Consider the following 128,055-nt stretch of genomic DNA (forward strand, 5'->3'; position numbering starts at 1 on the left):
GGGGCCTGGGGTTGAACAGTTTGGGGGGGCATACAAGAGGAACAGGGTGGCCTCTCTCATGTCATTCAAAGCCACCTCCCCTCTCCGCCAGCCAGCCTGGATGTTGGTGGTGATGTATGAAGCTCAAGAAGGCCACCAGTGGCTCATCTGAGATGCAGAGTAATGGCAGGAGTGGGGGCTGCCATGACAAAAGCTGCCATCCTCTCTCTTCCATGACTCAAAGCCTGCTGCATCCGCCTGTTCTGGCCTGTCTGCCTCTCCTTTCAAAAGAAGCCTAACAAGAACTAAAAACCCTCAGTGTAAATGAGATCCCTCCCCCCGTAGAATCTTCCCAAGTTCACAGTCCCAGGTGCTCCTAACGGTTTCTGATGATCTGCGGGAAAAGTCCTTGAACAGAGAACATAACCCAAACACATTCCATTGTAATGAACACAGATACAGAGCTTGGTACAAGGTTTCACAGCAGCTCCCTCCCAAACAGAAACGCGCGTCAGCGCCATGGCATGTGAAATGTTACGATGTATAGTACACATTGAAACAGTGAACGTGACATCCTGCCCCCCCAAAAGAAGGAAAACACTAAGCAGCAGGCTTTAACGGATAAGCAAGGTGGAAACGGCGAACTAAATCAGGAGCATTAACATGGTGAGCAGACACCCATTCAGGATGATGAAAATGTTTCCATCGGACCAGATACTGGAGGGTGCCTCAAAGCTTGCGAGAATCAACGACCTCCTTGACCTCAAAGTGCTGTTGGCCGTCCATCATGATTGAAGCAGGAGGAGGAAGTTGGGGATGTCAGTGGGAGGAGTGGTGGACAGGCTTGAGCAAGCTGCAATGGAAAACAGGGTGCAAGCGTTTCAAATTGTGAGGCAGGTCCAATTTAACAGTAACTGGACTGATAAGACCAACAATAGGGAAAGGACCAATGAACTTGGGAGCAAGTTTTTTAGAGGGTTGTGGTGACTTGATAAATTTGATAGATAGATACACCTGATCCCCAATCTTGAAGTCGTGTTGCAAGGAATGATGCTTATCGGCTTGAAACTTGTAAGCAGCTTGGGCATCAGTGAGAGCTGCTTAACTCTCTACATGCTTGTACAGAAGGGAAACTGAAACTAAAACAAGTCCAGGCAAGTTCTTCCCCCCAGGTGCAAAAATTAACAACTGAAAAGGGGACAGTTAAAGTCAACCTCTTCACCCGGCCAAAATGATTAGTTACCATAGTAACCTTAATCTGTAGGAGAAAACATTAACAAGCATGCATGCTGCTCTCTCTCCATTATGGCCGCATGCTTGGGCCTTGAAGAAGGACTTTTCCCATTTTCTGCATGCAGCTCTTAGCAGCTATGAGGGCTAAGAGTTCATTAAGTTTAGGGAACAGAAGAAACAAAGAATCTTCATTTTTCCACCGAAGATGGATGTAACTGAACCAAGAATAAAGTCAGTAAGACTCTTTTTTACTTATCTTAAACCTACTTTGTCTAAGCATGTAATTCTTTATGCTTGGGAGGGCTAAGTGTGTAAGATAAATAACCTCTGTTTCTCTAACATGCTCATTAAAGCTATTTAAGATTATATTCTTTTTCTGTGTGGAGCTTCTCCATTGTGTTAAGCTCTGCTCCATTCAGTGGTCCTAGCTGTCCACTAATGGCTTCAAGTTTGTTTGTTACAATCTAAATCATGGGTGTCCAACCGTTTGGCTTCCCTGGGCCACAATGAGTGAAGAGGAATTGTCTTGGACCACACATAAAATATATAATATAGTTAATGTATATAAGTAATAAAACTTCATTTATTTTTTAATATTTTTATTATAAAATTTTAAAAAAGAGGAAAACGTAAAACTAGTGGGATATTTGACCTTGCTTTTGTGAAGCTAATGCATCAATGTCTGGTTCGATGAAAGTGGTTGCAATTCTCAGTGAGTTCTCACAGTGCTTGTGACAGAACCACATACTGGGACCGTAACAAAAGACTACGTTACTTCCTCCAGGGCACAAATACATATGTGGTCAATAGTACTGTTAAGGTTATAGTTAGGGCTGTCCAACTGAGAACACAATTTACAGAACACATTGGGGTGGCATGTAAAGGTGATGAATTCATTTAAACTCACATTGTTTCTGTATTTTATTACTTGATTTATTATATCTTGCATTTTTATCTTACAATTTTATCTCTATTTTACCCTACTGTATTTTATTGTATTTTATCTCACCTTAGTATATTTTAGCTAATTTTACTGTATTTTAGCTGTTTTATGGTATCATATTTTATATTTTATATCTTATAGTGGCCGATGCCCAACTTTCTGATATGGTCATTTGACTAATCAGTAAAGTTATTCATCATCATCATCATCATCAAGGTGCTTGTCAGAAATTTTAATTCTAATTTTACTTTTCGGGTGCTTCATCTTTGACAATAGTTGCTCACAAATGTACATGCTGCCAAAAAGTGATGTCATGAGTAAGGCATGATTGTGAAGCCAGGGATATTTCTCTCTGGGAAGATAGGTCTTATAAAAGTCCAGTAAAGAGACATGATCAAATTTTTCTTTGAGTTGAATGTCTGATTGCAACTCTATGTATTCCATTTGAAAATTCAGAGGTAATGTAGTTATGTCAACTGAAAATTGAGTCGAAAATGTACTGAAATACTGATGATTTTTCTGGAAATCTTGAAACTCTATCAAACTGAAAAGCAAGGCTGCATACTTCTTGCTGTTCACAGGACTGTGTTTAGCCAACGTATTAAAATGTATAAAATTATTTTCCATAACTTGAGCTTGCCATACTTTAAGTTTCATTTCAAATGCTGTTATGGTTTGAAACATTGCAGTGATAAGTTGGTTTTCACCTTGAAGACTCATGTTTAACTCATTTAAATGAGCAGTCAAATCCACCAAAAATGCTAAATCTGTGAGCCATTTTTCATCTTCAAGTTCTGGCACAAATTTTCTTTTTGATTCCATAAACAACTTGATTTTATTTCCCAAATCATAAAATCTTTTCAGCATTTTACCCTGACTTAGCTACCGTACTTCAGAAAAGTAAATGATGTCCCCATAATCAGCATCCATACTTTTAAGGAACTCCTGGAATTGGCAATGATTCAATCCCTTGGCCCTTATAAAATTCACTGCTCTGATGACAATTTGCATGACATTATCCATTTTTAAAGCTTTCGTGCATAAATTTTCTTGATGGAGAATGCAGCGATACTTCATCAAACGTGAGTTGCCGGCGGCACTTGCATCGTCTTCTATCAATTTGGTAAGTCCCTCACTTTTACCAACCATCGCCAGGACGCCATCAGAAGATATACCAGATATGTTGACAATGGTTAAAGAAAATTGCTTTAATGTCATTTTTACAGCTTTGTACAAATCAAGAGATTTAGTTGTGTCTTTTAATGGCACCAAAGAAGCCATTTCTTCAGTGACATTATATTCTTTATCAATACCTCTAATAAAAATGGCAAGTTTAGCCATATCTGTAGCATCAGTACTTTCATCCATCGCCAAAGCATAAAATTTGAAATTAGCAGCTTTACTCTTCAAACCTCTTTCGATAGATTTTCCTATTTCTTCAATTCGCCTGGCCATAGTCTGGTGAGACAAACTGATTTTAGAAAAATCTCTTTTTTTATCAGGACAAATTATATCTGCCACGCTTTCCATACATTGCTTAATAAACTCACCATCGGTAAATGGTTCTGATTTTTTTGCAACCAGATTTGCTACCAAATAACTAGCTTTTATAATAGAATCCTTTTGAGTTGTGACTTTAAAAAAAAAAATGTTGAGACAACAGACTTTTTTTCAGTTCCGCTAATTTGTCTTTACGACAAATTCCTTGATACGCTTCAAATTTGGCAGCATGTTTTTCCATATAATGCCTTTTCAAATTGTAGTCTTTGAAAACTGACACATTTTCCCTACAAATTAAGCACAGTGCCTTAGTATTTGTCTTGACAAAAAAGTACTCATCTGTCCATTTTTCACTGAATACTCTTCCTCCATCCGCGATTTTTCTTTTTTTCTTTTCTTTTTTGGGTTCTGTTTTCTGTTGAAATGATGTTGAAGCCATGCTGGAATAAATTTATTTAGGAATAAATATATTTTTTAAGAAATAACACAACAAGCCCATCATAAATTGTTAGGTAGGCAAATAAACAAAGCAAAGTTTAATAATCAAATAAGAAAACTTACATGTCTACTTAATAATAATAACAATAAACACCTGTCGTCACAGAACACGTAGGTAGGTTGAAATATATATAATGCCAAGTCACCACAAGCTGATGTGTGTAGCGGGTGGCGGCGGCGTTAGCACTGCACTGCCCACTCCCCTACACAGCGTTCTCTTGTTTCTACCTGTGCAGGCATGATTCTACCCCGTAGTGATATCTTTATTTATTGTGAATAGGGCCTGTTCTGGAAGAGGACTGATGGACCCCCCCCCCAATTTATTTTTTTCCCCTTAACCATTGTGGGAGAAAAACATTAATCAGTTGCTTTCCTTAACTTCAGATGGGGCAGGGGAGCAGTGGCATCTGCAAAGGGGGAGGGTGAAGGGGGGTAGGGTGACAAAAACAGTGCTGTGCTGTTGAAATTTAAGTCCCATATCCTTTGTACTTGCATTGTGACCCAGCCCCACACCACAAAGGGACAGAGCTTGTGGCATGATGCTGCTTTCATCGTTTTGGTTATAGCAGCCAGAGTCTGTGGACACCAATGAGCATCCACAAGGGGGGAGGAGAGGGGACAAATAAGGCACCATGGCATACTGGGGTCAGATGTCTGGATGCAACTACGTCGTAATAGCAATACTTGCTGTCAAATGCATTGTGCAAGTATTCCATTGTTTCTTCTCCATGGATTTTAGGGAAATGACAAGTAAAGATGCAGTGGGAAAACTGGAGAAAATTGGTCTCCTCTACTCTGGCACCCACAAAAGGAATGCAGTGGACCTGTGTGCCCCAGACCACATTCCTTGCACCAACTGACCTAACCTATACCCTTGATCTCAGATCCCTAATCAGTTGTCTTGTTTCATCCCCGTTTTATCCCTGTCTTTGAAGTGGAGATGGTAAATAGTACTTTGATACTTCGCCCAGATGGTTATGAGGCTTGGATTCATCACTGTTTGTCCAGCAGACTGAACAGAGAGCTTATTGAAATGAACCATTCTTTAAAACAAAACAGAAAACAGGGCTTGTAACTCCTCCTCCTAGCATATTCCTGCAATTGAATAAATCCTCTTTCCACAAATGGTATTGCAAGCAGAGGGAGAGACAAGCGTCCCAATTCCTCTCTCAGGTATCCAGATTCTCCAGATTCTCTTTGTCACACAACATGTATGAGCTACCCTTACTTCCTCTGCACTTAGTCTGCTAATTCTGTTCACAATAAGTTCTAAAAAAGTGTTGTTATGACTAACATTAAGTCTTGTTGCAATAAACTATCTGTGGAACAAATGGTTGCCACATCTCTGATTTTAGAGTTACTTTCTCTTTGCTTTTTTTTTTTTTTGCCATGTAACTAGAACAGTCCAGATAAAAACATGAACCAATTGATCAGATTGTTGGGTGGTTTAGCTGTGTGCTTTGAGGGCATTTAGAAGGAACTGTTGAAGTCCTAATTATTATTCTTGCCAAACTTCAGGCTGTGGGAGTGCCAGAGTCATCCATCCACCTTATTGGGGTGAGCCCTGGAGCACACGTTGGGGGTCTGGTGGGCCAGTTCTACAAAGGCCGTCTTGGAAGAATTACTGGTAAAGGAAAGCAGCAGGCTGAAATGTATTATTATGGTTCATAAAGTTTTTCTTAATATACTAATACTTGGGGAGTTCTAAATTTAGCTTTTAATACTTAAGTAATCATATTTTATTAATACTTTATTGCTAGCACCTTGTTTCTCTTTATTTCTCTTTTTAGTGTTTTAAAGACTGCACTTAAATGTTTGTATGCATTTCATCCATCTATGTTACCTTTTCCTTTAATTCTTAATTTCTTGGTATTTTATAATTTTAGATTTGAAAACATTGGTCAGTAACTGTTATAAACTTGAACTGAATTGAACTGATATATGCTTACATTAACAAAAAGTAACAACTTTTTCTTATAACAATTTATATAAAGTTAAAGATTAGGGACGCGGTGGCGCTGCGGGTTAAACCGCTGAGCTGTCGATCAGAAGGTCGGCGGTTCGAAACCGCGCGGCGGGGTGAGCTCCCGTTGCTCGTCCCAGCTTCTGCACACCAAGCAGTTCGAAAACATGCAAATGTGAGTAGATTAATTGGTACCGCTTCGGCGGGAAGGTAACGGCGTTCCGTGAGTCATGCTGGCCACATGACCCAGAAGTGTCTATGACAACGCCGGCTCCAAGGCTTAGAAACGGAGATGAGCACCGCCCCCTAGAGTCGGACACGACTGGACTTTACGTCAAGGGAAACCTTTACCTTTACCTTTACTAAAGATTACAGTCCTGTGATAAGTAAAGGATTGGGTGAGCCTTTGGCTATGCTGATTATAGGCTGTGGTACAGTGAAGAAGCAAGACTGTCCAAACATTAGCCAGATGTTAAGCTATGAATTCTGCAGTGCCAAAACTGTGATGTAATATATCTTTAAATTTGTTACATATTTTACTTTATTTTTATACATCCAAAACCCTTATGGATTGGTTATCCTCCTGCCTGAGAGTTTGATGAATAATATATTGTCCTATGCTTGACTTGACCAACTTTGTAGAAGCATAGAAAGATTCTATACTGTAATTCAACATCATGTTGAAGATTATCCTAAGGTGATCATGGCTTTGCCCCAAAAGTGAGGCAAGCTAGTGGGCAAGGCCCTTTATAAATGGTCCAGAAAAGGGGATTTTTAATGACAAAGTAGACTTGGGGCGTGGGAAGACGAAGGTCTATCATGTAAACCAATTAAGAGAATAGGTTGAGAGTAAGAAGCCAACAGAGAGAGAGAATGAACCATAGAACAGAGTTTTGGGAATTACTCAAAGCCTAGCAGTAGGAATGAGAAATAGCAAGAAATGGTGGAACCTTCCCCAGCCACTAGTCCTGCCCATAGAGTCATCCCCCAGCAGATTAAGATCCCCCAGTAGGCAGAAGAAGCCATCTTTGCAATATCTGAGAGGACTGCAGCAGCATGTAAATGGCCCAAAACAGAGCAGGTGGCATATCTGGCACCTAATCTGACTGGAAAAACTTTGAGGGCTTATTCTAGTCTTCTAGCCAGAATGGTGAAAAAGCATAAGGATGTGAAAAAGGTGATTCTGCACCCAATGTCATGTTCACCGTTTCAATGTCTTTGATACATCGTAACGTTGCGCATGTCATTAGCAGGATGCGTGTTTCATCTTTCTCGGGAGGATGGAAGTACTTATCTTTTGGCTTTGCTCTGGAATGTATTTGCATTATCTACTGCGCTCAAGGTTACTTTCCCAGGCTAGCAACTCTGACGATTGCTTGCACCTGTGCCGGGCGGGGCTGTTACGAGGGAGGCGGGATACGTTTGCACCAAGGGTTTAAGTTTGTATTTGGCGCGCTTTTGCTCATTCTCAGCTTTCTCTGTATTTGCCTTTAGTTCCTTAATAAATCAGATTTCATATAGCAGCCTCTTGTGAGTCTGAGTATTTGGGCTAGGGCAATCATTACACCCAATATGAAGGATTGAGACATGCATATTGGCAGAGACTCAGAGAACATTCCTATGACCCACAGGAGGGGGTTAGAGAATTGTAGGCCATATTGCTGAATTTAGGAATCATTGGTTGCAACCTGATGAAAAGAACAGTGTGGAAATAATAGAAGTAGTCCTTGAATAGTTTATTCAAGTCTCTCCAAGGACAGTCAGCTTATAGATTCAAGAACACCATCCTCAGATGGTGCTTAGCTGACACTAGCTTATTTATCTGAAAAACTGGACCTAAAGTGACTTTTTTATATGTAATATGTCCTGAAAATGTTGATTTTTTTTTCCTTTTTTGGAGAGGAGGCAAGAGATTTTTTGGTAGTCCAGGTGTTGTGGCAGTTCAAAGTGGGGGAATTTCGAGTCAGGATATGCAAACTCTACTTTTGGCCAGCTGGAGGGAAAACTGACTGACTCATTGCAAAAGTTATAGGGACAGAAGGCAGGAGCAGAGTAAACTCTGTGCTTTGTTGAAGTGTCCACTGTTTGTATTAAATAACACTTTGAAGAGCAAAGTGTAACTGAGAGAAATATTTCTAGCAAGCAGAAAACCTGCATTAGGTTCCAAGCCAGTTCTGAACCAAGGTCCTGCAATAACTTTTTTTTTTCAAAATAAAGAGAGATTATATACATTTGTACATTACATAAGTAACATCACATAGATTTTGTTCCTTCCAGATTTCTCAGTGAATTGTGCCATCTTGCTCTATAGTTTTGTTCAAACTTGTATTGGGCTACCGTGCTGACAGAACAACTGGTTGGTTTTGCAGAATATTTGGTTCCCAATAACTTTAGATTTACAGATTTAGCAATAGTATTGAATAAAGCTCCTATAAATAAGAGTCATAACATATTTTTTTAGCATTTTATTATAAGAAATGTTTTCACTGTGATTTGAGTTGTTTCCTGATCCCATCTCTCGAGGGTTTTTTTTTTAATGGTTTGAACAAAAGAATAGTAATAGCAACACTGAAAAGATGCTGCTTTTGTTTTGTTTTCGTTTCTTATGAAAAATGCCGCCAAGTTCAACTCTCTGTTTCAACAGTCCAGGCTCTGCCTTCTGAATCTCAAATGCTCCATTTTAGATGATCCTGTAACACACAGTCACTTGCTGTCCTCAGAATTCACCAAATGAAAACTGTAACCTGTTGCCACTTATTGTTCATCATGCTTCAGGTCTGGATCCCGCTGGGCCAAAATATACCAGAGCCAGCCCTGAGGAGTGCCTTGATCCTGGGGATGCTCTCTTCGTGGAAGCAATTCACACAGATTCGGATAGTAAGCTTTCCAATCGTATAACATTTATCTTTTTAAAGACAATAATATTTCAGGGGTATACATTTTTAAAATTGTTTTCATGTATCCTTCTTGAAAATCGTTGTTTATTATTAGCTTCCACTTTTTAAGATGTGGTAATAATTGTAAATAATATGTTCTGTCTATCATAGCTCCACTATCCCATCTTAGCTGTTCTGATGGAGATGGAGTGACTTTGGGGTTATGGGCCAAACAATTCCCGGGTAGTACTGCACTATCTTTGGCCCTGAATGGGCCCTCTCTCAGAAGTGGTCTGCAATTCCAGCATTCTCATAGGCTCCTGCTCAAGCAGCAGTTGGAGTTGTGACCCAGAGGCTTTTTGTACAATTACACCTTGCGTGCCAGTTGTGATCATTCCTAAATTGGGAATGCTTGCTCACAGTCACTCATGCCCTAGTCACCTCCCACTTAGATTGTTGTCAACACTCTACAAGTAGGCTGCCTTGAAAAGCCTTTGAAATATACAGCTGGTATAGAACTCAATGGCCTGGACCATGATGAGATATCCCATTACACATGGATGACCCCACTGCTTTGGGATTGCACTAGTTGCCAATCAACTTCTGGGTAGCTTTAAAGACCCAGTTATTTGCAGGACCATCTTCTCTCCTATGCTTCTGCTCATCTAATCAGATCAAAGACTGTCAACATCTTCCAGGCTTTGTCTGTCTAAGGATGCCATCTGATAGGACCTTGGAAACACACATTCTCAATTGCTGCCCCCTTGCTTTAGAACTTCTTCCCTATGGAAATCTAGTCTATTCCTTCTCTCTTGGGTTTCAGGAGAACAATTATGACCTGGCCATTCCATCTCTCCCAGGAGGAAGGTATTTTGCAATTGCTAGGATGACCTGGCACACAAATGTTTTGGGGTGTTTTCCCCCCTATATTACTATGATACTATTGGGATTTTTGACATTTTTTAAAATATTGCAGTCTTTCAAAGTTCGAACTTCTTGATAATGAATTTTACAATTTGCAATTTAATTTAATTACTAATGATAACGCTTTACACAGTTCAGTTGTATGCATGTTTTATGTGTTTTAATGGTTGCCTTTGTTTTATTTGCTTGGCCACTATTTGGAACAGAATTATATGAAATCTTCTGGAAAAAAAATCCATCTTGTGGAAAGATCTGTTTCATACCTGTATGCATCTACACACGTGTGTGATCAGTGCTTCCAACCGCAGCTTTGCTATAGATGTCTGCAGCATTTTGAATTTACAAGTGCAATTCTAACTCAGATTTTCTTATAGATTTTGGTATCCAGATACCTGTGGGCCACATTGATTACTACCTTAACGGAGGGAAAGATCAGCCTGGATGTCCCCATTTCATATCATCTGGTAATAATGGTTCCTGGCTTATTATCTGAAGCTCCTTTTCTCTGAAAGCAATATACCTTGTATAGATACAGTAGATATAATCTCATCAGGGATATCTGTATCAATAAATGGGGAACTGCACTTTCACTGAGCTTGGGAACGGAAGGACTAACAGGAGGTTGCCGAGGGAGTTCAGGAAAGGAGTTTAAGGGGAAGTCTCTGATCAATTTTCCCTTTGAGGGCTTTTTCCACTTTCCATCAAACCACAGCACAAATGTGATCAGGCAGCAGTCTCTTTTTTCTGTGGTGTTCCCATGTCCATGAGATGCTGTTAAGTAGTTTTCAATAGTTAAAATAGCTTTTTCTCCCTTCTGCTAATACTGTTCAAGGACAGCCTTAAGGTATATACAATCTATTAGACGTTGTCATTGTCACCCATTATTTTGGAAGGAATCCAGGTGACTGCAGTGACTGCAGAGGCAATAGAAGCAGGGTAGCAATCAACAGTGGGGACATTAAAGGTCATGTTGCTATAAAGTTCTATTGACTCAAGGGTAGGTTGTGAGCACTTCAGCAGTGGGCAAAGGCCCTTAGTCAAGAATTTGTATTTAAACCTGAGTAACTGAGATCCTGATAAGGGACTAAAATAAACACTTTTCTAATGGTGTTAGCCTAAGAAGATATTGTCAGCATGAATGGACAGGAGTCTGCAATTGTGACCTGCAATAGTTGTGGCTTGTCTTGCTACCTGAAAAAAATCTGAGACGTATTTGTAGAAAATGTAAGCTCATTTGGACAGGGGAATCAATTACCTGGACATAGGCTCACATGGAGGCTGCTCTACATCTATTTTTCTGGTATACATTAATTTAGATTCCTGCACTGAGTGGAGTGGTGGACTCGATGGTCTAAATCAGTGTTTCCCACCCTCAGCAGTTTTTAGATGTGTGGATTTCAACTCCCTGAATTCCCCACCAGCATGTTGGGAATTGAAGTTCACGCATCTTAAAGTTGCTAAGGATGAGAAACAGTGGTCTAAATGACCTCAGCTGTATGATTCCCTGATCCCACCTTTTGAATGTGGCCTGGAGATATTCCTCCCCAGTCTAGGGCTGACCATAAAAACCAATGCAAACTAAGACTCAGTTATTCTGATTTGTAAACCACAAAAACATATAAGTCGAAATATGTCCTCTACAGTTTATGTAAAATACATTTTTATTTTCCAGTTTGCTGGGGTTTTGAAGCATGAACGGAAATTGAAACAATCTTATTCTATTACACTACACACAGTTCTTCTGATAATGGAATTTGCTTGCTTTTTATAACAGCAGCACTCTTTCAAAACACACATATAAGAAGGGGAACTCCACAGAGGGGAAGTCAGAATGAACAAGATGGTGATCAAAGCCTCTCCTTTTTTTTTGTGGATATGATGCATGCAATGCATGTTTAATGCACTTGGGGTTTGGGGTCTGCAGTTGTGCCCAGCATCTTGACTTTTTTCAGATGCCACTGATTTCAGATCTTCCTGTTCTTGTTAAAATTCTGCTCTAGGGTTCTGTAAGAGCAGAACGGTCTTTAAATAGCTTTCAGATTTGTTTACCTTATCACCTAGGGGGCATATGTAAAATAAAATGCTGAATACATGTTAGCATTTATATCTTAATCCCAGTATATTGAGTTAGTTATTTTATAGAGCTGAATATAGTTTACCAGGGCTTGATAACTCTCACAGATTAGCCAGGTGGAGCTGAACAATATTAGGTGTCAAACAAGATTCCTTAAATCATATGACACAAACACTCCTTTGTATAAAAAAAAGTTTGAAAAGTGAACCTTATTTCGAGTTGAGCTTAACTCTTGGTGACTACATGGACATTATTTTGCTAAATTTTGAGGAGGTGAATTCTAGCCTTGCTGTTTTCTCTGTTAGATGTATATGTAAAGGGATTCTATTTAATTAAAAACATATAATCTCATTTTTCCACTATAAATACTGCTCAGGAAGGCTGACAATAAGAAAGCAAGATATAATGCAAAATTATAGTTAAAGCATAAGAGCAAATCAGTTAAGGCCACATTTAATCCATTGACTGAAATCTTCTTCAGGACTGGTTTAAAAGCCCAGAGTCTTCCTTGAATTAAAAATGTCTTTCTCTTAAGTTTATATTTTAGCTTTTCATTCATTTTTTTTTTTTTAATGATTTAGGTTTAGGTAAATTGAGTTAATCTTTTGGGGGTTTTTTAAGCAGGCAAGGAAAGGGACATTCATCCAATTTGAACCATTTTTTAAAAAGATACATTTCCAAGGAGAGCCAGCTTGGTGTAGTGGTTAAGGCACCAGGCTAGGAACTGGGAGACAGTGAGGCATGAAGCCAGCCAGGAGACCATGGGCCAGCCCCTCTCCCTCAGCCCGGGGAAGAAGCAGGCAAGGGCAAACCACGTCTGAAAAACCTCGCCAAGAAAACTGCAGGGACTGGTCCAGGCAGTCGCCAGGAGTCAAGACTGACTTGAAGGAACCAAAAAAAAAAAAAAATTCTGGGCCATTTTTCCCTTTTTATTGCTTTTTAATTATGCCAATTAATTTTTTTTAATTTTAGTAAAACTGTAATCACATTTATAATTTGATGGCCTCTCAGGTACAATGAAATTAAAAATAATGAGAAATTACGCCGTCCACCAGAGTGATGACTGCCATGAACGTGCAGCTCCACCTGTCCCAGCTCTGCTTCATCCACTCTACCTGTTTCCCTTTCCAGGCTACCGCTATCTGATCCGTGACCATGTGAGAGCTGTGCGTTTCTATATCAGCGCCTTGAATGATTCCTGCCCCGTGATGGCTTTCCCTTGCTCCAGTTATAAGAATTTCTTAGCCGGCCATTGTTTAGATTGCTTCAGTCCCTTCTTGCCCTCCTGCCCCACAGTCGGTATGTTACTTCCGCAGTGATCTCAGAATCTAAACCTTGGGAATTTGGGATGTGAGTGGAGTCAGGATATGCCAGGACTTCAATCTTCCTTGAGAAATGTGTTTCCTGTGAGATGACAGATGAAACCAAGGTCTCTGTTGGGGACATAACATGCTATTGAAAGTTCTGTCAAAGTTGGAACTTGTACACTGCAGATCTAAACAATTCTAAAATGGGGAACACATTTGTTAGATGTGTTCAAGAAAAGGCCATCTGTCTGGGATGTTTACTTTGGATTCACACACTATATATAGCGTTGGGCTCAGTATCCTAAACGGCTTACCCAACTCTATAACGCTGTGATTATATTCCAGGAATCTGATGGTATGAACTATGAACTATGAAAGTATATGTCATAAGAAATGTGCTAGGGCACTACATGGCTTTTTGCTAAGACACAATATGTTATGGGCAACAATATGATAATCTATCTATGTGATTGTTAAGAGTGAGACAAATGGGGAGCAACATAAGGGAATGCCTTCTTCTCAGTGCCTAATAAATAGAGCTTGGAAAGCAAATACGTCTTCAAGAAAACTTCTTCTGTAGATGTTACTGTCTGGATAAATTCATACTGTGGTCCCTAGGTAGTTAAGCTCTGAACTGTTTAAAGGCAAATCCTTAAATTTTACCCAGAAAGTACCTGGCAACCAGCGCAGATCTTGCATCACAGCTATAATATGTTTCTACTATTTCTTACCAGATGGCAGCCTATTTGTTGCATGTTATACCAACTGAATTTTCTAGATAGCATGCTAACCCCAGCCTGGGGGTGGGGTTTAAATATTTAAGTTCTGTGTTATTGTGGGATGCCTTTGTTCAGAATATAGCTTTGGTGAGAAGGATGACTGCTTCTCACATTAGCTAGCACACGAATGATAACCAAAGTGGAGGGAACAAATGGAAGATTGCTTTCTTCCTTCTCCGTTTTGTGAAAGAAGAGAATTAACAGAACCTCAAAAGGGAGCAAGTTTCATCAATTAATTATACCATCATAATTCCAGGACATGTAATATATTTAACATACATCAAGTGTTTAAGAATACAAAAAATATCCAGGTGCCACAGCAGATCAATACACTCCGGAAAGTATCCCATCACTTTTCTATGCATATCTTTCAAGGTGCATGATATTGACAGATACTTTATATATGGTTTGACAGACAAGTAATGAAGGCCATTCTGATTGGTGATCAGTGATCTTATTGCTCCATGCAGGGCTTTGATTCCCAACTGCTGTTCTCTAGAGTTCTGGGGTCTGAGTTGGAGCCAGAGGGGCTCGTCCTTTTGCAAGGCCAGGATGATTAGTTCTCAGGTGGTTGCCCAAAGCTGTGTGAAGGAGAAATCATAATTATTCTTATTGTAAGAACTAGCTCATACTTATATGTCCAGTTTTAAAGGAAACAACTCCATTGCCCAAGCTAATATTATCCTAGTGTTTTACAAAGTATCATTCTTTCACAGACTGAGAAATCAAAATACTCAAGTCAATCCTTCCTTTCATAAACAATGGATGTACCTAATATATTTTTATAATACCATATTCTTGGGGGCAGAGTTGGTATCTTGGAGGTTACCAAGTTGGGCAAAAGGAGTTTTGAATGCTACCTAGTAGTTTTATGTACTCAGAAAAAAAGGGGCCTAAACCTGAGTCCAGCTACTGGTGGTTACATGGACATACCTTTTTTGGTTGGTTGGTTGGTTGGTTGGTTTTTTGTTTTGTTTTTTGTTTTTGGTATCCATACAGAAGTGATTTGTTATTGCCTTCTTCCAGAAAGGGAATTATTTATTTAAGTTTCTCAACACTAGACTCAATTGCATGAATATGCAGGAAAAAAAGATAAATCTGGCATCTCAAGGAGGAAAGCTATAGAATTATATGCTTGCTTGTCCCTTTCCTGAATCAAACCCCAACATTCTGACCTAACTCAACAGAGTTGAGGGTATCCTAGTTACACAACAGGAAATCAGGTCAAATGGACCAAATCTCACTTTTTCTTCTTTTCAACACTCTTCCATACAATAGTTTTCCAGTTAGAATTGACCACAGTAATACATTAAGAAAATTGATTAATCTTCTCAATAACATTTAAAACTTAGTGCTAGCCTTTTAATATCAGAAATGGAGAGTATAACTGGTAAAGCAGTCAGCCTCCACCAAGAAGCTGATCTCAGATTAATAAGAATCTGTGAAAATTTATTCTTAAGGTGAGTTTGCCTAAACTTATCGGACCAGGAGACCAAGATGTTCTCTTTCTTACCTTCTTTGCTAAAGTGAATTTTGTCTGCTTCTCAAGATAACGTGCAGTTACTACGTTAGAGCAACAAATTCCTGTTTTCCAATGTTCACAAACTCCTTTCCGAAAATTGATATTTGGTTATACCATTTTTAAAGGGAATGTCTTACTGAAACCTTTCTCATGTTCTAAGCTGAATCATGGTGTTATGAATCCCATGTATTCACAGGATTTTAACAGGATTTTTGTTCAGGTGTAAAGTAATTATTGTTATGAAGTGTAGCCATAACAAAATGCTGTTTTAACATGCAGCATATAATTTTTTTAAAAATAAAACAACTAAATAATTAGATTCTGAATTCCTGAACTTTGATCAAGTAACTCCAAACTGGTGGGTGGTGGGACAGCAGTTAAAATTATATCAGTTGAAGGTTTCTATTTTGTCCCAATTTCCTAAAAGCAACATCACCAAATAATGGCACTTTTGTCATCAAACTGCATGTATGTGAACTGAAAATCACAAAAATCGGGTGATGGGGCATGCAGCCTATAGCTTGCCTAGCCCTGATCTGCAAAATGGCTTAGAACACAAAGTTGAAAATCATAATACAGTAAATAAATAAATAAGTTAATAACATTCAGCTCCAAACCAAAGCCTCATGAAAACATCATAATAATGATATAGAACATTAATAATAGAACATAGTATGCAGCACATAATCAGTCAATCCTAGCCAGTTTTTGAAACAGAACAAAACTGACAATTGTGTCAGAGAAAATTCCATAGTCTTGGTACCACCAATGAAAAATAGATTGGTTAATTCAATTTTTCTTGAGGACAAGCATCTAGGACAGAATGGTGAATCTGTTGTTATACTATTCATCCAAAAATCCATTACTCCCCCTTCCTAGGATGGTCTTATGTAAGGTACTGGGTGAGGGGATACCCCAAGCTTTCATGGCAACTGCGGATGGTTGCAAATGGTCCTTGCACTGATTATCAGTGTGTTCCTCGGCACAGTCAACTGGGTTTATGTGTTTAAAGCCCAGAAAGACATAAATGCATGAAAATTAGAGGCTGTCTGCTTTGATGCCACTAATCCATATTTTAAGATCTAGAGAGAGACTTTTTAAATATCCCAACTTTGATGCAGGCTCAGTTCACATGGAAAAGAGAATGGGAGATCTTAGTGCTGAACTTAAATTCTGTAATATTCTACTTCAGGAGGCCAAGTTTGTTTCTTTATTTATATCATAAATATAAAGAGTCACTAGTTTGAGATGGGCGGCAATATAAATTGAATGAATGAATAAATAAATAAATATGACCCCTGCCCTTTTTCTCAGGATTCAAGTCAGTGTTCACTGAGTCATATCCTTTGAGGTGCTAACTGGTCCAAAGTCATCCAAGTGAACTCTCTGCCAGTGAGCTATAGAGGAGATGCCATTTGTCTCCTCCAGACACTTGCAAGCCAAATGTACTCCAGTCTGGGTTGTTCTGATGTGACTGTGGGCAGTCAACATGCACTGCAGGTGATAGCGTAGAGCCATCTTTGTGCACACTGAAGGTCTTCCAGGCTGAGCAGCTTCAGCACATGCTGTAGGCAATCCTAAAGCCACTCACTGAGCCTTGGAGCACTTCAGGCAGTGCTGGAAGAGAAGGCTGTGATCAGTACTGGTCCAAAGCATTTGAACAGCTTTGTTGAGGTGAATCAATTCAGGTCTTTGCTTTGACAATGTGAATACTATTGCTTCTGTAGCGGAAATAATGTCACTGTAGCAAATCTAAGTTGCTTTACACAAGCCTAATATTCAGTGTTGTGTCATCTGTAAATGTAATAAGCATTCTTTCCACCTCCTTATCCAAATCAATAGTAAAAATATTGAAGAGTAACATGCCCAGGACTGAACCCCATGGCACTCCAATTAGTATCTTCTCTCTAGTTTGATGAGGAATAGCTAATGAGCATTATCTGAGTTCAATTTTTGAGCTAGTGGTGCATTGAACTAATACTCAAACCATTTAGCCCACATTTAGTTAATTTGCTAAGCAGAGCATCATGGGTATTTTGTTAAATACCTTTCTGCAATCGAGATATATTATGTCAACAGCATTCTCACAGTCTATTAAGGAAGCTAGTAGCTCATCATGAAAAAACAAGACAAAGTTTGACAAAGCCATGCTGACTCAAAGCACTTTTTTGCAGCAAACAAACTAAGAGTTGACATACTGTGGGCTCCAAGGAAATGTGGGGCAATCAGTATGCTGGACACCTCAGTTACCCTTTCCTAGCATACCAGGTATGTTTCTTTCTAAAGGCACAAAGAATACTTACTTATTCAGGGTGATGTGTGCCCATGTTTACTCACTTCAAATACTCCCCTTCACTCATATAGTCCATAAAAGACCCTGTCAACTCAGCAAAATCTTCCAATACAAGACTGGTAGAGTCCTCACCAGACAGGTCACTGTCAGGCCGAGATTTCCTAGGATGAGCAGAATGAGACACGGTGCAAGGAACCACAGGAGCTGTTTGGCCAACTGCAGGTGAATCACCTACGGGCATTACTGGCTCTTCATATTCTGCTATTTCCTTTTCCACCTCTATGTCTGAAGCAGGTCCTAAGACATGATAGAGGCTGGGCAGACGGATGTCAAACTGAAGGCCAAACTTCGCAAAAAGCTTTTCATTCAAGGCATATAGCTTTTCTGAGAGGTCATAGCCAAGGAGGACAGAAAAGAGACGAGCAATATAGCGCTCCTTAGCCAGAAGCGAATAAAGCTTTTTCCTTTGCCAAGTGATGAAACAGGAGTCAGTCTCTGCTGTCAGAGTTACCTGCCAAGGAAAGAAGAGAAAGAAGTTCAATTATTTGTTTTTGAGGGTAACAAGTCACTGTGCTACCTCACATTCTGGTAAGAGATTTACTGTACAAATAAATGTACAAGAAATTTACAAGAAATCCACATTTTGAAAGGAATGCATTCATATTTAACATATTGTGTATTGTGCAAATTGTCTTTGAAAATGAGATTTTGCAATACATTGCTCAAGTACTTCTTGCATAGTTTGGAACGTAATGTATAAGTATACAGAGAGCTTTGAGGCCAATCATGTGAAATTGTACAACATATTTATAATGTTTTTCTGCCAGTCTTTTGCTCATATCTAATCCTGCAAAAAGTCCTCTGTATTTCTTTCCTAGGCTTACGGATTGCTTCCTCCAATCTCAGTTCAGCACATGGCTGAACTAGAAGCTAGAGCTGCTGTCTGGATCAGTTTCCTCTATCTTTACTTGCTGAAGTTTGCTGCCCTAATTCAGCCACGTACTGCAGCAGTAACTACAGCATCTTTTGCCATCAACTATTACACCCTATTCACCCCACTTTGCATACCTGAAGACTTGCCAGTAAATTATGAAAAAGTCTCTCCATCCTGAAAGCTTGCAAAAAAAGAAAGCCATTTTGCACCATCATTCTGCCTTCTTATTTCCTGCTGTGGATGCACTAGCACTACTATTTATTTATTTATTTTCTTTATTTTTATAAATAACTCAAGGTGGTGAACACACCTAGTACTCCTTCCTCCTCTTGTTTCCCCCACAACAACCACCCTGTGAGGTGAGTTGGGCTGAGGGAGAGGGACTGGCCCAAGGTCACCCAGCCGGCTTTCATGCCTAAGGCGGGACTAGAACTCTCATACCACGCCTGATTGGCTCTTGGGCTGAGAGAGAGGGACTGGCCCAAGGTCACCCAGCCGGCTTTCATGCCTAAGGTGGGACTAGAACTCTCATACCACGCCTGATTGGCTCTTGGGCTGAGAGAGAGGGACTGGCCCAAGGTCACCCAGCCGGCTTTCATGCCTAAGGCGGGACTAGAACTCTCATACCACGCCTGATTGGCTCTTGGGCTGAGAGAGAGGGACTGGCCCAAGGTCACCCAGCCGGCTTTCATGCCTAAGGCGGGACTAGAACTCTCATACCACGCCTGATTGGCTCTTGGGCTGAGAGAGAGGGACTGGCCCAAGGTCACCCAGCCGGCTTTCATGCCTAAGGCGGGACTAGAACTCTCATACCACGCCTGATTGGCTCTTGGGCTGAGAGAGAGGGACTGGCCCAAGGTCACCCAGCCGGCTTTCATGCCTAAGGCGGGACTAGAACTCTCATACCACGCCTGATTGGCTCTTGGGCTGAGAGAGAGGGACTGGCCCAAGGTCACCCAGCTGGCTTTCAGGCCTGAGGCGGGACTGGAACTCACAGTCGCCTGGTTTCTGGCCCAGCAGCTCCTTCCTTCTTCCTGTACTTTAGGGGATCACTGCAAATGTGTGCAGGCCGGGTTTGTTGTTGCCTGAAGGCAAACTGAAGCAGCATTTTAAACAACAGCAGGAGAAGGATTCTAACAGTGGCTATTATTAAATTACTGGCCAATAACAGAACAGTAGACATGGTTATTGTTGAATAAATTGATGACATAAGTCTTTGGATAGTGAAACTAAAAGAATGACAAAAGTATTTGGAGTTTTTCTTTGAGCAGATGATATTGCAGTCAAATGTGCAGTTATAGGTGGGGACTCCTGGCCTGGAAATAGTGTGCAAAGGACCATGACATTGTAGTCAGCAGCGGGATGTGGGTGCTAAAATGGCAAGTGCAGTTTTGAGATACATCAATTGAAATAAAGTTTCCAAATCACTAGAAAGGGAAGAACCAATAGCCTGTACTGCCAAACCCCATGTCTAGTATTGCTTCCAATTTTGGGGGAAAGAAGAAGAAAGAAAGAAAGAAAGAAAGAAAGAAAGAAAGAAAGAAAGAAAGAAAGAAAGAAAGAAAGAAAGAAAGAAAGAAAGAAGGGAGGGAGGGAGGGAGGGAGGGAGGGAGGGAGGGAGGGAGGGAGAAGAACACTTAAGAAAGAAAGAAAGAAAGAAAGAGAGAAAGAGAGAAAGAGAGAAAGAGAGAAAGAGAAACAGATGTAGAAAAGGGCAGCAGGGATAACCAGGAATTGGAACATATGAAGGAAGATTGCAGGAAGCCAGTAAAGTTAGCCTTGAGAAAAAGTGGATGAGAGGGGATTTGACAGCACTGTTCCAGAAAATGAAAATGTGCAACACAGAAAAAGGCCAAGACCTGTTCATTATCATCCCAGAATGCATGTCCCTGAATTAAGGTCTTAAGTTATAGGAAAGTGGTTTACAGTTCCACCTTAGGAGAAACTTTCTAACGGCAAGAACAGTTTAATAGCAGAACCAAATACCCAGAGAGGTGGCAGGCTCCCCTTTGCTCCATATGTTCAAAAAGAGGCTGAACCATCATCTGTTGGGGAGTTTTCATTTTGATTCCTGCACTGAGCAAAGTGTTGGACTTGATCATTGTGATGGAGTTTCCAATGTTAATAAAAGAACTCCAAGCAGCTAACAGCAATCTTGCAGAGTAGAAGCATCGACCAAAAAAAAAGAGAACTTGCACATCAGGCTTAATTATGTTCAGAAATAAATTCAGTCTTCACACAGCAGTTAGATGAAGAAAAGTAGAGGTAGCTTACTTTTATTCAGCAGAACTGGATACAGGTAGGTTCAGAGTAGAAAGCACTTCATCACTGGTTCTTTGGTAGACACTTTCTATGTGGAATAGAAAGTCTGTGTGCAAGCGAGATGTTAGAGGACAAGGCCTGCATCACGCAGCCCTCCTGCCTGCATGCCTGCCCATGAGGTAAAGATGGAGATTGTGAATCTCCCAGACGCAAGAAGGAGGAGGAAGAGGAAATCAGGCGACCCATGCGACCTCCCACAAGCACAACAGAGATGTGTCCACAAGACAAACCCTCTTATTATGCTTGTGAGACAATGCTGAGTTGACCCCTGACAATTCCAACAAATTGCCTGTTTGAATTCTATGATTCCATATATATGCTCATTTATGGAAATCATCTATCCTGCCCAGTTTATAAAAAGTCTACTTTACAATAAATACTGGAAACCTTTTCAGGACTCACATCAAATGTTTCTACTTGTGAAAATGTAGGTGCTGGAGATAACGGAGCCCTGAGCTGGTTCAAACACATGTGCATGGTACTGATGACATGGCCAGCCAAGCCACAATAATTCTTTATCAGCTCTTCCATATGCATTTTAGTGGTGAAAAAAATTTCCTGATCTGAGTCTCACATAGCAGTGCAAAAGGCCAAATCAAACGGATCTGAGTCAAAAATTAGCACTGAGCACTTACAGCAAAGTTGATGGTCAAGGTCTGTTCAAGGGAAAGGATCACGCCATCTAAAATGTCACTGGTTACAAATCTGGCTTGAACATCAATCATATTTTCCCTTCTCCTTTTCTGCTATACTTTTTAAAAACAACTTGTCAAATTAGAAGTTCTTTGCAATGTGTTAATCTTCAGTTGGTCAAGAAAGGTCTTACTTTAATATTGGGATTGGATTTTACTTCTCATGATCAGCACAGCAGCTTTTGTGTTTATTCTGCTGCACCGTCACTTCTTTTTGAATTTCTGAGTTGGAATGATTAGAAGAATTTCGGGAAAAGATCCCAGGACACCTCAATTGAGAACCTTAATCCTGGGCCTCACCATATCTAATCTCTTCAGTTAGGATTTGTTTGAAGCATGCCTAGTGGAATCTTCACCCGTTTTTTTCTTTGCAAGTAGATTTTTTGGCAAGTGCTTTTGGAAAGTTTCTCCTCTTTCAAGAACAGCTTAATATATACTACAAGCAGGATTAGTGGAGGCAAATGTTCCAAGGCATAGTAAACAAACTGAACTACTCCAACACTTTCTTGGTGTTCATACTGTTTGCTTCGCAGTAGAAAATCAAAGATGGAGAAAATCATAAGGAAATTCTATTTTGCAAGAACATTACCTGAAATGTTCCCTCTTCAAAAGGCCGTAATGATTCCCACTCCGGGGAATCCAAGAATTGATATGGGAATACATAATGTAAAAACTGTCCATCCTGACTTACTTTAACCCTGCAGAAAGAGAGAAAGGAGGGGTAGGGAAATGATTATTTTTTTCAAGGAGGTTCAACATTAAAAAGGTTGTTTCTCCAGCTACTGAACATTTAACTCAGAAAAAGATGTGTTATAAGGTCCATGCAGGAGCAGGTAGTCATTTAGGTACAAACAGCCCCATCATATGGAATGAAGTCGTTTTAGACAGTAATATCTGTGGCAAAGGAGTGGCACTTTTAAAAAAATCACTGTTAGACAATAATAGCAGATTGTTCTGCACAATATATGTGACATGGAGACAGACAAAGGCAGGCAGGTGCAAAAAAGAGTACCAGGCTGGAGGAAGGAAGCAACAGTTAGGCTTCATGCTCTGCATGCAGACTGCTATTCATTAACAAGCCCCTATGATATTAAAGGCAAAACTGAAGTACTTTGGCCACCCAATGAGAAGACCGGACACCCTGGAGAAGATGCCGATGCTAGGGAGAGTAGAAGGCAGAAGGAAGAGGGGCCGACCAAGGGCAAGGTGGATGGATGATATACTAGAGGTGATTCCTGGGGGAGCTGGGGGTGTTGACCGACAGGAACCTCTGGCATGGGCTGGTCCATGAAGTCACAAAGAGTCGGAAGCGACTGAACGAATAAACAACAAAATGCCTGCCTTACAAGCAGGCAGAAGCAAGCCCAGAGGGTCAGCTGCTTTAAAGAAGGGTCAGCTGCTTTAACCAGGGCTATTAAACAATGACTGTCATGAGCATGGATGGTGAGCAGGAGTGGGCCCCTATCCAGGGGGGAAAATGCATGAGTAGAGACTTTGAGCTATCATTCAAAGAAACCCAGAACAGACCCACCTTGACTTTTGGGGTTTATCTGTCTGGGTTTTCCCATGCTTCTTCAGTTTGGTAGGATTTTCTGTCTACAATAGCAGTTATAAAACACTAGAGACTTCTTCCTCGTCTCGGCGTGGTTCTTGCTTAGTCAGGACAATGACTCTTCCTACTCATTGCACAGGGAAAGTTTGATGTGACAGCTCCCTTCCCTTTCTGGCTTTGTCCTCGTTCAGAAGCACGTGTAGATTAAGGGCGGAACTTTTGTCAAAGTAATGATATCCCCAAGTGTCAACTATCCTGCCCCTATTCCTGCCTTACAACAGTTAGGACCTTTCCAGACTTCCCCTCCCTCATCAAGTGTGGCCATTTTGTATATTAGACAACCATTTTGTTCAGCCCTGTAGTCATCTACCCATTTTGTGTGTGATGGAGAAAAGCAAAGGGTCTGTGACAGTCTATAATCTTGTCCCACCAATCAAAAGACATTCCCCATCTGAGAAGAGATCTTAGAATAGATGAGGTAAGTTCCTTGGATCATTGGTTGCCATGATTCATTGCTTAGAAAGCATTCCCACCCTCCAGAATGGATCATGACCTTGATGTCTTTCTGTTGGAGAGCTTCTTTTCTTCATTGTTGCTGAGAACTTACACATGAATCATACAGTGCTGCCAAGATACTATTCTTTCTCAAAGCAAAGGACTAGTTTACCCTAGGGTTTTAGTAAGTGTTGTATTGGATGCTTCCAGGAGAAAAACATGGATTTTCAAGGATGTATTTGGCTCTTGAATTGCTCTAGGAATTTTAAAGAGCACCATATTTTGCATTCAGACTGATTGGCCTCTTTGTATCTCTCAATAGAATAAATGTGGAACAATATGTTTTAATTTAGATGATATACATACCTGGTAAAGGTTTTCTGAATTTCATCACAATGACAAATCAATTCCAGAAGACCATCCAGTATCGCTAGATTAATCTTAAAACATTATTGTCAAGAGTAAGCAACACAGCAAATAAAACTAATATTTAGATATCACTTGTTCATACAAAAGTTATCAACAAGGGTAAAACCAGGCAATCTCAGCCAACACAGAGAATACTAAAGTACATTTTTTATACAGTAACTTTATCCAGAATTGCTCAACCTTGTAAGAATGATCAAGAAAGGATGATGCCAGTAGGTACCACATTTGGCTAACTGTCCATAATCACACATTTCCCATAAACAACTTTCTGAAGTTTTTTTCACATTTATTTCTTTCTAAGTTCCAGCAATGCTACCCTACTATGCTACTGTCTCATGAACTGTGTTCCTTCCATACTCTGAGATGCTGAAAAAATTGATCTGAATTCTTCTCCTTCTATTATTATTATTATTATTATTATTATTATTATTATTATTATTATTCCTTTTCCCCAGGAGCCCCACAGGGTGGGAGGGTTGCCCTTCATTTTATCCAAATGACTGCTTAGTCACTTCTGTTTGTGAGCTAGACCAGACTTTGGCTTGAAAAGAGGCTGGCCTGTGTCAGCAGCCTGGCTCTCCCCAATCCCACCAGATATCATGACTGTTTGGAGTCCTCCTCCCTATTCTGACCCATCAGTCAGGAAAAGAATCTGCGCTGCCTCTTCCCTTGGCATGCTGTGTGTGTTCATAGTGGTCGCTTGGCACTCCAATAGATGAAGAAGCCATGTCCTTGTCTTCCTGGGGTACAATCTTATGGTAGGTGGTAGGTATGGTAGGTGGCTGTCAGCTCCAGCTATGATGGCAAGATATCTAACTCAAAGGACAGGAGAGGAACAGAGGAGGAAAGCACTTGGTGTGCGCCACCCAACAACCGTTCAGTTTCCTTCTTTTTCCTCCTGTCTTAGAACAATACATGGAAAGCTGTGGCAAGACAACTCCCATCCTTGCAAAGGCAGGGGAAGTACTGCAAGGAAGGGAGAAAAATAAGGATGAAGAACTTGTGGCCAGGAACCTCCCTTTTCTGCACTTATCTGAAGTCAGAAAAAAGGGCTGCCAAGATGATACTTTCTTGCTGGAAATCCACTTCTTGAATGTTCCTGCTCTTGTGGCTTCATCTGAACTTTCCTATTGCCCAGCGCTGCCTCTGTTTTACTTGGCTGTACTGGCAGCCAATTAAGTTGTACACACTCCTAAAAAGGGACTGAGACACCAAGGCAGATAAAGAATAATACTAGAGGCCAAGTTTTAGCTTTTAAATATCTTATGCATTGTGTTTCAACACCCCAGAATCGGGTGTGAACAAATTAAGTCTATTTCCAATAAAGCTAATAATAGTAGTACTGAGGCTACACTCAGTTTCTTTCCCACCATAAGCTCACTGCAATAAGGTTCTTTAACCCAAACGTTATATGGCCCGAAGTCCTTAGACACAACACAGTCCAGATTCTGAAAAGTGCTAGTCTGAGTACCCTCCTGGATTTCAAATGCAGCCTTTAACTCAGAAACTGGGTTGATTCCCTCGGATTTACGGGCCGTTTACGCCAGCTATATTTCTGGCTTAAACTTCACTTTTCTAGCAATTCCCTGGCTGCCATGATCCTTCCTGGTAACTCTCTCTTCTGGGAAAGTCAGGATCCAGCATGAATTTATGAGGACGAGAACTGCCCTTTACTTTTTAAAAGGATGTTAGAACAAACTACCGCCATCTATCAAAGCCACAGATAAGCCCCCCAGCCATGCCTGCTACAAGCACAGGACAAGCCATCCAGCCACCCAGCCACGCCTCCCCACTGCCACAGTCCGAGGTCAAGCCAGGCAGCCACCAAACGTGCTCCCAAAGCCACTGTCACGGACAAGGAAGACATTGTGGGAAACACTTATGTTCCAAGAGTAGAAGGGGACGGAAGAAGCATCTAATCAATTTGAACCACAGTGAGGTTTACTTCACGCCACACTGTTGTACTTCTAAAGGCATCTCTTAACTGCCCTTAGAGCTTTTTAAAAAGCTACATTCTGCCGCATCCGCCATCTCTTCCTGAAAAAGCAACCTTATTTTTTCCTCATTTCAAAATCCTGGATCAGGGCTATTCTCAACCTTTTAGATTTTGTATTTATTTGTGTCCTAAAACCTGGGCTGATTCCTGAATAATGATTAAGATATTGATTAGATTTATTTATAATCAAGGCACACTGCATTTTGTGAGGATTCTACTGACAGTATGGTCTTTAAGACAAGTCTCCTGATTTGGAACAACAAATAATTCTCCTGCTCTTTTTTCTCTCCGTCCCCCAGTCCAGGTATCAAAAGCTCATTGTTAGAATGGGTACATATACCTATTAACACTACCTAGATTCAGCCATGAGTGCAGATGCTGGATAAGCTCTTCTTCTTTTGATCATCTATGAAAGTTTCAAATTTTGTTAGCCTGTGAGCTGGTTTTGTGCAAGTTATTGCACTTTTGTGAAGTTATTTCAACCTTTATCTTACAAAACTGCATCACTGTGTGTGGAAATTTTAAGTTCCATTTTCAAGATCTTGTTGCTAGAGCATGTGAAAACTATACAAACCTGGCTCTGTTATAGATAATGAGCTTTCCTCGGTAGCTGATCTGTGCCTGGGGCGGAATTTAATATAATCATGGAATCCCTTTCTTCTTCTCCCCAGACTGCCTGTTCTGAAGAATCATTCCCTTCCTGTTTTTGCAGAGGAGATCTGTTTGTTTTTACCAAGCTGCCATCACCTCCTCCTTCACTCTTGGTAATAAATCTGTCAAGGGCTGCAATAATGTCTCTGTCATGAGTGCCGTTGAGCTGAAGTCATCAGCGCAATGGCACACATGACAATAGCAAGGAAACAGGAGAAGGGGCTCAAGATAAGTAGCCATCAACTCACAACGACTAACGGCCAACAAACAATAACTAAACGGATCACGGAGCACACCCGAGCCATCAGCGCCAATACAACGGGGATCGCCCAGCTGACAGCAATCACCGGATGAATAGAAAACCCGATGATGGGTGATCCCGGAACGCCAGCGGGGCCTCACAACCCCTCACCCACCGGCAGGGCAACGTATTGGACAAAGGGGGGTGACGTGACCGCGAGTGAGGGGGCGCTGACCGGCACGGGGTATTTAAACCCCGCACCGGCGCGCTCCTGTCACTCTCAGCTTTTTTCTTCCGACGCTGTAACTGCGCTGTGAATAAACCAGAGCCTGATCCATCGAACCAGTGTCTGAGCATTATTCAGAGGCAGGCAGCGCATGACATAAAGCTGAGAGTCATAAGGTCTGGACCGACCACCGGAACCTCGAGGCCCTACGAACGCCCAGACGCCTTAGCCCAAAACGGGTCCGATGGGCCCAATTCTTCAGCCGCTTTAATTTCCAGCTGAAGTTCATGCCGGGCAAAAAGAACTTCCTGGCCGACGCCCTCTCCCGACTGCCCCAAGACGAAGAGCCCGCCCCAGACACCATTGGGACGGTCCTATCCGCCTCGCAACTGGGGATGGCCGTGACCACCCGAAGCGGCGCTCGGAGGCAGCTCGACTCTACGGCGCAGCCGACGGCGGGACAACCGGCGACCGGAAGAAGCCAACCGCAACTACCAGGGGGAATGCGCACGGACCTCGCCGCCGCCCTCAAAACCGACCCCTGGTTCCTGGCAAACCCCGACAAGGTAACGATGGCACAGGACCTAGCATGGGGGGAAGGCAGAATCTACGTCCCGGACTCGCAACGCCAGGCGATCTTGCATAGGTCACACGACGCCAAACAAGCAGGACACTTTGGGTTCCTCAAGACCCTACACCTAACACGGCGTCAATTCTGGTGGCCCGCGCTCAGGCGAGACGTAAAAGCATACGTAGCGTCCTGCCCAACGTGCGCTAGGGCCAAACGGGCACCAGGCAAACCCGCGGGGCTATTACAACGGGTGGCAGAACCCTCCCGCCCATGGGAGGAAATCTCTATGGATTTTATAGTGGACCTCCCACCCAGCCAGAAGAAAATGGCCATTTGGGTGGTGAAGGACTACTTCTCAAAGCAGGCCCACTTCATCCCCTGCACGTCGGTCCCATCCGCACAACAGCTAGCCAAACTCTTCCTCATCCACGTGTACAGGCTACATGGATGTCCCGCACGTGTGGTGACCAACAGGGGCACACAGTTCACCTCCAAATTCTGGCGGGCCTTCCTAAAGCTGACGGGGACCCAACAGGCCCTATCTACGGCCTGGCACCCCCAGACGGACGGAGCCACAGAGGTTCTTAATGCCACCTTAGAGCAATTCATACGCTCATATACTAACTATCACCAAGACGACTGGGCTGAACTGCTCCCGTTCGCCGAAATCGCATACAACAACGCCGTCCACACGAGCACGGGGAAAACTCCGTTCGAAGTAGTCTCGGGGCGCGACTTCGTCCCCATACCGGAGCTACCTCAACCACTGGAACCCCAGGTGGACGCTAGCGACTGGGGACGGAAGATCGCGGAATCATGGCCAATAATCACGGCGGCGCTGAAGGATGCACAGGCAGCCTACAAAGAGCAGGCCGACAAGCACTGGCGCCAACAACCGACGTTCCAAGCGGGGGATATGGCCTACCTATCAACCAAGTTCCTAAAGTCAACCCAACCCTCGAAAAAACTGGGGCCTAAGTACATCGGGCCGTTCCAAGTCACCCAAATAGTGAACCCGGTAGCAATACGCTTGGACCTGCCACACAACCTACGGAGACTCCACCCGGTGTTCCACACCAGCCTCCTGAAACCGGCAACCACCTCTCGATGGCACCCAAGCACGCCACAGCCCTCACCGGTGATGATCGACGGGCAACACCACTTCGAGATAAGGGACATACTCGACTCCCGCAAGCAACGAGGAACTCTACACTATCTGGTCAGGTGGAAACACTTCCCCCACCCGGAATGGGTGGCGGCGCACAACGTTAACGCGCCTGACCTAACCAGAGCATTTCACCGGGCATACCCCGACAAGCCACAACCAAGGTCAGCAAACCCCCCCCCCGCAGGCCCCCCCCGCCTCCCGTGCCCCAAGGGAAAGGGCCCCCCCAAGCCCGCAACTTGGGTGGACCTCCCCCCCCGGGACTCACTCCCCCCGCCCCGGGCCCACGAGGTGGTGACAAGCGTTCGCCAGCACCCTCCCCCCGCCCCCCGGCCGCGGGGGAGTGGCAAGCAAGTCAACAGGGCAACCTGGGGGCAACGCCCAGGAGATATAACAAAGGCGACGCACTTTAAATGAAAAAAAAAGAAGGGCCCTACCTGGAGCTGATAAGCACCCGACCAGCCACGCCTCTCTCCTCGCCGAACTGAGCCAAACAAACAGGGTGTGGCTGGAGCATGCGCACGCCAGGACGTGACCCGGGCATGCGCACCATGGACACACCCTGGGAAGGCACGTGGTAGAGGGAGGAGCAAAGGGAGGGGCGACAACTACTCCGGCGGGAATTTTGAAAAAAAAAAAAAAAAAAAAGTGCCGTTTTGACAGCTCCACCGGAAAAAAAAAAAGAAAAGAGAAAACCGGGGGGGAGCACTATTCGGACAGGGGGCAGTATGTCATGAGTGCCGTTGAGCTGAAGTCATCAGCGCAATGGCACACATGACAATAGCAAGGAAACAGGAGAAGGGGCTCAAGATAAGTAGCCATCAACTCACAACGACTAACGGCCAACAAACAATAACTAAACGGATCACGGAGCACACCCGAGCCATCAGCGCCAATACAACGGGGATCGCCCAGCTGACAGCAATCACCGGATGAATAGAAAACCCGATGATGGGCGATCCCGGAACGCCAGCGGGGCCTCACAACCCCTCACCCACCGGCAGGGCAACGTATTGGACAAAGGGGGGTGACGTGACCGCGAGTGAGGGGGCGCTGACCGGCGCGGGGTATTTAAACCCCGCACCGGCGCGCTCCTGTCACTCTCAGCTTTTTTCTTCCGACGCTGTAACTGCGCTGTGAATAAACCAGAGCCTGATCCATCGAACCAGTGTCTGAGCATTATTCAGAGGCAGGCAGCACATGACAGTCTCCAGGAGGGAGGAAGAGAATGACACCGCATCTGTGTGGGTTTATTTCAATGTCTTCCTCTATAAATTCCACTTGTAGCATCATTTCTTTAACTCTGTTAACAATGTTTGAGAAAGAATTTCATTTTGCTGTTCCAGAAAGCCTCTCCCATTTAAATTCGAAGTCTCGATCTGTTCTCATATTGTGTCATTTTGTCTCCAATTTTTGTTTTCCATCTGCAAGTCCATAAATTTTAACTTCCAGTGTTCGCATATATCTAACACCTGACAGGCTTTTTGTTGTTTCCTTAATGTTTTGCCTTCTAAAGGTTTAATAGATTGATCCCATTTCCCTAATATTTGGGTTTGAAAGGCAGCCCATGTCATGAAAAGCACCTACTTTCAGTCTCCCTGGAGGTTTTGTTTTGAACCTGCAAACCATTTTACTGAGCTGAGCTAAAAGGTGATTTACCTCTTTTGCTTAATGTTGGAAATATTTTATTTTTTATTATTAATAACTCCAACATCTTTCAGTTATCCATAATTATTCCTAATTCTTAGTATGGTCTTAGTATGTACCTAGTCTGCCTCCTCCTCAAGCACTTTGTTCTGCTACAAGAGTGAAGAAAATAAGTTATGATAAAATAAGTTATTAAAATAGAATTATAAATACAAATACAAATAGGATAATTTTAGCTTTACCTGGATGTTTGGAGTCAATATTAAAGGGATAAAGATAGTATGAAACCTTATTTAAAGAGTGTGAAACCTGACATTATCCTCATGAGGAAGTACATAAAGTTAACAAACAGCTGCCAATTTTTAAAAGATTAGTGGTTTGGAAAAGAACACAAAGAATAAGCCGAGTATAGATTTTCAAATTTCACATTTGCATTTCAACAAATTAAAAAGATAAAAAAGGAGATATATTTTTATAGAAAGTTTAATAGAAAATCACTAAGGTCAATAGATGCAAATACAAATGCATACAATTATTTTATCCAGAAAACATTTTTTTTTAAACTTAGTAGGTTTTCAACAGAATCTGTGGTAGTGGGAAGGAATATTAACTGGAATTCAAGGACAGCATAACCCTCCCGCCAACCTTTTAAATAGAATAATGAAATATATTAAAGATATTATTGAGAGTTTAATATCTGCATGTGATTTCGGTGATATCTGGAAAATTCAACATATGGCTGACAACACTATCACCTTTTTTCAAAAATGTACAATAACTTCTCTCAAACTAGTTATATTTTGGTCTAATTAATATTATGATCATACCACAGTTTCTATTACCTTATCTACCTCAATTGAGGAAACTAATTTACAGCAGTGGAAATTAAATCCTATATTTCTTTAAACCAAATATGTCACAAATACTTAAATGAGATATTAAATAACTATTAATAGAGGATCCTGATGATCACATATCATTCCCAATACACTCAGAGGCTTTTAAAGCCGGAATGCAAGGTGCATGGATTAAACTTCTTAGACATCTTAGGAAAAACAAAAAGGATACGTAGATAAACTAGAAAGGGAAGTCAGTGATTTATTATTTATATTTAAAAGGCTCTTTGAAAATGTAAAATATAATTGATGCTAAAAAAGGACTAGAACTATAGGATTTAACTGTTACAGTGATAAAATTATTATATAACTAAAGTCTTACGAATATAGTAATAGTAGATTTTTATCCCAATGTCAATGCAAGGTGGCAAACACCTCCTGCCTCCTATTTTCTCACAACAACCCTGTGAGGTGGGTTGGGCTGAGAGAGAGTGACTGGCCCAAAGTCACCCAGTGGCTTTCATGCCAAAGGAAGACCTAGAACTCACAGTTTTGGGTTTTTAGGCCAGCACCTTCACCACCACACCAAACTGGCTCTTAGTATGCTAGTGTATATTTAAAAAATACACGCAAACACACACACTAGTATATATTAGTATGCTAATACACTAATAAAGCCTCAAAACTCAGCCAAGAGATTGAAGAAAACAGTGTAATAAGACAGTAAAAGATTTGAAGGAAAACTGATGGAAAGGTTTTAAATAAGACAAAGCTCACTGCAGAAGAACTTGAAAATTTTATTTTAATCTTTATGTATCCAAACAAGTGGATAAAGCTAAACTTAGGCTTTAGTTAAAAAGTATTAATATAACCTCTACAATCAAGCTTAAACGAGGAAAGTAACAGGCCAAATACACAAAGTGAGATAAAAGAAACCATTAAAATGTTTACTAAATCAAAAGACCAAATGAATTTACATCAATTTTTTCTATCTGGTATGTGTAAAACTGTTGACAGTTCTATGGACTTGTGGCCTGGACTGGACATAATTCAAATACTTCGAGGGAGAAAACAAAGCTGCCTCGTTTCCTGCCTCCTTTTTATTTTTAATTTAGAGCCATTATTTTTAATTTAGAGCCATAAGAAATAAGGAATTAAAAGGTAAAAAAAGCAAGAAGAAGATACTCTTCTAAATGCCTACGTGGCTGATAATGCACTTTGCTGATCAAACCCCTCAGCTACTAAACTCTGAGTAGGAATCTCTTTGTTCTGCTGGTATGTTCTGCCAGAAGCACTCTCTCAGCAGGGAGCAGACATCCGCCCACCGCCAGGACTCCCCTTGAGCACCAGCCCTGCCTCCTGCAGCAGCAGCAGCAGCAACGGCTAGCCTTGTGCTCTGCTGGCCTCATTCTGAAGGTTCAGTAAGGGGCATGCTGTTTTGACACTGATATATTTTCTTCTTGTCTTGAGGACAGGAGGAAATCAACTCCTTCAGGCAGTTTGGATGAGCCAGTCTTCAGCCCAGGTTGATATCCAAGAGGCTTGAAGGAGGTTGTGGATATCATTTCAGAGCCCCTTTCTTTGATATCTGAGAAATCGTGTAGTGTAGTGTAGTGTAGTGTTAGGCGATTGGAGGCAGGCAGGCATCTGTGACTTCAGAAATGGAAAGAAGAAGACCACAGTAACTACAGACAGGTCAACTTGATGTTTATACTGGACAAAACTGGAACAGATTATTAAGCATTTTGTTCCTGAGCATTTACAAAACAACACATTGCTTAACAGGAGCCAGCATGGGGATATCAAGAACAAGGCATATGAAACCGACCTGATCTTTCTTAAATAGAGTGATCAGTTTATTTGACTGTGGGAATACAGTGGAAGAGTGGACCTTCATACCAGCGAAGCATTCAGCATTTTATGTGATCCTAATAAGAATAGCAAAAGTGGGCTCAACTTTGCTACTCTCAGATGAATAAATAACCATACCCAAGGAATGAATATCAACGGTTTGCATTAAGCTGAAGGGAAATGTTGAGTTCTAGGCCCTGCACTGTTCAACATATTTATGAATTATTCTGAGGAGGGGTTAGAAAATGAGGTTGTCAAATCTGTGGACAGCACACACACCTTAGAGAACAGTGTCCATATTCAATATTCTTTACAACCTGGAGCATCAGGCAGAAACCGACAAGATGAATTTCAAGAGGGAGACATACAAAGTCCTACATTTTGGCAGGAAAAATGGAAAGTGTGATTTTAGGAGGGGGAGCAGGGAACCATACTGAGCAGGAGCAATGCATGCAGAAAGGAGCTGGGTTTCTTGATGGATCAAAAGTTCCGTATTAGCCAAAAGTGTGATGCATCTACGAGGAAGGGAGGGGAAAGAAAACGCAATTGTAGGCTGCATTAGCAGCAGGAACAGTGACTGCCAGATCTTCAAAGAGATTTGAGGGTATCTCTTCAGATATATGGGGTTAGCAGCTCTTTTTCAAAGATATGTAGAAGGTATTTGTAGAATATATGAAAAGTCACAAAAGTAAGATGTTAATACTGGAAGTGTGTAAGAAAAGTTGGGAAATATAACTTATTGCCTCAACCAGAGTAATATTATATTGCAAATATTGTTTTGTGGTTTTAAATAATTACTGTAAATTAATGATTTATCTGGTGTTGTTCTATACAATCTTGTGTATGTTTTGTCTTTAATAAAAATGAATTGTTTTAAAAAATAAATTTCTGGCTCTGCTTTTCTTTTTCTTTGCCAGAGAGACTCTTGACTCTAGCAGTAAAGCAAGGAAACTTCACTAACCATCAAACAGATTCCCAAATCCCTGCATTTCTATTATAGGCATTTGCCTTTCTTCAACTACCAAATACATTTTCTCTGGGTCACAGTAAGACTACAGGACAATAATTTTCAGTGTTGAATACCTTTTCCTGCAAGCAGCTTTCAGAATATATTCTTAATATTCAGATTCCTCATAAGGTTTTGTTTTATTTTATTTTAAAGGAAAGGCAGCTGATCATTTCTGACCCTTTCTCTGCATGATTCTTTAATATAAACATTCAGTTGATTGTTGATTAAGTCCTTTTGACTTTAATATTTTTAAGGATTAAGTCCTTTTGACTTACTTTAATATTTTAAGAGGTATATCTTTCATAATATGCAATACTCCATGGCAGCAGAGAATTAGAGGTGCAGACATGCATTTAACATGGGTCAATTCCTCATTACTTACTTCAGAAATGTCTCATTAAATAATATGATCCTGTAAAATCTATCACTTGTAAAACTTTTCAAAATGTCTGCAATTTATGAACAGTTTCATCTAGTAACATAAATTCAATTCCAAAGATTGTAGGTAGGAGTAAACAGACTTCTACTTTGTTTTTTTTATTACAAGCCTGGATCCACCATCTGGAGCCAGGTGCAGGAGATAAAATTAAAGAATTCTGAGCCCAGGAATTTGTTTGAGCCTCAACTTGAAATGAAGCTCATAGTCCTTCCAACAAACAAACAAGCAAATCCTTTTGAATATGCCAAACTTTTTTCATTCAACGATTTAAGGTGAAAACAAAGTTCTTGCTGTTATAATTAAATAGAATCTACTCTAAATCACTCCAGTATCTACCAGCAGATGGAGGTTCATGGTCTCCCTCCCCCCACCATGTCTCACAATATGCTAACCTTCCTAAATTTGGAGGAGCCAGTTTGCAACAGAGAAGCTATGGGGACTCGGCCCATTAGCCTTCATTTCCCCATTGTCCACCCTCACTATATGGTTTCATATTCATATGTTAAAGTTAAGAGGGCTGAAGGCCTTCAGTTAAACTTTGTTTCTGGACTGTATGAATACATACTGAAAATGATGAGTCACGTGATCAAATGCTTCCTCATATGATCCCCCTCCATTTTATCCATGTAAAAATGCAGACATCAGAGCTAATGACCACATACCCTGTCATGCAACTCCTTAGATGCAGAGTGAGGAGAAAAAGTAAGTTTTTCTTCCATAGTGTACCCCTGAGAAAGAAGCAAAGCATGCAGCTCCTATGCCTCTCCATCCTTTGAAATCACTCAAAAGCACCACTGTTACAAGGAATATTATCAGGAGGAAGAGAGACCTACCTGCCAGAGAGCAAGAAGGACAGACGATCTATTGATGTCTTGCCCTCCACAGCGTAGGTTTGATCTTTGGCCAAAGGCAAGACCTGTTCTTCACAGCACTTGACAATTTCTTTGTAAGTTTGGAGAGGCACTTGCAAAGGCTGGCAAATTTGTTTGTACAGGAGATCAAATTCTTCAGAAAAAGTGTCTTTACGGAGTTGGTAAATTAAGTGTGCTAACTGAAACAAGCAGATCAGAGATAAAAGCACATTCCAAATGACTATGTCTAATCCACAAGCGTTGAGCCAGCCCCATACAGTCGAGCAAAGAAAGCCAATGGACAAGAATCCAAAAATGTAGATGGCTCCAAAAGTTCCACTACCTCCCATATAGCCAAGGAGGAAGAAGACACTAGCAAGGTGATAGGCTGCTCCTTCCATAAAGTATTTCCAATTCTCACACAAAAGAGGATGAAAAATTATCCGATCCAAAAGTGTGTTTTCTTCACTCATTTTCCTGTAACTTCTACACTCGACTTGTTATGAAATCAATGGAATACACAGAAGCCAATTCCTACACCTACACCTCTATGGAGATTTTAGAGGAACATTTCTGAAATTATATATTTGCACCAAACAGCTCCTGCAATTCTTTCCACAAAGTGTAATACCCAGCGTTCTTGATGGGATCTGAGGCCTTGCTGATGAGCTTGTAGAAGCATGAGAAATTCTATCCTGAGTGCCTTTTGAGAACTGGGGGGGTGTGGGGAAATCAGAGTAGCTAAGAATGTTTGTAGCTTGTTCTGTCCCAGCCTTGAGATAAATTAAAATAGACACAGTGAAAGAGCAGCAGGGAGGGCTAAAGGGGCGGGGAAGACAAGCGGAGGGCACTAGTGTTTAATTTGGAATGTATACCACGGAGGCATGGAAAGAAGGGAGAGACACTACATAGATCACCATGTTTGGAATTGAAATCGAAGACGCAAAGGCTAGAAGGGGAAGAGAGACCCGCCAGGCATTTGCCACTTAACGTAACTCAGAGAACTAGATTACGGAGTATTGTTTGTGAATACTAGTCAGAGTTTTCAGTTTATTCTCAGACACTCTTTATCACCAGAGTATCTTTTGGAGGAGGAGGAGGAGGAGGAGGAGGAGGAGGAGGAGGAGGAGGAGGAGTCTTTATTATTATAGACAACTAATAGCAATAAATTAAGAGAGCAAAAAGGATTTGTGTCAAGTATTTTCATTATAGGGTATACAGTAGTACAGAAAGTGTAGACAGCTAGGATATTAAAGAATGTATCAGCAGAAATCAGAATAATCAGAATAGGCAAGGAAGGTTCCTTTTCTGAAATAGAGGCTGGTTTCTCCCACCCCAAATAATTTACTATTAAAATGAGAGGGTTGTCTTCAATTAGTTGAGGATATATTAAAGGAAGCAGATAAGATATTTGCTGTCCAATTTCCCATTTGAATTGGTGTGCCTTACATTCAGGGCTGTCTTCCATTCGGGTAAATAAAAAGAAACTATAGTCTTTATGGTACTTTCTAGAATTGTTGTCTCCCTTGATTTATGGAATACTTTGTATTCCATTCTTGCCAATTTGTGGAATACTTTGAATCGATTCCTGTCAACATTGGACCAGAAATAGGGATGAAGTTTGTGCAGTGTGCTGCATCTTACATAGTGCATACCATATTCTTTATTTCTTCACTCTTCAGCATGCATTCTTGTCTCCAAACAAACATATTAGTAACTGGGGTTCAAGCACTCTGGCACAGTACAGTAGGAGCAATTCCCCCTAAACCTAAACCAAGTAATCTTTGTCAAATCTGTTCTGTACTCAGTGGAAAGTTTTAGTTTTGTCATTGTTGTTTAATTATCAAAACTTTGCGATAATTGCTCTGGGATGGCACCAATGTTTTTTCCAATGCAGTGAGTAAGATGACTGGGCTTTATGTGTCACACTCCTATTTTTCAGCTATTCCACTTATGCAAACTTTCTGCTTATCAATTTACTTAACCCACTGCTGTTATAGGGTGGCATGGATTGGACCAAAAACTAATCAGCACTTGGGAGGATTTTAAATCCATTGAACTTTCCATGTTTGTCCTATCCTTAGTAGTACATCTTCTTTATGAATCCCACTGAGAGGTCATAAGCACATGTTTCATCAAAGATATCCACATACATATTATGCCGTTACTTGCAAACTGCTTTGTACTCTTTGAACATGAAACAGCATGAGCCAAAATGACAAGAAATGTTTATAACACATAAATATTTCCTTTTTGAATGGCTTTACAAATCCCATGCTTTACAAATCCCATGCTGTGTGAAACTAAGAGAAAAGAGAAGGATGCAACAGGTCTTGTGGTGCAATTTAATCCTGAATTGAAAAAACATGTCCACCTTCAGCCTGTGAATTTAGCTCCTTATCAATAAAATGGAATCAATATGATTCTGCCTGGGCAAGGTTTAATTTGGTGTTTAAAAATTGAGTTACTCTTATATGAAAAGGTATTTTGAGGCATGTTGGACACACAGAGAAAATGAATGAGGATCCATTTGCAAAATGAATATATGATGGAAGAATGAATGCCTTGAGGGGACAGGGAAGCTTCATGGAGTTAATAGAGATCAGAATAGAAAGTAGTGTACAAATCAGTGTATGAATCTGAGGGAAGAAAGGATGATTTCCATGGACAGAAAGATATTGAGATGTATAGGGATATGTTTTAATGTAAGCCAGTTTTAGTTAGAGCACCAGTTTGGTGGGGATTAAAGGTACTGGATTAGAAGCCAAGAGACCACAAGTTCTGCCTTAGGCACAAAAGGCAGCTGGGTGACTTTGGGCTAGTCACCCTCTCTCAATCCTGAGAAGAAAGTACTGGCAAACTGCTTCTAAAATGTTGCAAAGAAAGCTGCATGGACCTGTTTAGATGTTTACCAGGAGTCAGGATTGATTCAATGGATCATAACAAGTTTTGGAAAAGGTGAAAGGTCCCCTGTGCAAGCACCAAGTCATGTCTGATCCTCTGGGGGGACACCACTTTCGTGACATTTTCTCAGCAGACTATATTGGGGTGGTTTGCCATTGCCTTCCCCGGTCATCACCTTCCCCAGCAAGCTGGGTCCTCATTTTGCCAACCTCAGAAGGGTGGAAGGCTGGGTTGACCTGAGCCGGCTACCCGAGAGAGAGTCCAGCTTCTGCTGGGATCGAACTTGGGTTGTGGGGAGAGTTTTGGCTGCAACACTGCCGCCTACCACTCTAACTTCAATTTTAGTTATGCTTTTTCTTTGGCTTACTATTTCTTTCTCCTTTTCTGGGTTGTGCATATTGCTTACCCAGAAAGGGTAATGGGTAATATTGTAATAGTGCAATTTTGCATATATGCACACAAATATATGCTGGCCATCCTATTCCCCTTCTGCCCTTGTGATGGCATCCATAATGATGCCACTACGGAGCTTTCCCAATGACCATGTGCTAGGCTGCCGATAACATTAAGTTCCAGGCCAAAAGTAGAGGCTTCTAATGAGGTTAACATGACTGAAGATACAGCCCTGGATATCTGATTAGGGCTAGAATAGATGTAGTTCCACTGCTATACTGCACGCAGGCAGACCTTGAAATACCACCGCAGCCAGCACCACCTAGAAGAGCCAGATCACTTAGGCATTTAAGACTAGCAAGCGTGCTCCCAAGTATCCATCTAGTCCCACACAAGCAAGCACTCCTCCACCTCCCCACCCGCTGGCAGCAGTGCTGTTCTTGAGGGTCGGGCAGCAGCGACACTAGTTCAGGAGTCTGACTCTCCAGAAATAGTCAGAAACACTGGCTCGACAACCTAAATCTAATTGGTGACTCATCCTGTTCTCTTTCCTTATCTGTAGATGATTTGTATAGCAAGGAATGAACACTTCTTTAAAAAAAGAGGAATATGAAAAAACATCCTATTTGATTTGTGTTAAGTTTTAAACACAAAGTGAATGCGTTATCATTATTATTATTTTTAAATGCTGCAGAAATGGAGAAATTGCTATACTTTTTCAGCTTATGTATTAGCAATATAGTCTCTTAACTGTCTGCCTTAAAAAGGTGTGAAAGAAAGCAAGTCCTTTTAGCTTATTAAAGCCATTGCAAGCTTGGGTGTGTCTGTAAGAGTGAGAATAAGGATTCCCCCTCCACTGCAAAAGGGATAGGGAGAGATAGGATACACATGACTCTATATTTCTTCAGAAGGGGAAGTCCATTTTATATTACCCCAGGCTGCAGCTTGGAGTAACTGTCCTAAATTAAGGAGATTCTAATAAAATGTTAGGCAACTTCTTAATGGTAGAAGAAGGGGGTCAAATCCTCTTTGCCTGGAGGTGTTCAACTAGAAGCTGAACAACCATCTATTGTGAATGCTGTAATCTGTATTACTGCACTAAATGGGACTGGACCTGATGACTTAAATGGCCTTTTCCAAATCTTTTATGCTATGAAATTAAGATGTGAAGCAATTCTTCTGCTGCTTTAATGGGCTTCAGGAAACTGAGAACAAAACTCAACCCATGCAAGCAAATTTATTAATTCCAACAAAATTAACTGTATTCAGACCAAACTGCTTTATTGATCAAACTCATAATATTTCAAATATGTACATGAAAGAAACAATGCTGTGTTTGAATTAGAACTTTAAATACTAAGAAGAATTTATTATCACAATTGCCCAAATCTGTTAACTACAGAAGGACATTAAGGCGACAGACTTCTGTGATTTTAAAACTTATCTTAAATATTTTTCCCAAAAACTTCATCTTCTCATATAAAACATCGAAAATCAATTCAACCAGTTGGGGAAGTAAAGTTTCCAATTATCCACAGTAAATCACCTAAAGGAAAAAGGGGAAAAGATACCAGAAATTGTTTGACTATCTATAACAATTATACTTCTCGAGGACTTACAATGAAAAGATATATATGGAATATCTGTAAGAATATCCAGAAGATTAAAACAGAAGCAAAGGATATTTTTATGCAGTGCTTTTATGCATATAATGTACAACACTTCTAGTTTATGCATCCAATTTGGATAAACGCAGATGTTTGGGACAGATGTTTTACATCCTTGAGGCAAAACCAGCACTAGCTTAATTCAGCTTCAATTTGGATATGGACCTCTGCAAGGCTCTAGGCCTGATCTTTCTCTTGGAACTTTAGGGTACCAAAGCAGAACTTGAAAAAAAAACCTTTTGCAAAGCATTGTTGAAGAAAGAAGGCCAATGGAGAGAATACTGGATTCCAGTGACAGATGTCTAATTCAGAAGAAATAGGGCCTATTCAATTTTAGTGTTGCAGTGCCAGCCTGTGATCCTGTTTGTTATGCTGTTGCTCTACACAGCTGTTAATTTTCAGCAGATTTTTATGAATGGTTCCTCCATTAAGTAATTCTTTAAAAAGCTCATTTATTTATTTTATTTATTTATTTTATATCCCGCCTTTATTATTTTTATAAATAACTCAAGGCGGCAAACATATGAAATACTCCTTCCTTCTCCTGTTTTCCCCACAACAGCCACCCTGTGAGGTGGGTTGGGCTGAGAGAGGGGGACTGGCCCAAGGTCACCCAGCCGGCTTTCATGCCTAAGGCAGGACTAGAACTCACAGACTCCTGGTTTCTAGCCCGTTGCCTTAACCACTAGACCAAACTGGCTCTCTTATAACACTCTGAAAATATAATACGATACGATACTAATGCTGTAAGTTATTATATACTATTGGCTGTAATTTTATGTTATTTTTCTCTATTATTTCTTGCCCTTTTTTGCCCTCATTACTGGATACAGAGTTTTTTCCTAATTGCCGAAAGGAATCACCAAAAATTCTGATTCTTGAGTACATATGTATACATAAAAATTAAGACCATATTCAGGAAGAAGCATAATCATTCTTTACAAGGAACTTCTCTGCCTTAAATCTGCTAGCTATTGTCCACAGAAAGAATAAGGATCAATTTGAATGAAGTTAAGTTATAGGCACGCCTCTTTCCAAAACACAGATTTTAAAGAAACATAGCTTAAAAATTATTGCAGTGATTTTACCAAATATTTGACAAGTTTTATTACCATCTTTACTTTGCTTGCAAAGTTTGTTCCATTCTGCTGGCAAAAAGAGTTTTGTATCTCTTTGTATCTGCCCTATTCTAGGGATATAAGGTGGTATGTAAACTGAGGGTTGCTGTCCGTGCAGTATCTGGCTTTTCACATTGGTGTTACTTTAGTTGAAGGATGAGGTATGTTACATGATGGGGGGTTTTTTATCTGTGTGGATTATTATTTTATTCTATTGGGAAATAAATGCTTTTAAGGCTTTGGAAGATAGCATTTTTGGAATGTATCTCCTGCAGACAAAAAGTGACATAACTTACAGGATACTGATATGATTCTGAGGAGATACAGTTTCCCCCAGATTGCTTATTTTAGTTCATTTATGACATATTCTTAACCCTTTTTATATTCTTAAAGTATATATTAAAGAGTAAGCATGAAAGTATACAGGTAGGCAAACACATGTACCCCAATCTGTGAGGATGTACCTTTGATGGTAACCCTGAATTCATGTATTACTAAAGTAGAACTTGTGTATTACTAAAGTATAAAATTACACACACACACTCCAAAATAGCATTTTGTCTTAGTAGGAATGGTTGGCTCATTCAATTCCATTGTGCCAAGTCCTATTTCCAACTAGTAGAAATGTCGCAGATAAACATACAATAAGTTGGGATATCTGTATCTATGAATAAGTTAAAGGTTTTTAACTTTTAAAAAGGAAAATAAGCCAGATTGCTAGAAGATGTGATTAAGGAAGAGAAGAGACTATTTCACTTTCACTGCTACAGCAGCAAAACAGGGCTCTCTGACGGAAAAACTAAAATCAAAAATTTCAAAACACATTTACATTACAAAATGGAAAGAGGAAGAGAATACAATAGGCATATTACAAATTATACATGCTTTGCACCCCACAAAAATTTCTATAAATATTCACAAATGCAGTGGTGACTGCTAGAAAAATTTTTTCCCAATATTTACCAAGTAAGCCATGTTCTGGAAAATTGCAATTTAGTTACCTACCTATGAAATATTCCAATATATGGCTCATCTTGTTCATATCTTAAAACCCAAAGCTCTCATGCACTCCTTGTGAGCTTCAATAAGATGACCACAGTTTTCTTCTCCTTTTTCGATGATGCTGCAACACAACATTTCCCTCTTAAATGATTTCACAAATTAAGGTCTGAACTAAGTCATTGAGCACTAGACTTGAACTCTCACTACCTGTAATACTCCTATGTTACTATGTTTTCCCCCTCCCCTTCCCCAGAACATTTAATATGGTCTGATCCTATTTGAATTGCTTTACTGGCAGACAAAAAGGCAGAGCTATGTTACAATTGGAAGGGGAAGTCTGGCACAGAAGAAGAGAGGCTTCTTGATCCTTTTCTTTTTGACTCCTTTTCCACCTGAAAAAAATCCCTTCCAACTGCTTTTAATTGCACTTTGTGAAAGGGTATTTAAATTTTCCACCCAATTATATGTAACATTAAATAAAACACAATTCAATCCTACTGAAATTAAATTACTGAGTTGAAGAATTGACCAACACAGGTGAAAGTATGAATTACAATGTTTGGGGGTGGGGTTGTACTTTTTCTGAACAATGTTTGCAAGATTAGTTTACCTGTTGCATAGGTGTACATACTCTTGAGCAAAATATATTTCATTATCTTAAATTAGTATGCCAAGTGCAAATCCGTCTGGTAAGTCAGATTTGACTTTGGGTACTGATGCACCAGTCACTTCCAAGCTTCATTAATTTAATGTATTTATACAGGCCTATCTCTGAAGATGGTTCAGAATGTTCCATTGGATGGAAATGTGGCTACCTCAAAATCGGTGCAGGCCACTAGACTGAAACATACGGAAATGATTTGGAACCAGTTGCACTGTCTATGGGGACATTTCTAACCCAATTTATGGGTTACTTATGGGACCATCTGTCCCCAGTTGTCTCTACTTGTTCTACCCTATGCAGCAGGAGGGGTATGCTCTGGGTACCACTGGTTAAGGATTGTCTGCTGGCAGGGCCCAGGAGAGCCTTTTCTGCCGTGGCACCCGCCCTTTGGAACATTATCCCCTCTGAGATTAGATTAGCCCCATCTCTGCTGACCTTCCAAAAGACCCTGAAAACTTGGTGCCCAAGCCTGGGGCCCTGGGTATGTGACAGTGCCCATTTCCTGGCTATGTTGATAGTTATTTTATGATGCTCGGCTATGTGTTTTATTTTTTTATACTATGTATTTTATCTATTTTATTGTGAGCTGTCTAGAGTCACATATATGAGATCGGTGGCTATGTAAATTGAATAAACAAATAAACTTGAAAATCTAGTCAACCTGTTTGAAGTTTCAGTCATTTTCTTGGGAGGTATCACATGACTACCTCAAAATGGCTGCCACAGAGCTACACCTATTCATAAAATTGCTGCCATTTAGGCATGGTTGCTCACAAAGTGCCTCATTTTAGGCACTTCACAATCAACTGATTTCCCCATGTATAGAGGATTCTTGTTATTTGTGGTAGTTACATTCTACAAAGTCGCTACAACACTGAATTAGTGAATACTGAAACCTCAGCTTGGAAAGTACATGTCAGGCAATTCAAATTTTTTGCTGCTCTGCATGTCTGCAAAAGCACAAGTATTGATTTTGCAGTTACAAATTAATTTAGTGAGTAGGTGAATTCACAATACAGAATCTGTGAATAACAAGAATCATCTGTAAAATGAGTAATCAATCTGTAAAATTCTTAACATTAACCTGGCCACCCTAACAATATATGGATTTACAAATGTGTGTGTATGTGTATGTATACATACACATGCACACACACACAAATACAGTACCCAGAATCCTTGTAGAGTTCTAAATTTCTTAAATAAGTAAAATTAATTTAACATGAGGAAATTCAAGATCTGGAAGCAAAGTTGTGTTAAGCAGCAGGAGAGAGAGTGGGCTGGAACTCTGAAGAAGGAAAATGAAGCAAGCAGTGTCATCAATGCCAAGACCATTCATAACTGCCCAAGACTCTTTAGCAAGTTGTTCTCAAAAGTGACCTCATCACTTATGAAGCAGCACGGTGAGGGTACCTATAATCCCAAAAGCGAAATAATCCCAATACAAACATTACTGCTGCTGAGGAGTAAGGGGAAATATACCTAGTTTTGCCACCTCCTCCTAAAAATTGGAGTTTTAAAATGGGAAGTTTCTTCCTGGACCATCAGTATAGCAGGAGAAAATAAAAGTTTATACATATACCTCTCAACCACTTTTGAAATATTGGATGGTATTTGCCTTTTCCTGGAGGAGATTAACAAGAAATAATTCTGTAGCAACCAAGCTTCTCTCTCTCCAGAGAGCGAGAGGTGTAGAACAGTGAGGAGGTGGATGTTTTAAACGACTATCTTTAGCTGGCAATTGTTGGGGTTCAGCAGTTTCTGTCCAGGAACACAGAGATGCTGTTCTGGCTAAAGGGAAATAAAGCCACGAGTGCAACTGCTTCAGGAAAGACTGGGAGACTTACATAGTTTTGCAGGAAGAGGTTAAAGGGCCGGGGTCACATAGGTGTGGAAGAGAGAGACTGGACAGCCAGCCTTCTGTCTCAGCTTCTCCCTTCTGTCAGTCCTCTTGTTAGGGTTGGAGCAAGACATGGCATAGGCATCACATATAGATCCTGCTCTTATCAAACTTCCAGAAGCAGGGCATCCCTTGCTGTCTTTCTGCCCTTCCTTGACTTGAGTGCTTGAGACAGTGCTATTGTCACAAGACACTAGCTACTAAACACCTGCAGAAAGAGGGTTTTGCTTTCAACTGCTGCCATCAGAATTTTGAGGGGGTGCAAGGCACATTGACAAGTGCAGGGACCCCCTTGTACACCCAGAGTCTAAACAGTTTGGGGTAAGTTAAGCTATAGTATGCTTTGCTTTTAAGCTGCTTTTATAATAATCTATTATTTCTAAAAACAGTCATCTTAATAAATCTTTTTTTTACTGTGTATTGGAAACTGTGAGATTCTGCCCACTTATATTTTAAATAAATAATACATGAACTGAAACAATGCTAAGCTGGGTAGCTTCAAAGCTGTAATGAACAAGTTTCCTAACACTTCTAAATTTCAGATGATTAAATAATAGTTTCAGTGTATCTGAATCAGACCAACCAAATCTCCTTTAGAAAATGCAGTATCAATAGCCAATAGCTGGTTTCTGTAGAGCTTCCAGGAAATGACGTTGTTATATCCGAGTTATGGGTATACTATTCAGCAAGTTTTTAACAGTAGTTATGTGTTTTGCTACCTTTTTATACTAATTTGCCAGTTCAATAATTATTGGCCACTTCATAGTCTATGACTGAAGCCACACACACATTTTGTCTATAACTAAATATAAGGTTCCATTATAAATTTCAATAAGAGTGTGATTTTATTCTTTCCCAGACACAGTCTCCTCCAATATGGGTAATAAAACTTTACTGGCACTGGCAAGGCCGCTATTTTTAAGTAGTTCAAAAAACCAAATAAAAAACATTTAACAAGAAACTTTCAGGGTTAGAAATGAGCTCCTCTATTTTCTGATATCACCACTTCCACCCAGGAAGAATTTCGCGCTTTCATTTAGAATAAGACGCGGGATTATTTTACGCCTCAATCGAGAAACAGCACATCTCTGTGGCTCCACCGACGAGGCGGCGCTTTCTCGTATCACGGAATGACTGTGACAAACGTTCCACTAGCCATTTACCGTCTTTGGTCCAATCTGGAAGAGGCGCTTAAAAAAAAACCCTAGGGGGATTTGCTTCTGCGGCTCGGCCACTTCGCCACAGTTGGCCGTCAGTGCAAAACTGTCCATCGCGCCCCACGCCTCCGCATGACGGCGGGGTTACTGATTTACCCACGTGCCCTTTCTCCCGTAACCCCGGTACCCACCAGGCGTCGCGCGCCTGCTTCGTCTCGGGGCAGGCACAACACGGTTTCAGCGAAGACGGCGGCTTTTGCTCCGCCTGAGCTGGGGCTTGGAGACCCCCCGTATCGCAGGAGGCCAGATTCGACATCCCTTCTACTTGCGCATGCGCACAAGCAGCCAGGACGCAGGCCTATCAGGGAAGGGTAGCTTTGGTCTCGGATTTCCGCTGTCGCCTCTACGTTACAGTACTCCCAGCCGTCCTCTGTGACGTATCATCTCCAGTGCTCTATATGCAAACCATAAACTGCAGAACCATCAAAGATGAGCAGAGAATGAAGAAGTTTCTTAAGGGAATGACGCGATGCTTCTTTTGATGGAGGGAGAACGATGCATTTGACTACTGGTCAACATTTTTACGGCAGACTGTATCTAACGACCCCCGAAGTAGCCGAGCCTCAGAAATGAATCCCCCTACCTTTTTTACGGTTGTAAGATCATTATTGCTTTGATCTACAATATGAAATCTGTTTTCCCTACTTTTCTCCTTAATTCTATGAGGAGCCACCTGTCAAATAGGTCAAGTGGACTTTCGAACTACTGTATAGTTTTGAATATTAGTTTCGTTAATTATTCATTTTGAATTCTTGGAAATAAGCTTTTATTGAGGTAATGCCCGTAAAGCCCTACTAGGTAGAAAGTTAAGTAACATCGGATCTGACTAGTACATGGAAGACAATCCCAGTACTATAGGGAGCAAACAAAAAAACCCGGAATACGATAATGGACTTGTCCGTGAAATTGCAAAAGTCCACTAGAAAGAAAGTCGTCCGTCATGCAATGCGCATAAATGTATCCCTCAAAAATAATACAAATGGCTGTTTAGGCTGGGATTTATAATACCCGATCACTTCTCTTCAGTTTTCCGAATGACTAGCTTGAGTTTTCGAGACAAACTCTCCCAGAAATATATCCGTATGGAAATGATCTTTTCTTAACCTGCCCCAGTCTGAAAGAGAAGCCTTGATGATACCGCCGCATTGCTCCTTTTTTCTAGGCAAAAGCGTCAAGAAAAGACTCCGAGTTACTTAGGAGCTGGACGATCTGCCACTCCAGCTCCATGGTATCGCTCCCGGAAACGACACGGCATCCTTTTAGTTCGGCGCTGTTGCTGTGGAAACTATTGCTATGAGGACGGCACCGACAGCCTTCCGAAGCGGCAGCTGAGACCGTGGTGGCGGCAAGATGAGTCAATCGGTGACCGTTGCTCAGGCGCTGGAGCACTCTGGGATCCGGTATCATAGGAGGATGGCCCCCAACCGGGCTTTCGATTTCCTTTACGGTAACCAAGGGGGCGCTGGATGCGGGCTTGCTTTTCTATACGGGTCCGGGAAGTGAACTGTCGGGAATTCTGTCTTGATTCGCGCGGCACACTGAGCTACAAACCAGCCAGCCAATTTTAGCCTAGTTTGTGAATGTAACCCTGTGGTTCAGTGTATTCTGGACTAAGAAAATTGGATTGGTTATCTTAATTAAGCTAAATATGGGCAAACATGTCCCGAGAACACAGTCACTGATAATTGGCAGCTGTAAAATCCAGCGGTGACGGACTCGACCTTGGGGAAGCTGGGGGTGGCGACAACCGACGGGAAGCTCTGGCGTGGGCTGGTCCATGAAGTCACGAGGAGTCGGAAGCGACTGAACGAATAAACCACCAAAAAATCCAGCCCACGAGCATACAGTCCCGATGGGAATCTGTAGAGGAGAAAGGACAGTTGCGGTTTTGCATGGAAATAGGACCCGAAGTAGTATAGACTTTGCTGCTCTGTTTTGTTTTGGCTCATCACCGTAGATATGTATTATCCTGGATTTTTCTATTACTATAATTGTTATAGGCCGTGCTCATTTTCATATAGAGGAGAACTTAACAAACTACACTCAAGATTAATCTAGGTGATAGGTACTGATCATTAATTTGTAGTTTATATGATTATTATGGATATCATAATTACAATTGACTTGAGTATGAGTGGTACTTCTTAAAAAATGTTTCCATGACAAACTGAATCACAAACTTTTTTATCCTAATATTCTGAGTGAATCCTATTGTCAGCGGGAAAACCTCCCAAAAGAATTCCAATCCACAAGGTTCGATGATACAGAGAAAAGAGTTTATTTGTAACGCATTTGCAAAGGCGGGTTCCCTCCATGCAGGTGCAGGAAAGAACCAAGAACAAAGCTAGCTCAAAACCTTTATAACCTAACTATCCTCCCCTTCCTTCGAGGGCTCAGCTCACAATCTTCCTGTTTCCCAAGCATTCTTGAGTTAGTTACTAGGTTTATGTGTTTATGTGTCCGGGATGATTCTGCCATCCTTATCTCTTCCTCCTTTCAAAGGCTAATCCCACTCAAAACACCTCTTTGTAGACACCAGCTACTCTACACAATCAGCTATAAATTCCTAACCTAAACGGCTCTATCTAACACGCATATCCTCAGCCCCACGGGTTCAGGGTCCGGTCACCCACCTGTAGCTAACTCCCTTTTTCTTCTCTCATGAGTTTGAGGCACCTTCAGGGGATGCTCTTCACCCCCCCCTCACAACTCCCCCCTTTTTCTCTTACTTCCTTACTGCCTCAAACTCAAGCAACATCTAACGCTCCGTCCTCCACTTCAAGCTGTCACACAATCCTTTCCCCATCTGAATACATGCAGGGGCACATTGAATACAACAGCATATTAATCTGCATAAACAAACTACAGCTATAATCACAAAGCAAAGCTGTTTTATCCACCCAAACCCTGGTAACCAGTCCCATAGCCAGCTCCAATCATCATCTTCTCCCAGGTTCTCATTTCCCCATTGTTGATAATGCCGTTTAACTGAAGCTTCCATCTCTTGGATGGTGTGAGTTATAGGCACCAGCCCATAAGGCTAACAAATCCATACCAGTGGATTAACCGTAGTTCCATACTACAGGTAGGCTGGATTTCAGAACTGTATCCTAATCCCTTTTCAGATGGAAATAGAAATTCCCTATTGTGCTAAATTGAGTTTTCAAAGCTTCCCTTGAACCCTGTGACTCTCTTTTCCAGGTTCAGGGACCCGTATGGTCATCAAAACTACAAGGTATTAGACAAAAGTTCAGGCGCATTTTTCTTTTTCCGCACAGTCCAGTGTCCAGCAGTATTTGGCAACACCAGTGTCTTCTTTAGGGTTTCTCCCAACTCAGTTGCCGACTCCCCTCCGTCTGGTTTAACTCGATTTCCAGACTTAAAAGGATGCGTCTGCTATTCCAACAGGAGGGCTCTGTGTTCCTGTAGATAGGGAGACAAGGACAAGACTTGCGCAGATAACTGTTTCAAATACTTGCAGACAAATTTCCTCCCCATGGCATGCATGTCTCCTACTTCTCCACTAAGAATTCCAAGATAGAGTCACCCATCTCAAATGGACTGACTCCTAGTCTTTTCTTAGGAGCAATCCAGAGACTTAGTATTGTTACCACAAAGGCCTGTGTCCATGTTCTAGACACACAATCCCCCAAAGCGTTTGTCCCATGTGACCAGATTGGTAGGTGTAGTTTTGGATATATCTAAGCACTACTTTGGATAAAACTAACTTTCTTGCCAATAACTTCCTTAAAATCAAAACTTGTAAAGCAATCACAACAAAAAGAAAGCATTGACATAAGAGCCCATCTAGTGTTTGGACTGTTTCCATAACCAAAATTGTCAAAACAAAAACAAAAACAAAAATTCAGATAGATCATACCAGTCCATGGAAGCTCTACTTAAAACCATACATTGTCCAAAATTTTCCCTCTCTCTCTCTCCTGTTTTTATCATCATGTGCTATGTTGAGGAGTGATTAAAATTTAAGCCATATAAAATTTATAAAAAACACACACACTTTTCTAAAACTGGAATGCCAGGGGCAGAGCAGAGTGAAGCTGTGAGAGCAAAGGGGTGCCCCCCCTTCTCTGAGTCATTGCTTCTCTGAAACTGCCCACATTCCCCCCCTTTTCACAAGAGGAGTAATCATTTCCTTCTACAGCAGAACGAGAAATCTCTGAAACTTAAAAGATTGTCTCTGATGTGTGTAAAGGCACTGCAAAAGGAAGAATCCTAAAAAGATGGGGGAGTAAAGGATCTTCTGTAAAAGCATTGCCCCTCCCCTCTGTCACCCTTCTGTCCCCTCATCTGGATCCTCAAGCCTGTAACAAGCAGGCAAGAGGCAGACTGAAGGGGGGAGTTTGGGTGAGACTGGGCAAATAATAAAACACACATACCCCTCAAACAATTAAAAAACAAACAAAACAAATGGGAAAGGATTGACAAAAACCTTTCAACTTTCCCATCATATGCATTCAAATTACATAAATCACAACACACACACACACAAAACCTAAGGAATAGACTCACACAATCTCTCAACTCTCCTTTCACAACTCAAAACAGTTTCTCAACCTTACATGTACGCGCACATTCAGACAAACAAATGCTCTCAAAAAGAAAACTGCACACCAATGCCTCAACAGGCTGTTGCCACATGCAATCCATCACAGCCCTGCAGGAACACAGAAACTCTTCCTCCCTGCCTTTCAGCCAGGAGAAAGGAATGCTTTATTAAAAGGGCGATAGCTCCCATCAAGATGAATTTAGCCGCTCCCAGGCCTATTGGAGACAATCCACACTCAACTGCCCTATTGTGATTCAACTCAACTCCCCTCCCCAGAGAGCCTGCGTCTCTCCAGGTCCTTTTTGTGCCTGTCTGTTTCCCGAGCTCTCCATCCCATGGAATACCTCCTCGACCCAATCTTCCGAGAACTCCCCCTGCCTCCCCCTCTTTGGGGCCGCAAACCTTGAGCTACAAACAAGGCATGTCATCTTTCTTTTTCTTTCTTTCTTTCTTCCTGGGGTTGCCCTGTAAACACCCTGTTCATTTATGGGCTCTGCCAGCACCCCCATTTTTCTGGCAGCTCAGTATAGTCTATCTGTGCCCTTTGAAACGGCCAGGAGGCTAACGGTCGCCCCCCCCGCCTCTCTTTCTTTCTAGCTGCCTTTTTGTTGACTTTTAAGCAAATTAAGCATTTCCAACACACACTATGGGCTATGGTCCATATAGTTAAGCACCAAAACTTTCCTTTCACTGCATCTACCAAAGCATCGGTTCCCCAATGCCCTTCATGCACTTTTTCCAGAATTCCCCTCATAACCTCGGGAGATACTACTTCTACCCCTCCTTCCGTTTGCCATCCTTTTTCTGTTTCTCTGCAACCCTCCTCTCTTAACTTTTTCTTTCTTGCTCAGTGGGTTTCCAGACCGGGCTCTCTGGAGGGTCCAAAATTGGCACCGCCACCATTTGTAATTCCAATTGGCCAGCGGCCTCCTTTGCCCATTATCTGCCCACCGATTTCCCACCACCCCTGGGCTATGGCCTCTCTGATGAGCTGGTATATCGCTGCGCCGACCAACTCGGAGGCAAAGCTCCCTCTCTATCACTTCCCCATTCCCTTCAACAATCGCAAAACCCAACTTCCTCTTTCCCTCTTCTACTTTGTTTGACCCATCCACAAACCATCTTTCTCCGGTGCTTAATTGTGGTGTTATTACAGGGAAAAACTTCTTTCCCTTTAGTCCCCTCTCTAACCATATTTTTCCAAAATTGTGTACCACCCCATAGGCATTCTTTCTCTCAAGTCATCTCAACATCACAAGTTCATTCTTATTTCTCCTTCACTTTATTTAATTCACTTTTACCCAATTCCCTTCCACACAAATTAAATTGGTCACCTACTCACAGCACTGAACACATGGCACAATCAAATCCCATGTCCTTCCATTCACAGCAAAGCCAAAAATTTGGAAGACCCGCAGCCTGGCCAGGGCTATGGATTTCCAAAAACCTGAAGCATTCCCCCTTTACTGTGGAGGAGTTCAGTTCCTCTAAAGGGACAGGCTCACGTTTAACTCCTTAAGGGACAAGCTCACATAGTTTTTTCTCTCCCTTCCTTCCCTCTTCAGACTTTCTCTCCTCAGCTCAGGACAGATGCCCATGCCACACACACACATAAGCACACACACACACTCTCTGCACCATTTCCCTCAACAAATATACATACCAATACACAGGCAACTACCTACAAACGGAAAACATTTTCACATACTCATACAAATTCTGACAGTCCTGAAGGACTCCCAGGATTGATTTCTACCAGTTCTCTTCTTCCCCGCCATTTCCACACCGATACTTTCCTCATCTCTGAGTGGCGGCATCCTGCTGTGTTCCCTTTGTTCCATAACCTCCCTTATTGTTGCTACCCTGATCCTGCCCTCCTGCTTACATTTTTCTGTTTCTTTTGAGAGATCCTCTATACTCTCCTCAGCCCATCTTGGTTACTGCCTTCTCTCACCCTGATCCTTGATCAGCACTATCCCCTCTCGACCTTCTGATTGTCTTACACCTAAGGTAGAGTACTCCAGCCCACGCTGGATTTGCTTTCCAGCAATTTTAAGCCTCTGACTGTTGGGGGCAAAACCGGGCCGGCCTCCCAGCAAGCGCTGGCTAGTTTTAAAGTCCGACCTCAACCTATGGCATCGAGACGAGTTTAAAAAGGCATTCCTCATCGCTGCTGTCCTCTTTACTTACAAAAATGCCTGTGGGCGGGTCTGGCCCTTCCCAAGACACATGTTACCAGATTTCTACATAAGGGACCTGGTCCATAAGACCATGTTCCACAATATAGTTCTTTAATTGAGTGATCCAATACCCATCGGACATCCCATTGGGATCCCAAAAATAGGGACGTTCGGGATCGACCAATGGGTATTTTGGCCACTGTTTTGTGCACAGCTTAATCATCATCACCTTCTCTAATCCTCTGGTATACCTTTTCAGCCATGGCATGCTCCACTGGTTTATAACCAGTCCTAAGGGCACATCCGGATCTGGCCCTCTGCTCGGGGCTCCAACCCCGGCCTCCAGTCTCCTAGGTAGTTTGCTCTGTTCTTTCCCCATGACTGACCGTTCTCTTCCTGATCTCACCCCAAATAGGAGGACTCCAGCCCACGCTGGATACGAATTTTAAGCCCTCTCTTTCGCAGCGAGATCCTATCAGACTCCCAGCAGACGCTGGCTATTTTTAAAGTCTGACTTCTTCTAAACCCGTCCCCAAGGGAACACTACAGCCGACCTGAGGCACCGGACTCTCACGGCTACCTGCAGGAACTGCGACTGTTTAACCACCCACACATGGGCCCCACGGTCAGTCACAACTCCCCGAGCCTTACAACTCACCTATTCCGACCCTCGTCAGGGTCCACGACTGGTCCCACCAACTGATCTCCAAATCAGCTGGACTTCTCCACCCCCGGCTCCAACCGCTGGGTGCCTCTCCACCCGCTGCTCCAACAGTCGGGCTTCGCTTCTTTTCTCTGGATCGTCGCTCTATATAGGAACCTGGGCAGGCGGTCCCGAGGGGTCTCGAACAGGGACACTTCAACAACGGGAAGTGGTGGCCACTTACCCTCTCATAGCAACCCCTCTGGATCGGTCCTGAACCTCAGGCTCCTGGCTGGCTCGCCAAATTGTCAGCGGGAAAACCTCCCAAAAGAATTCCAATCCACAAGGTTCGATGATACAGAGAAAAGAGTTTATTTGTAACGCATTTGCAAAGGCGGGTTCCCTCCATGCAGGTGCAGGAAAGAACCAAGAACAAAGCTAGCTCAAAACCTTTATAACCTAACTATCCTCCCCCTCCTTCGAGGGCTCAGCTCACAATCTTCCTGTTTCCCAAGCATTCTTGAGTTAGTTACTAGGTTTATGTGTTTATGTGTCCGGGATGATTCTGCCATCCTTATCTCTTCCTCCTTTCAAAGGCTAATCCCACTCAAAACACCTCTTTGTAGACACCAGCTACTCTACACAATCAGCTATAAATTCCTAACCTAAACGGCTCTATCTAACACGCATATCCTCAGCCCCACGGGTTCAGGGTCCGGTCACCCACCTGTAGCTAACTCCCTTTTTCTTCTCTCATGAGTTTGAGGCACCTTCAGGGGATGCTCTTCACCCCCCCCTCACACTATCATTTTGATAGTGGTTGAGTATTGAGTATGTGGTTGAATGGTTGAATATGATAGATGGTTCAGTATTTTTTGTTAATTTATATGTAATGCAGAAGTACAATACAAGTGAGCCAGTTTGGTGTAGTGGTGAAGGTGCTGGCCTGGAGTCTGTGAGTTCCAGGCCTGCCTCAGGCACGAAAGCCGGCTGGGGGACTTTGGGCCAGTCACCCTCTCTCAGCCCAACCTACCTCACAGAGTAGTTGTTGTGGGGAAAATAGGAGGAGGCAAGAGTATTAGGAATGTTTGCCACCTTGAGAAAGATAGATAGATAGATATAAAAGGTAGGTTGATAATAATAATAATAATAATAATATGCTGGAATATGCATGACCTCTTCTAGTCTCTTGCATTTTTACCTACTGTCTACAAATTATTACAGTTAGAAATGCTGTTTTTATGTACTTAGAATAAAAGAGTATTCCCCCTCATAAGTATAAGATTTTCCTTTCACTGTGCTGTACTGAGACATTTCCATTTGCTGAGTAAACGTTAACGTGTTCAGTATACTTCACTCTTGGGGGTATGAATTCTATGTGAAGTTCTGTGCTATTATCTTTGTATTGCTAAAAAGAGGTAAAAAATTATGAAATCTCTATAATTTATTTAAATCAATAAAATGTTTATAAAATGTTCAATGTTTAATGTGGAAAAAAAAACAAATGAGGAAGCAGAGAACAGTTAAAAGGAATTTATATCCATAATTCGATAAAAACCTTTGAAAGTAATGTACTTAAATCCACAAGCAATGGATTTAGCATGATTCAATAAATGTTCGATGAATTGATCAATTTTAATTTTTAATACAGTAAATATCAATAAATATAACCCATACAAACAAAAGTTCTTTGGGGATCCTCCATAATTTTTAAAAGTGGGAAGGTATCCTGAGAGCAAAAAGTTTGACACTGATGTAATGTATGAATTGTTTTGAGTTAGTTGAATAAGCCCTGTTGAAGATTGGTTCTAGAACAAATTGTTTATTGCCTGTGCATTAGGTTAGGTCAGTGTGTTCAAAATGTGGGGGCTTAGCTAAAACATATTTGCTACTGCAACCCAAGAGGTTTTGTATGTTTATTTACTCAGGGCATTTCTCTCCTATTAGGGATGCAAAAGTAGTTTTTCTGTTTCTTTTTAGAATATCATATTCAGAAAGATAGTGTAGAACTGTTTCTATTTCGACAGTATTCATTTATAATTTGCATTTCATAGTATAACAAGGGAAAGACTCTAATAAAGATTACAAATCTTTATTATACAGATTTTACTGTATACAGTGGATACAGTAACTTTATTTAATAAGGCCCCAGCTAGATGGCAGCACTAAACCAATGTTAGCTGATTTAACTAAGCAAGGTCAGATTTACAGTACCTAATACTTGGATGAGAGACATTCAGGAAATATCAGGGTTGTAAGGTACATTGGGAAGCCATAGTTGATCTTAGATAAAAGGCCAAGAAGACTGGAAAGTTAAAAAATCCTGAAAATGGAACCAGTTCTATATTGTTTCCAAAGTAAACTATGTGGATAGTCATGAAGTCACTGCAAGCTCACTTCAAGAGAGACTTTATTTTTCCTTTTTTAAAAAATAAAGGTTCTCTATATGAATAGTTCAGATAAGATTAATTTGAGAATATGGGGAAGTCTCTGATCCCATTAAAAATTAAGAAAGGAGTTTACTCTTTGCACTATTACTCTTCAGTCTGCATAAATCATATGGTATTATATTTATCTGATGCAGTTTTATCTTATTTCCTCCTCAGAAGAGGTTATAATATTTAGCAGATGCTGATAATGTGTTTTGGAAGATATTTATTGAATATTGTGGAAAAAAAATCTGAAATGTAATTACTCAAAAATGAATAGTAAAGGTAAAGGTTTCCCTTGACATTAAGTCCAGTCGTGTCCAACTCTAGGGGGCGGTGCTCATCTCCATTTCAAAGCCGAAGAGCCGGCGTTTGTCCGTAGACACTTCCGTGGTCATGTGGCCGGCATGACTACAGGAACACTGTTACCTGCCTGCCAAAGTGGTACCTATTAATCTACTCACATTTGCATGTTTTTGAACTGCTAGGTTGGCAGGAGCTGGGACTAGCAACAGGAGCTCACCCCGTCACACGGATTCGAACCGCTGACCTTCCGATCGGCAAGCTCAGCAGCTCGGCGGTTTAACCCGCAGCGCCACCGCATCCCTGACAAAAAAAATGAATATCGTGCTTCAAAAAAAGAACTCAAGCAATTAGATGAGTAATCCATAGATCGAGCTTTAGTTTTTAGATACATGGAGGTGTGTTTTTTTAACATACCAGCACTCAATTGGAACATGTAGCATATTAAATACATAATTGAAAACACTATCAGGTATATTTCTATAAAACTATTTAAAAGTTGTTGATTCACTGTTCTAGTTACACCTATCTAAGAAAAACTTTTAGCCTGCATTTAATTTATTTAAGCTCGAGTTAAATGAAGACTTGAATCTTGAAAAATAGGGCTGTATATGGTCTAAAGAGATTTTTTACCTTTTCTCAGATCCTTTTAATCTCTGTAGAGTGGAACTAATGACTACACCAGTACAGATATTGGCATATTATTCTATTATTGGCTGAATATTATTTTTAAGGATTCTCATGATCCACCAGAGTATGCATTCAGTAAGATGAATGCTTACTTTTAGCAAAGTTCAGTGCCATCCTTGCTGGACTAGGTAGCTTTCTCAAAGCTGGACTAGGTAGCTTTCTCAAAGCTACCCTAGGGCTCAAAGCCAGTTAGGGCTTGGGGCTGCAATAGGATATTGGAACAGTGTTTATCACAGAGAACAACTGTTGTTAACTTTAAAAAATAACTCCACATTATAGAAAATGCTCTTTCTTCTCATTTCTAATTTAAAAGATAAAATTATTACAAGAAATAGAGTGGCTTTTACTAAAGGTTAGCTGAATTTGATGCCAGTGTTGATGTTGGAACAGGAGAGGGCAACTTTTTGGTGTGGCCCTATCCAGGATTACCGTATCTTCTGAATCCTGACACCCAACCTCTAGAATCAGCAACAACTCTGGTTTCCCTGGAATCAGTTACAACTAATTTTCCCACATCTAGTACATTACAGCTTGGAAATATATAAATACCCTGAAATGTCCGACATGAATTTTAAGAAAGGAGAAATAAAACAAGTATCATCAGGTCCAAACGCATGCACAGTCTTTTCCAGCAGTTTCACATAAATATTGAATAACCTGGGTTACAAGATTTGAGTTTTGCAGGAACACCCCCCACCCCCCACCAGACCATGACAATTCCCAAGCAGTAGTTTCTCAGATGACTTTTAAAGCAAGGGCTTCAGAATTTTAATATGTTAATAACCATAGAATTCATTGGCAGGTCAATATCACTGATACCCTTACAAGCTAAGCTGGAAAGAAAGCTAAAAAGTAGTGGTGTAAACAGATCCAAGAAAATTATCCAATTCCTTGAGAAACAAGCAACATAACTGGCTCTAGAGACTTTATTATGCTCTATCCAACCAGGTTGCCATTAGCAGAGTTGACTAGGGCAGTGTGGAAATTAACCAGGTCCATTAGTCTCCAGGGACAGAAAAACCTGTTTGTTCTCTGCCCCAAGGAAGAAAGTAGCTGTGACACCACAATCTTCAACGAGTAGTATGTTCCATTGTAAGGGCATTGCTTCTGGTGCCCTACATACACATAACTCCTCTCCAGGACAAAAAAAAAATAGCTTGAGGCCTAATAGGTGGGTCCTGAAACAAACTGTGTGGAAGCCATGAGTCCTTGATCTGTTAAGATGCTTCAGCATAAAAGCTGGAATTCTCCCAAATCAAAAACCTCATTGTCTCTATCACCAGTCTATCCATATTTCGTTCTGTCAGGGACTCTGTTAAGCAGTGGGACAGAATATTTGTGATCACCAAACTATTTAGAACAAGGTATATCCCTTGAAATAAATGAGATTCCAGAGAGGGGACCAGGAAACAAAGAGGAATCCTTATGGCAATACCCCATTCCTGACTACAAGATCTGCACCACTCCTGTAGAGATAGCTTCCTAAGATAGTAATTGTTGAACCTAGCATTCAGCAGAGGAAGCTGAGTTGAGATTACTTCTGTAAGTAAAGGATGTGGAATAGGAATCATTATAATCAAATATGCCCCAGCAAGGGCTCAGTACCTCCAGACACTACTTGACAGAACTGCATATTGGGACTGTAACAAACGACTGTGTTACTTCCTTCAGGGCACAAATACATATGTGGTCAATAGAACTGTTAAGTTTATAGTTAGGGCTGTCCATCTGAGAACACAATTTATAGAACACATTGGGATGGTGTCCTGACTCCCAGGAAACACTCTGAGACAAGGAACTGTTCTCTAATGTTTATTGCTAGTACATAACAGTAATCCTAACAAACTGAACAAGCGTGGGAAAAACCCAGCCATATAAACCCCGCAGGTTAAGGCGGTCTCAATCTGTGCCTCTTGGAATGGCTCACCAATTCCTCAGTGCTACGCATGCGCTTAACAGTCTGGAAGGGAGCCCCCTGCTCGCCATCCTTACTCATGACAGATGGCATGTAAAGGTGATGAATTCATTTAAACTCACATTGTTTCTGTATTTTATTACTCAATTTATTATATCTTGCATTTTTATCTTACAATTTTATCTCTATTTTACCCTATTGTATTTTATTGTATTTTATCTCACCTTAGTATATTTTATCTTATCTTATTGCATTTTATCTGTTTTGTGGTACTATATTTCATTGTGGCTGATGCCCAACTTTTTGATATGGTCAACTGACTAATCAATAAAGTTATATTACATTATAATCAAATGGATTCAGCCTCCTTGCACAAATCTGCTTCTTCCTGCTCTATGACACTTGGATTTTCAACAGGGCTAATAATTTTGCATTTGTATATTTATTTTTTCCTTTTGATTTTATAATAGTGTTCTGTTTTTTGTTAAAGTCTGAGTCCATTTGCAAATACCTATCTATATAGTAATTTTAACTTGCTTTTGGTAGGTATTGTTTACTGTTTCATTGAGTGATTTGATTGCTTTTGTATTTCTCTACACAACCTCATTTATTAAAAAGACAAATAAATATAAATAAAAGCTACTGAGAGTTCTCAAAGTATCATCACAATTAATTTCCCATTTTCACTTCCCAGGCCAGAACTTACACCAGACTATATAAGGCAGTTTTAGCCTTGAAAGTAGACTGGAAGCCAGATTAGAGAGGATATAAACTATGAAAAAATACACATTTAACAGGATTATGTAGCCTAATATACTTCCTTAAATTCATTAAAGTGTTTCCATTTCTTTATATGTATTTTAGATCCATTGTATGTGCTATCAAGTGAAAGAGATCATGCACAGGCAAATGTCCAAGCTCATCTAATTCATGATGAAATGGTAGGTGATTATAGTCTAAAACTATTTTTACAGAATATTTACATTTCTATAAAAAATAACTTGCTGTTGCTAGGTATTTTGAAATCTATTTCTGAGGTAAAACGATAACTTTAAAAAGAAGGTATTGTTTTATACCTATACCTACATCTATACTTTATGTAGATATAGATTCTTGCATGATTTCTTTGAGTAGTTTGAGATGCTTGTGTACAACAGAAATTTCCAAATTTTTTAACACTGAGGTACATAATGGAATATATGTTTGTGTATGTGTGTATATGCAAGTTAAATATAACTATTAACTATCCATGACTAATACAATTCTTCAATAATATTTTATACTGTATATAGCAAAATATTAAATTTGACAATTTTTAAAGAAACTAATTAGTATGGTTTTAGTTTACTTGTAATGGTTTACTAGAGAGAAAATTATGTTTCACAAGCAGTTATTTCTGTCTGGGAAGTCTGGCAAATCCTGTCCTGGCAGTTGAATATTTTAGCTATTTGAATGGTCTAAGGGTAAACAAGTTCTAAAAAATCCACAAAAAAAGAGAAACCCAAGTCTTAATATTTTCTTCATATAAATTACTTAAAAGAGGTAGATTCTTCAAAAGTTTGACCATTATCATAAGTAGAATTATATTTGTATACTAGACAATCCATGACCCATTGGGTCATCGTTTCAGAGATATTTTCTCACCAGATTCCTCAATGCCTTCAACAATGGCAGAGCTTCTGATGTTCTGGAAATGTTCTTAAGAATTCAGGGAGAGATGTATCTGCCTTGAAAGTAGCCAATTTGGAACTGTATAGCACAGTCAAACATCAGGAGTCGACCACAGGAAATATTTTATGACATTTTGTATGATGTCATAAAATGTTTTATGATAATTTTTATGTCATAAAATGTTTCATAAAATTTGCCAAATTTCTATTCCATAGGAGTCATGGGTCCCGGATTTTGGACACATTCTGTAAGTTAGCCCATTTGAGGTACCTTGGTTCAAAAATTCTTGGCCTATGACACACCGTTTTACCCACCATTTTGCCCAGACACAGAAAAGAGTTATAGTAGTATATGGATAGATAAATATTAGGCCTGACTTAGATGTTAGATAATAATATACAATGTTGCATTTCTGTCTTTTTTCATATGAAAAGAGGAAAATACCAGAATTTAAAGCCATGTTTAGTAATTTGATTCACTATCCATCGTACGCTGTGCAATTAGAAGAAAAAAATCCTGTTCCTCCATTCATTGACCGAAGATGGAGAGGAAGGGCACAGCAACGCTTTGAGACTTTTCAGAAGCTTGTGGTGTAAGTGTCCTTTATTTTATAATTTTGTTTGAAAAAGTCAAATGATGATTCATTTGCAGTTGTTCTGAGGTAGATTTTCCTAGACAATGATTCAAGATACCTGTAGTACAATAGAATATCACAGTTTAGTAACAAATTAGGCTTTTTTGGCAACAGTGTCTTCCATTGTTACACATTCCTGATATAATGGCTGAAAAAACAGATGTTTTAAGAATTATTAGTCTGTTTACTATTAGCATCCTGAGCTGTGTCAAAGCTCAGTACTTTTTGTGTGTACGTTATTTGTGCTTCTGGTTAGAAAAGGGTAATAAATGGAAAATAATAATAAATGTTTTATCCAGTCCATCTTAGTGAAGCTTAGATCTTAATTGATCCAAAACAAAGGAACTCCCTGATGTCTCAACACATGCATTCGCTTCTAGGGAAACTAATAAGGAAATTTATATTTAAATTTATAGTAGGTATATTTATATAGTCACCCAAAGAGATTGAGGACATTGGCTCAGTCAAAGTAGATAATACAGTCATGACATCAGAAATTATAAAAAAGCAATCAAACAAGTTTAAGAACTGGAGTACAGCAGGAGAGATGAAGTATATGAATTCTGGCTTAAACGTCTTACAACTCTCCATGAAAGACTGGCTACTCATTTTAATGAAATATTAGAAAGAAGAATTGATGACAACTGGTACAACATTTTTAGTAATAAAAGATAGAGACAAGGATGTCAAAGCAAGCAAATACAAATCCACGACTGAGGGTTTAATTTTGCAGCTCAGGACCAAGCATTACAAACATGATGAAATCAAGGATTCAGAGTGTATCAAACAGCAGCAAGTGCAGATTTTTTTAAACAAATGGATGCAACAAAATTGCTCAGATGCACATAAAGAACTTCATGACAGAATAGCCATTATGATCCATTGGCATCTGTGCACAATTGTAATTTCCAGGTTTCCCAAATATATGATTGTGAAATTGAAAGTGTTAGAATGATGTTAAAACATTTATGGAATGCTTGCGTGCAAACTGTTCACCATCTAGAACACAACACACCAACTTATAACAATAATTGAAAAGAATTTTTTTTCCGGTGTCAGAAGAAATGAAACAGTAACATCTTAACTATGGGTTAAGAATCAATTGTAGACTGCACCATGTGGTTGATATATACATTTTGGATTGACAGAGTGGCAGAGTAACTTATTGTGCGGAAGGGCTGTTACTAGGTTATCAAAATTTTATGAAGTACACTCTGTACTATGTTGCGTAAGATTTTAATAGCATGTCCAGTTTTTAGACACTCAAGAAATTTGGCTCCATGGAAAACAAGCTGTTGTAATGCCATCCAGCATTTCCATGATTAACAGATACTGTTAAAAAAAAAAAAATGCCTTATGTAAAAAAAAAAAAATGCCTTATGTGTAATAGGGAGATATGTAAATGCCCTGGTATATTTCGAGGAAGGGTAAAAAAAATTAAGAATGTGTAACTGGATTGATAATGAGGTTATTATGATTTTATTTTTTTAATGATTTGGACTAAGATTTACAGGATTTTTGATTGGCATGATTTAAAAAGTATTGATAAGACATAATATTCAGCTTTTAAATTTAATAGGGTTAAGTCTGTTGTAGTACTATTAATTATAAAGTAGACAACTTACGTGTTTTATAATTTGATTTTTATTATAGTGAACAGAAATATATAGAATAGTGGTAGGAAGGAAATAATTAAATGGATGTTTTCAAGGGGGAGGGAAGTTGATTTAGAAATACACACACACACACACATACACAAACATACTCTTTTTTATATAAGGGGAAGGAGCAATTGTGTTAGTGATTTGCATATGTCAATGGAAGGATGTATAGAAATAATGTGATCTTGGTTTGATAAAGAGTAAGGGTTTGATTATGGAAATTGCTGTATATTTTTGCTGTTGAAAGTTGGAAGTCACCTTTGTATGTAATCTCTAAAATTCTTTGTGTGTGTGTGTGTGCGCTTCACACTTTTTTAGTTTCTTTTTCTTTTTGTAGTTTTTTTGTTTTTCTGTAGTTTTTATTTTTGTTGTAAACTTAATAAAATTATTTAATAAAAAATGATTAAAGCTAAAGGTAACTAGAGTGCAAATGACTGTTGCAAACACCAACTTAGGGAGGAAAGAGAACAGCAAGCAAATCAACTGAAATGAGTGAATGACATTAATTGTTACTTCCAACCATTGGTACTAGATTAGATTTGGAGATCTAATATTTAGGGGGGTTGTACTTGAATCAAAACAGTTATACACCTGTTCTCAGTGCAGAAAGATTACTGTTTAAGGTAAACAATAAAAAAGGAAACAAATCCTTTACTAAGAGAAACAAGAATTATACATAAGGATCTGTTAATGCTCAAGTTGTCTAAAATTCTTTATTGGGTAAGCATGCTCTGCACACTTTCCCTAATTTTCTGAAATAGTTGGGTAAACTATTTCAGCAAATTGGAGAAAGTGTGTAGAACGTGGCTTCCAGAGTTCTTTTCAACACCTTTACAGCAGTGAGCCTAGTAGGCATCTGTATTTTCTTCCGTGTGACTAACAAATGTGTATACCTGTGAGTGTTTCTGCTTTTGCCTAACGTTGAATGTTTATATGGACTGGGAAGTACAAAGCTGCCTGCATATGCCCTTCTCTGTATCACGTGACCAGAAGGGAGAAAGGGGGATTATCCAACTGCCTCTCCTTTAGGTATGCTTTAGGGGTTTTTTTTCCTGAAGTGTTTGTTGCCGTAAGGCGATTTGGCCCATTTCTGAACTGTTTCTCCCACTGTGCAGTTCTGTTAAATTTTTGCATCATTATCCATAGAGGCAACGGCAATAAGATTTTTTGAAAATAACATCACAATGCAAGCTCCATCTCCCACATAATTAGATAAAAGGGTGGAATTTGTGTTGTGTCGTTGCAGTGCACAAGTTGAATTGTCTCAATTTCTCTGGAGTCACAAGGGCAAGTGTGCTGAGCTAGGGGAATCTTCCAGATAATAGTACAGAGGGAAAGATGTTATCCCTGAAAATACTGTTCTCCTGTTAGAGGAGTAAGTGGTGAGCTGTACAAATACTTTACAATTCGTATCTGGCATGTTTCTGGGGCTCTGAGAGAGTGAACTGACTTCAGACTATTTGATGTTGCCCAATCTTTGCAGCACCAGCTGTTTGGCCTGAACCAAAGCTAATAAGGAATCTACAGGAACTCCAGATGTTCTTAATTTTTTGCTTTACTGTTGTTGTCCTTTCCAATATTTGGTTACTGTAAGTCAGAAAGAATAGAAAGCAGGGGAAAATTCAAAGATTAGGCAAGATGTTACAACCATGAAGTCTGTAGTTCAGACCCGCTCTCAGAAATACAGTCTCTGGGAATGAGCAACTATTGAAGCATGAACAGCAGGAGCAGTTGAGGAAAGCTGAGTAAATGTGGCCCACCTACAGGAGGTCTCAGTACATAAGAAATACAGTTTGAAAAAGCTTCACCCTTCTCACTTTTTAGTTATCCGTTGAAGCCCTGCTAACTTTTTAAAACAAGCTTCATAAGAATTTAGAATGTCATACCTCTCCAAAATGTCAGATTCACTAATAATTTGTATATATCATTTTTCTTTATAGAACTCAACCTTCACTTCAGGTGCCAAGAATTGAATACGAAGATCCTGAAGTTAGTGGAAGGAATCGCTGGAAGTATTTTGAACGGTGAGGAGCAAGCAAAACTAAGATTTCAATGACCAACTTAATAGCTATTGCCAAATTAAGATTCTTTGGAAATGAAGATTCTTTCATAATTCCAAATAACCCCCCCCCCAAAAAAAGGTATTTATAGCTTCAGGAGTGTCTTAATCAGATGCCTTAGTTACAATTAAATCTGACATGGTATAGTTTATAAGATGCCCATGTCTATTGCAAGGGACAATACTAAATGTTTTTATTATTTTAATAAATAGTTTTTCAACTGTTAAAAATACTTTGCTCTTTGAAACCTGTCAAAAATAAGTCAGAAATTTTGCAGAATGGGTTATATGTATCCATAAAAACGTAGTAACATACGTTTGAAATGAAATGTGAGAATGAGAAAATGTAATTCTGTAAAAGCTGAAGGAGGCTAGTTATTACTTATTTATTTATTAAGCAAACTTTTACCCAGACTCAGTGAAGCGACTCTCAGCAGCTTACAGTATATATAAAAGAAGAATTAAAATATCCACAGTCAGGTTAAAACTAGTTAGTTATTGAAAAGTAGTCAGCTAAGTAATATATAATTGCTGGTGAACATAAGAGCCCTGGAGGTTATTAAGTGAAGTAATATTCTGTTTGTTTCATTGGCTTATTCTTAATTTTGTTTTTATTTTTAGACCTTTCATCCCATTTCATAAGTCAATTCCAGCGAATATTGTTTATGCAATGCCAAAGTAAGTAATAAACCAGTATTAGCGCTAATGTTTGCTCACTGAAATAATGAAGTTATTTCATATATCAAGAAATTAGTCTTTCTAATAACAAAGCAAAATTGAAAAGCACAGAAATAGTCTAAGACAAAAGACTGTTAAGCATAGGGAGGCACACACAGACCTCCCAATCCCTCGGATGCTCCTCTGAACTGCACCATGTATTTATATGTCTTTATGTCCTGGGTGGGAGATGGAAAAAAGTAGAATTGTATTGATCTTTATGACATTCCTTCCACATGGGTATCATGCTCATATTTAGACAGATTTTTTTTTCAAATTGCAGACATAATGTTCTTCCCTAAAGGTTTTGTGTAGATGTTAATACCTGGGATAAAGCTAAACCCCAGGGAATCTGTAATGTACAGTCCTGTGAAAAGTAAGTGCACCACAGTGAAATTTTTGACTTTTTGAACTAATTTCAACATACAGATATTTGATCTTCATTTCAACAACATTGATAGATAAAGGAGATATAATATAACAAATATCATGCACCATTTACATTTTGTAGTCCACTGTGTAATTTAAATAAACATAAATGCAAATTTCACATGTGAAAAAGTTAAGTATACCCTTAAATTTATCACTACTTCAAATGCCTAAAATTAGTATCAGGTATATCAGATCAGGTGCAAATGATTAGAACATCATTAGAGAGGATCTGGGAGGAACCTGTCTTATTGAAACCTCAGACATTTAGTTTGATTTGCTCTTCGCTGTTGAAGGATGTGGATTCACCATGCCGAGATTGAAAGAGCTCTCTGAGGCCTTCAGAAACAAGGTTAGAGATACCTGTGAATCTGGGAAGGGATTTTAAAAGATTGCCAAACAATTGGACATCAATCATTCCACTGTCTGGAAGATCATCCATAAGTGGAGAAAATTTCAGACAACTGCCAACTGGCTCAGGCCAGGCCATCCCAGCAAGTTCAGCCTGAGAGTAGAATACGAGATGCTGACAGAAGTCTCTAGGTACCCCAGAATTTCATCACATGACCTACATGCAGTTCTTGCCGCTATTGATATCAAAAAGCATGAGTCTACCATTAGAAAGAAGCTGCACAAGTTAGATCTACATGGGAGGTGTGCCAGGAGGAAACCTTTGCTGTCCAGAAAGAACAGCAGGGCAAGACTAAAGTTTGCTCATGAACACCTAGGCCAAGACCAGGACTTCTGGAGCAATATGCTCTCGACAGATGAGCAAAGATAATTTGGCCACAGTACCAGAAGACATGTGAAAACCAAAGACAGAATTTCACCAGAAGAACCTGGTGTCAATTGCAAAGCATGGTGATGGAAATGTTATGGTTTGGGGCTGCTTTGTTGCACCAGAGCCTGGGCAGCTCATCATAGAATCCACTATGGATTCATTGCACCACAGGGTGCTTGAGGATAATGTAAGACCACCTGTCAGAAGATTGAATCTCAACTGAAAGTGGACCTTGCAACATAATAACTCTAAACATTCCAGTAAACCCACCAAGGAATGGCTGGGAAAAAAAGAAAAGAAATGGAGGGTTCTGAAATGGCCAACTCAAAGCCTGGATCTGATACCATCAAGATGCTGTGGGGTGATTTGAAATGGGCTATGTATGCAAGAAACCTCTCAAACTTCACACAACTGAAAAAAATCTGCATGAAGGAGTAGGAAAAAATTCCTCCCAGTCAACATCAGACTGGGACGGTTATAAGAAATCCCTGCTTGAGGTTGTTCTGCCTAAGGTAGCAATATCAGATATTAGAGCCAAGGATGTACTTACTTTTTCCACAGAAGGAAAAGGCGTATCTGTTATTTTTTTGTTAAATGATTGCAATTTGTCATAGGGGTTTTTTTGTTCAATTACATCACTTTTGTCTTTATAGAGTATAGTGTTTGAATGAAGATAAAATACTGATATGTTCACATATGTTAAATAAGAAAAAAACTTTACATGGGGTATACTTACTTTTTCACATGACTGCAACTGCCCTGAAACAAAGCTATAGTTTCATAGTTATAACCTGATAGAAATGGCTGGTGAAATAGCAGTAGAACAACGATAATGGGTTTTTTTCCCGATTTCCCAACCGGTGTGATGATAATGGTATCAAAAGCAGCTGACAGGTCCAAGAGATTCAACAGGATGACCAATGTGGTTTTTAAAATCATAGAGCTGGAGGAAGGGGCTGTTTAGGCCAGTGAGTCTGTTCAGTGCCAAAGTAAATTAAAATTGCATTGAAATTATCTAGAAAATCAGTTTCACCCCAAAGTCTCTGGAATTGGCCTGCAACCATTGTAAAGCAACTCACCCAACAAAGAAATATTACTAACCAGCATTCATTATTTTTAATTGTGATCTTTCTGCTTCACACATATCTGTTCAGAATCATTATCAGAATTTCTATAGCTGATGTTCATCACATGCCAAACACATGTAATGGAGTAAAAAAGGGATCTTTCTAAATGTAATGCAAAGTCAGTTAAATTCATCTTAATCACATTTATCTTACCACAAGTACTCAGAGGAAATCTAGATGATCCATCTATACTTTCTTCTATTTGTCAAAATAGGGGTAAGTTCAGTCAATTGAGAGAATCACCCAAGTATTAAAGTTAGATATCCTAGGTTGTAATTCCCTTATTCTTCCTTTCCCCCCATTTTTAAGGTAGAGGCATTTGGTTGTCTGACGCTTTAGCTGTCCTCCAGGATTTCCTAAATATAATATATATTTCTTAAATATAATACATAATAGTTCAAATCGAACCATCAGAAGTTTCCTTAAAAGAGGTATGCATGCATGTTCTTGGTTAAAACATTCTGTTCCAACCATTCTGGAGGTATTAGTATTTTATTTACTGGAGCTATTGCAATTCAACAGAACTCTGAGCCCCAGAATAAGTGGCAATATTATGATACTGTTACGAGCATACTATAAGTATTCTAGCCTCAAATAGGCCTTTCCGGGTGCAAAATGAATGTCAGAACAGCCTGTTTTGAGCTTGGGATATTGCCAGTATGATCAGAATGCTGTCAGAATGTTTCCAGTAAAATTAGAACAACCTATTCTGAAATTATAGGGACGCGGTGGCGCTGCGGGTTAAACCACTGAGCTGCTGAGCTTGCCGATCGGAAGGTCGGCGGTTCGAATCTGCATGATGGGGTGAGCTCCCGTTGCTAGTCCCAGCTCCTGCCAACCTAGCAGTTCGAAAACATGCAAATGTGAGTAGATTAATAGGTGCCGCTTCGGCGGGCAGGTAACGGCGTTCCATGTAGTCATGCCGGCTACATGACCACAGAAGTGTCTACGGACAAACGCCGGCTCTTCGGCTTTGAAACGGAGATGAGCACCACCCCCTAGAGTCGGACACAACTGGACTTAATGTCAAGGGAAACCTTATTCTGAAATTAGAATAGAGTGCTTCAGAGTTTGAATATTTCAACCTTGAAATGTTTTGTACATCTCTATTACTTGAATACAGCAGACTGCAATTCCCTGAGGATTTAAACTCATTCTGAATAAATTGGTACCTCCTGACCATTTTTCTAGCATTCTGAAGTTTCAGTCCTGTCCCTTCAATCTGCTCTTCACAGTTGTGAGATGGAACAGGTATCCTCTTTTAGAGGGAAGGCTGAACCAAAATAAGAGCTGGGTAATTCTGCCTTTTACCTGTTAACAATTTTTATCTTCACTGAATTATAGAATCAGGAGGTTGGAAGAAACCACACTAGCACCACGTCCAACTCTGTGCAACTCTCTCTAGCTTCTTAGCGCCTCCCCGCACTCCAGTCGGAGAACCTACAACTTCCATTGATAGATTGTTTCACTGTTGTGGATAAGGATGTTTTTCCTTATATTTAAATGTAATCTAGGTAGCTACATTTTGTGTCCACCACTACTTGTTCAGGTTTCTATGGCATTGAAAATAGGTTCTGACCATCTTCCCTATGTCCTTGCCCTATATCAGTGATATCATGTCTAAACACTGATATCATGTCTCCCCTCGCTCTTCTTTTATCCCAACTGAACATCCCAAGTTCTTCAACTTGTCTTCATAAGGCATGTCTTCAAGACTCTAAATCATCTTTGTTTTCCTCTGGACTGTTCTAATTTGTCAGTATCTTTTTGGAAATATGGTACACAAGGCAGAGCAAAGAATAAGGACTTCATGCATCTTTGATGCAGTGCTGCTTCTAAGTAGCCCAAAAGTGTGTTAGCCCTTCTAGCAGCCATCTTACACTGTTGGTTCATGTTCTGCTTGTTGTCAGTGACCACATACAAAGTCTTCTCCATGTTGAAGAAGAAGATTTTGGTCCCTTCAGCCCAGTCTTCTAACTATTCCAGATTAGGCTGCAATCTCATTTTTGTCATTTCATGTTTTCCACAAATTAAATAAACAGTTCATCAACCCTGTTATCCAGGACATTAATAAAAATATTGAACATTGAATAATACTCACCCTAAGAGTGATCCTTGCAAAATCTAGTAGCTCCTGCTCTCCAACATAACAGAATCATCAGTGTCGACTCTGAGTGTGGTCACCCAGCCAGTTGTGAACCCACCTTACTGTAGTCCCTTCCAAACCACTCTTTAACAGCTTGTCAATGAGAGTGTTAACCTTATCAAGAACTTTGCTGAAATTGAGGTATATCCCCAGCCTACTCCTTGTCCACTAAACCTTGTCAAAGTAGATTAGATTTGTCTTACATAACCTACTTTTGACAAAAGCCATACTGATACACTAAAGCAATTTGTAGAGGGTAGGGAGAATTTGGCATATGAGTGTGTGTGTGTGTGTGTGTGTGTAGTGGGATGAGGTTAATGACAGAATCCAGGCACAGCAAAATAATGAGGAAAAGTAATTTGTATCAGGAAATAATAGAATTAAGAAGGTTTAGGAAAGGTGGGATGTCATCATTTTGAACTCCTTGGTAACATTGTGGAACAATAATAAAAGAGCATATTATAACGTGATATAATTGAAATCTTACTGTAAACATGTGAGGACTTTTTAAAGTCATTGCTTGGTTCTTTGCCTTTTAGGCCAGAGGTGCAGGCTCATCAAGCAAAATCCCGGGACAAACCAGCCTATCTCATTTCACGAACTGTGGAAACACAGACAGATTATCGGGATGGTGAAGCTCAGACAGATCCCTATAGCCCTGAATACATAGTACCTTCGGGTTCAATACCTGAATTGTTAACTCTTGCCACGCTGACTTGGGGTAAGTTTAAGAACCAATGAGTATATGAGGGACACAAGGTACAGTTTTTTCTGTAACATTGTTCAGTTCCCATGTGACATGACCTTTCATATCTTTGGCTTCCAAAGAAGAAGCAGCTTCAATTATTTATTACCAGAGCACTTAAGACTTTTCCAGTAGTGCCAGGCTGCTTACAAAGTTCACTGATTTAATTTGTGTTATGAGCTCCATCCCTATTTGCCTGTTTCCCATCCCTCCAATCATTCTCCTTTCATTGACCATTTACTAGCTGAGTAGTAAAATTTTAGAAAAATTATGGAAGCAGTAGAGATTTTAAGAAGGATCACGTCCTACTCCATTTCTGCAGTATATATGATGAGGGAGTCTTGGCCGTCTTTACCAGAACTTGGCCCCTGATGCAGAAATAAAAGTAGTCTCTGCTGCTGATCCATCGGTCTGAATGGACAGCTGGCTAAGACAGAAGAAAAGCATAGCTCCCAAAGGCTTGCATAGCTGATCTGTTGTGGAGTCTCACAAACCTGTGCCCAGGTGATCTGTGATTTTTTATTTTGTCTGTGTGTACATGTACACACACAAGATCAATTTTTCTTACCAAAATTGTGCATGCTGTCATCTGATATATGAAACTCTGTTCTACAATTAAGTCTCCTCATCAATGCATACACTTAGTCGTCTTAAGGGTAGAGACTGTCTGGTTCCCCCAGCTTGTGTTTGTGTTTTGCACCTAACCTTAAACCCTTTAAGGTGGTTAGCAACTTTTTTTTTAAGATGGCAAAGAACATGGATGAATGGTAATACGGGCTCACTTTTTGGTAATTGTTTTCATATGTTAATGGGGGTTGGAGTTATTTTTTTAATAATAATGTTTTATTAAAAGTTTTAGTTACAACAGTGAAAGATAATACAAACAAAAGAAAAAAAAAGTGCAAAAAAGCAAAAAAAAAACCCCAAACCCTAAGAAAGCAACTTCCTACCCTCATCACAAGAAGTATAAAAAATTTCATAATCTCTTTGTCTCCTCTTAATTAACAAATATACTGTAAAACTCTTCATCCCCTTACTTATCTCTTTAACTATAGGCAAATCCAACAAGTAATGTCTTCTCCAATCCAGGTGTCAGCAAAAAATTCAAACAGAGCCCTAAAACAATAATATTAATTAATATATATAAAACTGAACATTCCACATCCCAACTCTTAGTTGTAAGCAAAACCACACGTAAAAGGCATAAAGTGGTCCCGGTATCCTAGTGTAAACAAAAAACTAAAATTTAACATGACAAAGAAGAACCATTTCTCCTTCCTTCCTTCTAGAGTAACTGTAGGGGGAAAAGCCTAAACACTGTGTTAACTGTAAGCAAACCCAATACATATTTTTCCATTCCAGATGCCAACAATTCCAAAGAAAAACACCCCAAATAGCAACATATCCCATTCAAATAAACATTCTACATCTCAGCTCTTAATTATAAAATAATCCACATTTAGCAAATATAAAGTAATCCTGGTATCCTAATATAAACAAAAAACTAAAATTTAACATAAGAGCGATAATTTCTCCTTTAAAAAGAACAAGTTCACAAAACCTCCTTACTTTAAGTATAAAGACAGATACAGAGCCAATTTAAATGCTGTCAAATTAGGATACATAAAGTAACTGTAGGGGAAAAAGCTTAAACACCATGTTAAATGTAAGCAAATCCAATACATAACATTTTTCCAGTCCAGATATCAGAAAATCCAAAAAGAACTACCCAAAATAGCAACATACCCATTTTGTTGTTGTTTATTTGTCCAGTCACTTCCGACTCTGTGACTTCATGGACCAGGCCACGCCAGAGCGTCCTGTCAGTCGTCGCCACCCCCAGCTCCCCCAGGGACGAGTCCGTCACCTCTAGAATGTCATCCATCCATCTTGCCCTTGGTCGGCCCCTCTTCCTTTTGCCTTCCACTTTCCCTAGCATCAGCATCTTTTCCACCATTAATCCCATTTTAGCCCTGGTCAGATAAACTGACTTTATATTCCTTCTTTTTAGACAAAACAATCTTGCTCTTTAATCCATTCAGATGGTTGTTGATCCTTTTTTAAAAAAAATTTCAGTACTTTATACAGCCCCTTTTTTAAGTCCAGCAAAAAGAAATTGTTCCAATTGTTCTCTGGGATTGTCATTTTTCTTTCCTTTTTAATTTTTAAAGCCTCATACAATCTTTTCTTTATATCTGATGACAAAGTCTTATCCAAATTCTTATGCATGTTGTTCTCAGATTTTGTTGCATATCTTTTTCTGTAACATCTTATTCTGGGAACAAACTGTTCCCAAGAAAACACAATGTAGCTGATATAATTGATTCAAAGTCCCAGTGCAGTTCCTGGTGCAGTTCCTCAAAGATCTCTCTGAATGCCATTATACAGTAAGTTACTTGTCTTGTTACATCTCCAATATCAAAAACAATTTTTCTTTCCCACAAAAATGCATTTATTCTTTAAAATTAATTTCATAGTCTTAATATTCAAAATCCAATATTCCAATGTTTTCTGAGCCCTTAATCCATTTAAAACTTTCTATAGCCAAAACCTTGTTTTGCTTTTTGCTGTTTATTTTAAATTCTTAAATATTATAAAGATACATCTTCATTTCCTTATATTAAGGAGTGAAGGCACTCACCCGGTGTTTGCAGTCTTGTCACTTTGAAGGTGTCTAACTTCTTTGGAGTAGTAATAGGAAATTTCTGAAGGTGGTTAGCAAAGGAAGTGCAAACTTAGAGTCCTTTAAAAAGGCTCTGTTTGCAGCTGGAGCAATATGGTGAATTCCCTCATCTCCCAATTCTCCCACCCTCCAGAGACCGCTGTCTTGCAGTCTCCTCAAGCAGCACAGCCATAAGGAGAACAGCTTGGGGGATCTCATGTCCTCTCTTTGTCCAGAGAGGATCGAAGGAGCTGATCTATTCATCGGCTCCCTGTTCATGGCCGCAAACATCAGCTCCACTTTTTGCGGAGCCGTCTTCAGTCCGCCATCTTCCCCAGAAGTCTGAGAAGTGGTTGGAGTTATGAGAGAGAGGGTTTGCAGAGACAGCTGATGTTGGAGCCTGCCTGACCTATGCTGGGCTTTTTTGGTGGAGGAGATTCAAACCACACAATTTGTTTACAAACTGGCACAGCTTGGACTCCTGCTTGGGCTGTTGGCTGCAGAAAGAGAGAGCTGTGCTGGGCACCCGTTCTTGCCTTGTCTCCTATGGACTGTTATTGAGAGTGGGAGCCCAACACTTCGGCACACGATGCCAAGGACTTGCGACGATGCAGCACCCTGAGAAGGAGGGGTTTGATTCAGACTTAATATTTTGGATGACAGGAGGCCTCTGTTTGTGTGTTTTTTGGCTGCCATTTGGTAGGGGGCTAGCAACAGCAGAGACCTTGTTGCCTCAGTGTTGATGTGGATCCCTCTATGAATGTTTGGGAGAGATCTTGTCTTCCTTCCCCAGCTACATAGGAAAAGGACAGTGTGGTGACTATTTAGCAGTTGTCCTTGATACCTGTCCTTGTATAAGGGTGGCTGCCCTTCCTCTGGGTGAGAGCCAGGTGAGGGGTAGTGGGGGGAAATGGCGTTTGGATGGGTAGTGAGCTCGCCTGACCTGCCAGTGAGAGAGGCTTGGTGGGGTGGGCTCTGTGGATTGTTGTTTGTTGAAGGGAGAGGGAAGCAGTTTGTTGGATTCCTTGTGGCGCTCACAGCAAAGGCTGAAGCGCCCCCGGCTTCATTCATCCCTCCCTTGGTATGGTAGTTAGAGTATGATGATGTGGGGATCCCCTGTCTTGAGTGCTGGAGGGTAAGGGTCAACAGGTGGTGAGATCTCAGGGGGGTTGGGGCAGGTCAAAATATTCCAGTGGTGACGGGTATGGGGAGGGATGGTGGGAGGCAGGGGCAGGCCGCTCTCAGGGAACACGCTTTCAGTGCTTGGTTCCGATTTCATGCTCCAGCCCCCTGAACCCTACCCCAATACCTGGTCAGCAGGTCCTTGGAGGCCCAGGCTTTTGGGTGTTGCTGCTGAATGCCAGGTTGGCTTGCAATAAGGCCACCCTCATCTTCAACTTGATCACAGAAGAGAAAGCTGACCTGGCATGTATTATTGAAACCTGGCTCTGCCCAGAAGGGAGGGTACCCCTTTCAGAAATGTGTCCAGCTGGGTTTCAGATGTGGCATCAACCAAGGACCCAGGCAGGGCTGGGGGAGTGGCAATTGTCATACAGGAGTCCCTTACGGCTTTCAGGGGCGCTTCTCCACAGCTTACTGGATGGGAGACCCTGTTCATTAAGTTGGGCTCTAGGAATCAGTTGGAACTATTGCTGTCGTACCAGTGTAGCTGCCTCCCTGCCTGAGCACCTTAACTCCATTTCTGAGTTGGCAGTGGAGTTCCCCAGGCTTATGATTCTGGGAGACTTAAATCAGCCTTCCTTGGGAGTGGAGTCCAACATGGCTCAGGAGTTCATGGCCACCATAACAGCCATGGGCCTATCCCACATCATCCAGGGCCCAACGCAGGACAGTGGTCACACACCTGATCTAGTTTTCTTGTTGAGTAGGGGCAATGTGCGCTGGAATTGAGGGAGCCCTCTGTAGCTCCCATGTCATGGTCAGGTCACACCCTGATAACCATGGAATTTTCCCCCACCACAGGGAGGCAGGACCCATTCAAACAGTCTGCCCCAGGGACTGATAGACCCTGGGGGGTTTCAAAGGGAGCTCGGGGTTATTCCTGAGGACCTGCTGCATAGTCCGCCTGAGATGCTGGTTGTCGCCTGGAATAGGAGGGTGACTGAGGCCTTGCATTGGATCGTGCCCATGCAGCCTCTCTCCTTTTTGGGGATCCTGTCACTCTCTGTGGTATACAGAAGAGTTGAGGGAGGAGAAGTGGATTAAGAGATGCCTAGAGCACTGCTGGCAGAGAACGAAGAATGAACTTGACTGAACATGGGTAAGAGCCACTATTAAAGCCTGCCTTGTGGCAGTAGGGGCAGTGAAGCGTCAGTACTTCTCTGGCCTTTTGGTGTCTGCAGATAGCCAACCAGTGGCCCTGTTTAGGGTGACCAGAGCCCTCTTGGGTAGAGGGGACTCTGGGATAAATCTTCAGGGCCGCATTGAGGAGTTTGCAGAGCATCTCTTGGACAAAATCACTCAGATTCGTTCCCAGCTGGACGCAGCCTTGGTGCAGGTTCTTTGGAGGTGCCTGGAGCACAGTCCTACCATTTTATCTGGGAGAGCTTTGAACCTGTTGGGCCTGAGGAAGCAGATACGGTCCTTATGACTATGATCTCGGCCACCTGCTGATTAGATCCATGTCCTTCCTGGTTGGCAGAAGCTTCCAGGGAGGCATGTTGTTGGGTTTCTGCAGTGGTATTTTTCTTTGAGAGAGGGGATGATGCCAGCACCCCCTAAAGAGGCATTGGTCCACCCTCTCCTCAAGAAGCCACCATTGGACCCAACCGTTCTGGACAATTTTTGAGAAGGTGGTTGCACAACAGCTTCAGAGGATCCTGGATGAAGCATATTGTCTGGACTCCTTTCAGGTTTCAGGCCTGAGTATGGGTGGGACTGAGATAGCATTGGTCATGCTTTTTGATGACTTTTGGCAAGAGCAGGATGGGAGTAGTGTGTCCATCCTTGACCTCTCAGCAGCTTTTGAAATCAACCACCATGGTATCCTTTTGGGCTGGCTGTGGGGGTTGGGAGTGGGCAACACTGTATTGAGCTGGTTCTTTTCCTTCCTCAGTGGCCAGTTTCAGTCAGTATTGATTGGGGGTGAGAGGTCCCGCCCTTCACCCCTAAATTGTAGAGTGCCACAGGGTTTGGTACTCTCTCTGCTCCTTTTTAACATCTACATGAAGCCACTGGGTGCTGTCATTCATAGCCATGGGGTGAGGTATCGTCAGTATGTTGATGATACCCAGCTATATATCTCCGCCCCTGGTGAAGTAAGCGATGCTGCCAACATCCTGTCTCAGTGCCTGAAGGCTGTAGGGGTTTGGATGGGGAACAACAGGCTTTGGCTCAACCCTGACAAGACTGAGTGGCTTTGGGTTTTGGGACCACCTGGATCTAGGAATTTACCATCTTTGGTGTTGCATGTCCCCAAATAGACCTGGTGCGCAACCTGGGGTCCTTCTGGACTCACAACACCTGCTGGCAGTCGTGGCTAAGAGGGCCTTTGCACAGCTTCGCCATTTTTGGATCAGGAAGCTCTACGCTCAGTCACTCATGCCCTGATGACCTCCCGTATGGATTATTGTAATGCACTCTATATGGGGCTGCCCTTGAAGAGTATTTGGAAGCTTCAGTTAGTGCAAAATGCAGTGGCGCGGGCAGTTATATGCACACCTAGATCTGCGCATGTTATACCTCTGCTCCGCAAGCTGCATTGATTACCAGTTTGCTTCTGGGTCCAATTCAAGGTGCTGATAATAACCTTTAAAGCCCTACATGGCATGGGGGCAGGGTTATGTGAGGGACCACCTCTCCCCAGTGACATCTACCCATCCCATCAGGTCCAGCAAAAGAGGCTTGTTGTAGGTTCCATCCACTAGAGAGTGTCATCCGGTGGGACCCAGGAGGAGGTTCCTTTGCTGCTGCTGCACCCACCCTATGAAACATCATTCCCCCAGGATCAGGCTTGCCCTGACCTTGCCTGCCTTCCAGATGGCTTTGCCATCTGACCTAGGGATCAGAGAGTGGTGTGGAGTCCATAAAATAGCTGTAGGTTCTTGAATGGCTGTGTTCTCCCAGTGATTGTACCATATAGCTTTTAATTGTTTTAATTGTTTTTAATGTTTGTATTCTTTGTATGGCTGTTTTATTTTTTTTGGTACTATTTATGTTTTAATTGTAAGCCACCCAGTGTCATGAATGTGAGATGGGTGGCTATATAAATTGAATAAATAAACTAATAAACAAACAAATTTTCCATGAAGGAGCCATGGGACTGACCTTCATTCTAAATCTCTTACTAGTGGTGAGTAGTGGGGCCAGTTGCTCTGTTTGAGAATTTGGAGAAAGAGGCACCACTTGTCTCCTGACAAAACTTCTTTTTCAGTCAGTTTTACTGCCCAAGCTGATGAGTGAAGAGTGAAATGCTATTGTACCATCCCAGTCCTGTGAAATTTTTTAGTGAAAGCTCTTGGGGAGAGGGGACATTGCATACTGTACACGTGCTGCAAGTTCCTATTTCAGGCAATTATGCTGCTTCCTGATGAAATCTAAGGGAATATGAAACTGTAGTGCCCTCCCAATTGTGATGCAACTATCTAGAGACTTAACAACTGCTGACGATTTGATATTCCATTCACTGCGTTCTGATTTACAAGCAGGAAATAGAAGAAAATTAAACTGCAATAATCTCCACTCTCCATCTGGTTCAGCTCTAACAGTAGAAGAGTGTTACAGATTTTAGCTATCCTGGATAGTCCCTGTTTGTAAATTTCAGATTAATTCTAAAATAAGGAAGTATGGCTTTTTCTGCCTGAGGACCATACCCAAATGGCATCTCCAAAAAGAAGGCAAGGATAGGATAAAGAAATTAGGGGATCTTATTTCACTTAATCATGTTATTAAAATATTATTGTAAACAGTATTACTGTTGTGTGCAACTCCTCTGTAGAAATTCTCCATAGAGCAAAGTGAAGCAGCAATGAAATGTAATTCCCCTTCTGCAGTCTGTACTACTCATATCTAGAGTTGAATGGTCAACTGGGTAAAAAAATTGCTTTTCTCCTCCAGTACACTTAATTTCCAGATTATCCGACTTGCCCTTGTAATCTATGGAAAATCTGATTTGCCCATGTAATCTATAGAAAAAATTCTATATAGTGATTGAGATCTTGAAAAAGACTGAGTACCATCACAAAAGTGGAATCTGCTGCAGCTCTCCAGAGTCATAAAAGTAGGCTCAGCTACTATTAAAGGGCTTGCAGCAACTCTTTACTGGAGCCCAACTGGTGAATCTACTGCCAAGCTCTTTTTTTTCAGTCCAGCCAAGTGCAGAGCTCCGCGACAAAATTGTTATACCTTATTAAAAGTAGCTTGGATGAAGAGATGATGAAAATGTTACCAAATCTGCAGGTGACACTAAGATAGATGGTATGCCTTTTATGTTAGAAGAAAAAACAAAATCCAAAATGTAATTGGTTAGCGAGAAGTAGACAAAGTTACCACATGGAACAAAAAAATGCAGAGGTATAAGTTGCTTGGTAATGATATGTATGAAAAAGTTCTTAGAATTGTAGTTGTTCTCCAGCTAAATATTAAGTCAGCGGTATGATGTGATTTCAAGCAATCATCCAAATAATGTTTCCAGTTCTGGGCATTTTAAGAACAATTTTAGAAAATTTTGTTTCTTTACACTTTAAGAACAATTCAGGAAAAAAATGGATCAGGGCAATAATCTCAATCAAAGGCCAGAAAACTAAGTCCAATGAAGAAAGATTGAAGGAGCTAGGTGGGTTTAGTGTTGAGAAAATATGACTGAGGTGGATATGATGACACCTTTCAAATACCCAAAAAGATGCATATTAGAAGCAGGTCAAGATTTAGAAAACAAAAAGAGGTCTAACAAGAGTGATCAGCAGAGTAAAACTTACCAAGAGAGTCTAAAGAACTGGGTTTATTTAATTTTAAGAAAGATCACTGGAGGAGGGATATGATAGCACTTTTCAAATATGAGTAGGGCATAACATAATGATTTTGTGTTATAGGAAGGCAGATTCCAGTTTAATATTATGAAAAACTTACTAACAATAAGAAGTGTTTGACAGGGGAATGACTTACCAAATTAATTATAATAAATGGGTGGATGCTTTACTTTGGATGCTTGCACTGAGGAAGGGATTAGATACGATGACCTAAAATGGCCCCTTCTGATTATTTATTTTTCAAGGGGTAACTTCAGCTTTAATAGAATTTTGCATTACACTAGAATTTAAAATAATGCTTTTATTCGTACACCTCAAAATATTGTGTTCTGGGCCTTCTACTTGTTGTTTGTTTCCTGTTCTTTCAAGGTCATGGCCTTCCAGCAACTCAGGCAGAAGTGGAGGTAATTGAACGAGCCCGAGAGAAACGTGCCTGGGAGGCCACCCTTCCACCACTGAATGATGCTGCGCACATTGCAAAACGGAGGAAAATGATGGAGGAAATGGAAAGAAAAGAGTGGGCCTTCCGGGAGGAAGAAATAGAAGAGTAGGCAGTTTTTATCTACCTATGTTCTTACTCTGGTCCTTTGGAATCTGCAGACCTGGTAATGGGACAAGTAGCATCCAGAGGGAAAACTGTGTGCTATCTGAATACTTCTTTGCCCCAGCACTTCACTCAGTTCAACTCATGTACATGCTCAGCATACTGTACATCTGATTTCTTGGGTTTCTGATGGCCGCTTGTGGTTCCTCGGCTATATTCCACTAAACTGAAACACTAATATATAATCAAAATAAAATATCTATAAGACAATACTTGATTATATCAGTGAAGATTTTATAATATGTGTAAGCTTCTGAGTTTCTTAAAATTCTTCAAGCTAAACAAAAGGAAGAAAGGAAATTTTGGCTGGTTATGAGCTCTCCATATACAGTTGCGTTCTTAAATGCAATAAGCAATGGGTAATGCAGTTTACATGTTATCAATGCATTGTGGTAGAATATGGTGTCACCTTACAACAAGAGCATTCTCTAACAGTGTTTGGAGGCACACAAGCCTTTGCTTTTTTTCAGCTCCAATTTTTAAATACAAATTTCAGCAACTAAAATCCACATGGTTTTCAATCTATGTGAAGTTACTATTTCTGTTGGCTGGGCGGGTGTGGGCGTGCCTCTGAGTCAGTTTTTGTTTCTTGGCAACTCCCTGGACAGGTCCCTGCAGCTTTCTTGGCAAGGCTTTTCAAAAGTGGTTTGCCCTTGCCTCCTTCCTAGGGCTGAGAGGGAGTGACTGGCCCAAGGTCCGCCAGCTGGCTTTGTGCCTAAGGTGGGACAAGAACTCCTGGTCTCCTGGTTTCTAGCCCGGTGCCTTGACCACTGCACCACACTGGCTCTGGTATTTCTCTTGGCTGCTGGAAACAGAAATCAGCTTGGTAGTCTTTATACTGTATTTGTAGGCCTAAAAATTAATGTGTTAGCTAGTATGAGTCAAAACCAGTAATGATCATGGAAGGTCCTCTTTTTCAAATACACTATTCACTGCTGAGATTGTATATTATGCTGTAATATAAAAATTCATAGGATTAGACCCTTAGCATAAGAGAGATTCACATCAATCTATATGCAGTCTACCTATTATGCATTATCCTGTCAGGCATTTAATGATATGCCCTTGGGTTCTGCAGTCCCAGAAAACCAGTTTTTAAAGTTTTTGGCAATCATGGTTGGTGTACTACAGTACTCTGGCCATTTGTTGTAGCCATCTAAAATACGATCTACATGAAATTTATTTATTTATCTATCTATCTATCTATCTATCTATCTATCTATTTATCTATCTATCTATCTATCTATCTATCTATTTATTTATTTATTTATTTATTTATTTATTTATTTTTCAGATTTCTGTCACCGCCCATCTCCCCCCACAAAGGGGACTCTGTATACCTTTCATTAAGCAGAGCAAGCTTTCAAAGTGTTTTTGCCGTGAAGGTGCTTTAGAAAGAGGTTGTCCTGTATAAACAGAGATAACAAGAGATAATCCTTCTGTAAGGTCATAGCCAGTGACAGGCTCTTCATAGTCAATGGATTGTATGTGGATTGGTAGGTCATAGGCTATGCAGGTGATTATAAGAAGGGTTTGATTCAAACATTCATATGACATGGAATGAAATATGGAGCATACCCCTGTAGTTGTAACAAGAATGCAGCTGGTACAAGCAAGTGGCAGTTTTGTTCACATTAGTCCTGTGTGAACCCTTGGAGGGCATTTCACTTGGAGTCTTTGATATGGCTGTGCAAAGTAAAGCAGTGCCTCACTTCTAAGCACCAGAGTAGAGCCACTGGGGTGTGTTAAAACCACCTTGCTGGCTTTTCATGATAATCTGTACAGAAGACATTTCCACTGAAGCAAAGCAACCAAGCAAATCTGCCTGCCTTGATACTTGTTTGTGGAAAGCCTTGTTTCTATGTATCCTTTTGGCAGTTCTCTCCAAAATCAGAATCAAAGCAGTTTAGCACAGGCCTAATGCATGTAAGTATGCTACAACTTCTTAATTATGAAAGGAGCTATCTTTATTGATTGCTTACACTATTTCATTAGTACACTTTCAAATAAAGTTAATTCCTCTTGAGAATCAACTTTATATCTTCTACATAAAGAACTCTGGGTATACTTTTTTACAGAAAAGGGGTATAAAATATATTTATAACAAATGGACATATATTTGCTTTTTTAAAGACTGCAAGAAGTGAGATTAAAGCTTCTAAAGGCCTTGTTGATGAAACGGGAAGAGAAGCGCAATGAATTAAATGTCAGTTGCTTAGATACACACTGGTTTAATCTCATGCGAGAAAAAGAAAAGAAAGTGAAAAGGATCCAGCATGAACACATAAAAGGTATGGAGGAAAAATACTATATAGTAAACATACTCTCAAGAGAGATGAGACTCTTAGCTTGTTCAAAAGCTTGCTCAGATACAGAAAGAGAAAAAAAATCACATCACTGAATAATTGACAGAGAACAGGCTGCTTCCATCTCTGGTAATAAGAGCCTTGTTTGCAAGCATATTCCTTTGTCCTTTTGTTAGTCTTCATAGCATTACTGTATAGTTGAAAAGAGCCTGAGCACCTACAAAACCAATGAACCTTCCAAAACAAAATGAGGTTCCTCTTCATAAAGGATCCAAGATGACATCACAATGTTGAATGTTGAACACAACATCTTCAGCAATTAGCTGAATCCCTTAATTTCTGTCTGAAAAGATGCATAGATGCCCAGTATCCACAAAACAATCCCTGATTAGTATCCACAAAATAATTCCTAATTCCTGATCATAATTTTGAACTTATAGAAATATGATTGTGGATGCCAAGATCTTTTTTCACTGGCAAAAAGTCAGAAAATCTTAAAATCTACAAATGCTGCATGTCAGAGACATTTTGTTTGTTTGTTTCTGAGACTATTCTTCAACTAAATAGTATAACACTAGGTACATGGTAGAATGTCCATCTTCAGAGCCAGCTTCTTCTGCCAACTCAGAACCAAATTAGTCTAAAACTTCCAGTATAGATGTCTAGCATAGATAATATTGCTAACCCCTAAAAGTCTGAAAGGACAATAATTGGTTAAAGCTGTCAGGCTACCCTTTGGCCATCATGAGATGATTCAAGCTTCAGAGAATTGGTGCAACACAACATAACATCTTTATGGTAATTCATGAACAGTAACCATTACAGTTGACACTATTTGTAATTGCCTGTTTATATTCTCCACATTCATGCTCTGAAAACTGTGGCTACTAACAAAAATGCAACAAGATCTTTCAGTATGCCATTCTGAACAAATGGAAATAGCAATAGCCAAATCCCAGTCTTCAAGAATATGAACAGGTCAACTGATGTATTTAAAAACTGGTATAATTTTATCTGCAATTCCTTTACAGCAATCAGAAGGCTAATAGCCAAGGGAAAAAATGTGGAGGGAAAACTGGAGAGAAGAAATGTAATTAAGGACTACACTGAATATGAATCACAGCCTTATGCTCCTTTATCAAGAATTGGTTACTTTCCAGATAATCATGCAGATCGTTACATAGTGAAAAATCCCTTTCTCAACACTTACAAAGGTGAGTCATCTTAAGGAAATCTTCAAACACATTCATTCATTCAGAACCACTGGGTCCTACACCAAGCTGCCAATGTGGGAAGTCAGATTAATATGCATTCTATGCATTAGTTGGGTTCCTTTTGGAAGGGATGTTTTCTCTCCACTGAAACCAATAGATATTCTCTTATGGATGAGGAAACTCCATTTGTGAAAGGGCCACCTTGGACAAAAGAGATTAGTTCTCTTATATCAACATTAAAACCTACCTTCTACTCCCACTGTTCACCTTCTGTTTTTCCTAGGATTACTTGAACTAGAAGCATTTCTTCCTGATTCTGTTACACAGCCCAGAACTGAAGCTCCAAAACCCAAACGCTTAACCACAAAAGATGGATTCACTAAACGGTCTGCTAGACTAGAGATGGAATTGGCACAGGTTTACCAGGTATTTTACTTCATGTGAGGCCATTTCAACTTTTGGTGCATGGCATCTGTGATAACTGTGGTCTATTTGGTTTTGGAAATGTGACTTGAGTTGTAGGCAAGAAAAAGTACAGACTCAAAAAATGCTGAATTGTTATTTATTGCTAGTTTTCAGAGTTATATTGTCTCCTGCTTTCACTCCATTTTCATTTCTGTTTCATATGGTGCTTAAAAAAGAGAAAGAATTAAGTATTATCTTATTTTCCCCACTTTCTCTCTCCCCTCTCCAAATTCCTTTTTATTAGATTGTAACAATGAAGGAAATTTCAAGGATCAGAAATGTTAAATGTTTTCTATAACTGCAATAAAATGTATGAACAAAGTGCATGGTAAATAAGAAAATGGAAATTGAGATGTGATGTGATGTGATGTGATGTGATGTGATGTGATGTGATGTGATGTGATGTGATGTGATGTGATGTGATGGTGTTCTGAGCTTATTAAGCTTTTTTTAATGTAGGGGGCAATTAGCCATGGGCTACTTTTTGATACCATACTACTTTTCCAGATACTGCAAGACAGGAAATATCGCATTAAGGAGCCACGCAAGCCACTACGTTTCCTTCAGAAGTTATCAAAGGTTGTTGGTCACCCTCCCACTCCGGAATTGGAAATAGCTTCACTAGTAGGTGTAGTTTTAATTGTTTGTAAGAGCTTGGCGTAGTTCTAAAACATTTCTAGTTGGAAGCTATTAGAGCAGAAGGATGCAGGTAGATGATATCATCAGCAAGTTTCAATCAGGCATAAAATCAGACTGACAAGGAAGAATTAAAGACAAATGGCAAAGGTGAAGCAATAGGGGGCCAGCAGTACATGAAAGATTAAAGGCAAACAAAGGTCACAACCTGAAAAGATGGCAGCAGTAAGTAGGAGGAAGGAAGCTGGAGAGTAGGCATTTCTCATGCCATAGAGAGGATGCTCAAACCAAAAAAGCTGGCTTAGTCCTTGGTCCCCTTGGTTCAAAGGGGAGTCCTAGCCCACCAAGAGTTACAGATTTTATAATGCCAAAATCAGTGGGCTTCTGAATGAAATCTACCTTGTTATATTTACGCTTTTTTATTGCTGCCTCTTTTTCTTCCCAATCTCTGGATTTCCCCCACCCAGATCACTTATTGCTATACTTCTTATTTCTGATTCTCCTTTAATTTTAATTCTAACATGTAGTTCCCACAGATAATATTAAGCTCACCATTTTTATTGTTAGCAGTCACTAATAGGCTAATAGTTTGGGGTAATTTCAGCAACCAAATCCAAATTAAAGCCCAAACAGGAGGTTATCTCACTCCTTATGGAGTCTTTTGTTTAACAAGAGCTCTTCATAATTGGATCTGAGTGAACCTTCTTCTCTGTCCTCCAGTGCTTCCCACTGCTCTGATAGTTCTTCACCACTGCAGTCTTACATAGTATATTTATTGGTGATAGAAAAGCCTGCAACTCACTTATCAACATTTCTGTTCAGTAACAAACTGGGTTAATTCTGTTGGGACCACACCCTATGGTTTATTCAACAGACTTATGTATTTCTGAAGTCCATAACAAAACTATAATTAATAAGCAATCAGTAGAATTTATTTTAAAATATGCAAGGCTAATGACTTACAAAGCAATCAGATAATCAGTTATTAGTCAATACTTACAACTAAGAGGGATCTTAAGCAGTTAACAGCCTAAAGGCTACACAAAAATCTTGGACAGCAATGATCAGGAAATATATAGAGACAAGTAGATACAGCAAGTTTAAGAAAAAGAAGAAGTGGCATTTGTAGATGATGGGTTCATGGGAGAAATGTAAGAACAAGGACATAACAAAAAAAGTTATTTATTTCTGGATCACTCAGGAAAAAAATGAAAATGAATTACTTGCCCTTGTTTGCTCACTTGTGTGATGGAAGCTGGCTTGGTTTATTTTGGAGAAAGAAGCAGGGACCAGGGAAAAGTTGCTCTGTTCTCCTCTGACTTACTGGAACACTAAGGGCTTTTTTGTTCTTTCCTTTGGGAATTTTGCAAATAAAAGAAAGCAAAACCAAGCTTTTACTTCAGGAAATCAGTAATACTTTCCAAACAGGAAAAGAAGAAATGGAAAAATATGCTTTTTCTTTCTCCCCCGTAGACTGAAGAGAGAGGAAGAATAAAGAGATTCTTTAGCACAATGAGCACTGAGAAACCAGATCTTTTAATTATTATCTTAACCAAAAGGATGTACTGAAGCAATCAGGTTTGCCATCTTCCTTAGGACGCGATAAGCTATGAAGAGTAGAATTATGGATTAGTCCAATGTCAAGGTTTAGTCTGTTCATTCACATTCAACATGGGAAAAATAAGAACATGTATAGGAATTGTGTCTATGTAGATCAAGCACCAGAGAGTATTGAATGGATAAGGAAAAGCTGTATTTAGAAAGAGATCCTATAAAACTAAAATTGCAAAAACAGTGGTTAAAGGCTTCATTTGCCAAAAGGATTCCAGGCTCCATCCTTTGTTTACCAGAAGGACTCCACAGTGAGTCACTAGCTTATCACAAGATAGCTGCTGTCATCGTTTTACCAACAATTAAGGGTGTAGAAATGGAGAGGTGGCGATATGTTTGCACAGCTATGGAGTCATATCTTTGCTTAGACAGGTCAGCCTTCAGCTTCCTTACACATCATTTTACTCCCTATTACAGCCAGTTTTTTTGCTGAGGGCACCTTGCTTCTCTACTGGTGAGGGTCTCTTTTCAAGCCATCCTGCCTGTCTGCCAGCCCTCTTCTACTAGCACACCAGGGAGCCAGCTGTCCCTGGCTGGTGAGCTGTTTGCTGCACCCAGCATGTCTGGCCTTGTGATTTAACTGGAGCATTGAGGCAGAACAGACATTGAGCCAAGTAGGAGTGCAGTTAGGGAAGGGGCAGCAAATCAGCAAACAGCGTGGCTTACTAGAACCTTGTTTTGACTTACTAGAGCATCTGGAAGTTGTCTGGCTCACAACTCCTCCTGTCCTGCTTCTTTAATTTATTACTCTTAATTTTATTACTTTTCTTTGTGCCATTATTGTTTGTATTTCCCACCTTCATTTGGGCACACTAATTCCTTCTCTCCATATCTTACAGCAGTAAGAATCAGTGTATTAAAATGGGCACCCATACTGTCGCCAGAAACAGTGAACAAATCTCTTAATGAAGTGTACCAACTAATTTACCCAGAGTCAGACAGGGCACAGTGTTCGAAAATAGTTGCCCTAACCTTTTGCCATCTTTCCCAAGCATTTGGAGATAATCTAATGACACTTATTCCTTATGAGAAAGCAGTTAGGACAAATGCTTTTGTTGTCTTTTGCAGATAGATGAAGAGAGAGAATTGGCTACAATTACACTGCAGAAATTAATACGAGGCAGAGCTATCCAAAACATGGTAAGCTTTGGTATTTGGCATCCAATAACCTGATGGCAGATCCTGTCACTGTTTGCTCCTGTCTCCCAACTGTTTATACTAAACCATTTTAACAGTAAAAAATCCACATCTGTACCCTAACCCATATGAATCATGTCCCTTCAATTTTTTTTGAAGGCACAGTAAACTGTAGTGGGATGTTTAGGTCAACTAAGATATCTCACAACGCCCTATCTTGTATATCTCCCAACCTCCCACAAGAGGAGCTGTGTAAGAACATTTTTCAATCCCCTACAAATGCACTGCAGCAACCCAGAACACCAGAAAAAGGAAACAGACCACCAATACAACATCTTCCAACTAAATGGATACCCACACAACTGTATCAAAAAGTGCCTGACCACTCAACCCAGCACAGCACAACCAGCACAAGCTATGAAAAGGATAAAACTACCATACTTCAAAAACGTCTCAGAAACAACCAACAGACTATTTACAAACCACACAGCACCACCATGGTACACAAACCACCGAAAGTCCTCCAAAACTTCTTAAGTAGCCCAGGAAGAAAAAACAGGAGTCATCTACAACATACAGTGTGACAGCCACTATGTAGGGCACACAGGCAGAAGACGAGCAGAGTGTATCCGTGAACACCAACTAGCAGTCAGAAGACACAATGAAAACTCCTTAATCTAACAACACATGGACAGACTCAACCGCAGTTTCAGCTGGGAAACTGTGAGGATCCTAGACCAAGCTAAATCCAAAAACGCCAGAGAATTCCTGGAAGCCTGGCACTCAGACCAAGCAGCCATCAACAGACACGTAGGGGTAAACAACATTTACATACCATTCAAAAGAGACACTAAGAAAGCTAAGAAGGAAGCAAAAAGACCTGAACACATTCTCTCCAGCAGCCAACACCCAGATAAGCAGGGGTTGACACCAGACAAACAATCAAGCAGAAAACAACAGTCTAATCAAGGAACTACCAAGGAGGAAGCCACAGCCCTACCAACACTGGCAGGGCAAGCTGCTGTATATAAACAGGCAGCAAACCCCACACTCACTAGCACTGATGATGTTACCTAGTCAGGCAATGAAACATGTGCAAGCAAACAACCAAGCTCAGACAGCACCCAGAGAGCACCAAGGATTCCATAGTTCAACCCTGAGCTACAGATACTTTCTTCTATTGGAACTATATCTTATATTAACCAGTATTCAAATTCTAAACTGGGTCCAAACTTACAAAAGTACAGAAGGAAATAACGATTTAACATTGTTAGTCTATTTTGATTCCTTTCTCTTCTGAATTCCAAACTATTGCCTAAGGAGCAAAGAAGCAGGTATAAATGTTTTTTTGGTTCCGTTATCATGACAAACCTTAGTTTGTTGTTTATTCGTTCAGTTGCTTCCGACTCTTCGTGACTTCATGGACCAGCCCACGCCAGAGCTTCCTGTCGGTCGGCAACACCCCCAGCTCCCCCAGGGACGAGTCCGTCACCTCTAGAACGTCATCCATCCGTCTTGCCCTTGGTCGGCCCCTCTTCCTTTTGCCCTCCACTCTCCCTAGCATAAACCTTAGTTACTGTGCAATACTTTCAGATTTTGATTTCTGATCATGGTTTGTTGGTCAGTAACATTCTCTGGTTTATCCACAATAAGCTTGAATAGATTTTGTGAAGGAGATAGTTTTGGAATGAAATAAAGTAGTTTTGGAGACAGAAACAAATATAAAAGCAACAATTGGAAACTATTTCTGTGAGAAGAAAAAGTAAGGTAATGAGATAGGTAATTAGAAAGCCATTGGAGCTGTCTGGTAAGATTACACCTAGGACAAAAAGAAGATAAAAAGGGGGAAATATAGTACAATCACAGAAAGGTAGCCTGAATGCAGAAGGCTAATTTTAGGAAAATTAAGAAGACTTGCAAGGATGGTTAAATAACAAAGTCTTTGGCTAAATAGGAAGTTCAAGGAAGGAGTAGGTTAGCATTCAACCTGGAAAACATGATTTAAGGAAACTGATTAGAGAATATCTAGCCATTCTGAAGGAGTTCAAGTTCCCAGAGCTTAAATGAATTACAATCCAGCAAAGTGAAGGAGCTTGCAGGGGTTAGTCCAGGACTTTTTAGCCCAGGACTTTGAAAATGCAAGGTGTCAGAAATGAAATATTATTCCCATCTTCAAGAAAACTGAAAGCTATAGATTGTCAATCTGACATCAATAGTTGTAACAGATGATTAAATTAATTTTATAATGTTCACTGAATTATAACATAACAATAACTAGTAGTCAACAACAGACTGTTCATTCTAGGTTAGTCATGTGTGAGATTAAACAGAATATGAGAATGCTACGGATATAGTGTATCTTGGTTTCAATAAAACATGTCTCAGACAACATGATTATCAGGGTACCAACTTTGGGTAAGACAGAATTTTTTATTCAAAGAATCCAGACAATATCAGTATTCCCTTATTCACTCAATGGTATTACAGGTAGTCCTCTCTTAACAACCACTCGTTTAGTGACAGTTCGAACTTCACGACAGTGCTGGAAAAAAGTTACTTGTGGCCGGTCCTCACCCTTATGAGTGTCACAGCGTCCCCCAGTCACGTGATCACAATTTGGGTGCTTGGCAACCAGTTTGCATTTATGACTGTTGCAGTGTCCCGCGGTCGCGTGATCGCCATTTTCAACCTTCCTGGACAGCTTCTGGCAAGCAAAACCAATGGGGGACCATGTGATTCACTTAATGACCGCCGCAAAAAAGGTGGTAAAATCGGGTCAGATTCGCTTAATGACTGCTTTGCTTAGCAACCAAAATTCCAGTCCCTATTGTGGTACCTGTATTTTTGTTAGTTCATGTTTATATGTGTAAATAGAGCAGTATAAGAGGGTTTAATAAGATGCATTCCATCGCATGCAGACAGTCTGCAGGCTATAGGAGCATATAATTTAGGATGTCCAAAGCTATTTCAGGATGCAGAAGACTTCGGGCCTGTTAATGCTCTCTCAGCTCAATTCCCAAAGCAATCCAAAAGTACAACTTATTCCTACAGGATTGTTGTGGGAATAAACCAAAGAGAATTCCATAGTAAGCAGACTTGAGCTTGTGGGGAAAAGGTAGGCTATAAATCTAAATAAATAAATTCAGCAAACAAACCTGACCACCTCTTGTTTCCACACAAGTGGAGGTAGTCCTTGCTTGGCAACCACAATTGGGACCAGCAACTCTGTTGCTAAGCACCATAGCTGCTAAGCATAAAATCACATGACTGTGATGGGCTTACAGCCTCACTTCCCCTTTGGTCATTAAGCAAAGCACCATGGTCACTAAGTGAAACGATTTTACTTCTGCCTTCTCTGTTAACTCTGCTTGTCGCAAGCCGGTTGTGAAGCGCACAAATGGCAGTCATGTGACTGCGGGGTGCTACGACGGTCGTAAATGTGAGGATTGGCTGTAAAGCTTTTTTTTTATACCATCGTAACTTTGAACGATTGCTAAACAAGGCAATTGGTAAACAAGGGCTACCAGTATGCTTTCCCCACTTCTTGGGTATAGATAAATTATGTCTGTTGTTTCAGAGCTTAATTCTTTACATATATGAATTCCTTGTTGAAGGATCTGCCCAGTAGTCAGAAATGAGAAAAACAGTCATTTGTTGTCATTGGTTTCTTTTCTTTCCAGCTCGTAAGTTATAATACAATGGAAAATATGTATTTCCATCAGTTCCTGGGGATGCTTAAGTACTAGTCACATACTGCATGAGCAGTTCAAACCCCCTGTGACCAACTTATTCTGCATCTTTCATTCATTCTATTTTTGCTTCTACCAGTGTCACAGCTGCAAAATTGAAGAAGTAAGGCTTCCATGGGGGTTGAGGGAAGGTGCCCAAGGCTACTCTTCTGAGGCTAGACGCTATCTATCCTATGCGTCCTGAGATAGAATAGGAACTGTAAGAATAAGCTGCTGCATTTTATATATTTATATGTGTTTTATTGTCATTACCTCTGTGCATATGTTATAAAACCTTTCATTATGAACATTTTTAAAAGACGTTGAAAAACAAATTTGGAAGATATCATTTACTGTGACTGTATCTTAAGTCAATCATATCCTTGGATTTCCCGACTTTAAAAACAGATGTTTGAAGGAAAGGAAAAGCGTCTAGAATTGATTCGTGAGTTACGCACCACTCATGCGCTCCAGGAGGATGGACAGTTGTTGAAGAAGGCTGAAAAACAAGTGACTTTGGCCTTACAACGGCAGCGGGATTTGCACGAACACAAGGTTGGCTGTAAATGGAGGGCATTTCCTCTATATTAAACTATTTTGCAAAATATGTGTAACAGAAGCTGAAGATGGCAATGTCTGACCATCTGGGGGAGGAATGCAATATTCAGGGCAAAGTTTTCAACCAGTTTCAGTCCTTGGTGTTAGAATATTTAGAAGGCTGTGATGAGTGTTAGGGAAGTTCATTCCTATGGCTCTTCGACCTATAATTTTATGGCCTTGGCAAGTCATTTGTTCAGTTCAGTCCAACATCAGGACTGAAATGCTAAAAATTAGTAAAAATACTGATGTTCTTCCTCAAGTGTTGTCATGTGAATGGAAACGCTAACGCCTACGAAACACTTGTAAAAACTATAACTAAAACTAAACGAACAGATTAAAATGGCAGAATGAAGCTAGTATTCAAGCACCTCAGAATCAGTCCCCAATTATTTTTCTTCGTAGTGGCCCAGCTGGGTTGGCAGTGGTTCCTGATTATTACAGAATATAGAGCACTGATTATCAAGTTCCATACGTTGTACCTACTGTCAATAGGCATATTATTCAGCTCCTCTGAGGAAATTGTTGTATGTGAAAATACGTTACGACCTATATTGTTCAAGAAAGCCAGGCTATTTTCATGACATCGGAAATAACATAACCAATCTTTCAGTCCCACCTCAGGGCTGGAGTCTGAGGTCAGATTCTTGGCTTGGAGATCAGCCTCATTAAAGAAGATGTCGATGGATTTGTGGCTCACGTTTTAGTATAATGAAAGTCTTTTTTTAAAAAACATTAGTCCTGAAAGGCAGATAAAATTGTTGAAATGATAAACACATGAAATAGAGAAAAAAAAGGAAATATTCCTATACTCCCCGTAGATGTCTCTCATGGAAAAGCATTTGGCTCGTGTGGAAGGGAGAGTCCTTGCAAATATGTTGGATTTCCTCTCGAAAGAACTAATTCGACTACAGGAAGAGCGGAGGATCCATGCCTTTGCTATGTTAGCAGAAAGGCAGCGCCGATTGCGGGAAGCAGAGGAGAGTGGACGTCGTCAGGTGGAGGAAAGGCGCAGACGTGAAGAGGATGAGATCTTTAGGCAGGCAAGTGTGGGAAATGCTGTTAAGTAAGCTCAAGGGGGCTTAGGCTAGGTCCTGGCACAACTGCATTTGTTCAGATTAGCTCAACCATATGTCATAGACCTGTGCCCCGTATGTGCAGAGGTACTGTTTTTGTGAGGAAGAAGGCAAGGAGGGAGTCAGACTGCTGTGAGAGTGGACATAGCTTACAATTGAAGCAGTACTGTATTATCATCTTCATCTCATATTCTGTTTTCCATTAGATGCTTCTTTAGCATACCATTGGCAGTTTAAATCTGGACCATTCTCTGCAGTGACACAGAGAGGCTGAGTAAAGTAAAATTACTTATTTACCAAAGACCAACAGGAAGCATTGCGTCAGTGAGATCAATAAGGAGGATTTGCAGGTAGTCCTTGACTTACAACCACAATTGGGACCAGAACTTTGGTTGCTAAGTGATGTGGTCATTAAGTGAGGCATCACATGACTGCGCCCGATTTTACAACCTTTTTTGCCTTGGTTGTTAAGTGAATCACATGGTCATTAAGTGAATTCGGCTTCCCCCATTGATTTTGCTTGTCGGGAGCCGGCTGGGAAGGTAGCAAATGACAATCATGTGACCCCAGGATGCTGCAACCGTCATAAATACATGCTGGTTGCCAAGTGCCTGAATTTTAATCATATGACCGTGGGGACACGGCAGTGGTCATAAGTGTGAGGATTGGTCGTAAGTCACTTTTTTCAGCACCGTCATAATTTTGAACAGATGGTCGTAAATCAAGGTCTACCTGTATTTCATTTAGAGACATAGGAGTTGTAAAAAAGGTTAGTACTGAATGGGGGCCATCTGGGAAGACCTCTTGGCTAGACTGGGAAGGCAAAAAAACATCCCCAAAGTGACAATTTACACTAGTATTGCTATCAAGAAAACTACATGAACATTCTTGAAATCTTCAAGAATGTAACTCAAGGCAGACTTTACTTTCCCATATTGAACATATTGAAAATGCAGTGGTGTTGTACACTTTTAAACAACGTTGCAAATCATGTCTAAAAACGTTAATTAAAAGAGAATAGGAATCTATGATCTGGAAGATATATTATCCAAGTGTGCTGTAAAAGGTGAGTGAATAAAGCAGGACAGTTCCAAAGAAAAAGTATAACGAAAAAGCATCCAAATAATAAATCATTCCCAAGATAAAGATGCTTATTGCAGTGAAGAAGGGAAAATATTCTGAGTTTCGGTGTTTTTTTCAGGTTGTTAAAGTACACCAAAAAACAGTTGACTCTTATCTAGAAGATATCATCCTGAACAGCACGGAGAGTACAGCTGAAGAACAATCTAAGGAAGAGATTCAGAGAATGGCGATAGAAATCAACAATATTGCTTACGAAATGGAAACACGGTATGGGGCCCTGAAGAAATAGCGGCATTCATAAAGTGAACATAACGGAAATTGTCACGGTACCTTAAAGACTGATCTTCGTCTGCGCTAGAGCCAACTAATTGCATGTAATGAGGCAGTTTTTATAATTCACAAAAGTGGAGGTTCTGTGAATCTTTTCTGTCTGTGTGTTTATGGGTGTTTCAGACAAAATGCACCTCCAAATTTCGGACTATTTGGGGAGTCTCTCTCGTGTTTCATTTGCGCTCAACAATCTCTTTCTGTTCCAATAGAGATTTCTATGGTATTTTCTGAACTTTCAAAAAGTCTGTTGTGTTAACTCATCCCTCATGTGTCATTTGAAGTTAACAGGATAACATGTAGATTTTTTTTAAGTGATCTTCCTTCTCTCCTCATGGAAAAAAGAGAGTGCAGTTCAGTTCCTTCCATCCCCCTGCAGCAATGTTTCTTCTTATCATTTTGATTATTGTGTGTGGAGTTGAGATGCCATTGATGCTGAATCAGGACTGATGTAAATGGTGGACCGAGGAACATTGCTCTCTCCAGCCTTCTTTACCTGCATTATTGGGAGAGATGGTGAGGTTCTCTCGTTGACTGGCACGTGAACAACTGTGCTTGGTATGAAAGAGAAAGGAAATTTTTAAAAATGCCAAAAACGTAACCACTTTCATACATATGATTTTTTTTTCCTGTAGCCGGAGTCATCTACAGTCTGAGGAGATTGTGGCAGAGCTGGTTTATAGCTTCCTGATCCCCGAAGTGAGGAAAATAACCATTAAGGAGAAAGGTGAAAAAATGAACACCTTGTTTACCTCTTATTGTTAATTTGTATTCCAGATGCTTGGTTCTAGTATCCAGCTACGCAGTGATTCATCTACTGAACAGTTTAATTCAGTAAACCTGCAGCAAATAATGGGTAACTTCTGTCTTTGATAGAACAAGTTGTATAAAATAAACCTTAGCAAAGACTACAGAATCCATTGGATTCAGTCTGCCAGTAGTTATAACTGTGCAGTGGGATTCATAACTTAAAATGGTAGTTTTTTAGTGGCCATATCTGCATTTGCACAGCCAGGCTCTGTGCCTGTAGAAAGCAGAGGCCATTTGGATCATTCTAAAACTGAGCTTTTTCATAGGTGCTCTCATATCTTCTCTGTCAAGCATGGCAGTTAGATTCTCTCTCTGCTCATCATTTCTAAGCAGACTCAAGAAAACTAGGTAAACTAATTGCAGAGAATTACAGAATAAAGCCCAACATGCAAGAGGTTCTATGTCTTAACCACACCCAGGATATAGGTTAGTTTCAAGGTTTGAATCTTGGATCTCTTCCTCCCCACTTTTCAGGTTAATGGCCCTGTAGCTTCTTGTACCCCAGTCTTGAAGGTTCTGTAATCATTCTCTTGTATATACTTTTTTTTCTGGCATGAGAGTCAGATCTTTCCAGCCTTACCACCTTTAACCCTTACACTCCCTGCACACTGACAAAAATGGTAGTACCTGCTGTTCCCTCTCAACTTTTCAAGACTGAAAGATTGAAAAAGTGGCCATGAAACTGATGGTACAAGAAGGCAGTTACAGGGCAGATAGGCTGGGTTGAGGGAAAACACAGGGAATCACTTGAAGAACCACAGTTAAAAATAGGTAACTTTTCCTTTGTAGTCTCTGTGCTTCACATATGTATGTGATTAAAAGGTAAATTATTGTTAAAGAAGACAGCAACTTCTATGCAAACCAAGACACTCATAGAATAAGAAATGAAATTTTCCACTGGTGGTCTAAGAAGAAAAAGTGAAGATGAACAGACAATAGTCTGCTATTATGATCTGCAATGATTGTGGCATATTTAACTTTCTGCCTTGAAACAACATGATACGTATTTGCAACTTCTGATTGATTGATTGATTGATTGATTGATTGTTTATGTGCCATCAAGTCATGTTTGACTCCTAGTGACCACACAGATAGATTTTGTCCATGACGATCTATCCCTTACCTGTTCTTTCAGGTCTCCCAATGGCGCGCTCATTGCCACTGTAATGAGTCCATCCTTGCCGCAGGCCATCCTCTTGTTCTCTTTCCTTCCATCTTTCCCAGCATTAGAGCGTTTTCCAGAGAGCTGAGTCTTCACATAATGTGTCCAAAGCAGGATAATTTCAGTCTCGTCATTTGTGCCTTGAATGAGAACTCTGGTTGATTTGTTTGATGATCCATTGGTTTGTGTCGCGTCACGCGACCAGTCCTTCGCCCTTCGGTCTATGGGATTCCCTGGGGGGGAATGAGCCAACGATTCCCTCGCAAGGGTGAGGTCGAAAAAACAACGGTAGGCACAGGATTCTTTTGTGGCGAGTGACGCTACATCTCAGGAGGTTGCTGGTACTGCCTCCCGGGCCACGCCCCCACCTCCTTTTATTCAGCAGTTCTATCAGGGCGGGGGAGTGAGTACAAAGAGAATAGGGAAATACAACTCATGCCCTTATAAGGGAATATACAGCATTCTGAGGCTACGTGAGAGACGTACAATCTAGCTGTGCAGTAATGGAGTCAGGTTCGTCACAATTCCACCTTTTTTATTTAATTTTGTTCCTCCCCCAGAGGGTCTGAGTCGGGGAGCCAGGGACTCTTCAGTCCAAGGAGACCCATCCCAGCGTCCTCTCTCGGGGGGTAGTGTGACCGGGGGTCCTTGTCCATTTCCGATTCACTATCGGAGGACCATCCCAAGAGTGGTGTTTTCTCCATACCTACAGCAGTGACCAGGTGTTGAACAGCAAGCTTTGTCTCGGATACCTCTGAGTCCAATGTATGAAGTCTCTGCTTTAAGAAGCGGAGAACGCGACCCAGCACACAGGGGCCTATGGTGCATACGAGAATCAATAACAGGAGGGGCCCCAACAGAGCGGACAACAGTGTGGTTAGCCATGGAGAAATGCTAAACATATTTTGATACCATGACATGGATTGTTGGCGCTCCAATTCCCTTGTTTTTAAACGGGAATTGAGCTCTTTCATAGAGTCCAATACTACTCCTGAGTTGTCGGCATAAAAACAGCAGTCTTCCTTTAGAGCAACACACAGTCCCCCTTGTTTGAGGAACAGAAGGTCGAGACCCCTACGATTTTGCAAAACCACTTCGGATAGAGAGGTAAGGGAATCTTGTAGCGCCACAATAGATTGTTCGATGGCGCGAAGGTCAGTGTCAATGATAACGCTAAGGTGACGCAGGTTCTGATCATTGACAACAAGGGCTGACACACCAGTGGCGGCTCCAGCCGCACCTAAGCCCAGTAGGACTGATAAAGTTACAGCAGTCACTACTTCGCGCTTAGCCTTGAGGGGATAATGAGGGGGCTCTAAAATGGAGAGAAGTTCGTCAGGGGAATAGATAGAAACCTTGGGGAGTAGGAGCACCTGAATACAAAAGGCGTTAGTTTGTAACAAGGTATCACCATATACACATGCGGTGAGGCCAGAAGAACATGCCCAAACAGAGTTGTTCCCAGGGATAAAGTATTGCCCTGTCAATCGGGCAGAGATATTACCAGAGGTAGTGTAGAGTACACCGTAGCCACCATGGCCGGTGTGACCGTTGATGTTCAAGCGATTTTTTGGAAGATAGAGGGCACAGTGATCATGAGAAGAATTAAGGCAATATTGAATATAGTTAGCAGGAACACGGCCAAGGCAGCAGCCCTGCCCTATTATAGAGGTGATAGTCAACGTGGTGTTTTGCCAGCGGCAGGAGGCGGCTGAGGTAGAGTTTCGGATAGGGTCAGGAGAACCGACTGCTTCATAGAATGGTGGGGAGGAAGACAAGCAAAGCCAACATCGAGATGTGTTAGAAGCGGTGTGAACAAGGGAAAAGGAGGAGTTAAGAAGAGAGACAAGGGGGTTTTTTTGTTTGGTGAGGGGTTTAAGAAAGGTGGAGTGAATGTCGTCGGCATTGGGCCCAACAGGTGGGGACTGAGGGAGAGTGACCTGTCGTTGAATGTAGAATATGTTGCCGTAATGATACCCGGGCCATCCGGCATATATACGACCTCCCCATTTTACACCTGAGTCCCAGGCATTCCCCTGAGCTTTACCTGCAGCAGTGAATTGTACAATAACCGGATTACATCTATTCCAACCCCCCTGTCCTGCCGCATTCTTTTTGGTTGCGGTGCACCTAATGTCCTTTCTCAACCGAGTGAGGGTGATGTAATCAGTCTTATATGGAGGGGTCCAGTAGATGTAGCCAGTGGAAACGCAGGACCAAGATTTGCAAAAGTAATCTGCTAAGCCTCCGCAGTCGTGCACGTGATCAGGGCTGGTGTCATGTCCTGGGCACACATATAGGGGATACCTTTTAACGGTGGAGTGGCTGGGCTCTGGGAAGCCGTCCAGCCTCCTGTAGGCTGTCACTCCTAAAAGCATTTCTGAAAAGTCAAAATACAGGTTAGGGAAACAAGATATAATTGGGCTATAACAAAAGGAGGTATTCAGGATCTGTCCCAAGGCATCGCGGATTGTCCAGGTGATATTGTAAGGGCGATGCGATCCCTGGGCGTCAAATGCCAGTAGGCGTCGTCCCTGCCAACGGGCGGGCTCAGGAAGGGAGAGTAAAAATAAGGTGAGCGTAAGGCGAGATGAGGTGGCGAACCCCTTAATTAATTTTGTTATTTCACAGTGATATTGTCCTAGATCGGTCAACTGTACGTTGGTGATAGCAAGGGTAGTTTGGCGAAAGTGATAAGTGATGGAGTAGGAATCGCCATCTTGGAGAAGGGTGTTGTTGCGGAACCAGCGCCAGAAGGTGCCTTTTCTTTTGATAGGAGAGCGTTGAAGACATTCCATGGCGTTGGATGCTGAGCTGCGGCCAATGGTGGCAGGGTAGCGTAAACGATGGGTTCGAATGAGAGAGGTTGTTTTAGGGTTCGTTGTGAGGGGAGCAGAGATGGAAGAGAGATAACAGAGAAGGAGGGTCAAGAAGGTGCTTGTCAGGAGGCTGCCCATGATATGGCCGGATGCAGCGAGCAGGAACCCAGAGCACTCGATCAGGTAGTTGCACAGCAGCGTAGCCTTTTCCCCAGGTGACGAGTTGCGCAGGGCCTTTCCACTCAGGGCTGGGCAGTTGCCTAAAATAAACAAGGGGACGGGAAGAGGGAACTACTGGCTTGGAAAAGTGTCGAGATGCAGCCGTAGCAGGGGGGGTACCGGTAAGATTAAGGAAATTCAAGGTAAACAAGGTGAGATTAAGGATATTTTGTAACATCGGGAGGCTTGGGGGGCCTAAGGCCTTTTTCCCCGTTTGCCGATCAAGGGCATTCTTTAGGGTCTGGTTAGCCCTTTCCACAATAGCCTGACCTTGGCTGTTGAATGGTATACCGAATCTGTGAGTAATGGACCACTTACGGCAAAACTCAGCAAAGGGAGTGCTGACGTAAGCGGGGCCATTGTCAGTTTTCAAAGTTTTGGGACATCCCGATGTGACGAAAGTGCGAATACAATGATTGATTACGTTTTTCGTGGCTTCTCCTCTTTGCAAAGTTGCCAGGATGAATCCCGAATAGGTATCCACAGATACATGGATATACTTCCAAGGTGCAAAAGAGGGATAATGAGTGACATCCATCTGCCATGTGTCACAAGCATGGACACCCCTGGGATTAACTCCCTCAGGGATGCACTTTGCCTGCAAACTGCAGGTTGGACATTGTTGAAGAATGGCGGTAGCTTCTTGATATGTAATGCCAAATTGGCGCACCAAGGCTTTTTTATTTTGATGGAAATAAGCATGGCTGTCCCCTGCTGAAAGCGGCGGAGGAAGAGGGGAAGAGGCCATAATTTTGCAAGCCTCATCTGCCATGTGGTTGCCTTCGGACAGGAAACCGGGTAGCTGTTGGTGGCTTCTAATATGCGCTACAAACAAAGGGGATGTTCTGTCCTTCAGGAGAGTTTGAAGCTGCAAAAAAAGCGTCATGAGAGAGGGGGGGGTAACAGGGGAAATATATGCATCAAACATGGCCACAGCCATTTGAGTGACATACATACTATCTAATATAACATTCAAAGGCTGTTCAGGGAAAAGAGACAAGGCTAGCAAAAAGGCGGCTAACTCAGCCTGTTGGGCAGATGCTTGTGGGCCTGTTAGGCGTTTATGCCATTTGCAATTATTTTGCCATGTACAAGCCCCTATGGTTTTGGAGCCGTCTGTAAAAACAGTGAGGGCTTCCTTGAGTGGCTGCTGAACGAACGGCGAGGTTAGTGTAAAGGGTACTGTTCGCAACAGTTGCAATCGAGGATCAGGGGGAAGATGGCATGACACCTGGCCACACCAGTCCTCCAAGGCATCCTGCAGTGCAGTGGAGTTTTGTAGGAGGGGTTCCCATTGAGTAACCTTAAGGGGAATGTACAGGGTGGAAACATCCAGTCCCATTAGGGCTCTAATCCTCTTCCGGCCTTTCTCAACAAGAGAGGCCATTTGTGCTGCTCTGGTGATGATGGATGTCTTAGGTGTGTGCGGCAAGTGTAGCCATTCTAAAATATGTAGATGTTTGTTATCAGACGTTTGGACAATGATGGCAGTTAATAATTGATGTGTCGAAAGAATGGCAAGAGAGGGTAGTTTGTCAGTGAGCGCACGGTCCACCCATTGGGTCGTAAGGACGGCATTGACCTGTTGTAGGGCGTGCAATTGTTGTTCCGTAAGGTATACCTTGTCAGCTGGGTTTGTCAAACCCACTAACGCTTGGAATAAAGGTGATAACATGGGTGTAGTTAAAGCAAGGTATGCGCGGGCCCAGTTAATGACCCCCAGACATTGTTGTAATTGGACCAAGGTGGTCGGCTGGGGAAGCGTGAGCATAGGTAGAAGTGGGGCAGCAGTGGAGGCTAAAACTTTGTGGCCTAGATATTGCATTGGATAACGAGACTGGACCTTTTCTGGTGCAACGTGCAACCCTGCCGTTGCTAGGGTGGCTAAAAGAATAGGAAAAGTTTTTTGAACTGTCCCTTTCGGGCCCTCAGCAGCGACTAAAATGTCATCCATATAATGATACACAAGAAAATGCGGAAATTGGGATCTATAGGGTTGCAATGCTTTATCGACAAAAAATTGGCACATTGTGGGTGAGTTCAACATGCCTTGTGGGAGGACCTTCCACTGGTACCGAGCAGTAGGCTTTGAATTGTTAAGTTCCGGTACCGTAAATGCGAAAATAATTCTGTCCTTTTGTGCCAAAGGTATGGAAAAAAAACAATCCTTGAGGTCTATTACAATAAGGTCGTGTCCTTCCGGAATCAAGTTGGGGTTGGGAAGTCCACACTGCAAAGGTCCCATGGGCTGAAGGATGGTGTTGATAGCCCTAAGATCCTGTAGGAGGCGCCATTTGCCAGACTTCTTTTTGATGACAAATACCGGAGTATTGTATGGGCTGGTGGAGGTTTCGATATGGCCTTCAATTAACTGCTGTTGGACCAAGATATGTAAGGCGTCCAGTTTCTCTTTGGTGAGTGGCCATTGATCAACCCATACCGGCACAGAGGTTTTGAGAGAGAGAGAGAGAGACCCTGAAGGGTCCTGTAAAGCCATTAGGGAAGTTGAATAAAAGCGTGGAACTGTGAAAGCAAGTCACGGCCCCATAGGTTACAGTGCAAAGGCAAGATATAAGGCTTTAGATACGCTGTAATATGAGAATGAGCAGTCACAGCAGAAAGCCAATGAGAGCTGACCTTAGCGGCCTGTGCTCCGCCTACTCCTTGCACCGAGGAGGCTTCAGCGATAGGCCAGGAGGAGGGCCATTCAGCGGAACGAATGACAGAGACGTCGGCGCCGGTGTCAATCAAGCCTTCGAAAGAGCGACCATTTAGTGTGACAAGGAGGGTGGGTTTAGAGGTTTGGACTGGTTGCTGCAAGGCAAACAATGATGGCATATCAGGAGAAGGGAGAAGTATGAGCGTGGCGACAATTGTTCCTTTATTTAAGGAAAAGCACCTATCTCCCACTCCTGCCAGAGCAATTTGTGTCAAATCTGATGAATCATACAAATAGGGAGCAGCAACCATTCCCTCAAGCGTAAGCGAGGAGTTGGGAATAAGCAAAGCAGGGGTAAGAGGAGGGAGGGGTTTATGCAGCGTGACAACAAGAGGAAGGGAAAGGACAGCCCCCGGATCGTCATACAAAAGATCCTCTGCCAACTCCACAGGGAAGCTGGTGATGGGTAATTCAGCCTTTGGGGCGGGGTTAGCTGACAACCCCCGATCTAGTTTTCCGAAGGCTGGTGAGGGGAGGAGTTATTGCGACATTGCGAGGCCCAATGAAAGCCTTTGCGGCACCTGGGACAAGGAGTTTTAGGTTTGGAGGGGGGGGGCGGCCCCCTTTGAGTGGAAGGGGGCGCCCCACCTCCCCCGGGTGCACGGCATTGATTCTTAAAGTGGCCCGGCTTCCCACAATTGAAGCAATTTCCATGACGAGTGATTGCGAGGGCTTCCGGGGAATGGAGCTGAGGGGAGGGGTTAGTAGAAGGCAGCGAGGTGGTAATGGCGGCAGCGAGAGCGCTCACTTTGTGAGAGGTGGTACCAACGATTCTGCAGAGTTGCAGGAAGTCTGCAAGCTTTACACCCGGTTGATTGACTGCGGGTTGCAGAATGGTCTGGCAGTCATGATTAGCGTTAGAGAAAGCAAGTTTCATTAGCAGCTCATGTTTAGCCGTGGCATTATCAATTTGTCGGTCTAAAGCAATCTGAAGGCGACTTATGAAGGAAGCATATGGTTCATTTGGTTCTTGCATTATTTTCAAAAACGTTTGGGTGGATTGAGAGTCGGAATCATCCACTCTTTTGAGAGCATTCATGGCGCACATGTGAATAATAGCAAAACAACGACGGGGGGAGTTCTGTTGCTGGACTAAGGTTGCGAATTGTCCCTTTCCTAATAATTGATTTGCGGTCACCCCTGCGGGAAGACCTCTTCTAATTTCTACTTCCACCCCTTTGTCGTATTCAGATTGCCACACAACGTATTGCGCCGGGGTCATAAGCATAGAAAAAAGCATTTTCCAATCATACAATAACATAACAGTGTTAGCAGTAACTAAAGAGTCTAAAACTCCCCTAGTAAAAGGAGAGTGCAAGCCGTAGGTGGTTACAGCATCTTTGATTTGTTTCAAAACCTTAAGTTCAATATTGTTATACAAATTTCCTCCCGCCGCCCCTAGGCCGATGGTCATGGGAAAGGCAGAGGGACTCTCCATTTCCAATGAGAGGGGGGAGGAGAGGAGTTCAGTGATGGCGCCTCCTAGGGGGTGGTGTTGAGGGGATCCGGGGGTTGGAGCTGAAGGGGGAGGAGGAACGGCTGGGTATGGAGGGGGTGGTGGTGAGGCAGCATCGAGATGGGCGGCAAGAGGGGGTGGGGTTTTTGGGCCGGGAGGAGAAGGGCAAGTTTCCGGGGAAGACGGGGGAGGGGAAAGAGTGTTGATGGCCGCCATAACAGCCTTCCAGGCAGTCAGAATAGGCACGGGTGCTCGTGGGGTATCATGAAAATATTTTCCTATCCTTTCCCAAGTGGATGCTTTGAGCGACCCCTCTGAAGGATAGACAGGGCAGTGTCTGTCCATGTACAGTAGGAGTTGAGTCACCGATTTTTTTGAAATGGGAAAGATGGTCGTACCGTTAGCCTTTTGACAAGAGTTAGCCTTCTTCACTAAATCATAAAGTTCGTCCCTATGAACTGACGAAACTTTGGAGAGTGGGGAGCCCATTACTTACGATTGCAGAGCCTTTTCCAGGTGCGTAGTAACGAGAGTGAAGGCAGTGCACCTCTAGACAGAGATCACACCGTGAGACCGAAGGGATCCCGGACGAGCCCCCAGTTGTCGCGTCACGCGACCAGTCCTTCGCCCTTCGGTCTATGGGATTCCCTGGGGGGGAATGAGCCAACGATTCCCTCGCAAGGGTGAGGTCGAAAAAACAACGGTAGGCACAGGATTCTTTTGTGGCGAGTGACGCTACATCTCAGGAGGTTGCTGGTACTGCCTCCCGGGCCACGCCCCCACCTCCTTTTATTCAGCAGTTCTATCAGGGCGGGGGAGTGAGTACAAAGAGAATAGGGAAATACAACTCATGCCCTTATAAGGGAATATACAGCATTCTGAGGCTACGTGAGAGACGTACAATCTAGCTGTGCAGTAATGGAGTCAGGTTCGTCACAGGTTTGTTTTCTTGGCTGTCCATGGTATGGTTGTTCAAAAGTATCAATACTCTTCCTATCCTGCATCTTCAAAGTCAAACTTTTGCTTCCATAGAGTGTCACAGGGAATGCCATGGCTTGCACAATTGTGATCTTTATAGGTGTAGATACATCACAGCATCTGAATATCTTTTCCAAGGCCTTCAAGGCTACTCTACCAAATGCTAGTCTGCGGCATGTTTCTTGACTGCTTGTTCCTTTATTGTTTATGGTTGATCCTAAAAGGCAGAAGTTATCCACCTGTTAGGATGGAGGCTGAGGCTGAGGACGGACAGTCCAGTAGAACTGCTGACCCAAGCCGAGAATAACAGTGAGGAAAACACACAGTTGGAGAAAGGCCTCATGCAGGAAGAAGCAGAACAGCTGATTGGGTCAGGTTGTGAATCGAATTCACCACTGCCAATCAGCACCAAAGATCGTCGTGCGGCAAGGAGGGCCAAGCAATGGGAAGTCCGATTGGCTCCCAATCATCAACAACGTGAGCTTGCAGCTTATAAAAGGTGCCGAAAGACGGAGCGGGTTGCCGGAGACAACCGCTCCTTTTTGCAGCCCTCAACTTCCACAGCCAGAGAAGCCTTTCAACCTTGCCCCGCCGTTGTCCCTCAGACTTCCGATCACTCTTCAGACCTCACCACCATGCCTCCAATCTCCAACTCTGTTTCTCACCTTACTAATACCTGCCTCACCGCCATGCTTCCAATTTCCAAACTCACCTCAGAACTCACCACCTCAGACCTCACCACCTCAGACCTCACCACCTCAGACCTCACCACCTCAGACCTCACCGCCACGCCTCTGACCTCCAAACTAGCCTCAGAACTTCCCGCCTCCAACCTCACTGCCTCCTACCTCAATGTCGCATCTCCGACCTTTGAAACCATTCCCAATTTTACCACCTCAGACCTCACCTTCGTACCTTTGACCTCCGAACCGCCATTGACTTCATCGCCTCAACCCTCATCACTGCACTTCCAACTTCCCTAACTCTCTGTCTTGCTACCACAACCCTGACATCCGTTTTCATCTTAGATCCACCCTGTGCCTCCAGTCGTCAGAACTGCCTACCTCCACCACCCATCCTATCTCCGGTGTCGCCTCCGACCTCCTTGCCGTGTTACGAACCTCCTGCCTCGCTACTGCGCCTTCAGTCTCCGAAGTCTCTAGCCTGTAACAGACTTCAGTCTTTTTGTCTCGTTCTTAAAACCGGGAATCCCTTGCCTCATATAGTGCCTACAGTCTTTGTTGGTGACTGGTAATTTCCCACAGTAGTTATAAATAACTCAACAATTCAGGTGGCTTTCTTATTGACCACTCAAGTTTCGTTTACTTGTTTACTTAAAGATTTACAGTAATTATACATATTCCATGTCGGTCAATTAAACAGGACACCACTGCTTCGATATCTTCATTGTCAATTCTAAGGCTGGTTGTTCTACCTGTTGTCGTTAGTTTGGTTGTCTTTATATTTAATTTTAGTCCCATTTTTTCACTTTGCTCTTTGGCTTTTAGTACTAGGGCATGCAGATCCTTTGCATTTTCACCTATCAGAAAAATATCAGAAAAATTTGATTAAATAGTGCCTTAAGGCTCTGTAAGCATGGCACCAATTGAACCTTTTAAAACCTAAAAAAAAAGGCAAAGCAAGCAAAAAGGTTGTTTTCCCCCCTCTCCAACATAGAAGCTGTGGGTATACAAAAGAGTTGCTAATTGGCCACATATAATACACAGGCCTCACTTTCAGCACTCCTATGCTGAACTGATGGTTAAGTTTCTGGCCTAAGTGGCATCTCTCAGCACAGAAATGTCCCCTCCAAAATCTGAAGGTGATAAAGAAGAGGAATGATTTCAGTGACTACTAAACCATCTGGAAGGTCTCAGTTCTTAGATGATGATCACAACACAGATCATTTCCTTCAGTGGGAGATACTAGAAATGACAATGGTCTCCCCATCTGACCTAATCTGAGAGAAATTGATGGCAATGTGTTTTTTCCTCCATGTAGAAATGGTTCCCCCTGTTTTATTGCTTGCAATAATAATGATATGATAATGATATCATCCTCTAAGATGCACACATTTGTGGGGATGGCAATATCCTGTAACCTCACTCAGATTTTTCTGGGCTGGTCATACTTGGGACATCTAAATCATCTAAAATTTATCAGTCTTGATCCTGGTCATCTGGGTGTTGGAAGTATTCTTCCTTGAATTAATCCTGTAGAGAAAAGTTGTGATTGGTTTCATACAACAAGAACCAGCCTAGGGGTCCCACCTACTATTGCAATGTGCCCTGTTATTCTCTGCATTCAAGAACAAGCTATCATTCTCATGAAATTAGGCATAGTGCTTGAATAGTCCTTTACATCCTGTGAGAGAACTGGTAACACTTACTACCGACCATGCTATTGCTTATGGCAAGTGCTTCATTTGCTGTGGCACCTACTGCTGTTTTATGAGCTGGCATTGGTTTCTTCTCCTGCTGCTTTACCAGTATCCTGTATTGTTCCTGGTATTATGTTCATACTAGCATGCATACCGTTTTGGAAGTCATTATAGTTATGAAGTTAACTTTGACTGCCTTTGGTCCTCCCAGCTCTGGTGCTGACCTCCCTCTTCAGGACATAATCGTAAGCCCATACATTGGCAATTAGCTTCTAGTGATACTTGTTTACTTCCTCTTTCATGCTTATCTTACCACTGTATTCTATCTTTCAGAGGACTTGGCTTGTAACTTAATATAGAGAAGTAATTTCTGCCTTGTTAAGACTTCATTGAGGCATGTTTGATGAGAAAGAGCTAGTTCCCTTTCCCAGTTATGTCACATCCCTTGCAGAAGAGAATGACTGACGCATCCCAATAGGTTGAGGTTCTGCACCATCAGAACCCTATATTGGAATAGATTTAGTTGGGGTCCAGTGCTTTGGAAGACTGTCACCTTCATATGTGCATTTCATTGGAGAGGGCAGAAAGAACCCCCTTGAACTTTCCCATTCCATAGCTGACCTCGCTCTCTCTCTCTCTCATTCTTTTTTCTGAACAGTGAGGCAAGCCCAGAGAAAGCATATTCATGCTGCTCATCAGATTATCCATGGAAACACAGAGAGAGCAGTAGGACAGCTCTTTTCCACTGGGTTTCCACAGCCAATCAATGTAGAGTTTCCTCAAATTGGATTGCTTTCTGTTACACCTACTAGTCAAGATGTTGCTGAGCAGCAGGAAATAAAGCCTCCAGACAGCCAAGGCCAGCAAGAGAAGAAGCCTGAAGACAGCCATTGCACTGACTCTGCCAGGCCTCCTGAACAGTGAAAAAGAAGAAATATGGTATGTTTAGACCAATGTTCTTTCTTGCCTTGCCTCCTTGAGGATACTGTGTCTACCTAGGCAAAATGAGTGCCTGTCAGTCAGCAACTGTCAATAAACTACTGCTGCTTTAACTCTGAAACAGATGCAGTTTGATTATACATATGTAATTCTGCAGGAAAATGCTTTGGGAAGAATCATACCTCTCCCCTCCACTTGGGGCGCAAGGATGGGGGAAGAGTCTGAGTAATAGAGGTGACACAAATCATCTTATCGTTAGCTGAAAGAACTTGAGCAGTTCTTCAGTGATCTCCCTATGCTCCAACCCCTAGGATCTCACACCCACGGAAGTCGACCCTATTGGATACCGTATGTGCCATTCCCATAGGTGGGCAAAACTATGTTCGTAAAATAAATAGGCCAACACAAATATTCTTAACAAGGCAAAACCTGTAGATTTGAAATCTTTGAATTAATTCATATATTCTTTTAAAATTTCAGCAGGTATGGAGACCCTGTCACTTTCAACCTAATTTCAAAAGTTTTCTGCAAGCAAATACCTCAGATTTCTAGGCAGAGCAGTCTGCAGTTTCAGGAAGGAAGAAGAGTGGGGAAAGTTTGCCAAAGGAGAGAAACGGGGTAGCCCCGCTTCCCTTAGCATGCAAATCCTCCTAGGTCATCTCTAGGGAATGGCACGCTTGGCAGATAAAAGGTTGTTCTGTCCTATGTGTGATGGATCCAGGGTTTTAATATTAATACAGTCCAGATCGTTGTAATACTGCACCCTTTTAGTTAGCCTGACCAGTGGAGATCATGGAACTGCTCAACATGTAGGAGATGTTTCAGAGAAAAAGCAAAGCTTCTGTTTCTGAGGAGAGAAAATTTTGGTCTGTTAGTTTTCCAGGATTTTCACTGAGAATGCTTTTGTCAGTTCAAATGCAAATTTCATTCCAGTAGCCTGCAATTTTAGGAAATAAATTGTCCTTATTTCTCTAAAGTTGCTATCAGCCAGCAACATTCATGGCAACCCGCAAAGATTAATTGTACTGCCAATTAAAACAAACAGCAATGGATGCACGATGCTGAAGGCTAATTTTGACAGCATGTGAATTTGGCACTAAAGGCTAAAGAAAACATGGCAATGGCACTTTTCCGTGTTTAAACCAAGATCTGCTGCAAAATGTATTGGTGGTGGTGCAGAATCTATTTTTAACTTCAAACGAAGGAGAGGAGAGGAGGAGGAGGAATGTCGCCTCATTCAACTTAACAATTAAATCATTCCCCAGATTTATTCCTTCCTTCCAGGGAGCTTTTCTTCAGCCAAGCTCGGATAGTAGAAGTCTGTACCTCACAGGCTGATTCTCACAGGTACTTTATTTGTAATAATGGGATGAGAGCCCTCCTTTCTTATATTTGATTATCAGATTTATGTAGTATATGTTATAAAATTTGTATTAACCCTATATATGTTTTATGCCCAAATAAGCTACTGTTTAACCTGGTTTATTCTAAACATCTACAAATAGGACTACAGTTTGAATGAATTACCTAGTACTGTAGTGCACAAAAGATTACATTGATTAAGTGTATCTTTTTCAAATTGCTTTTAAGGAATTGGGGTAATATTGGTCTATCTTTTCAATTCATCGATAAAAAATCTAGCACTGATGGAGGGTGAGTGTATATCACCAGTCCAAGAGTTAAAATCATGTGTATATTTTTATGGACTAAATCCTTTTAATTTTGAAACTGTTGGCTGGATAACGGAAATGGATTCTCCATGCCTTTCTTATTGCTAAAAGATTTGGTCCTTCGGCATTGGAAACATTAAATTATGGCCCCGATTACTCAGCAGATTGAAGTCCTGATGATATTTGTAACTTATAAATGAGTTGCTTACAGATATAGATTATATAGGAATAATTACAATGGGGTGCAATCACGCCTTATTGAAATTTGTGTAAAAAATCTTATATACATGTATGCAAAGCTCATAGATAGTAATTTTTGTTATATTGTTTTTGTTTTGGTTCTGTTTTAAAAACATTATGTGTGGGTTTATCTGTGTCAATATCTATATCTATAAACAGGTATAGGATATTTTCCATCAAGAGGAAGCAGTCTTTCTGACAACACCCCATGCATGAGAAAGCCACAGTTCTTCATGGAGCAACAGATTCCAAATTTTGGGTATATAGTTCAACATCCCATTGATATACTTAAACCTTATTTCTCATCCCAATGCCGTATTAAGCAATGTAGAGACATTTAAGCCAAAACAGGACAATCACAGAACAGGCACATAATGTAAGTCAATTACCTGTCCAGCTTGTTACACTTCCAGCTGTTACTGGCATTGACAGCCAAGTCTTGCTAAACATTCTGTGGGGTGTGCAGTAAACAGGAAAAAGAATGCTTTGTTGAATTAATCACATCTTAAGTTAATAAAATTCTAGCCCATGGTTAATACAGGATTTTCCATTCTTTTTTCCAAGTTACCATTACCTATCTTAGCGAAACTCTTCAGTTGTTTATAAAAATAAACTGTAGATTTCAACACGTTCATAAATTATCTGGATGAGGGCATAGAGGGCTTCTGTGGACTGCAACCACAAATGGCAACTGCATTTGTAGGTGGAATCATGATTCGAAAGCTGAAATACTGAGCTGAAATTAAGAGATGAATTAGATTCCCACATTTTATTCTCCTAAAAAATAATTTAGAAATAGAAATATATATGAAGGAGAGACTGACTTGTCAGAAAAGCCTGTGTTTTTAAATTGGCTCACAAGCTTAAGTCAGATGTGTTGTGCAACTGCTTATTCCACCTGAGGTTGTATTAACATCAGCACCAGTGTCCAGATTGCAAGAAGTAATGGGAATCACTTAAAACTAGCTATTCCCTCTCAGTATGTATGTACAGTATGGAAATTGTACATATGATCATACTAGAGTCTCACTAGTATGCTGTAAATCACTTTGTGATCTAGGAATGGAGCCTTTTTTGTAGGTGAGTTGTTGCTTTTACAGGGATGGGAGAGATGGTTAGAGCAAATGACCTTTGATTCCTCTTTGTAACTTGAGAAATCTCTCCGAATTATGCACTGACATGTTACGTTTGACTTTACAACAGACATACAGCATATAAGAACAAGTAATATGAATATTGGAAAAAGGCTTAAATTTAAACATTAATGGGAACTGATTAGACGTTATTTAATTCCTCAGGTGTGCTAATTGGTTATATAGAAAGAGTGCAGAATGTAATTCTTGAGAATAGAAATTCATTGCAGGAAAATTTCCATTTCCCTCAGAACGTCACAGAACACTCTGTGGCTCTGAAGCAGGGATTCAAAAGAAAGATTTCAGAGAATAAGTAGTTTAATGCGGTATAGCCATGGCAGTACTCTCCAATGAAAGGCAGCATCTGATAAGGATGCAGCATCTATCATGAAACATAGAGCACATGTGTCAATCGGCATCCATCTTGCTGTTTTGCATCTACCAAGAATGAACAACAGAACGAAAAACAGCCAGCAGATGTTACCCTTCTCCTCAGGGAATAAACTGTCGTATCTCCAGCAGACTGTTCTCTTTTGAGTTTATAAGCCAACAGAATACATTGGTTGAGAGGTGGTAGACTGATAACTACCTAAAGACTTGTCTGAACAACTTATTATTTCGCAGAAGGATTTTTTTAAGCTGGTCTAAACTCAAACCCATATGCATCCGCTTCGTACCCACTGATGCTCCTTAGAATAGACTGGTTTGGGATGAAAAGAAAGAAGAAAAATCTCATCTATGGAAATAAGGAATCTGCTTTCAGCATAAACAAAGATTGGACTGTCTGATATCCTTCCTAAATCATGAAAGATACATATGACATACTACATACCACATAAAGGTCCTCACTTAACAACAGTACCGGGATTTCCGTCGCTAAGTGATGTGGTAGTAAAGCGCAATGCCATATGACCACATTGCTTAGCAACAGCAATCCTGGCAGTCCCCATTGCCGTCATTAAGTAAGGATCATGAGTCACTAAGGGAGGACCTCCTTGCAACTTCCTGCTGGCTTCCCACGAGCAAAGTCAAATGGGGAAGCCGGCAGGAAGTTGCAAGTCCCAGATGGCTAGTAAGCAGGCTGGCAGGCAGGTAAGCAGCTGCTGTGGTGTGAACAGGTTCAGGAGTGGCTGCTGTTGGGTGGGGGAGGGTGCACAGGGGGCCTCCGTGGGCAGGAGGGGTGCTGCGGGCACACATGCACTGCAGAGTACAAGATCCCTGGGGAGCCCTTGGGACAAAAAGCTGCGGGAGTGCAAGAAACTTACAGGAGCATCTTGCAACCTTCCCTGCTGGCTTCCCCAATGACTTTGCTTGTGGGAAGTCAGCAGGGAAGGTTGCAAATGGCAGTCACAGGATGATGCAACCGTTACAAGTGCAAGCCGGTTGCCAAGTGCCCGGATTGTGACCATGTGACCATGGGGGTGCTGGGATGGCCAGAACTGGTCATCGAGGACTGGATGGTTGAGGACTGGTCATAATCACCATTTGTTCAGCGCCGTTGTAACTCTGAACAGTTGCTGAATGAGTGGTTATTAAGCGAGGAGTACCTGTATTTGTTGTTGTTTATTCGTTTAGTCGCTTCCGACTCTTCGTGACTTCATGGACCAGCCCACGCCAGAGCTTCCTGTCGGTCGTCAACATCCCCAGCTCCCCCAGGGACGAGTCCGTCACCTCTAGAATATCATCCATCCATCTTGCCCTTGGTCGGCCCCTCTTCCTTTTGCCCTCCACTCTCCCTAGCATCAGCATCTTCTCCAGGGTGTCCTGTCTTCTCATTATGTGGCCAAAGTATTTCAGTTTTGCCTTTAATATCATTCCCTCAAGTGAGCAGTCTGGCTTTATTTCCTGGAGGATGGACTGGTTTGATCTTCTTGCAGTCCAAGGCACTCTCAGAATTTTCCTCCAACACCACAGTTCAAAAGCATCGATCTTCCTTCGCTCACCCTTCCTTATGGTCCAGCTCTCGCAGCCATATGTTACTACAGGGAACACCATTGCTTTAACTATGCGGGCCTTTGTTGTCAGTGTGATGTCTCTGCTCTTAACTATTTTATCGAGATTTGTCATTGCTCTTCTCCCAAGGATTAAGCGTCTTCTGATTTCCTGACTGCAGTCAGCATCTGCAGTAATCTTTGCACCTAGGAATACAAAGTCTTTCACTGCTTCTACATTTTCTCCCTCTATTTGCCAGTTATCAATCAAGCTGGTTGCCATAATCTTGGTTTTTTTGAGGTTTAGCTGCAAGCCAGCTTTTGCACTTTCTTCTTTCACCTTCATCATAAGGCTCCTCAGTTCCTCTTCACTTTCAGCCATCAAAGTGGTATCATCTGCATATCTGAGATTGTTAATGTTTCTTCCAGAGATTTTAACTCCAGCCTTGGATTCCTCAAGACCAGCTTGTCGCATGATGTGTTCTGCATACAAGTTGAATAGGTAGGGTGAGAGTATACAGCCCTGCCGTACTCCTTTCCCAATCTTAAACCAGTCCGTTGTTCCGTGGTCTGTTCTTACTGTTGCTACTTGGTTGTTATACAGATTCTTCAGGAGGCATACAAGATGACTTGGTATCCCCATACCACTAAGAACTTGCCACAATTTGTTATGGTCCACACAGTCAAAGGCTTTAGAATAGTCAATAAAACAGAAATGGATGTTTTTCTGAAACTCCCTGGCTTTTTCCATTATCCAGCGGATATTGGCAATTTGGTCTCTAGTTCCTCTGCCTTTTCTAAACCCAGCCTGTACATCTGGCAATTCTCGCTCCATGAACTGCTGAAGTCTACCTTGCAGGATCTTGAGCATTACCTTACTGGCATGTGAAATGAGTGCCACTGTTCGATAGTTTGAACATTCTTTAGTGTTTCCCTTTTTTGGTATGGGGATATAAGTTGATTTTTTCCAATCTGATGGCCATTCTTGTGTTTTCCAAATTTGCTGGCATATAGCATGCATTACCTTGACAGCATCATCTTGCAAGATTTTGAACAGTTCAGCTGGGATGCCGTCTTCTCCTGCTGCCTTGTTATTACCAATGCTTCTTAAGGCCCACTCAACCTCACTCTTCAGGATGTCTGGCTCTAGCTCACTGACCACACCATCAAAGCTATCCCCGATATTGTTATCCTTCCTATACAGGTCTTCTGTATATTCTTGCCACCTTTTCTTGATCTCTTCTTCTTCTGTTAGGTCCTTGCCATCTTTGTTTTTGATCATACCCATTTTTGCCTGGAATTTACCTCCAATGTTTCTAATTTTCTGGAAGAGGTCTCTTGTCCTTCCTATTCTATTGTCTTCTTCCACTTGTGCGCATTGCTTGTTTAAAAATAATTCCTTATCTCTTCTGGCTAACCTCTGGAATTTTGCATTTAATTGGGCATATCTCCCCCTATCGCTGTTGCCTTTTGCTTTCCTTCTTTCTTGGGCTACTTCTAGTGTCTCAGCAGACAGCCATTTTGCCTTCTTGGTTTTCTCTTTCTTTGGGATGTATTTTGTTGCCGCCTCCTGAACAATGCTGCCAACTTCTGTCCAGAGTTCTTCCGGGACCCTATCTACTAAGTCCAGTCCCTTAAATCTATTCTTCACCTCCACTGCATATTCCTGAGGAATATTCGTGAGCTCATATCTAGCTGATCTGTGGGTCTTCCCTAATCTCTTTAGTCTGATCCTAAATTGTGCAAGAAGTAGTTCATGGTCTGAACTACAGTCAGCTCCAGGCCTAGTTTTTACCAACTGTACAGATGTCCGCCACCTTTGGCTGCAAAGGATGTAATCAATCTGATTTCGGTGTTGTCCATCTGGTGAAGTCCATGTGTAAAGCCGTCTCTTAGGTTGTTGGAAGAGAGTGTTTGTTATGCAGAGTGAATTGTCTTGGCAAAATTCTATCAGCCTATGTCCTGCTTCGTTTTGTTCTCCCAGGCCATACTTACCTGTAATTCGAGGTGTCATTTGACTGCCCACCTTAGCGTTCCAGTCTCCTGTGATGAAAATAACATCTCTTTTAGGCGTGTTGTCCAGTAGGTGCTGCAGATCCTCATAGAACTGCTCTACTTCAGCTTCTTCAGCATTTGTGGTTGGGGCGTATATTTGGATCACTGTGATGTTAGATGGCTTGCCCTGAATTCGAATTGAGATCATTCTGTCGTTTTTGGGGTTGTATCCAAGCACTGCTTTAGCCACTTTACTATTAATTATGAAGGCTACTCCATTTCTTCTGTGGTCCTCTTGTCCACAGTAGTAGATCTGGTGGTCATTTGATGTGAAGTGGCCCATTCCAGTCCATTTCAGTTCACTGACGCCCAGGATGTCTATCTTTAATCTTGACATCTCACCAATAACTACATCCAATTTGCCCTGGCTCATAGATCTTACATTCCAGGTTCCAATGGTGTGTTGATCCTTAGAACATCGGATTCGCCGTTCACCACCAGCACCGTCGGCCGCTAACCATCCTTTCGGCTTTGAGCTAGCTGCGTCATCACGACTGGGGCTAGTTGAGCTCATCCTCTGTTCCTCCCCAGTAGCATTTTGACCATCTTCCGACCTGGGGGTCTCATCTTCCGATGGTATACCGACATATCTCTGGTTGTACTGATCCATTTAGTTTTCACAGCAAGAATACTGGGGTGGGTTGCCATTACCTTCCCCAGGGATCGCATTTAGTCTGACCTCTCTGTCATGACCTTCCCGTCTTGGGTGGCCCTTCACGGTTTAGCTCATGGCATCATTGAGGTGCTCAAGCTCCAGCACCACGACTAAAACAAGAGTTGGCAGAAGAAAATGCCAGGCAATGTCCAACTTACCCACCTTGTTAACCAAGAGAAGCCACCGGACTCTAGGGAGGAAAGCAGTCCTGCAAATATCTAATAAATGTGTGTATGTGTTACTCTTGTGTGTGCATATATTCATGTATATACACCTGCTCAGTCAAAAAAGATCTAGTAACAAAAAATAAAAATTTAATTCATTATTGCTGATTAAAATTAATTGCTTGTAAAATAAAGTACCCTCTTCAATGTCATAAATATAGCCAAAGCAGGGGTGGGGGAAGTCTTGGGGCCCGGAGGCAGTGGGCACCTGGCCAAGGTTTTCAGCCTTTAAAAAACCAAAAACCTGGTTGTAGTCTGCTGCTGGGCTGGCACATACCCATAGAAGAACTAAAATATTGGCCTGTGGCAGCAAGATTGGTAGAAGTACCTGCTCATCTGAGTATGCTCAGTGTGACAAATAATTACTTCAGTATTAATCACGTGTGAGACCATTAGATCATTGGTGAAAAAATGTGCTGAAAAATATGTATGGGTGCCAGTGGCTGCAAAGAGGCATGTTTTTCCTTCCATCTGGTGGAGCATATGGGCTGTTCCTTCCATCTGGTGGAGGAGCACTGGTGGACTCCTTGGCTCCCAGGAGGTCATGCTCCAGAAGGTGGGGAGTTTTTTGAGTCTGGGGTGGGGGCAGGGATAGGAGAGAGGCAGGGGGAGGGAATGGGAGGGGTGGTGAGTGGGAAGTGGATTGTCACTGAATGCCAAGTTGGTATGCAACTTGTTCATTATCTGATTGTGGATGAGACAGCTGGCCTGGCGTGTATAAGCAAGCCTGGGTGGGCCTGGAGAGGAGGTTCCCGTCTCTGAGATATGTCCATCTGGGTTTCAAGTCTGGCACCAGACTCTAGGGAGGATCATTTTGAGGTGTGGAACAGAGAAGCAAACTCTGAAAATGACAAATAAGAAACTCAGAGAATGAAGTCTTGGTAGGAAATCATGATGCAGAAGAGCTGTAAAAGTTCCTTCTGTTTCAGTAGAAGAAACCAAGTCATCCATGGACATCTTTCTTTGATGAGGGATATCTTGAAGGAATGAGTGTCCAACATGACATCTAGTTGTGTTAGTTACTGGGAGGGGAACTCACAACTTTTAATTAGCTTCTGAAAAGGGTAAATAATAAACTTGTCCCTGGGCAGTGTGAGAACTGCAGAATGTATTCGTGAATCTCCTAGAACTGTAAGTCCCCTGTGGATTACACCCATGCATGAAAATATGTGCCTCCACTTGATCAATTGCTGAGTAGGGGCATCGGGCAGATGAATGCCTCTTTTGCGTGTTCTTGTTGACAACTCCATCTGGCATTGAAGCCACCTGTGAATTAAGGCTGTCACAAAAGCAAAGTTGATGATTTTGGTTTGTGTTTTCTTTCTTGCCAAACGTTTTTCTTGTCTTTCGTTGTTATTAAAGAAACTTAAAGGGATATTCCACCACCCAGTTGTTGCCACTGAAATCCAGTGGCATGTTTTTATTAGATTTTAATGTCTGTACATAGTGTTATAAGGCTTTTGCAAAACATTTAAGTGTTGAAGGTTTGGGCAATATAAAAATACTCTCTGTCCCACCCTCTTTTTAAAGAGGTCTACAAAAGTTACTAAATACTGCCAGAGGGAGCCAAGAGAAAGTGGCTGGGTAAGGCAGTATTTTGAAGCTGTTTGTGTATGGCTTGCATACAAACTCCCTCCTTCTGCAGTTCTTTAGCATTGTGGGAGTGGATTCTTGCCCTGGGCAGTCAGTTGAACTAGAGTTCAAAGTCCCTTCCAATCCTTACATTCTATTATTACCTTTTCCTAATGCAATATCAAACAGGAACAGAAGTATTTTAGAATAATAGCCCTTCAAGTGTTTTATTTACTGATTTGTTTGTTCAATTTATATAGCCACCCACCTCACATATGTGACTGTGGGCAGCTCACACAAAAACAAATACAAATAACAAAACAAACAATAAAAACAAAAACAATTTTAAAAATTAAAACACAACACAGGAATGTGCATCCATACAGTCCATATATTAATGCAGTCCATACATTACAAACAATGCAACATGTCACAGGGTCCATATCACCACCAGATCCCCAGGCATGACGGCAAAGCCCATGTCTTCAGGGACTTACAAAAGGCCAATCTAACCTCAGAGGGGATGATGTTCCAGAGGGCAGGTGCTGCCACAGAAAAGGCTGTCCTTCTGGGTCTTGTCAGATGACACTCCTTAATAGATGGGACCCATAACATGCCTCTTCTGCTGAACCTGATGGGATGGGGAGATGTAACCAGGGACAGGTGGTTCCTCAAATAACCTGGCCCCATGCCATGTAGGGCTTTATAGGTCGTTACCAGCATCTTGAATTGATCCTGGAAGCAAACTGGCAACCAATGCAGAGATGTACCATGCACTGATCTAGGGGCACACATAACTACTCACACTGCTGCATTTTGCACCAGTTGCAACTTTCCAGATACTCTTCAAGGGCAGCCCCATAGAGAGCACATTGCAGGAATCCATGTGGGAGGTGACCAGGGCATGAGGGACTGAACGTAGAGCCTCCTGATCCAGGAATGGGCACAAGTGGCAATGGCCTTCCTAGCCATGACTGCCACCTGTTCATCAGGCAGGAATTGTGAGTCAAGAAGAACCTCTAGATTGTATATAGGTTCTGTTTGGGGCAGTGTCACCCCATCCAACACCAAAGATGGTGAGTTCCCAGATCTTGAAGGCCTCAAAACACAAAGCTATTCAGTCTTGCCAAAGTTGAGCTGAAGCCTCTTGCTCCCCATCCAAATCCCAACAGCCTCCAGACCCTGAAATGGGACAGTACTTTTGCCAGAGGTGAAGATGTATAGTTGGGTATTAGCATACTGATGGTATCTCACCCCATGGTTTCAGATGGCCTCACCCATCAGCTTCATGTAGATGTTAAACAGAAGCGGAGTACTGAATTCTGTGAGACCCCATGAAGTAGAGGCCAAGGGCAGGACCTCTTGCCTCCAATACCAGCTGGAACCAGTCCCAAAGGAAGACAACCAGCACAAAACAAGTGCCACTCACCCCCAACCCTGCACTGGTCCAGAAGGAATCCATGGTTGATGCCACTGAAGGCTGTCAAGAGGTGAAGAAGGGCAAGGATTGATGCACTACTCCCATCCCGCTCCCACCAAAGGTAATCCAAAAGCATAACCAATGCTGTTTCAAACCCATGTCCAGGTCTGAAACTCGACTGAAAGGGGACCAGATAACCCACTTCATCCAGGATCCTCTGAAGAGGTTGCATGGCCACCTTCTCAACAACCTTCCCTAAAATGGGAAGATTGGATATTGGACAAAAATGTCTGGTACGGTTGGATCTAGCAGTGGTTTCTTGAGGAGGGGATGAACCAATGCCTCTTTAAAAGGCACAGGAACAACTCCACCTCTCAAGGAAGAATTTACCACTGCTAGAACCCAGCCACACACCACCTCCCAGAGGGCCTTCACCAACCAAGAGGGGCATGGATCTAATAAACAGGTGGCCAAGCTCACAATCAAGAGGACCCTGTCCACTCCTCAGGCGCAACAGGTTCAAACTCCTCCCAGATAACAGGGCAAGACTGTGCCTGAGGCATCTCCACAGAACCTATGCCAAAGGTGATGTCCAACTGGGAGCGAACCTGAGTGATTCTGTCCAACAGATGGCCTACATATTCCTCTGAGTGGCCCTGTAGGTGAACCACCAAGTCCTCTCTACCCAAGAGGACTCAGGTCATCCTAACAAAGTCACCAGTTGGTTACCTGCAAATGCAATAAGGACAGAGAAGTATTGATGCTTCACCGCCTTACCACCACAAGGGGGGCCTTACTCTAACCCATGTTCAGTCACGTTTGCTATACAGTTATGTATGATGGTGTTTACTTTTGACTAGCTCTGGCAGGCTGGAAATAATTTTAGGCTGATCCTTCAAAACAGTTATTCTAAGGAATGCAGTGTGTCACAGCAGTTTTTCTATTGGACAGAAAACCATAACTAAGAAAGTATTGTAACCTGCCATTCAAATAGCAGATAGATATTTTCATTTAGGAATATCCTAACTTGCCACATATCGTCTTGTTTTTGGTTTTTACTGAGTTATCAACTAGTGAGGGGTGTACTAGAAGATGGACTATGGTGTTTTATCACCTGTTCAGTTGGTGGTACTTCCTTGTAGAACAGGGCAGGGAGAGATTCCTAATACAGACTACATTTAAACTGGGCAAGATGTCTGCTAATTAAATTGGTATCATTGGGTCCCAGTGCTTTCTTTTCCTCTTTCCCTCTCCTCAATCCATCCTACCAACTGGGACCCAGAGATAAAACAGTGATGAACAGCAAACGCTACTGCATTGATGGAAAATGGCAGGGGCTTCTAGTGGGAATGGCAGACTAAACAGCTACTTGCAGCCAGAGGGGGCGCTAGGGGGGCTCCATAATCTACTGTGTGAGACATGGAGGATTTCAAAGAGATTTTTTTTTAACCTTCACCGAGATTTCAAACAGATTTCTTCTGAATTCTATCAAGCTTTTATGCAAGATATCCAGGACATTGTGGAAAATATTAGACCTAAAATGTGCCATCAGGCTGAGGATGTGGTGGATGAAATTGAGGAATTTAAGAATGAAAGTTGTTTTTTTTTAAGACTGAGATTGGGATTTTTATCGAGACGCTGGATGAAGATTTGGAGTTGGAGAAATCTAAGGGAGAGAGTGATCTGCAAACCATAAGTAAAATCGATCTCCTGGTGGAATGCCAGGAAAAGAACCTGGAATCTCTGAGGGGGGCAGTAGGGCTGTTTGATTCTTTCAAGAGGAAAGCTCTATGCACATTGTGGGGATATGTAACTGCTCTGGTTTATTTTGAAGTGGGATAAGGGTTGAAGAATGTTCATCTGGTTTGCTCTAAGGGTTTGATCAATGCTATTCCTTTTTAAAGATATGGAATTACTGTTTTGAATTGGCTTTGTTTTTTGGGGTGGCGCTGCGGGTTAAACCGCTGAGCTGCTGAGCTTGCCAATCAGAAGGTCAGCAGTTGGAATCCGTGTGACGGGGTGAGCTCCCGTTGCTAGTCCCAGCTCCTGCCAACCTAGCAGTTGGAAAACATGCAAATGTGAGTAGATTAATAGGTACCACTTCGGCGGGCAAATAACGGCGTTCCATTTAGTCATGCCAGCCACATGACCACGGAAGTGTCTACAAACGCCAGCTCTTTGGCTTTGAAACGGAGATGAGCACTGCCACCTAGAGTCGGACACGACTGGACTTAATGTCAAGGGAAACCTTAACTTTACCTTAAGATGAAAATTATTAAAACTGTTGTATTAGGGTTAAAGAATGTTTATCTGGTTTGCTTTAAGGATTTGATTGATGTTATTCCCTTTTAAAGATACGGAATTACTGTTTTGAATTCTTGTTTTTTGGGTTTATTAAGATTGGGATTATTAAAATTGTTGTATTATTAAGTATAATAGCAGACAACTTATGTACTTTTTAATTTGAATATTAGAAATGTACAGAATAGCAGTAGGAAGGTAATAATTAAATATGTTTTATCTTTTGGAGGGAAGAAAGATGTTCAGGAGGATTATGTGAACTTTTTTTTCTTTATTTTAATATAAAGGGGAGGAGTAACTGTACTTAGTGATTTTTATTATGTGTTAAAGTGGAATGATTTATAGAAATAATGTGATGTTTTGGTTTAATATAGAGTATAGATTGATTATGGAAATTTTTGTATATCCTTGCTGTTAAAAGCCACATCTTTCTGTAAATTTGAAAAACTTTTCTCTTGTCTTTCCGCACTTCTTTAGTTTTTTTCTTTCTTTGTAGTTTTTTGTTTTTTGTAGTTTTTATTAGTCAGTTGAAACCTAATAAAATTTACTAAAAAAAAAGGGAAATGGCAGGAAGTTGCTGGAAGCTCAGTTTCAGAGCCCCCAGGTACTGAATGCAGGGCCAGAAAAGCTCTTAGGTAAAGGTAAAGGTTTCCCTTGACGTAAAGTCCAGTCGTGTCCGACTCTAGGGGGCGGTGCTCATCTCCGTTTCAAAGCCTTGGAGCCGGCGTTGTCCATAGGACACTTCCGGGTCATGTGGCCAGCATGACGACTCGGAACGCCGTTACCTTCCCGCCGAAGCGGTACCTATTGATCTACTCACATTTGCATGTTTTCGAACTGCTTGGTGTGCAGAAGCTGGGACGAGCAACGGGAGCTCACCCCGCCGCGCGGTTTCGAACCGACCTTCCGATCGACAGCTCAGCGGTTTAACCCGCAACGCCACCGCGTCCCAGAAAAGCTCTTATTCCAACACTAATGACAATATTGGATTGGCACCAGTATTTAGCTGGACCCTAAAAGAAATTCCCTCCTGTGCCAGGTAATTTGAGGGGGAGAGCCCTGAACCAGTTCTCTTTATGATTTCAATCTCTAGTGTCAGTGCTAGTGCAGATACTGGGTAAGCAAATAGGAACTGTCTACTGTCCTTCGTCACCAGCAGATGGGAACACCGCCACTGGGATGGAAGAGAAGCCAGGGTGCCCAGCAGTGCTCAGAGAACAAGAGCAGTCATGTGTGTTGGCAGATTGCTGGGAAAGCCTTTGGCCCAGGAAAGCTCAGAAAAGTCACACACCAGGTATTTCTATAAAAATAATTTTATTTACAGAAAGCAAAACACATTTAAAAGCTTCTGCATTACTGCAGACTCTCAGTGAGAGCAGCTCACATGCCTACACAGAAGGGAAACAGAAAAAAAAAAAGTCCAGGCAAGTTCTTCCCCCCAGGTGCAAAAATTAACATCTGAAAAGGGGACAGTTGAATTCAACCTTTTCACCCGGCCAAAATGATTAGTTACCATAGTAACCTTAACCTGTAGTAGAAAACAATATATTAACAATGTGCCCTGCAAGTAATGTGGGATGGTGGCATGAGGTTGGCTTGCCCCACACATAGGGGTTGGGGAAAACCCATCACCCTTCTCTCCAAGGGTCCAGAATACCTGTAGGTGAAGAAGCCTGGGCATGCACCCCGCAAAAGGTGCTGTCCCCATCCACCACCCCATCTGAATATTGGGGAAGCCTCACAAGCAGAATTGGGGCAGTTTGGAAATGGCCTCCCTGGCCCACAACCAGGGAGGCTGCATTCCAGGACGTTGATGTTGTTGCTGTTGCTGCGACACTACTAGAAAAAAAAACAATGTTGGGACACTACAGGCCAGAAAAAAACAATGCTGTACATGCTCAAGCATGTGGGGCCATTACCAATTGGAAGAGGGCTTATTCTGTATGATTGGATTCTTGCTTCTTGATGAATAAGCAGAGATATTTCAGACCCTATACAGGACTTTATAAGAGCTATATATTATACAGCTAATTCCCAAGGAGAGAACTCGCTGAATGAGCAAATAAGGCAAGCAAAAATGTTCACCAAAGGAGGAAAAGTTGAAATTTTAAAACACTTTTCCCTCTGAGCTATCTTAAGTGTCTCTGAGAAGAAAGGCAGGTAATAATTTTCTTACCTTTCCTTCAAAAAGAATAAGGGCCTTTCTATTTTCTGTTGGTAGAAATACCATAAGATCAACAAAAGTGGGAAGTGCAGTGAACTGAAGCCTGTCTGGATTGATGAGCAGTGCAGAGGGAGCAACTATACCAGGCCTGTTAAGTAGAACTATGCAGCACTTTGGATTCAATCTCCAAAAGGGGTACTGGTGTGCCTGGGAGCATGGATGTAGCAACTATCTGCAACGCCTTAAAAAAGCTGGGTCTTTTCCTGGGATGATGCAGCTTCTTTAAGGTGTTACAGAAGGTTGCTACATTAGCATTCCCGCGTGCTCCGAACCATCTTTTGGACAGCCCTACCATTAAACCGCTCGGAAAAATCAGGGGGAACACTGATTCATGAAGTTTGTGGCCATTGCTGTTTAGGTACCAATGCTCTACAAATGAGAAATAAATAAAATGAGCTAAAATTTGTAATACCAGAAGGCAAGTTTGATTTAATAGGAATTACCGCCTACCTCCTCTTCTGGGGGAGATGGGTGGTGGCTAAATTTGAGTAATAAATAAATAAAATAAAATTACAAAGATCATTACTAGAATTTAGGAACTGAAGGATACAATTTCTTTAATAGGAACAAAAACATTAAAAGGAAAAGAAGTTGTACTGTTCAAAAATTTAAGTAAATGAACTTGATAATACTGTAGAGAACAAAACACCTTTGTTAAAATAAGTGGAAGAACCAATAAAAGTAGTTGGTGTCTACCACAGCTCATCCAGCTGTGAAAATTGGATGATGCTTTCCAAAAGCCAGCTGCAGATCTTTGAAAGAGGCTTGTAGGGGACTTTAATTAACTTAATATCTATTAGGAGACAACACTGACAAACGTAGGCCCTGGTCACCCCTTCTTAAGTTCATTAATTGATTGCACAATTAAAATGTGGCAAGCCCCCAGATCTCTCTTCCAGATCATCTAACTCCAAACTAGACTAGTAGAAATATGGAATAATAGTCACCAGTTTAGCCATGCTTTTTACCAACACTGATGAAATAGCACTTATTCCTGATGATTGGAAACTAGATGCTATTGTTCTTGACCCCTCCAAAACAAGGCAAAATCTGACCAATCAGTTTATTTATTTGTTATTCAAATTTTGCTACCGCCCATCTCCCCCAAAAGAGGGACTCTGGGTGGTTACCAACTAATTACTCTGCTCAGTCTAACCAACACACACACACACACAAACACTAAATAAACAAACAAAATGTGAGTTTAGTCTTACTAGAAGGCCAGCTGGGTGATCTCTCTATCAGTCCTAGGAAGGAGGCAAAGGCAAACCACTTCTGAAATCTTGCCAAGAAAACTGCAGGGACTCATCCAGGCAGTCGCCAGGAGTCAACATTGACTTGAAGGGACAAAAAATAAAAAATAAAGCAGTATATATACAGCACCTGTATGGCGGAAGAATCATGTCCTGGCATATTGGGTGCAGTTACTTTCGTGGCACTGTCTCTGGCATTTAAATGGCTTTCTCTGGGTTAACTGATGAGCAAAGGCAATACAGCCCCCCCCCCAATACTATACTGGTGGACACATTTGGAGTTGTGATTGCCCTAAACAAGCAGCTGCCAATGCTTAGACCCGAAGCAGCATTTCCCAGAAGCCCAATGGGTGCGGTCACTCACCACTACCCCCTCTCGCTTCTCGGTTTCGAGATACAGAAAAACAAAACAAAAAAAAGCTACCAAAAAAAACCTGAGGTGTGAAAACACAAGAGAAATTTTTAAAAAGATTACAAAAAGAAGTGACTTCTGACTTTAAACATCAAGGATATACAGCAATTTTCCATAATTGCTTACTCTAAATCAAACCAAAATTTTCACATTATTTCTACAAGTCATCCCCTTAGCATATTAGAAAAAATCACTAAATACCATCGCTCCCTCCCTTTATATTAAAAGTATAAATCACCTAATCAACTTCCTCCCCCTAACATACCGATTACTTAATTATTCCGTTCCTACTACTACTCTATACATTCCTGTCTACTATAATAAGGATCAAAAATAAAAAGCATGTAAATTGTCTGCCATTATAATTAATAATACAAGAAACATAAATTAATATTTTTTTATAAAAAAAACCCTTAATAATCCTAATCCTAATAATTAACAATAAGTAAAATCATCCAAAGCCAAAAGACCATCCAGATAAATATTTTGGTCCCTTAACCCAGTTCAGAATAGACCAAGACATCTACATATCCTCATAATAAACACAGCTATTTTTTTTTAAAAAACAGCCCAACTGTTCCCCTCACCAACACAGACTTCTCTCCAGAAAACCTCCCATACGTAATAACCCTTTCTTTTCCGAAACATTCCATCAGAAAGTCAAATTCACTCATGTCTTGCAGCTCAATTTCTGTTTAAATTCTTCAATTCAGCATTGTCAATTTCATCCAGGATTTCAACAAAAGCTGAAATCTCACTTAGGAGAGACATTTCCATCGCTGTTAGATTCTTCAGTTCCATCCGTAACATCCCCAACCAGATGGCACATTTTAGACCACGTATTTTCCACAATGCTCTAAATGTCTTGCATAATAACTTGGCAGGAATCAGAAAAAATCTGCTTAATATCTGCTTTAATATCTCGGTGAAAGAGAAAGCCTGGTTAAGTTCTTCCATGTCTGAGGCAGTAAATTATGGTGCCCTCTAGATACCTAACCTGCTGAAATGAAAGGTAATGGAAAATTTTTGAACTGAGTTAAAATAACAGACAGTTCCCCAGAAAAAGTAGCGGCAGGAAAGTAAAAAGTTCAGAATGGCAGATTCAATGTGTAGGAAAAATGCAAAAATCTTCAAAATTAGCACAAAAATAATAACAGGGAGATGATAACGTACTCTCAACCCTCCTTAGCATTGGATGGAAAGCAAAGCTTTAATTTTTTTTTAATCAATCACAAAGTTAATGATAAGCACCAAGAGAGATAGTTTCTCCTTAATGTAGAATGCCTCTCTTAGGGTAGCAATACTTAAAAAGAAAAATAAATGGGTGCTTTATAAATGGAGTGGCTGGACTTAATGTCCCTTTAAGGCTGCAGCATGGCTTGGAAATGGTGATATCCCAGCCTCCTGGTGAAGTCTCACCGGTTGATCGCACACTGTTTATGATCTCCTGGCTGCAACTCACCGTCCGGAGGACCAATGGGTCAATTCCGAGCATTTTCCTTGATCCAGAAAAACGCTCCTGGGCTTCAGGAGAAACCAGCCTGAGCTCAAACTGCCACGATGCCAGTTCTGCCTGTGGAGCTCGTGGGCACAGCTGTTCAGTCCACCATGTTCCCACCAGAAGTTGCCTGTTTCTTTCTAGCACCTCCACTTCTGCTTTTTTTCCCCAGGTAGGGGGACGCACTTCCAGACAAAATCCTGGGTTGCAGACTCAAACATCTGTTTTTCCTAAACAGGCTGAGCCCCTGGGTGTTTGAGGCTAACCTGCTTTTCTAAGTGTGAAGAATCCAATCCAAAAAAGAAGGTACTGAATCTCAGAGGGGGCATCAGCAAGGGCCGAGGTAGAGACCCAGGAGATAAGGCACATTGGATAGCCCAGGAGCCTTTGCGGGCATGCCAACTGTGGAGTCTCTGTGGAAACACGGGGCCTTCTCCAGCCCAAGACCAGCAGCCCACTGCTTCAATGTAGCAAGCTATTAAGGAATCCGATCATGGGCTTCCAAAAACTTAACTCTGCAAAACATTTCAGAAGAATGCTACTTTTCAGCTGCTGAGCCTGCCACAGGAAGAAATGGGAAGATCAGTTGTACAGAAAAATATAATGGAAAGAGGGAAAGAGGACACAGAAAGCAGGGCAAAGAAAAAGAAAGCATATCTAAGAAAGTCAGGAGAAATGAGAACAAGAGGAATCAATTTAGGAGCAGCAGAAGAAAAGGCTGGGTCTAGAAGGCCGGGGCAGTGGGAGATAAATTTTGTCTGCGCAACAAGCAAGCAATGCAGGATGGATTCCGCTTCTGGCCCCAACCCATTTTAGCTAGCTGAAGAAATAGCAGGAACCTAAAAATGGAGCATCAGCTTTTAGACTTGTTTCAGTCAACCTCCTGTATGTTCCGATCCATTTTGTCCTACTCCAGCTAGCAAGTGCTTGCATGGCCAATAACAAATGAAGAGTCTCTTTGGCAATATATCTTTTTCTCTTTTTTATTGAAGCAGTAGTCACATGATTGTGCATCTAGCTTTCTAGAATACCAACAGAATAGGTTTGAGTGGTCATCTGACCTAAACTTTTCCTTTGTGCAAATTAATATCACATTTGATAATACATTATCAAGGACTGAAAATCAGTTCAAAGATGACGTGCTGATATGTTAAACGACCAGCTCCACCCGACATGATACGATAACACTCTG

At 41.4% G+C, this 128,055-nt stretch overlaps 4 protein-coding genes across 6 annotated transcripts; 2 read left to right on the top strand and 2 right to left on the bottom strand.

Moving 5' to 3' along the window:
• Positions 1 to 3,215: 3,215 nt before the first annotated feature.
• Positions 3,216 to 13,650, top strand: PLA1A (phospholipase A1 member A). The gene is made up of 6 exons (XM_063293041.1): positions 3,216 to 3,237; positions 5,628 to 5,780; positions 8,892 to 8,993; positions 10,291 to 10,380; positions 13,122 to 13,289; positions 13,643 to 13,650. The coding sequence occupies exons 1-6, from the start codon at positions 3,216 to 3,218 to the stop codon at positions 13,648 to 13,650; spliced, it is 543 nt and encodes a 180-aa protein (XP_063149111.1).
• On the bottom strand, positions 13,284 to 36,500 carry POPDC2 (popeye domain containing 2). 3 transcript variants are annotated; one of them, XR_010067280.1, is made up of 5 exons: positions 35,781 to 36,500; positions 22,429 to 22,537; positions 17,902 to 18,402; positions 14,467 to 14,657; positions 13,284 to 13,394 (listed from the first exon to the last, which is right to left on the bottom strand). XR_010067280.1 is itself a non-coding variant. In XM_063294591.1 (4 exons), exons 1-4 carry the CDS (start codon positions 36,269 to 36,271, stop codon positions 14,572 to 14,574), a joined length of 1,065 nt encoding a protein of 354 aa, XP_063150661.1. In that variant the 5' UTR covers positions 36,272 to 36,500; the 3' UTR covers positions 13,774 to 14,571. The 3 variants fall into 3 exon arrangements, 2 of the variants coding, with proteins under 2 accessions (XP_063150661.1, XP_063150659.1); XM_063294591.1 differs by lacking the exon at positions 13,284 to 13,394 and having other exon boundaries at positions 13,774 to 14,657; positions 18,024 to 18,402; XM_063294589.1 differs by lacking the exon at positions 13,284 to 13,394 and having other exon boundaries at positions 13,774 to 14,657.
• A 3,855-nt stretch (positions 36,501 to 40,355) lies between these two features.
• On the bottom strand, positions 40,356 to 46,969 carry LOC134491079 (cytochrome c oxidase copper chaperone). Its single transcript, XM_063294593.1, has 3 exons — positions 46,795 to 46,969; positions 42,886 to 43,003; positions 40,356 to 40,641 (listed from the first exon to the last, which is right to left on the bottom strand). Exons 1-2 carry the CDS (start codon positions 46,917 to 46,919, stop codon positions 42,919 to 42,921), a joined length of 210 nt encoding a protein of 69 aa, XP_063150663.1. The 5' UTR covers positions 46,920 to 46,969; the 3' UTR covers positions 40,356 to 40,641; positions 42,886 to 42,918.
• A 719-nt stretch (positions 46,970 to 47,688) lies between these two features.
• CFAP91 (cilia and flagella associated protein 91) lies at positions 47,689 to 108,396 on the top strand. Its single transcript, XM_063294592.1, has 17 exons — positions 47,689 to 48,110; positions 60,255 to 60,331; positions 61,496 to 61,653; positions 65,297 to 65,380; positions 66,037 to 66,093; positions 71,155 to 71,336; positions 80,379 to 80,556; positions 82,747 to 82,904; positions 83,951 to 84,133; positions 84,417 to 84,559; positions 85,106 to 85,222; positions 87,914 to 87,985; positions 92,119 to 92,265; positions 93,129 to 93,350; positions 94,585 to 94,733; positions 95,429 to 95,520; positions 107,995 to 108,396. Exons 1-17 carry the CDS (start codon positions 48,014 to 48,016, stop codon positions 108,258 to 108,260), a joined length of 2,382 nt encoding a protein of 793 aa, XP_063150662.1. The 5' UTR covers positions 47,689 to 48,013; the 3' UTR covers positions 108,261 to 108,396.
• The last annotated feature ends 19,659 nt before the right edge of the window (positions 108,397 to 128,055 follow it).

Source organism: Candoia aspera, chromosome 2 (genome assembly GCF_035149785.1).
Source record: "Candoia aspera isolate rCanAsp1 chromosome 2, rCanAsp1.hap2, whole genome shotgun sequence".
NCBI classification, from domain to species: domain Eukaryota; kingdom Metazoa; phylum Chordata; class Lepidosauria; order Squamata; family Boidae; genus Candoia; species Candoia aspera.

What these genes read in the sequence shown, in the direction of transcription:
- PLA1A (XM_063293041.1), top strand. Translation starts at nt 3,216, where the DNA reads ATGCAGCGATACTTCATCAAAC. An exon ending in GCAGCGATACTTCATCAAAC is followed by an intron (nt 3,238 to 5,627) that starts GTGAGTTGCCGG and finishes GAGGGCATTTAG; the next exon opens with AAGGAACTGTTGAAGTCCTA. An exon ending in TCCCCATTTCATATCATCTG is followed by an intron (nt 10,381 to 13,121) that starts GTAATAATGGTT and finishes TTCCCTTTCCAG; the next exon opens with GCTACCGCTATCTGATCCGT.
- POPDC2 (XM_063294589.1), bottom strand. Translation starts at nt 36,271, where the DNA reads ATGAGTGAAGAAAACACACTTTTGGATCGGATAATTTTTCATCCTCTT. An exon ending in TCCTTCTTGCTCTCTGGCAG is followed by an intron (nt 22,538 to 35,780) that starts GTAGGTCTCTCT and finishes CTCTTTCTGCAG; the next exon opens with GGTTAAAGTAAGTCAGGATG. An exon ending in TTGAAGAGGGAACATTTCAG is followed by an intron (nt 18,403 to 22,428) that starts GTAATGTTCTTG and finishes TTTCCTTGGCAG; the next exon opens with GTAACTCTGACAGCAGAGAC.
- LOC134491079 (XM_063294593.1), bottom strand. Translation starts at nt 46,919, where the DNA reads ATGTCGAATCTGGCCTCCTGCGATACGGGGGGTCTCCAAGCCCCAGCT. An exon ending in AAGCAGGCGCGCGACGCCTG is followed by an intron (nt 43,004 to 46,794) that starts GTGGGTACCGGG and finishes GTTGTGTTGCAG; the next exon opens with CATCATCGAAAAAGGAGAAG.
- CFAP91 (XM_063294592.1), top strand. Translation starts at nt 48,014, where the DNA reads ATGAGTCAATCGGTGACCGTTGCTCAGGCGCTGGAGCACTCTGGGATC. An exon ending in CGCTGGAAGTATTTTGAACG is followed by an intron (nt 65,381 to 66,036) that starts GTGAGGAGCAAG and finishes TTTTATTTTTAG; the next exon opens with ACCTTTCATCCCATTTCATA. An exon ending in GCAGAGCTATCCAAAACATG is followed by an intron (nt 87,986 to 92,118) that starts GTAAGCTTTGGT and finishes CTTTAAAAACAG; the next exon opens with ATGTTTGAAGGAAAGGAAAA.